Below are 144,179 nucleotides of genomic sequence, written 5' to 3' on the forward strand. Positions count from 1 at the left end.
GAGCCATCCCCAATAAACTTTCTAACCTGACTCTGCATGTCAGAGTCTGTTTCTAGAAAACCCAACCTAAGACAAGCAGTGAACCGAGATACAGAAAGGCTGAGTGACTTGCCCCTGCCGTACTGATAGGCAAAGATAGATAGAATTCTGGCAACAAATGCATAAATCACATAATGTTGCTGTGAAAAGAATCCTTGGAAGCTATCAAAGGCAATCCACCCTTTTCCAGACAGGGAGACTGAGGCAGAGAACCAAAGCATTTGTTCAAGGAATCATAAGCTAATTAGGTGAGAAAGCTCTGATCAAACTCCACATTTTCTGTGGCCCAGTCAGGCAGACAATATTCTAGCATTTAATCAGCTCCCAGGAAACCTTGAAAAAAATAAAAGTCAAACTGAACTTTGAGAATTTGGAGTCAATACCAGGTGGCTTTTTAAGCCCATCCTCCACGGACAACGTCTTATTGTGACCTCCTGCTATATGAAGCCATTTAACCTTCAAACCATCACCTAAATAGAGGAGCCAGGTCTGAATCAGAAGTGATAGTGTACTTTATTAACAAACAAAACAGTACCACACAGGCAAAATCGTACTTCAATGGCAACACATACACACATGTGTACTCCCACGTGTAGCACTGGGGCACGTTTCAGACAGAACATTAGGCGCCAAGTTCACAAACTAAACACAGTTCACAATCGTTCGATATTTTGTCTTCAGGCTAATATAAGTCCTTATTTAACAGCTGTGACAAAAAGGTTAGCTTTTCAAATCTCATTCTCAACCTTACTATGGAGTGAGGCTGACTCAGCCTTCAGAACTGTGAAGCGGCTGACTTAACAGGGCCAGGTTCGATCAGCTGCTTAAACTGACTTGAGTATCTCTGGGTGGAAGAGAAGACCTATGGCATCTTGGTGCTGGACCACCTCATGTATGTTGGGAGTCCTCAGCTCCAATTTCATGCCTAGGCACACCTGGGCTGGCCTTTATTTTTGATAATCTGTAGCTTAATGGGGCTGATCTAATTAGGATGAATTAATTGATTTGCTAAAAAGTTTGAGGAGAGGGTAAATCACATACTCTGGAGTCCTTCAACATTTGAGACTTAGATATGTTAACAAGCTGATGACTGTTAAAACCATTGCCAGTTAAGTTGAAGTCAGCATTTCCCAAAAGGTGTGTCAGAACCGAGTTATTCAGTAAGCAAACAGAAACAACTGAAATAGATCAGGGATGTGATTTCTCAAAGCAGTTTGGTATAAAATGCAGCAAGTCCTTATGTATTGGAGCATATCCAAGATAATACCATAACTCCCAAGTTAGCTAAAACACTTTTCAATTGCAAGGTAAAGAGTGGCAGAAAAATCCTGCTCTTTGCTTTGAGGATGTAATATTGGATTTACAATAAGGTTAATTATGTAATAAACTTGGGTTGGCTCCTCTGGCAATGTTTAATTCCCATTCGATAAAAAATAGACAGCGGATTAGATTGCGTTATGGGGAGATAATGGAGATAAAAAGGATATGAAACGAAATACTGAATATGGGAGAAGGTAGAGGCAGCAGACTCACCAGCTATAAAACCACTGGGTGACATTTAGTACAGGGGCAAAGACAAGGGTATCACTATTAAAAATGTCATCACTCTACTATAAACGGTATACTCTGATAAAAGTATAAAATAATCCAGATGCAGAATGATTGACCTGATTAATTTTAAAAAAGGAATTTAATCTAGCTTATATAATAAATGTGTGGAAGTAGGTCCATCAAAATTTTAATTGATTTAAAAATTTTGGCACATAAAGAATAAGCTTCAGCTAGCTAGAAACTTCATTTAAAATGAGAGGCCTCATTCATCAATGATGCAGGATAAGGTATTACTGGGTATCTACCACCTGGGTAGCTGAGTCCACAGAATCTTCTCAACGGCTTTATTTGATCACATCTGTGTTGATTTTTCCCAGATATTTATATTAAAAAAAAGATACTTTATGGCTGAAACCTTTGGAAGGGGTTTTTAAAAATCTGACAGTCTTTTTTTTTTTGGCTGTACCTCAGGGCTTGCGGGATCTTAGTTCCCTGACCAGGGATCGAACCCAGGGCCCCCGGCAGTGAAAGCACCGAGTCCTAAGCACGGGACTGCCAGGGAACTCCCCTGACAGTTTTTAAAATGGGAGAGATAAGAGGTGAGCACTGTTCTGAGCCCACATTTCTCCTAAGACAGAGAACTTAGTCTTCATTTATAAAATCACTCAATTTCATGTCTTTTATAAATCTTAATAACTAAGGCAAGTGGGGTTATAGTAAGAGCCCTCATTTCCTTTCAGTATTTGATAGTCTTGAGAAATAACACTCTCAGAGCCCCCTTGATGCTCTTAGCTGAGTGTCCCACGGAGCCCAAAGCACTTACTTGGAAAAAATTAGTGTTCAAAGCAGGCCCCCCCCCCAAAAAAGAAAGAAAGAAATAACAATCAGAAATTTGTCATGTATTTCAGTACTTATTTGAGAGAAATTGGCATGATGGTATTTACTCAAAGGTAACCATGTTGAAGACATGTTTAAGTTAACAAATCTGCCTAATTTTACTATGGCTGTAGAAAAAAAAATATGCCACTAGGGCAGAAGGCCTACCTGAAAAAAGGAAACTACAGTTTCCCTGGAATTGGCAGAGAATGTTATGGACAACAAGCCAAGTCTAGCCACCTTCCAGGAGGACGAGAAGAAGCCTATTGCAGTCGGTCTCATGCAGAGCGAGTCAGGGAGGCCTCCTGGGGGACACTCTTGCCACTATCTGAGTCTGCTCACCTGGGGAGCTACAGACAAGTCACAGCAAGTCAATTTATGCATTCTACCTTGGTAAACACTGTCCTCTTTAAGAAGAAGAAGAGGACAAATACAAACAAACCAGCACGAAGCCTAGATGTCTAGAAACTTCACAGGAATTAGAAGTGGTCAGGAGATTCCTGAGGCAGCTGCCCACAAGATGTTGTCCCCTCACTGGTCTGAGGGCCTGAATCCTACCTCCACTGCTTTCCCTCATCCAAAGCGGGAGCTGCTCACCTCAGGAAGCTGTGAGTCTCTGGGGTCTGGGCCTACACTTCACCCTTTGTTAAGGACTTCAAAGGACAGTCACAGGCTGGGCCTTAACCTACTCGGCCTCTACAGGGAGAAAGTTAAATGCTTCACTTCTGCGTTCATCAGACGTTTTGTGTTAAAGGGGAGAAAAACAGGACACAGAAATTGTTTCTTATGAGCATGTCAACTTTAACTTCTTGAAATTAAGAAATTGATCACAAGGTTATCTTCTACCAATCAATACGAGCTGGTCTATAGACAAATCACAAGATGGAGTTTGATCTTACGGAAATTAAGGAGGTGATACACTGAGATTAAACTGAGGGGTTAAATCAGTGCGCTTAAAAATGATCCGATGACACAGCCTTTCAATTTGTCAACATTTTGCTTTTGATGATGCTGGGAAAGAGTAAGCAGAAAGCATGAAGCTGAAACTTCAGCATCGGGTCAGCAGCCTGAATTTGCACGCCGCAAACCACAGGGCAGTTATCGATGTGGAAAATCCGACGATCTTCAGCAGGCCTGTCACGGAAGGCAGGTTCCTCTCCCAGAAGGTGTGGGTGATTTCTACAGCTGGAACATCCTGGATGAATGAACATAGATCTTTAGCAGAAAACTCTTACATGGACAAGCAGGGGCAAAACATATCTGTAAAATTAGTGCATGGATCTGCCCTGGAGAGTGGCATCTACAATGACATCAGAGGCTAGAAGATGAGAGATTTTTACGTGCAATTCCTGGTCTATGCAGACGGAGCTGCCAAACTTACCTCTGATTCAGGTTCTTGGACCCATATGTCTTTCTTTGCCACCTTCCCCAAAGCGTTCAAGACCTGAAAGAAAGTGGCCATGGTATTATGAAATGAGGTTCTGTAGCTTTGACAGATTCAAGGCCCTGCTGGCCACAGATGAGCCTCGTGCGTGGAGTGAGGGGCAGAGAAGTGGACATATAGACCATCAGTGGTAAGATCTGGAAAGACCAGATGCCAACTATGTTGCTGGACTCGGGAGGGAGGGTGACTAGGTTTCCTGTCTTACCTCTCTAGCTGCCCGTTCTCCGGCCTGTACTGCTCCTTCCATGTAACCGCTCCACTGTGTGGCCGTCTCCGTGCCAGCAAAGTAAATCCTGCCCACGGGCTGGCGGATCACCCTTCAAGGGAACAGAGAGGTCACACAGAGTTACCTGGGAAGGTGCTGAGGATCAATGAGCCAATCACTGCCCTCATCTACCCCGCAGAAGACAAGGAAACTCTCAGATTGTTTCCAAAACTCTCATGCAACTCAGCCAAAGGTGAAAGGTTCCTCCTTGTTTCCTGGGCCTGCACCGAAGGATCTGAACTTTCAAGCCAGAGACAATCAGGCCGTCAGTTCGTCAATCACTAAAGGTGATGATGACCTTTTTCTAGCCAGCCAGAATTAGAAATATAAGAATGTGCATTAAGATCACACTCAGATCTATGTGCTGCATGTTTCCTGTTTGCAGCCCGTTCTGCTACCTACAGTAAGGGGTGAGTTCTTCATGAGATCACATCTGACTGCAGACCCCAGCCATGCAGATACTCCCAGGGTGCCGGGAGGAACCATGGTGGTGAGTGGGAAGACAGGGAGAGAAACTGATTTCTAGCAAAGGAAAGACCCGAAGGATTATATGTCTATCTCCTTAAAAAACAACCTCTAGTGGGCTTCCCTGGTGGCGCAGTGGTTGAGAGTCCGCCTGCCAATGCAGGGGACACGGGTTCGTGCCCCGGTCCGGGAAGATCCCACATGCCGCGGAGCGGCTGGGCCCGTGGGCCATGGCCGCTGAGCCTGCGCGTCCGGAGCCTGTGCTCCGCAACGGGAGAGGCCACAGAAGTGAGAGGCCCGCGCACCACAAAAAAAAAAAAAAAGAAAAAAAAAAAGAACAACCTCTGGGAGTTTGGGGTTAGTAGATACAAACTATTACATATAGAATGGATGGACAACAAGGTCCTACTGTATAGCACAGGGAACAACAGTATATTCAATGTCCTGGGATAAATCATAATGGAAAAGAATATCAAAAAGAATGCATATAAGTGCATAACTGAGTCACTTTGCTATACAGCAGAAATTAACACAACACTGTAAATCAACTATACTTCAATTAAAAAAAAAAACTTCTGTACAGTTAGTTTCTATGGATTTATCTAGAGACTGCCTGAGGGTAGCAAAATGGGCCTTCTCTTATGAAGAGGTCCTAGTGAAGAGACCCACGGAAAGGTTGGGCTGAATGAGCAACTGTCACCTCCTACCTTGTCAGCTTTGACTCCTGCCACGTCTGCAGCCACTTTCATGAAATCTCCTAAACCGTTACCTCCGCCCCAAAGGCCTTCACCTCAACCCACTGTCACGACTTTTTCCAACTCAGAAATCCTTAGCTTCAGCTATTCATGATCCTCATCCCATCTTCTAGACTCCAGAAGCACTCCAGTTCATCAATACAGTTATCCCTAACAAAGGCTATTCATTCTCAGCTTGAGATCTGACACAAATAGCCAATACTAACTGCCCTTTGGAAAAGGAATCGTAAAAAGCACCCAAGACCTAAGTAGATTTTCCCATGAATCATTTAATCTTTCATCAGATATTGATGACTTTCACTGAAATACTGCACAAGTCTAAAATGATTGATTCTGGCATAAACCTAAAATTGAACTAAAATCATTGCTTATTTAATAATTCAATCAAGAAAAAACAAACAAAAAGCTCATGTAACGTAAGGGTTAACAAACCCTTCTTCCTTCTCTGTGGACACACGTGACCTTGAGTTAACCTTCTAGTTCTGTTCCTCTAGAAACCTGATGAAGGTATAATGCCATATATGTTGCCAGGCAGCACTGCCTGTGGTAAAAATGGCTCTCTTGCATCCCCACATTGGTAAATTGTATCTGGGATGGGAAACTGTCATGAATTGTAAAGATCTGGGACGAGTCTATAACTTCGGGCTTTCTTGAGTGTGGTACATCTTGTAACTGGGCATGTCCCTTGCGGGGACCCTGGACACTGCCTATGAGGCTGTTATAAGAGACCATGGCTCCTGTGACGCATGGGGCTTCTAAGCTAAGGTGAACTCTCCCATCTTGCACGCGTGTCAACTCCCCGTGAGTGAGGATGCTTCCCCGTGAAGAGGAATGTCTGATGCTGCTCTGCCGGCAAGACATGTTTAGCCCATGTCCTTCTATGTAGACTGCTGTCCAGGAGCCTAGAGTAGCTGTGCGAGACTAAATGTTTAGTTGAGCTCGAGAAGGCCCCTTGGAGGACACTGCAGCTTGCAGAATTCTCACACGTAGCGCCAACATCTGAAATCCTCACCAGTGCTCTATGATTATTTTATGTGCTGTCAGCTACTGTCCTATGTACGGACATACTTCTTTTCCTATGGACATCCAGAAATATACAAACTATCTGGGACATTAGAAATAAGAATGCTGATTGCTATTTTTTTAAATTCCCATTGAGCTCTGCTTCTCTATTTCTAAGTTTGGCTCACGCCTTGTATCAACCGGTATAGCGTCTGGGTAGTACCTTCCGTACTGAGTCATGATACCCGGGGGGAAGTAGGCCGTGTAGCAGCCCCCGGAGTACTGCTCCTCACACCAGTTCTTCTCTTCATAGTGCACCGGCTGCAGTTAAATGGGGAGAAAATTTCAAAGGGAAGACAAAGCTGAAAGGCCACCAGTCAACAATAAAGGCTCTTATGTACTTTGCTTTAACAGAAAGTTTACATGAAAAAAAAAGCAGCACTGCTCCTGGGCTCTGCGACCACGTGTACTAGAATATTTAGTCGCCTTCTCACGGCCACCTCTTCCTGTCTCTCATTTACAGATTCAAGGCATGTGTATGTCTCCTTGTTAGAATCTGCACTGCTTAGGAATCTTGAGAGATGAATCTTCTCTACCTCCAGAAAGAGGGACTTTAAATGTGGGAAGTTAATAAAATATAAGGAAAGTATTCAAAGATGTTGGATAGCTACAGATGATTAAAATCCATGAGGATGAAGATTTTAAGTGTTCTGTGAGAAATAAAATTATAGTCTGTACCAAAAAAAAAAACAGCACCGTTTTTCTAACTTAAGGGGAAACACGACAGTACCAAGTAATGGCCTTTTGTGAGGTACCAACTGACAAAACGTGTATACTTTGACTTTCTCAACCTCTTGCCCAGGAGAGACGTGAAGTATTCCAATATCTGGAAGACAGGGCATCTCCATGCAGATTCTGAAGTCTTTAGAACCCCATCAACAATCAGGTTCTGGAAAGGTCTGCTCCAATCTCCGCATTCTCTAAATAGCAGACTTTACTTCCCCATCTACCAAGGCATTACTGCCGGAAAAAAAGGGTGGGAGGGAGAAGGTAGAAGAAAAGCACAGTGTCTAAGAAAAAGGCTTTTTTCAGAACCCCTTCTTCAGCTGGAAACGTGAATGATGGGAATCCTGCTAAAAAGGGAACAAAGATGAAAAATATTTCCCAAGGGACATGAGAGAACCTTCTCTGATTTCTCTAACACATTCTGCAAGTTTATTCTTTGAACAGTTCAGAGATAATCCCCTGAAAGAGCCCCCAGCTATCTGGTAGGGCCTTTAAAAAGAATTTCCTTCTCATAATTGCTTTCAGTGGTGGATTGAAAGCACTGAAATTTCTAAATGAAGTGTGAATAGAGTCTTCAGATAGAAAAACAAATTAGTATGACTTTGACCTGGGCAGAGAGTCCAGATTCAGTCTATCTTATCAAGTATATACTACTGTGTCTTCACCAACAAATGACGATACAGCTGGGATTTTATTTTGCAGCAGTCATTTGACATTGACAAGAGGGCAGGGCCTCTGCTCTGGGAACTGATCTCAATCACCCTGGAGATAATACCTGTAGCTCCCGCCTCTCATTACAACTGGCTGCCAGTTATCCAGTGAACATTTAAACAGCCCAGGAAACTGCTGCATCAGAAATTGCCTGCACTGACAGCAGCTTTTAATGGTGTTTTGTGATTGCTGAAGTTAAACCTCCAGTAAGCATATTCCTTCTCTTCATAACACTGTCAGGAAACCAGAATCCGCTTTGCTTTACCACTTAGAGCAAACAGAGCAGAACCTGCTAGGGATTAAAGCTGGGGATTTCTTACTTGTAAAGCTTCTTGGGATCCTAGTACTTTGGCGTACAGCTCACAGATTTTCCTCTTCCTATAAAAAAGAACCAAAAAATGTTAAGGAAGTAATGACTGATGAGTACAGAATAAACACAATGAGTTCCAGGGCTCTTGCCAATGAACTAGATTTATTAAGGGAAAAATGAAAATCAATGGCCTTCTTTATGAACAGTTCCATAAATCTCTGCACTCAGATTAACTCTTTTCCTGAATACAGTCATGTGCTTTGAAGATGCAACAGAATTTTTCTTCTCTTTTACATTTTTGCCTCTTTCACTACCTAATACCATATCTATTCAGTTAAAATGGGGAAAATGAGATGAAATTCAGTTTTAGGAGTTGATTCTAAGTCATTTTTCTGGAATATGTAAAATTCTAAAATAATCTCTTTTACAAGTCTATAGTAAGTATGATGGTGTCTTTTAACTATCCTATATTTATGTTTTAAAGATCTATGAACATATAAAGCTCATTTTTTTTTTTTTTTTTTGCGGCACCGCATGGCACGTGGGATCTTAGTTCCCCAACCAGGGATCGAACTGCACCCCCTGCCGTGGAAGTGCAGAGTCTTAACCACTGGACTGCCAGGGAAGTCCCCATTTAATCTTTTTTTTTTTTTTCTTTTTTTTTTTTTTGTGGTACGTGGGTCTCTCACTGTTGTGGCCTCTCCCGTTGCCGAGCACAGGCTCCGGACGCGCAGGCCCAGCGGCCATGGCTCACGGGCCTAGCTGCTCCGCGGCATGTGGGATCTTCCCGGACCAGGGCACGAACCTGTGTCCCCTGCATCGGCGGGCAGACTCTCAACCACTGTGCCACCAGGGAAGCCCCCAATAAAACTTTTTAAAATAGTGCTCCAAAATATTTTTTACAGGCTAATAAGCAACTGTAAAAAAATATGGCAAAGGGTTTAATTCAAATCTGTAAGACAAGCATTAGAAGCTAAAGAGACAAAAGGCAAAACAATGTTGAGCTGGGAAGAAAGGGGGGAAGGGAAGGTTATAGTTATTAGTAATAAACAGATTTTAAAAGACGCCAATTTTGGAATTCCCTGGAGGTCCAGTGGTTAGGACTCTGCACTTTCACTGCAGGGGGCCCGGGTTTGATCCCTGGTCGGGGAACTAAGATCCCGCAAGCCGTGCAGCACATCCAAAAAAAAAGATGCCAATTTAATGTTGCCAAGTTATATTAGAAAATATTTTTTAAATGTGTCCCCAATCTCTCTGAATAATGTGAGACAAAATGTAACTTTATAAATTTATCCAAATGCTCACACTTACACCATTTATACAGCTCCTTCAAGGAGCTGTTCATACTACAGATCAATAATGATAAAGGAAAGGCAGAACTGGAAGAAGTCTCAAGACTACTGTCCACCTGACTGTCTCTCTCTGTCTAATCCAAGCCCCTCATTTCAGACATGAGGAGGCTGAGGCTCAGTGCACGGAAGAGACTGGCTCAACATCACTCAGCTAATTAATGGCAGGTCGAGGGTCTACTCTCCTGAGCATCCCTCCTATAGTAAGTGCTCAATAAAAACTTACTGAATCAAAATCCATCTTCAGCCAAGGATGGTACCATCTTTCCTATGCTATGATAAGATAGGTGACTGATTCTTACCTACTTCACATGAGTGTTACAAGAAATAATTCTGACATTTTGAGTCAGTTAGAAAAGAAAAGTATTGACAATCATTATTCTGAAAAACTTAATAATGCTTCACTTATTTTCAGTATATAAAAAATAATAAAATCTTTGTTAAAACAGAGTGAACCTTAAAATCTAATCAACCTACTTCGTAGGCAATTTTTCATTCATGAACAATAAACTAGTAATAATAGAAATATAAGTCATTATTTACTATACTTCACATTATTAAATGAGTCAAGGATTAGCTCATACAAACACATCAGGAAATTATCTTCTCCATCCCTTCCTCCCATTAATATAAAAATTTTTTAGAAAAGTTATATAAGATAAGGATGTTGGAGCAATGCACTGATTGATTAGCTGGACTCTAAAAATAACACAACATACTTTACTATTTTTTTTAATTAATTAATTAATTAATTAATTATTGGCTGCGTTGGGTCTTCATTGCTGCGCGAGGGCTTTCTCTAGTCGCAGAGAGCGGGGGCTACTCTTTGTTGCAGTGCACGGGCTTCTCATTGCGGTGGCTTCTCTTGTCGCAGAGCACAGGCTCCAGGCGCACAGGCTTCAGTAGTTGCAGCACGTGGGCTCAGTAGCTGTGACTTGTGGGCTCTAGAGCGCAGGCTCAGTAGTTGTGGCGCACGGGCTTAGTTGCTCCGCGGCGTGTGGGATCTTCCCAGACCAGGGCTTGAACCCGTGTCCCCTGCATTGGCAGGCAGATTCTTAACCACTGCGCCACCAGGGAAGTCCCAACAGAGCGTACTTTAAATGATGGCCAAAAGAGGTCATTGTGCAAGTTGAATTTACCCACTGGTTTCTAAATCTGGCTGCTCATCATAATCACTGAAAAAGCTTGTTAAAAAATACAAGTACTCGGGCCCCACCCCTAACCTACCAAATCATAATCTACCAGCCTCAGAAAAATTTTCCAAACATTCTTTGGGAAATGTTGATGCGGTTGGTCCTGAGAACCATTACTTTAGTCAATGACATTCGGAGTTCTAAGGGTTTTTGCCTTATAAAAATTTTGAGAAGTTTAGCCACTATGTGGAATCATAACCAAATGTCTACATCCAGGCTGGTATTTATTTTACTATTAATAAGGAGGGAATGCAGGAAATCCAAAAGAAAATGTCAAGCTTAGTGTGACGTAATGAAAAAAGCACACATTCGATGCTATTTTTGACTTTGTCAGAAGCTAGCGGTGGAGCCTTGAACAAATCATTCCCCATCACTGGACCCCCAAATTCTTCCTCTATTGAGTGAGTAGGCGAACAACAAAAGGGTTCCCCCTTCCTGACATCACATCTCACGGCTGCTCAAATAAACAAATCCGTGTGCAAACGTGGGAACTTCTGCGGCCTTTCTCTGACTTGCAAAGTCATCAAAGTAGCTCTCAAAGCAAGGGCTGCTAGTGGATTTGCTGCTTAATTTTTAAATCAAATGCAGAGAGAAGTATACATTTGCCTGCGTATTGGCCTTCTTCAAAAGCTAACAAAGGATTTAGGGTTACCCTAAAGAAGGGAAGCCCAGAAATGTCCAGAGGCAGCCCCCCAACAGCCTAATGAGTGTTTCCAGGTAAGAGTTCCAGGTAAGATTTTACTTGAACAAAGGATTCCAGTGCAAAACAAAGCAAAACGAATACAACAAAACAGAAAGAGAGAAAGGGAGAAAAAAAGAAAAAGCCATTGTCCTAAAATAATTGTTTTCTACTGGGAAGCTCTTGGGAGAAGGGAACATCAGAGCTGTACCCCAGATAATCAAAGGAGCATACTTTTATGTATACAAGTTGGAATAGGTTGGAAGACCTATGTATAGATTTGCTTTTCAGAAAAAGTACATGTCAGAGAAACTTGGAGAAAGACTAATGGTCTGGCAAGGTGATTGGGACTTGTCCTTTTAAGCTTTATTCACAGCTAACTTTTTAAAATGATTTTTCTCCATCCATTTACTGGGAAAGCCTACCTCTCAACCACTGTAAAATGAACACAAAGATGTGACACTAAATTGATACAGGCATATGGGCAAGGACTGAGTCAAGGGGGCGTAGTGAAATACAAAAAGGTTGATTTGTTGAGATTTTGAGATTAATGAATTATTGCATTTTTCGTAATGCTGTTATCCTGTTGTTAGTGCAACAAGCACAATATAAAGCTAACCTTTTATACGTTTCAGGTGTAAATACTTACCTTAGTTCTTTATGGACTTTAGCAAGGCGGTCAGCTTTTCGAGCAAGGATGAAGCTGGAGAGAGAGGTTACATTTGAACGATTAGGCGACAGTGGTTTATCTTAAGAGTTGTCTCTTTAAAGTGTTCTTGCCTCCACCTACTCAGCATTAATAAACTCTCCCACACCCTCCCATTATTTCCCTCTACTAGAGCAAATGCCAGACTGTCTTCATCTGCCTCTCTGTCCTCCCTGCTAGGCTGTGGGATCCTAAACAACAGGTCACCTCCTACTCAATATTTTACCCCCAAAGTTTAGCACAGTCCTTGGCATACAGTAGGAAATGAACTGTCAGATGAATTAATGTTGCTTTAAATGATTATCCTGGTAATGACTGTTGCTGTCTGCCAAGTACTTGATAAAAGCTGGAAAAACAAATATCAATAAGTGCTTGTTGGGAATTCCCTGGCAGTCCAGTGGTGAGGACTCTGTGCCTCCACTGCAGGGGGCACGGGTTCGATCCTTGGTCGGGGAGCAATGAGATCCCGTATGCCACGATGCGGCGAGCCGTTTCTGACCGGCAGAATAACGAGCCGCCACACGCAAGATTCTTCTCGTATCACACTTTATTGGAGCACAGCTTGGTTGAAGAAAGATGGAAGGAAGACCCCGCAATCCTATAGCAGTCTGCCTATATAGGGATTAAGAACATGTGTCGCTCTGTGATTGGCTTTCGCCGATGGTGCGATTTGTGAGCCAGCATCGGATAGGTCGCTACTTAGCGCAAGCGCAGTGGCCACAGGAAGGATGACTCAGCTTATTTCAGCTTCCTGCCGCGTAGCAGTTAGCTGACCGCGCCCTACACCACGAGGCGTGGCCAAAAAAAAAAAAGTGCCTGTAGTGGCTGCCATGGTGGGCCACCCATATCCCTCTTCAGGACCAAATGCTCATTACGCTCAGCTCACAACCAAACCCCTCCCTAGCAATTGCACTCTGTAGCAGAGAACTGCCTGGTGCAAGGTCCCATCCCTTCCCAGAATGACTGGCTCCGGAGTGTGGTGGGTACCAAAGCCCACCCCCTCGTCTCAGTGCAGACACCTCTGGAGGGCCATCCCCGCTCCAGAGTTTCCCAAGGGATGGCTTTGGCCTCTGTTGGGGCAACACCGGAGCCCAGCCTCTCCCTCTGCTCAATCCTGATTCCTTCCCTTCCCCCCAGGTAGCGGTCCCCATAGCAGTTCCTGAAGAACCTCCTGCACCCAAATCTCCATCTCGGAGTTGGCTTCCTGGAAAACTGGCCTAGCACAGTCCTCAAATTCAGTGGCTCAGTAAAACTCAGTTATAATCTCTCTGCTTCCCTTTAATCAAATAGATTCTATTTATTATACTGATATTACTAATTGCATGTATATTTTAAAGAATTGAATTGTGACAAGAAATCCTTAGTTATGCTATTATTAGAAAGCTTTCAAAAAATCCAAATGAGCTAAAGGACAATGAAATTATTTCTCCATTTAAAAAAAGTTTTAAAATTGTATTTTTTTGTTCTAGACCGAAAAGACAAGTAGATCAAGACTGAAAACGTGAGGGCTGAAAACAGGCATTTCATCCTCTCCCTCAAGCCCCCCTCCCAATTAAACTGTTCTTCAATTTGATTGGCAATTCCTTTAGAGTTGTTATTCGAGATCATTCTGCGAAGCAAAGATACAAAGCTGTGGACTGTTTAAGAAATTTGAACCATTGAACTTCTGGGGACATAGTCATGATTTTGGTTGATTTAACTAACACTTTATGTTGTGGCTTGCTGGTAATGATTTTAGTTAAATTTTAGGTTTCTGCAAGAATCAATCATTTTAGACTTATGCAGTATTTCAGTGAAAATCACCAACATCTGATAAAAGATTAAATGATTTATCTGAAAACCCTTTTAGATCTTGGGTGCTTTTTACAATTCCCTTTTCTAGTGGGAAGCAGCCGCATAGCACAGGGAGATCAGCTCAGTGCTTTGTGACCGCCTGGAGGGGTGGGATAGGGAGGGTGGGAGGGAGGGAGACACAAGAGGGAAGAGATATGGGAAAATATGTATATGTATAACTGATTCACATTGTTATAAAGCAGAAACTAACACACCATTGTAAAGCAATTATACCCCAATAAAGATGTTAAAAAAAAATAAAGGGCAGTTAGGTTTGGCTATATCTGTCAAATCTCAAGTCATGAATGAAATAACCTCTTTGATCTAATTGTAACAACGGACAACTATCATTGAACTTCCTTTGGTGTTTTATTGGAGAAATTAAACATCCTGGCTTTGGGTTGGGAACATTTCACAGCTCTAAAGTACAAGGTCCTTTCTAGTTTCCAAAAGGCACTAGTTATCACAAACAGTGCTGGGCAATTATACCACCCCTTGTCTTCAAGGCTTTCATTGCCCAGAGCAAAGAGCAGGGTAGAGGCAATATAGCTTCAAGGCAAGAACAGGGTGGAAGCGATTGTCCAGATGAAACAGATCAGAGTATCACTTTCTAGGAGCTGCCTAAATAAGCCCATTACCATCTAGAAGGCTTCTGCAATACGTGTCCTTGTTAAAAAACGTAAAGAAATGCCGGAAGAGCAGATGCCGCAATATTTAATACCCAGGGCAAGAAGAACATCAATATTCTTTCATCTACAGTTGGATTGATCTTGACCGACAAGTCTCCTGAAACCTCTACCTCAACCTCCTGCATTTTTTTGGCACATAGAAGGCAACGGCAAACTGCCCAAACAATCTATGTATTTTCTTGCCCAGGGGGGTCAGAGATGAACAGGGTGCAATGTTCCTATAGTCTTTACATTGTGAGCACCTGCCCTTACCAGGGAGGCTGGTGCCATTTCTTATATTTTACAGCCAGAGAAGTGGTTATAAAATGTCTTGTTGGCAGTCCAGTAGCATAGCCTTTTCTAAGTCCCTAGGGTCATGGGTCTGCTCCTTTTGATTTTGTAATTTCCCTTCGGTGATGCAATGCACATGAGCTCAACTCTCCTCGGGGTGAAGGGGAAAACCACTGGTTTCTAAAGTCACTGACTGCTATAGAAGCTGTGCTCTTTTATTGCAATGTGGTAGAATAAATAGCCCTTTTGTTTGTATTGCTTTGAGGAGGACTAAAAGACATGGCAACTGGGAGGCTACGGCACTCCTTAGAAATCTCTTTGTGGGAGCTCCGATTCCCTCTCTGGACCCCTAGTCTCCAGAGGGCAGAGCAGCTGTGTGAGGGGATGGTAGGAGAGAAAAAGAGCTCTCCTCTTCCAGACACAGAACCTTGCCCTGGACCATCCCTGGTGAAGTAGCCATAGAGTGACCTACTGGAAAAAGTGCCCTACGCTCAAGGCCTGGTTCTCCTTTGAACTGCACTTCCTCATTAGTCATCCATCTTATCTCCCAGGGTAATAATTAACATATTTTTCTTCACTTTCTTTTTTTTTTTTCTTTGGGCTGTGCCACACAGCTTGTGGGATCTTAGTTCCTCGACCAGGGATCGAATCCGGGCCCTCGGCGGCAAAAGCGCGGAGTCCTAACCACTGGACCACCAGTGGTTACAATTAACATATTAACATATTGACAACAATTAACATATTGACACTTGCTAGGTAGTGATGTCTAGAATGGAGAAAGGAATAAAGCAATTAACATATTGACACTTGCTAGGTAGTGATGTCTAGAATGGAGAAAGGAATAAAGCCCAGAAAACATAACTTTGGAAGGTTTTACAGGATAAAACAGTTCTCATTCCAGAATGGTTGTCAACATCCTGTAGGCAAGGTGGTCTACCATCCCGCCTGTCTAGCTGCGTTTTTTTCTCTGTCCTCCACGTGTAAGTTTATGGGGGAAAGAAACATATGGGCACAAGTTCAAAGTGGTGTTAATTTTAGTAAAGTTTCTCAGTGTTCTTGTGCCACATACTCTAATATTTTCATACATGGAAACATGACATAAATTGTCTGTAGGGTTATTTAGCATTGCTTGAGCTCTAGTGCAAAACAACATGTTCTGCCAGCACACACACCGATACATCAACAGAGCTTGAAAAATGCAGAACACCCAGCTCTAACTTACCCCATGATGGCGGGCAGCGATCCATCTGGCTTGGTGTCATCCAGGGTTATTGAAATCGGAGCTTCCTCGTCTTCGATGATCATACAGCCACAGTAATCTTAACCAGAAGAAAATCAATAGGAGATTGAGTAACCTCACCAGAGATTTAAGAGGGATATATATATATATATATAACTCTTTTGCTAAGAGGAAGGCAAATCTTAAACTATTGGTCTTTGCCCCAACTCTAGAAGTTATTTACTATTAAATACACACACTGACTATACAAGGATGTTTGGTTGGTCACCCAGACACATTAGAAAATGACCCATCTCGGTGACCTTTACATAAAGGTCAGGTATGATCAGTGCATGAGTAAAATGAAGATGGCCCTGGAGTCCTGGAATACATGGGAAAGAGGGGGGTGTGTTAGAGGGAATCACCCCTGTGAAACCATGGAAGAAGTGGCAGGAAGGAATCCTTTGAGTGTGAGCTGAAGGCTTAGCAACGACACCATATCTGCCCAGACTCTGCCTCATTTTATCCTCACAACACCCCAACAGCAGGTCTCATTACCATTTTACACAGAGGCTGAGGCTGAGAGAGGTGAAGTGTCATTTGAGGCCTCACAGCTAGTAAGCAAGTGGAGCCCAGGGATGTGTAACTTCAAAGGAGTGCTGTTTCCGTGGTGCTCCTTTGTCTCTGCTCGTGAAGAGTAAGTGGTGAGACATATGCCAGGGGTCTGGGCAATGTGGTCCCGCGACCAGAGGGACCTCTTCCTTCCCCCCACTGCCAGCAAGCGCTCTTGGGGTCATTTTGTGTTGCCCGGGGCTCTGAGGAGTGGACAGACTGAGATTTCTGATCCTTTCTCTACCAGCTGGAAACACTTATCTTTTTTTCTGTTCAGTGTGTAGCATAAAATGTTCCTAAAAGAGCATGGTCTTTGCTTAATACAATTTAGACATGAATAAGTGCAACCTACCCTTTTTCTTCCAAAAGGCCTCCTTGTAATACATCATGCACTTAATGATAGCCCCCATTGGAAGACGCTGAATTAACTGGTTTCTCTCTGAAGGAAGCTCTGGTCTGAAGTGTATCTTGGCAGTCAAAGTTGGAGGGACGGCACTAATTACATATCGGCACTAAAACACACAGACACAAGATACCATCTCAAACCTGAGTCGCAGTCTTTGCGGGGAGCGTGAAACATCACATTTACCATTTCGAATGACAGTAAGCGGTAACAATGTACAGTATGAGGTCACTGTGAGGCAACAAAACAGAATAAGGCAGTCGACCAAGTCTGGTAATTTGGAAGACCGAGTCACAAATACGCCAGCATTAATTACGCCACTGCTTGGATTATATTTAGTTAGAAGCTACAGAAGACAGGAGACCTATTTAATATAAGTTTCTCTTTTTTTTCGGCCTTGATGTGCGGCATGCAGGATCTTAGTTCCCCCACCAGGGATCGAACCTGTGCCCCCTGCTGTGCAAGCGGGGAGTCCTAACTAATGGACCACCAGGGAAGTCCCATAATATACGCTCTTTTTTGACGAAACTGAATTACCTCATAAAGTTGATGATTCAATGTCTCTATCATGATGTTGTCACCTGACTGGTCAACATAGGTGACAGGACACCTCAGCTTCACTCTGTCCCCGAGGAGGTGCATTATCCGCTCGCTTACTTGACCAGATCCACCTACAAACTTCCGTTCCTACAGGAGAAGGCAGGCAGGAAAGGAAATGTTATAAAAGCCCAAGGAAGGAAGATCATATTTACCACTGATCAGAAACCTCCAGAAAGTCACAGGCCATACCTCCACCCTCTGCACCCTTAACTATTGGAAGAACTCATTAGGACAGAGGCAGTCTACCAAGATACCTCAACCATCATGCTCTACACAGCGTCTGGTGACGAAAAGCTGTTACCAGCTTATAAAATCACAGAATGGTGGGGGAGGGATAAATTGGGAGATAGGGATTGACACATACACACTACTATATATAAAATAGATAACTAATAAGGGCCTACTGTATAGCACAGGGAACCCTACTCAATACTCTGTAATGGCCTATGTGGGAAAAGAACCTAAAAAAGAGTGGACATATGCATATGTATAACTGATTCACTTTGCTGTACACCTGAAACTAACACAACATTGCAAGTCAACTATACCCCAATAAAAATTTAAAATAAAATCACAGAATCAGAAGGAAGGTTCCCCTATACCACTGGCACCTTGACCGAATGCAAATAACAGCAAGTGCGTGGGCTTCAAGTGCCCAAGAGTGCAGTGCATGGAGGGAACCCTGGGACAGGGAGGATGCTGCACTTCTCCCAGGGGATGCGGTTTCTTTCTTTCTTTTTTTTTTTTATGATATTTTAAATAATTTAATAGTGAAAAAGTAAAATATATAAACCACTTATATGGTATAATCTTAATGAGGAAATACATTAAAATGTTAACAGTAGACGGGGTGAGATTATGTGTGAAGCTTTTGTCTTTATTCTTTATGTTCCAAGTATAAACACAAACTATAATGACCTTCTCTGCTAAAAACTGTTCAACTCAAGACAACAACCCTTCATTGATCTCCTTCAATGGGCAAGGCCCTGGCATTAGGCTCATTAGAAGACACAAACAATATAGCAGACATGAAGTTGCGTGATTTTTGGAACCAAAAAGGCCCACATGTGACCCAGCAGCCGATGGGTAGGGGGGCCTTGGCTTCATAGCCTGTACGGGAACCTAAACTTTCAGAAGATTTCTTTTTTTTTAATTAATTATTTTTTTCTAGTTTCACTGAGATGGGGATGCGGTTTCTAACTCCCCTCGGTTTCTTAAAGTCCCAGCCCAGGGTTGTCTAGGCAGAACAGGCTCATGGTGCTCTCAAGGATCACCTGGTCATCACCCAATGATGTTCTAAGAATCCAAACCTCAGCTCTTGAGAAATTTTTGCCAAAATGCCTGGAAGTTTCACTGCGGGGGCCGAAGGGTGAAGACTAAGCATCTGCCTATTCCTCCAGACATTGTGAAATAGTTCCCCTGAGCAGCTCTGTAAGACCACAAGTGCTCTGCCCTACTGCCATCTGCTACACTCACCATGGTCATGCTTCCAGCTTAATCTAAGGTCAGTCCTTAATACAGTGCATTTTGTAAGAACCAGGGGGAATGTTTTTAGCCTGCTGTAGAAGATTCTTTGAATGGTTACAAATACATGTAGGTAGACTGGAGAACAGCCCAACATTTGACAATCACCTTCCAGAAAGCCTGTGTCAGCAGCCACAGAATGATTCTTACACTTGAATAACTGGCTATTGTTCTAATGACACGACCACAGTTCTTTATAAAAATATTCCCAAAGCAGTTTAGCCCTAAATTCATGATCCATCCTTCCTCACAAAACTGGGACCATTTAATTTATAATGTGACTTCTGTCTTCCAAGAGTTACTTTGAATGTTAGTATAGTGGAAAGACCATGAACTATTTCCATTTGTGTTCACTATCCACTCCTTCGCGTCTAGTATTTCTGGAACTAAACTATTAAAGGATAAGTCTAAGTTCTTTGTAAAGATACTGTGATAATGGTCTGAGATTCATAATGTGAACTGTGCCCTCCAAAAGGTCATGTGGAGTTTGCCTAGAAGTATCTTGGCTCCCCTGAATGAGGGATGTAAATATAAAATACGAGCCACGATATCTCAGAAAGTAAAATATAGGTTAAAAAGAGTAATGTGGGATTTCTAAGCGTAAAGACACTTAAAAAATGCAACTGCCTTAAGTTTGCTAAAGCTAAGGGTCAAATGGGCAATAACTCTTGGGACCACAAGAACAACTTGGGGACTTCTGGAGATCTCCCAAGGAGAGGAACATTTCACTCAGTTGACAAGGACTCTACACCTCACACTATGAAACAGAACATAAGTTAGAAGTAAACTGATCCTAATTAAACCTTAGCCCATCGAGGCATAACATTCCTAGAAAAGAGATATCCATTTTCTTCCGATAAAGGATAGCCTTGAAACAAAGAATCTCAGAATCTGGAAAATCAGGGAATTAAGATTCTGGTTTCACCACTGGTTTGCTGTGTGTCCAGCCAGTGAGTCAAATGAGTTCATTCATCAGTAATGGAAGTAGTATGGAAGCTGGGCAAATGCTAGTGGGCAGCAAAAATTTAGAAGCCAAAATGTAGAATTTACTATTGAAAGAGTAACCAATAAATCACTTGAATTAGAAGAAAGAATAGTCACTTCCATTCTATAACAGTTAACATAAAATAATAACTCCGAGACACAGAATGGGACAAAAAAGCCTCATGTCTGGAACAGAGATGACTTGAAGTACAATTTTACAAGTACTAGAAATTTTTGGAAATAAGTTGATTTTAGTAATTTAGCTCCTCCTACAGAAATAGTCTAATTTTACCTACTTCCAAAAGGAAGGAACTGAATTCCTCAAACCTAATTAATTCAAAATGAAACATTCTTTAGTTGTGAACTTATTTTCAGGAACAAGAAAAGGAAATGAGAAATTTTGTTTTCAGAAAAGTTTTTTGGAGATCGTTTCAAAAATCCATGTTTCAAATTCACTCATGTTTCAAAATATAGAAGCAAGTATTAAGGTACTGCACTCGATGAGGGCAAAATCACAAATGAAGTTTAGTGTGAGAATGGACACTCCATACCTGGCCCCCATTGGTAATGGAGAATATCCGAGTGGTGCCTCCACACTGCTTCACATACCACAAGAACCACAGGGCGGACACCTCGTGGGGTTCAGAGGTCACATTGATATTCACAAAGAGAGATGCAAACTGCCTAGCAGTCCTGGTCACAGAACAAGAGCGGAAGTCAGGAGTAAATACGTACATGCTTCACAGGACACTACCTTTTTAAAACACAATTTAGCATGGCTGGAAAACAGTTCTATTGCTTTTGAAAAAAACAACTCATGGACTCAATTTCTGAAGGAATGCAGATTTTAACTCTTGGGGAAAATAAACTTTTCCCTTACTTTTAGGAAATTATGGGTTAGTCCAAACATGCTAATCCCAATGCAATCTAAAGGGTTAATATGCTTGTCAGAGTTCATTAAGGATATTGTCTGCATTTATTTGAACAAACTTTCTCTCCTTAACACCTCCCCTGCTCCCACCCTGGTCCAGGCTACCACTGTCCCTCACCTGGCTTAAAACAATGGCGGCTGCTCCTGGGCCCTCATGATCCTTCTCTACATTACAGCCAATTAAGTCTTTTAACAGTCCAAAACTTAAAAAACAAACAAACAAATAAAACCCCACTCTGCTTAAAATCCTTCAGTGACATTCACAGCAAAAGTCAAAAGTCTTGAATATGGCCAATATATCTTGCACCATCAGCCTGTCAACGAGTTCTCCAAACTCTCATTCCATCACTTCCTCATGGCATCTTTATGATCCAGGTATACTCTCCATTCATTGCTAAAACGTGTCAATCTCCCCATCTCAGGGCCTTCAGAAGCTGTTCCCTGTTCCCTATACTGGGGTGGGGGAGCATTTCCCATACTATCCAACCTTCACATTTCCCGCCATTATCTGTGGCTAATAACTGGAAAATACCATGCCTCAACCATTTATCCTTCCATCCATCCCATCATTCAGGATTCATTCCTGAAAGAAACCATCCCTCCCCTTCCTTATTTTTCCCCATCTACTAAGGCTCGCTACTGGAACATCATCCCCGCCAGTAACCCTATCTCCTGTCTCCTCCATCCGCTATGGCTTATTCCTGAAAGATACCATTCACTACATCATCCATCTTTCCTGTCTTCCCCCATCACTGTGGCTCACCCCTGTGAGATACCAACACCCCACACCATCTATTGGTCCTGTTTTATCCAATTCATTATGACTCATTTCTGGAACATATATCCTCCCCATACCCACATGTCTGATCTCCACTCATCCACTGTGCTCATTTGTGGAAGATATATGATCCCCCAACACCATCCATCCTTCAGTCCTGTATCCCTCATCAATTGGCTCATTCCTTTAAGATACCATTCACTCTTCCTGTCTCTCTCAATAACTGATACATCATTGGAGGAAAGCATCCCCCTCACCATCTATCCTTCCTGACAGTCCCCCACCATTAATTGCAGGTCATTCCTGGAAGATACCATGCTCCTACATCATCCATCTTTCCTGTATCCCCCATACACTGTGATTCATTCCTGGAAGATACCATTCTTCACACCCAGCATGCACCAACCTGTCCCCCACCCCCATCCACAGTGGCTCATTCCTGAAAGATACCATCCCCCACATCACTCATCTATCATGTGTACAGCCCACCCAGTATGGCTCATCCCTTCCTGATACCTCGCACCCAGAACATTCACCCTACCTGTCTCCTCTCACAATCACTGTGGTTCATGCCTCATGATACCACCCTTTCACACCATCCACTCTTCCTGTAGCATTCCCCCACCAAGCACTGTGGTTCCTTACTGGAAGATGCCATCACTCCAATGGCTTCCTGTCTCCTCCTAACCACTGTATCTCATCTTGGAAGATACCAGTTCCCTCACTATATTACTCCTGCTATATCCCCCATCATTGTGGCTCATTCCTGGAAGATACCATCTCCTCACACAACCATACCATCTAATCTTCCTGTAGACACCCCCCCACACACATAACGTGCATTCCTGGAAGATGCCACCCTTCCCCCACAAACACACACCACTCGTCATTCCTGTCTCCCCTCATGCACTGTGGTTAATTCCTGGGAGATACCATATCCTCACTCCATCCACTATTCCTGTCTCTCCCATCAACTAGCTCATTCTTGAAAGATATCATCTCAACATATAATCAACCCTTCTGTTTCCCCCCATTTTACTATGGTTCATTCCTGGACCACACCATCTCGTCACACCATCACTCTTCCAGTCTCCCCCCCACATACTATGGTTCATTCCAGGCACATACCATCCAAACATCATCCATCTTTCCTGTCTTCCCCATCTACAGTCACTGATTCCTGGGAGATACCATCCCCCCATGCCATCCACTCTTCCTATCCTTTCCATACACTATGGTTTAATCCTAGGCATACCATCCCCCCACATCATCCATCCTTCCCCTCTTCCCCTACCCACTGTGGCTCATTCCTGGAAGATGTGGTGAATGGTATCTTCCTGGAGTGAGCCACAGTGATGGGGGGGGGGGAAGGAAGAGGGGATGGTGTGGTCCAGGAATGAATCACAGTAGAAAGGGGGGAGACAGGAGCGTTCATTGTATGTTAGTATGGTATCTTCCAGGAATGAGCCAGTTGATGGGGGAGAAAGGAATAGTGGATGGTGTGAGGACGGAATGAGCCAGTTGATGGGGGAGAAAGGAATAGTGGATGGTGTGAGGATGTGGTATCTTCCTGGAATTAGTCACAGCAGGTAGGGGGAGACAGAAAGGTGGATGGGTGGCGGGAATGGTATCTTCCAGGAATGAGCCATAGTAGATGGGGGAAGACAGGAAGAGTATGAGGAGATGGTATCATCCAGGAATGAGCTACAGTGACTGTGAGGGGAGACAAGCAGGGTGGAAGATGTGGGGACATGGTATCTTGCCCCCCCATCACTGTGGCTCTCTCCTAGAAGATACCAACATCCTATACCATCCATTCTTCCTCTTTCACCCCATACACTGTAACTCATTCCTGGAACATATAATTCACCCCACAACTACATGTCCTGTCTCCACCCATCAACTGGCTCATTCCAGTAGATACCATCTACTCTGCCTCTCCCAACAGTGGTTTATCACTGGCAGAAAACATTCACCTCACCATCCATCCTTCCTGACTCCCTCCGATTAACCGATATTCCTGGAAGATACCATTCCCCCACACCATCCATCTTTCCTGTCTCCCCGTCCACAGTGACTCATTCCTGGAAGATACTATCACATCATGTAACCACACCATCTAACTTTCCTGTTGACACTCTCACTTTCCCATTACCCTGATTCATTCTTGGAAGATACCATTCTCCCCACCCACCATGCACCCACCTGTCTACCGTCAATCACTGCAGTTCATTCCTGGATGGTACCTGGTTCATTCCTAGAAGATACCATCCCCCCACCCATCCACCCTTCCCATCTCACCCTACCTACTTGGTGCATTCGAGGAAAATATCATTCCCTTATTATATTTACTCTTCCTATCCCCATCAACTGCTGTTGATATCCCCATCAACTGCTGTATTCCTGCAAGATAATATTCCCATCTTTCCTGTTTCCCCCATCCACAGTAGCTCATACCTGGAAGATACCATATTTCCACATCATCCACCCTTTTTGTCTCCTCCCTACAACTATGGTTGACTCCTAGAACATACCATTCCCCTATACCATGCACCCTTCCTGTATCCCTCCCCCCCAATCCACTATGGCTCATTCCTGGAAATTCCGATCCAACCACACACATCCTATCTCCCCCACTCACTGTGGTTCATTCCTGGAAGATACTATCCTCCCACACCATGCACTTTTTCCTGTCTACTGCCATCTACTGTGACTCATTCCTGGAAGATGGCATCTCACACCATCCATCATTCCTGTCTTCCCCCATCACCTGTCTCATTCCTGGAAGATACCATGCTCCCACATCATCCACCCTTCCTCTCCCCCCACCCCAGTCACTGTTGCTTATTCCTGGATGACACCATCCACTTACAGCATTCACTTTTCCTGTCTTTCCCATTCACAATGGCTCATACCTGGAAGATACCATGTTCTCACACCATCCACCTTTTTGTGCCCCCCATCAACTATGGGTGACTCCTGGAACATACCATCCTCCCACACCATCCATCTTTTCTGTTTCCCACATCCACAGTCGGACATTCCTGGTAGATACCATCTTCCCACACCATCCATCCTTCCTGTAACCCACCATCCACTATGGTTTAATCCTGGCATATACCATCTCCTCACACCATCTACCCCCTTACTGTCTTCCCCTATCCACTGTCGTTCATTCCTGGAAGATACCATCCTCCCACACCATATATTTTCCCATAGAACCACAATCCACTGTGGCTCATTCTTGGAAGATGGAGTCTCTCACACCACGCCTCATTCCTATCTCTCCCAATACTTGTCTCAGTTCTAGAAGATACCTTGCCCCCACCTCATCCACCCTTCCTGTTTCCCCCTACAGTCACTGTAGCTCATTCCTGAAAGATACCCCCCCCCAAACCATCTAGCTTTCCTGTCGGCCCCTGCCCCCACCCCTCCCAACTCACTCTCCTTCATTGCTAGAAGATACCATGGAAACTTCTAGTCTCTCCCCAAAACTGACTCATTACTGGAAGACAACATCTTCCCACACCATCTACCCTTGCTGTCTGCTCCCATTAATTGCATCTCATTCCAGGAACATAAATCCCCCTATCTCATCCATCCTTACCATCTCCCCCTACACTCTGTGGCTCATTCCTGGAATATACCATTCCTCCACACCATGCACCCTTCCTCCCCAACCCCCATCCTCTATGTCTCACTCCTAGAACAACCATCCTCCCACACCATCCATCTTTTCTGTCTCCCACATCCACAGTGGCTCATTCTTGATAGATACCATACACTCATCCTGTCCCCACCATCAACTATGGGTTAATCCTGGAATGTAATGTAACAGGGTAGAGCTAAATCGGACTCTACGTTGGACCTGTTTCGTTGACTTTAACCTTTGCTTTTCGTTGCTTTTGTTATTCTAATCATACATAATGGCCTGCCTCAGGGAACCCTGCCCCTTTGCTGTTCAGCTCACAGGGAGGTCATCTGACCCCGCCCACCTGTGAATGGCTGCAAGAAAGAAGAAACTAACACATCCCCTCACAGAGGCTGGTCATTCCAGGAGATGTTTTGCAAGACTGATGGCCCTTTTACTTTACTTCCTCACCGCCTCTCCCTCTCTGATTCTATAAAAGAAACTGGCATCTAGGCTCTGAGAAGATGGTTTTTCAGAGACACTAGTCTGCCATCTTCTCGGTCTGCCGGCTTTCTGAATAAAGTCATATTCCTTGCCTCAACATCTCGTCTGCGATTCATTGGCCTGTCGTGTGGCAAGCAAAGAGAGCTTGGACTTGGTATCAATAACATCCCCCACAGGATCCATCCTTCCTGTCTCTCCCCTTGCACTATGGCTCTTTCCTGGAAGGTATCATTCCACCAAACCATCCATCTTTCATGTCTCCCTCCATGCACTGTGGCTTATTCCTGGAAGACACCATCCTCTCACACCACCCACTCCTCCTTTCTCTCCCATCAACTGGCTCATTCCTGGAAGATACCATACCACCACACTGTCCATCCTTTCCCTTTCCCCCATGCACTGTGGTTCATTCCTGGTGACACCATCCCACCAAATAAACCATCCTTACTGTCTCCCTTATGCACTATGGCTTATTTCTGGAAGATACCATCCTGTCACATTATCCACCTTTCTCCATCTATGCCCATCCACTGTGGCTCATTCCAGAAAGATATCATCATTCACATCATCCATCCTTACTTTCTCCACCATCCACTGTTGCTCATTCCTTGATGATACCATCCCCTCACACCATACTCTTCCTGTCTCACCCATCAGCTGACTTTATTCGTGGAAGATATCATCTCCCCACAGCATCCACTCTTCCTGTCTCCTCCATCAACTGACTTATTCTTGGAAGATACCATCTACACATACCATCCCTCTTTCCTCTCTCCCCCCATCCTCTGTGACTCATTCCTGAAAGATACCATCATCTCACATAATATATCTCTTATATCCTCCACCAACTGGTACATTCCCCAAAGATACTATCCCCACACCACACACCCTCCCCCATCTACTGTGGCTTATCCTGGAAGACACCATCCCACCACACCATCTATCCTTCCTGTCTCTACCCATGCACTATGGCTCATTCCTGGCACATACCATCTTCCCACACCATCCATCTTTCCTGTTTCCCCTGTCAACAGTGGCTCACTCTCAGAAGAAACCATTCTGCCACATCATCCACTGTTCCTGACACCTGCATACAATATGGTTTATTCCTGAATGTACCAACCCCACACACTATCCACCCTTCCTGTCCCCCTCCATGGTTAATGGCTCATTCCTGGAAGATATCATCCTACTGCACTATACATCCTTTCTGTCTCCCCTCATGCACTATAGCTCATTCCTGGAAGATACAATCCGACCCGTCTACCCTCCTATCTCCCCATCCACTGTTGCTCATTCCTGAAGATTCCATCACCTCACACCATCCACTCTTCCTTTCTTTCCCATCAACTGGCTCATTCTTGGAAGATACCATTTGCACACACCATCCATCTTTCCTGTCTCCTTCCATCCACTGTGGCTCATTCCTGAAAGATACCATCCCCTCACAACATCCATTTTCTTGTTTCCCTCAACTACTAGATCATTCCTGGCATATACCACCTCTGCACACTATCCACTCTTCCTAACTCCCCCATCCACTGTTACTCATCCTGCAAGATAACACTTCCCCACACTAAACACCCTTCCTGTCTTCCCCCATCCACTATGGCACCTTCCATGAAGATTCTTAATTCCCATAGCATCCAGCCTTCCTGTCTCCCCCCATCTATTATGGCTCATTCATGGAAGATACCATCCTCTCACACCATCTATCTTTCCTGTTTTCCACATCCATTAGGGCGCATTCCTGGAAGATTCCTTGCCCTGACACCATCCATCCTTCCCTGTCCCTTCCCATCCTCTGTGGCTCATTCTTAGTTGATGTACTAACTCCTTGGTTTCTGTTTAAAGATTGCTTCAACAAGGAATCTCTCCTTTGCCATCAGACAGGTCAGGTTCCCAGTTTCAGTCTCTCCTAGAATTATGTAATATGTGTATAATGACAGTCTCTCCTGCTAAAAGTATATCAACTCCGTGAGGTTAGGGGCCATGCCTAACAAGTTCACCACCATTCCTCAGTGATTCATACTGTGCTTTCACATAGCAGCCCCAAAATGCTGGCTGAATGATCTGTAAGTAACTCAGCTAATAACACAGATTCTCAGTGAAAACATATCGTTTATATTTTTCATTAATATAGACTAGCTTCCCTCCAGTTCTTCTATATTTATATTAAATTACTTTAATATCTTTCCAAATTGCTTCTGTAGCTGACCTCTATATTATCTGAAAACACAATTACTTCTTTTATTGCAAAGCACACAACCGTTTCATTAAAAAAAAAAAAGTTCAGCTTCCTTCACCTACTTTTCTTCTTATGTTTTAGATTCATTTTATGTTCAATCCTGCTCTGAGTGTCTAAAGGGCCCCCAAAGTTGCTACTGATGGAAAGGTCATTAAGTTTCCTCTTAACTTTTTTCCTGTAACTTATGAAGAAAAACACTGCAGTTCAAGATAGGATAGGAACGATCTGAAGAGAAGATTAAAAAGAACTGTTTTAAATAGTCAAGGTTACTTTGTCCAGCAGATTTTTTCGATGAGATCTTTCATGGTCATCTTATCCCATTCCTCTGCATGTGGTGCCTCCCACGGTGCATCAGCTGGAATCTGCAGAGAAAGAAGGGCCCATATTTAGGTCTGATGGTTACTGCCCACTGCCCTGCCAAGAGGCCCTCAGGAAAACCTCTGAAAACTGGTTTCTCTGTCTATGTTGGACTGTGTGATTGGCATAGAATTCTATGTATAGATAGTGGTGGGTTTGGGATGGATAGCTCTTTGGATTCTATGCCTTAATGCTGTTGCCAGAATAATAATAATAATACATATATATATATATGTATAAATTAATATGTAATTATGATGGTCAACATCATAATTATTATTGAAAGCTAACACCCATTTTAAAACTTTGGGGAAACGAATCCTTCTCTCCTTTACTATCTCAAGTGGCATAACATATGGATAAGATCACTATAAGTAGGACTCCCGGCAAAAATATGTCACATAAATTCCCAGTGGCATAGGTTGAAAACACAGGCACACACATTAGTATCAGAGACATGTGGGTTTGAATCCTGTCCCTTGTTGTGTGGTCTTGGGGAAATTATGTAACCCCTTGGCACTGATTTTCTTCATTTGTAAAGCAGAAATACTACCAGCTTGGCAGAGTTGTTGGGTACACTGGAAACGATATGCATCACCGTCCAGAGCAATGTTCCCTGCACTGCGGAAGGATGGATACTAAACATTTGCTGTTGATATTTCAGTAACAGGTCATGTGCAAGCTGCACACACACTTTACCTCCTTTCCCATGTTATCCATTGTCCGCCACAGATTGTTGTAATCCAGATAGGCAATGGGATTCCACACTGGAGGGAAGGCACCCCGAAATGGATAAGTTCTCCCCTGTAACATTTAAAAGCAAAGGATAATACCTTAAATTAGGATGACATTCAAAAAATCCCAAACCAACCAGCCTACGAGCCATTTTCAAGGAAACAGGATCCTCTACTGTGTCAAAAACATCACCTTTGACGGACAGTAAATATATTTGACCTATACAGGCCCCAAATTTCAATTAGATTAGCAAGATTTCCCTGGTGTTATATTACCCGTTTTTAACTTACAGGAAATAATAGGCTTGAACTTGTTTCTACTTACATAGAATAAACAAACAAACAAACAAATAAATAAATAAAGGTAGCTCATCCCGGTATCTCACATTGATGCCACAATATTCTCAGCTCCTGAGTTCCTATCTAATCTCTTTGAAAGGATGTTCCCACTCAGATGAGAGCAGGATGACGACATGGAGGACTGTCTTTGGACCACATACAGGACTGGAATAACAAAGTGAAATATCTCAAACTATGTCTTAAGGTTCACACAGGCTAAATAAAGACTGACTAGACTATGGACCATGCCCAAAGTCAAGAATCAAAATATTAGAAATGTGGAATAATGGGCATTTGCCATTTTGGGTTGTCCAGCATCTGTTCCCCTTTCCTAGTAAGCACTTTGGTTTCTTCTTGGGAAACTGAATCTTCTCCTCTGTGAATAGATGTGTAGAAAGGACTGTCCTGGGTACCATCTCCCATTCCAGAAGGCGATGGATTAGATTCTTTCTCTCGCCTCGGCCAGGCTGTGGGTCTGTGATATGAGTTTGGCCAATCACACACTCTCAGAGGACTCTGACCCTTCAGTGGGTCACCCAAGCACAGAAGAAAGTTGACTCTGGGTTCTCCTTCCCCATGGCAGCACGCTGAGCAGACGCTTCCTGCTCTAAAGACCATGGTTGTGGTTCCTGCCCCTAAATTGCTAGCGTTTCCCTGGTCTCTGCCCATTCTCAAGTGTGGCCCTTTAGCCTCCCATTGATTTTGTGGGCCCTCTGATATCCTTTCAGTAAATCCTCTCTCGTGAGCCTGAGTTGGTTTCTATTGCTTGGTACCAAAACCTCCAACACAAAGACAGCTAATTATTAGCTGCCATTTACTTCATTTCAGTTGTGTGACAGGCACTGTGCTACTGTGAGGGGAGGGTGAATCCTTAGGAAAAGAGAGCATGTCTAGATAGTTTCTAAGACTTTATTTCCTTTTTTTTTTTTGGTCGCACTGCACAGCTTGCAGGATCTTAGCTCTCCGACCAGGGAATGAACCTGTGCCCTCTGCAGTGGAAGCACAGAGTCCTAACCACTGGACTGCTAGGGAATTCCCTTTATTTCCTAATTTAATTCCTTTTTCTTTAAAACATCTTGTAAACCTTCATAAGGTGAAAACATTGTCTATTAATACAATTTTGCACAAGATTTTGACTTTATCAAATAGAAACATATTCAATATTTGTAGAAAGGCTATTGTGTGCACTGAACAATATTAAGAGCTGGATTTTAAGAAAAGGGCTAAAGCAAAACTCCTGACCGTCAGGGCAGGGACACGAGACATAAGAGCATTTGCATTCATGTGCGCACATTCATACACACACACTCCAACTGAGTAAGGATATATGGCAGACATTAAGTGACAAAGAAGTAATTTTCCCTTCCACAGTAGCAAATTCAAATAACCTTGGCAGATTATGTGACCTGATTTCTTATCTGAAAATGCTATGCTGCAGTGCTCCAATATAACTTTTTAAGACTCCAAATCCTTTATCATCATCACTACCACCATCACCGCCATTATTACTAAAATTTATTGAGATCTTTTTCTATGCCTGCTACTGGCCTAAGCTCTTCATGTGCGTTATCTCATGTAATGCTCACCCCAACCCTCTGGAGGCAAGAGCTATTAATATTCCCATTTTATAAATGAGGAAACTAAAGCCCAGGGATATTAGCTAGAAAACAGTAGGACAGAAATTTCCTGCTCCCAAAACCCTTGTTTATAAATCTTGAGATTTCTAGCTTCCTATATGGTTGATGGAATGTTGAGATAGTTTTGTCCTAGAGACATCTTAAACTTCCTGATTAAAAGAAAGAGAACTTTGAAATATGAAACTTATCAGCCTTCCACACATCTTTTATGTTTCTAAGGAATAAACAAGGAAACTAAGAAGCTCTGGGGTAACAGGGTCAACTTTGGAAAATGCAGAAGCATGTTCTGAGAGAAACAGGCAGACACAAAAATAACTATGGAGAGGAGAGAGACTGGGTTAAGCAATAGATCACGGGCAGCCTTCAGAACAGTTGGTTCTTGTTATAATTCTTCCCTTAATTGAAATGGGGAAAAATCTTTATGTTCAAGTAATAGTCTCATACCAAACTGATCTTTGCTTTGAAAAAATTTGTTTAAAAAAACCCTTCAATATGCTTAATCATCTGGGGACATTAAGTACTATAAATAAAATTCAACAAAATGTGTCCCACATTCCCAATGAACTTCTTCACGGGATGATACCAACCAGAATATGATTTTACACAAGGTCCTAAAGACCCCATGATCTGAGCTTTGATAAACAAAGAGAGGTGGCAGGAGAGGTGAAGAGTTCAGGGAAAGAGAAGGTCTAGACTGGCAATCTTTTTTAGAAATGGGAGCCATGGAATATTTTAAAAGAAGATCATAAAGGCCCACCATGACGTTAATTTTTATACTGTTGACAGAGGCACCGAGGTGATAAAAGGATTTCACGAGTGTTTCACTCTTAGCAGTTTTTGGTTTTTCTACTCTTTTTTGGGGGCTACTCTTCGTTGAGGTGCGTGGGCTTCTCACTTTGGTGGCTTCTCTTGTTGAGGAGCACGGGCTCTAGGCGAACCAGCTCAGTAGTTGTGGCTTGCAGGCTCTAGAGCACAGGCTCAGTAGTTGTGGCGCACGGGCTTAGCTGCTCCGCGGCATGTGGGATCTTCCCGGAACAGGGCTCAAACCCGTGTCCCCTGCATTGGCAGGCAGATTCTTAACCACTGCACTACCAGGGAAGCCCTGGCTTCTCTACTTTTATTCCACAGAAAAATCTAAATTTGCTAAAGAAATGCATGTATGTGGGAACAGGCACGTACCTCTTCCTTTCTCACAAGCCCCTGGAAGGCTTATTTCCTCCATGCCCTGCGTCTAAACTAAACAACTCAAGACTACTTTTTGCATGTGTAAATCTCTAAAGTAGGGCAATGGGAGGGCCTGGAGACGGCTCTTGGTTGGGTGAGAACTGCTCCCGAACAGACCTTCTCAGTATCTTAAATGTGATTCTATAGTTTTGTCACAAAAGTGTCAGCTGTTTTGCAATCCTAAACCACTTCTCAGCAAGAAATGCCTTTAAGACCTAAGAGTGTGAGGCAGGATCTCCTGGAATACTTCTACATGGCTACTGCTCTTTAAAAATAAAAATTAAAAAAAAACTTGGGTAAAAGTCAAGTTCCATTTTGTGCTTATACTATGAAACCTTCCTACCCTTACTAAGCGGCCTTTAATCTCTAAAATGTCTTTGACACAGCAGAAGTTGATGTCGAGTAGAATACAGTGTCCCTGGAATTGTGCCCCAAATACTTAAGTTCCTTTGAGAAACCACACTTTCAATCTACCAGTGTTCATAATAAAGGGAGACTATTGCCAGGAGAGGACGGTTTTTTTTTTTTAATTTAATTTTTTTTATTTCTTGGATGCCCGCCCAATTAGGGCAGGGGGAGGGCGTCCTTAACACACTGATGGTACTGAGCAAGCTATTTTATGTTATTAACATTTTATTATGAAATATGCCATATATGATAAAAATAGATAGCTTAAAGAGGAATAATAGAAATGAACAACCATGTGCACACCATCCAATTTGAGAAGCGTGATATCACCAGAAATTTAGAAGTACACCATGTGCTTCTCCCCATCACGTCCAACTCCCTCTGCACAAGAGGGAGCCACTGTAGTGAATTTTGTGTTTACCATTCCTTTCCTTTTCTTCCATCTGCCCTGTATACATACGTAGATGATACACTGTTTTGTTTTGCTTATTTTTGAGCTTTATATAAACGGACTAAGACACACACTAATGTCCATTGTGGAGCAGTGAAAATGAATAAACTGTGAACAACACCAATCAACATGGATGTATTGATATCTTTAAAATATGTTGGTGCGGGAATTCCCTGGCAGTCCAGTGGTTAGGACTCAGTGCTGTCACTACCGGGGCCCCAGGTTCAATCCCTGGTTGGGGACTAAGATCCCACAAGCTGTGCAGCGTGGCAAAAAAAAAAAAATGTTGGTGAAAGAAGCAAGTCAAAGGATACATGTAGTATGAGTCCATTTATATAAAGCTCAAAAATAAAGAGAGGACAGTTTGTGGCTTCCACATCATTCTTTATTGTTGGTCCTATAAGATAAGCCAGCAAGTAGCATTCACCGATTGGCATGTTGGAGAATTTCAGCTCTCTGTACTTTTATAGTTTAGTTAAATGAAAGGAAATGAGTGTTGGGACTTCCCTGGTGGAGCAGTGGTTAATAATCCACCTGCCAATGCAGGGGACACAGGTTTGAGCCCCGGTCCGGGAAGACCCCACATGCCGCGGAGCAACGAAGCCCATGCGCCACAGCTACTGAGCCTGCACTCTAGAGCCCGCGAGCCACAACTACTGAGCCTGCGTGCCCAAACTACTGAAGCCCACGCGCCTAGAGCCTGTGCTCCGCAACAAGAGAAGCCACCGCAATGAGAAGACCGAGCACCGCAACGAGAAGTAGCCCCCGCTCACAGCAACTAGAAAAAGCCCGCGTCCAGCAACAAAGACCCAACGCAGCCAAAAATAAATAAATAAATTTATAAAAAAAAAAAAAAGGAAATGAGTGGTATTAAAGAATATCATAGGCCACGGAGGAAAGCTGCCAAATATTTTCCTTTAATCATCTTGAAAATAAACAGATATGTTCTGCATTGATTTAGGAACATGTCTGCCCAACCCATACGAATCCCTTGGCACCCTTCTAGTCCCACTGTTTTGTGACAGGCCTGTAAGAGAAATCTTTTGGTGGTTTATTTTCTATAGTTCATAACAATGCTTTAAATAAAGAAATCATCCAAAAAGAGACCCATTAAATAATATCGTGTTGTATTAGTAGTTAAAAAAATCATCTTCTTCCTCTTTCTCTATGCAGGTAGACAAACTCTTTTCAAACATTATACATAGTGCTACTTTACCCAGAAAAAGCCATCATAATCGACATGGAAACATCTATCCTATCTTTTTTTCTTCTTTTTTTGGCCATGTCACGAGGCTTGTGGGATCTTAGTTCCCCAGGGACCAGGGATTGAACCTGGGCCCTCCACAGTAAGAGTGCCGGAGTCCTAACCACTGGACTACCAGGGAATTCCCATATCCTATCTTAATGTATTGGTTCTCCCAAGTGGCCGTCTGGTTCCTCTGCTCTTCTTTGCAAGACCCTTTCTTCTCTCATCTACTGACTCCCCTGGGGTCTGATCCTCAGCCTTCCTTGGCCCATCCATTTCCCTGGGGAACTCATCCATCGTCTGGATTTATTATTATTATATTTGCACAGTCTCATGGTTTGCATTTTTCATGCCTCTGCTCCCTCTACCTCTCACACAACTTCAAGGGCTAGCAGCACATTCCTAAGTTCATGACCTGATTTTCATCTTATGCTCAGTCCCCTCTCTTAGGACTTGTACAGCTAAAACAATGGGCACTTGAGTTGTGCAATCTCATCCCTGGAAAAAGAGAACCATTACACTCAGGTATAAATAATGCCATAACATCAAGAATAAAAGGTTTCAAATGCATTGTTATGCCATCTTTCCCAAGGGACTCTAGGTATATATGGACATTACAAACCAACCATTTAATAGAGAAATAATATGAGTTCTTCTGGATGCTCTTGGGTAAGTAAAGATAACTGAGAGGGCATTGAAAAAAAATATTTTTCCTCTTTCACAAATGCCATTAACTCAGGAGAACTAGGCAGTTAGAAAAAAGATGAAAATATTACACTGTGAGGATGAGCGGCTGTTTTTCTTTAACAGCTTTATTAAGATATCATTCACATACTCTATAATCCATCCATTTGAAGTGTACAATGCAATGCTTTTTAGTATATTCACAGAGTTGTGAAACCATCACCACAGCTAATTTTAGAACATTTTCATCACCCCAAGAAGGAACCCTTACTCGTTAAAAGTCACTCTCCATTCTCTCCTACCCCATTTTGAAGAACTGCCAAACTATTTTGCAAAGCAGCTGCCACCCTTTTACATTCCCACCAGCAATGTATGAAGGTTCCAATATCTCCATATCCTTGTCGATTCCAGTCATCCTGGTGGATGCAAAGTGGTATATCATTGTGGTTTGGACTTGCATTTCCCTGATGACTAATGATAGCCAAAAGTCAAATCTGGCTTGGTGAGGGGAAGGTCATATTGTTGAGCCCATACATTGTCTCCGTCCTTGATGCCATGGCCACTTTGTATGTGGGCCCACTGAGCAAGTGATAGTGGAAACAGATGGTGTGATGGCTTTGTACTGTGTCAACTTGTTCAGGCTGAACTGGATTTCCCAGAGTTTTCTTTCCTATATATTTCTGGTTAGGGTCACAAGAGAGATTCTTATGGGAAATTTAGAGAGTAAAAGTGAAGGAGCCACTCATTTTGTAGTTCACACACATTATTGCTGATTTTCATGGCATGAGATAGCGTCTGGGCCTGCAACTACTCCACCCTTCTGGGATCCTCCTTCAGCTTCTACAACTTCTAGGCCTGGTATATGTATTTAGCACTATGATGAAGGGTCCTGGCTTCTGCAAGACATCCACAGTGTCAAGATCAGAGGCAACAAAGACTGACCTGGACTCCAGCTCACGCTTGTGGGTTGCAGGTTGTTCTTGCTTTCCTCCATCATACATCTATCTTCCCTTCCTGACTGCCTGCCCTTCAAGCTCCAGCATCAGATGCAAAGACAAGAGCCTTACAAAGCCTCCCACAATTAGGTAAGGCCAAATCCCTATAATAAATCCTTTAATAGTTTTGCTTATCTCACTGGACTTTGATTATCCTAAGGATGGATCATCTCGCACCTGATTATTAAAGCTTACTCTGCAGCAGATGCCCAACGGTCAGCATTCAACATGGGACACAAGGGCAATCCCAGCCAGTGAGGGACAAGGATAAATTATCTCAGCTTCTCTGTTCTTCATGGGGCAATTCTTTGGCACATTCCACACAGTTCCTCAGGGAGAACTAGGGGGAATTGAGCCTCAGTTGCCCACAGCTGTAACAACTCATTAACCCTTTATTGGCATTTATTCCCTTCCCTCCTATAACACTGTCTTCAGGCTCCATATCTGGAGGTTGGTAAAGTGCTATATTGAGATCCCTTGGATATTCTGAGTGATATACACTCCTATAGAGAGTCTGGGGGGAAATATGTCTTATACCGAAGTCTACATAAGTTGGTATTGGTGTTTGATGTGTATAGTACTTGAGTGGAATAGCTGAGACATTAGAGCGTAGGTGGACAGACCATTTTGAGAACTTTTTCTTTGGGGACCTAGAGTTTTTAGGGAAAGGTACTCTTCACTGTTACCAGATTTGATCTAGAAAGATCAGTATCACTCTCTAGTGAGAATGAAGGGGCTTTGGTCCCGGTAGAGTAGTGGTTCTCAACCAGGAGTGATTTTGCGCCCCAGGTTATATTTGGCAATGTCTGGAGAAAGTTTGCGTTGTCACAACTCGGTGAGGGATGCTGCTAGATATCCTACAATGCACAGGACAGTCCCATTACAACAAAGAATTATCCAGTTCCAAAAGTCAATAGTGCCCTGGTTGAGAAACCCTGCTGTAGAGTAACATATAAATGTGAGTGAGTATCACTAACTTTTCTGGAATCCTACCCTTTCCATTTGCAAGATTCCTGGATTTGTAGCAGAAGTTGCCTCAAAATAACTCAGGGTGCAGGGTATGGGGATCCTGCCGTCAGGCCTACTAAATTAGGGGTGTGTGGCCAGGCTATCTATGTTTTTAACAAATCCCAGGTAATCCTAATGTTCACTAAAGCTTGGGTCTTATCACATTATAGTGTTTGTATAAAATTCCTCTTATTCATTTAGCTATGCATGTTGTCAAATTATTTGAATGAAGAAAAGTAAAAATAAAAATACCTACACCATTTCTTTTTAGTCCTTATCTCTATTAAACTTCAAAAAAGACTAAAGGAAATGGGGACTTCCCTGACGGTCCAGTGGTTAAGACACTGCACTCCCAATGCAGGGGGCCCGGGTTCAGTCCCTGGTCGGGGAACTACAGTCTGCATGCTGCAACTAACAGAGCCCACATGCCGCAACTAAAGGAGCCCACATGCCGCAACTAAGACACAGCGCAGCCAAATAAATAAATAAAATTTTTTTTAAAACTTAAAAAAAAAGACTAAAGGAAATGATGATTTCTGTTATGGTTGTCCATTTTCTTCATTAATATTTATTTCCTCTTAAATCTTTTTCTTAAAAAATCTTTTAGTTACTTTACTCTTCTTCCTTACATTTTTGATTTTACTATGTCTGGATTCCATGTCTGATTTCTCTTGCTTTTCACTGCTCCAAGGTAAAATCTTGTGATCATAATAAGTGAGATGCATCACAGGGCGGTACATTTGGACAGCTTTTGATAAATTTAGCAAGTTCACTATGTCTTTGAAGATATTCAGAGGTCCACATTATATATGTATTAAGTTTTTAATATATATGTAGATGTACAGTAGGCATATCTTTGTTTTATTATGCTTCACTTCACTGCACTTCACAGATGCTGTGTATTTTTTTTTTTTTTTACAAATTGAAGGTTTATGGCAATCCTGTGTTGTCAGATGATGGTTAGCACTTTTTAGCAAAAAAAATTTTTAAATTAAAGTACGTACTTTTTTTAATACATAATGCTCTTGCACACTTAATAGACTACAGTATAGTGTAAACATAACTCTCATATGCACTGGGAAACAAATTTGTGTGGCTCACTTTATTGTGATATTCACTTTATTGCAGTGGTCTAGAACCGAACCCGCAATATCTCCGAGGTATGCCTGTGTGTGTGTGTGTGTGTGTGTGTGTGTGTGTGTAATGTGTTTAAACCCAGCTGGTACCTGGCAGAGGCAGAGTTCATGTCTCCATGCTTTTGGTTCAGGCTCCCCCGGCCCCTACCTCTGTGCCTCAGTCTCCATGTTAGAAAGATTGGACCTGCAATGCCACTGAGCTGGATCCTCCATCGAGAGCCTATTAGGATGTGCTTCTAGGCCTGGAGGTTGTAGGCATGAGTGAATATTGATATGAGAGAGACATGGTCCCAAAGATCTCACCTAGCTGCCTAGGTCGGAAACCACTTCAGCTTCCTCTGATGCACTAGAGCACTTTGTTCATTGCCCATGGCACTTTGCCATTTTCTACAATGTATTAAACGAAATTAAGTACATGTCTTACCTTCTGGACTAGTCTCAACACACCTGAGAAGGACTATGCCTCATTTCCTACATTGCCTTGTAAATACCAAGGTTCTAAGAAACGCTTATTAAATGAAGGAATAAAAAGAAGGGTGGAATTCTTGCTTTTTTATAGCCCATCTCATATCACATCTAGTTCCCCCAGGCCCCAGAAAGGGTCTGCTCTCTTTCTACACAAATGACCCCCTCTTTTCCCGCCTCAGACAAGACCTTCGAATGAATGCCAATTTTGCACTGATTTTTCCATATCAATTCACAGGCATACCTTTTCTAAAATAGTCATAATCAATATTACCATCAAATTTACTAGAATGCACTATGTGTAAGGTGTGAAGGGAAGAGAAAGATGGGAGACTCACTTTCTTAGGGAACCTAAATCCCTAAAACCATTTTCTATGTTTGCATTTCTCACTCTGATCTTTCTGGGTGCTATATGAAGATGAGTTCCATGGTCATAAATCTGGGGAATCCTGGTTTATAGTTCAACAGCTTTTGTTTTTTAAATTGCTGGTCCTCATAAGACTCCTAATTTGCTAATGGACATCTTGGCTCTCAAAGATAGGATTAGAATATGGAGCACTTCCAAAATTTATCTGACCAACAAACCTCCTCTTTCGCAAAGCACTTTTGGGATTAATATTGCTTGGAAAATATTCCCTTAGGCATGCTTTCTTCATATTCTGGCTAGCACTGGTAGGGGCCTGAGAGAACACAGGAAAACATAGGCTAGAAAGAAGACCTACAATAACCAGAATATTTTCCAAATGCTACAAATGGGAATAAATTCTCACACATACCTCTCCTGCACAAAAGGGTACATCATCCCACAATACTGAGTCAAATAGGAGAAATCAAATGAAGTTGTTAGGGGAACCATTGACCGAAACCGCCTGCCCTGGCCAGGCACCATAGTAACCACTTGCTTGAGTTATCTTACAGCAGGAGGTCCTAATAAGGAAGGCAGAACTAACAAGCTACCACCAACTAGAAGTATTCGGGAAAGGTCAAAAGGAGAGAGGAAATGCCAGTCCACATGGCCTACCATCTTCCCAGAATTCTTCTCGCTGGAATCCATCTTGGCTGAGCGATGCACGCGCCACCAGGAAGGACCCTGAGTCAGAATGAGTGGCCAGAGACAACCGGAAACTAACCCCATCACCATAAAACCCCAGACTGCGAGCCACGTGACAGAGCAGTTCTTCTGGGTTCCATTACCCTGCTGCTCTCCACCCAGGCACCCCTTCCCAATAAAGTCTCTTGCTTTGCCAGCATGTGTGTCTCCTTGGACAATTCATTTCCGAGTGTTAGACAAGAGCTCACTCTCGGGCCCTGGAAGGAGTCCCCCTTCCTGCAACAAAATCACTTGTACATCTAGCTAAAACTGCAAGTGCTTTGTGCTGAGTCTCAGGTCTGGGCTCTGCCCCCTTGGAACAGGGCAGTATAGAGGAAAAATACATCAGAGCAGGTGGAGAGGGTCCAGGGCAAAGCAAACTTCTTGCCAGAGAGGCTGTTAACTGAGAGTATTCACTTTGTGTATCCCAGTGACTGGGTAGATGCAGCCCTGCCCCTCTACTGGATGGAGTTACCTCAGTGATGGCTCATGTGATCACAATAGTAGAGATGTGATAAGGGCTTGCACCGGGAGAGAGGGTGGACCAGCAGCCATAAGATTCTTAGCACAATCTTCCCAACATTTGGACATCAGAAAAGTATTTTTTAATACACTACAGATTGCGGGAAAGTCACAGATACTCAGGACTTCTTGGGTGTGTGCCCAAATAATTATGTAGATTAGCAAGTGACTGCACCCATGTCTGTGTCTCAGGGTTTCCTTTTATCACCTGCTGCTGGTCAGGAAGTGTGAGCCAGTAGTGATTGCCTCCCATGTCTCTAAAGCCTGACGCTTTTTTCAGAGACATTTATCTGTTGGGTATGGCTATGGAAACTAGGACACTGGGTACTTTGGCAAACACACAAAATTAAATCTCAGCCTGAGGTTCACTGTGTATCGTTTGAGTCTGACAAATTACACGAGAGCTATGGGAATGAAAGCAAATGGACTAATAGTTCGGTAATTATTTTCTTTGTGTGAAAAACCTGATATGAGTAAAGTCTTTTAAATGAAAAGGACCCAGTTCAACAGCTTTTGGGATCAAAGTGTTGATTACATTTAACTATAATTAACACTCAAATTTTCTGTGATTCCACCTAGAATTTTCTTCTTCTAGTTGCACTAAACCCAAGCACAAGGCAAAAAAAAAAAATGAAGTGCTATGAAAACAATACTGCGCTGTTCAGATATAAAGTATCAACATTATTTCCATTATTTGTCTCTCTTCAGTTCCAAGTTCTGTGTCTGCTAAGGTTAATTATCAACTAGGCTTTCACATCTGTCTGTCGTCTGTCTGTCTGTCTCTGTCTCTTTCTCACTCACTTCTGTAGGACCTTGAACCAAATACTTGCATTCTTACAACTTTCTCCTATCTCTAAAGTAAGAATAACTGTCCCTAAAACTCTGAGATCCACTAGGTTTTCAAAAGGTATTCGTTCATTGAATTTGACACAAGTGAAAAAGCTTGGAGTCCACACCTGAGACAGAAGGCTATATAGTAGCATCGATCTTGTGAAGTGGCAGGACAGGGCAATGACAGGAAAGACTTTCTGGCAGGGTCAGTGGGACAAGACAACTTCCCTTCTTCAGGAGGCCCAGAATGGACAAGATATGGGATTTGAAACTGAGTAGGACCCTGTGGGGGTCCTCCCTGTAACAAATCCTTTCCATGGCCCCATTTCTACTTCGTAGGAAATAGGCTTCATTCAGCCTCCTAGACCTTCCCTAAGTTCCAAAGGGCAGATTCAAAGAGTTGCTAATGAGGGGAGGAAGGGGGATGCAGAAACAAAGGAGGAGCAGTCAAGAAACAATAGTGCATACTGAGCCTGCGCTCTAGAGCCCAAGAGCCACAACTACTGAGCCTGTGTGCCACAACTACTGAAGCCTGTGCACCTAGAGCCCATGCTCTGCAACAAGAGAAGCCACCACAATGAGAAGACTGCACACCACAACGAAGAGTAGCCCCCGCATGCTGCAACTAGAGAAAGCCCGCATGCAGCAACAAAGACCCAGCACAGCCAAAAATAAAATAAATGAATAAATAAATTATATATATGTTAAAAAAAAGAAACAATAGTGCAGCGATGAAAGCAGGGTCCTGGTTCCTGCTCAAGGAATATACACAACAATATCTTTGAGTGCTTCTGCAGGAACTAAGGTCCCCACCCAGGTGGAGGATGGTAACTTCAGGCTGAGCACAGAGATTCCTGGAGCACCGCCCTGTTACCTCACCACCCACCAATCAGCAGAAAGTCACACACCCTGCAGCCCTCACTCTAAATTTTGCCTATAAAAGCTTCTATCCGAAAACCACTGGGGAGTTCAGGATTTTTGAGAATGAGCCACCATTCTCCTTCTTTGGCCCTGCCATCAATCTTTCTCTGCCCCAAACTCCGACGTTTCAGTTTGTTTGGCCTCACTGTGCATTGGGCCCTGGAACTTGCGTTTGGTAACAGATTCATAGGGCATTAGGGGTTTTTTAAAGGTTTCAACTATTAGAAGGCTACTCTGCAAAAGTTTATGATTAAGGCTTTTGGTTGGGGTATTTGGGTGTGTGCTCTGAGGTGGGAATAGGGGCTACAGAGGGAGGAAGTAGAAAGCAAGGATGGGGGAGCCTGGGGGCGATATGAACCTCAAACTGGCAACTACATTCTAATCTGAAAGGTCAGAACCTCTAGGAGTTGCGTAATCACAGAGACTAGAGCAGTTTCTCTTGAGGAAGCTGCTTTTATGTTTCATTCTATTCACAGGGTTCTTTTTGCCATTAACCAAAATGCCAGGGCCCCACTTGAGGAGGTGATCGAAAAGTTCCACAGCCTCAGTGAGAGAAATGCTTTGTGTCTGACCTAATCCCCTTTCTATGCTGCCAGTGAAGGCCACTCCAAGGCAGGAGGGTGACTTTAGACTAGTCCTCAATGAATGGCTAGAAAATGCCTTCTGTAGTGAATTACTTCCTATTAAAAATGAATGAAAGGAAGATGAAAAGCATTCTGTGGATGGTAGCACAACAATATGAATGTACTTAATGTCGCTGAATTGTCCACTAAGTATGGTTAAGATGGTAACTTTTATGTCTATTTTATCACAATTTAAAAAAAAATAAATGAAAGGGGAAAATTGAATCATTAACCTGACTTTGCTATATAGTGGGCTGTCACTTCAACTGAGTAGAAACTTCATTCTCTAGAAACTAAATCTGAGATTTACTCCTGAAAGTTTAGAGGAAAAAGAAAGGAGCCTTTGAGAGAAAATGGCTAATGCCGACCTAGCTTTCTAAACAGTACAAGGCTTTAAGAGTAATTTCTGTCATTAAGCTTTCCTATGATCCACAGGAAGTAAATGAAGTCTTTTAAAAATGGAGAGAAAAAAAGAATGGAAGTTACTAGCAACTGTTTTTTACAAGCTATGTCTATATATCTTTATACTGAATACTTGATAGATTAGAGTGAAAATATATAAACATTTTGAGTCTCTCTGCTTTTAAAATCCTACGTATAATTATAGTTTAGAGAAAAAAAATCCCTTTTGTATTACTTCATTTCTATGATCAACAAAGAATTTTTTATCATGAACACAGGCCCATTACCACTTGGCTGTCCTTACCTAATTGTCTTTCTTCATCTTCTACTCTGACTTATACAAATTACTTTAAATCCTCTTTTTTTCTTTTTTAAACCAGGCAGAGTATAATGGCATAAAGTAAAATACTCTTATCTAGATCATACTTTGATTATTAAGTTTACATAAGTCACTTATGAAAAAGAATATACAGCCAACAATTCCAAGCCATGCCCCAGACCTCTAGCCTTAGTATTTAAACACAATAATAGAATCCGTCTTCTTCAGCCTGCTGAGCCTAACTGGGCTGGCCTCAGGGTTTCTCAGGAGTCAAGCGCTCACTGAAGGCCAGAGGGGGACCAGATCTATGGCTCAGGATACAAGAGAAGAGGCCACACTGGTGAACAGTACCACGTATGACTCCTAGGCACACCCACTCCCCTCCAACCGCTGGAGTCCACAGGAGCCCTTACAGCTAAAGTAGCATCTTAGGACTCCAAAGCCTGTTGGGGTAAGGTGATTTTTGTCATATCTTGGAGCAGTTTATTAAAGGGGTTCACAAGTCAACTCTGCTCACAGAATAAGGAACGATGTGATATAACTCACAGAAACTGGGCTCAAGAGATGGAAAGCCTCACTTTGGCTCCTAATCTCTCTGAGCCTCAGTTTTCTCATTTGTAAGATGGGAGAAATAATGCTTATTACCTCAAAGGATCATTGGGAAGCTCAAATGTAACACAGGTATAGGCACATTACAGATGGAAGGCAACACCAATGCACAAAGCCAGGAGGGATGGATCTAGGTGATTAAAAGAAAGACACGAGGGCTTCCCTGGTGGCGCAGTGGTTGAGAGTCCACCTGCTTGATGCAGGGGACACGGGTTCGTGCCCCGGTTCGGGAAGATCCCACATGCCGTGGAGCGGCTGGGCCCGTGAGCCATGGCCGCTGAGCCTGCGCATCCGGAGCCTGTGCTCCGCAACCGGAGAGGCCACAACAGTGAGAGGCCCGCGTACCGCAAAAAAAAAAAAAAAAAGACACGACAATCAACATCCCTACAAGAGCCTAACACCTTTGGCTTCTTGAGTTTCCTACTGAGAGGGGTTGAAAGTGAAAGTATAATTTTCTTTGACAAAAGAAAAGAGTTCTATGAGTTGGTATGGAAAGGTGTTAAAAGCAGCTTAAAAATATATCGTCCCGAATCCAAAGGAAACACCCTATTAGAAGCAAGAGGTCAAAGACGCAGTTATATCTGGAAGCATTAAGACAAACTGATAAAAAGTACATCCTCTGCTTTCAATACAGCCTACTGGCTAAAACAAAGTTCACCTCTTAGCAACAACAAAAAAAATTACTTAGTATTCCAGAACACGCACGTTCTGAAAAGCCTGTGATTTCAGTCGTTGGCATAGAAACATGGAGTAAATGGCTGTGGGAAGAACAGAACGAATACTCGGAAAAATTGCTTGCTGAGCTGTTACTATCAGGAAAGCCTATGTTGTTTTAAATAAATCTTTATCACACCATTCTCTAAAAACAAATGTGTGGTCTATATTTATAGTCTTGATTTTTATTTAGAGAGGATGTGAAAAGCAGGGAGAAAGTGAGAATGCATGAAAATGTCAATGTCTCCTTTAAAGTAGTTCCTGCAAAATGCCTTGCTCCATCTCTGGCAGTGTTCTCCCTCTTGACACCCTACCTGCATTATTATGATCTGGAGGAACCCATGGAAAGAAAGAAAAAAAAGAGGAATCAAGTATTTCTTTCTTCTTCTCCAAGACCTGGCACTGCTAAACTTAAGTCTCCACAACTCAATGAAACTAACTCATAAAACGATCGTAATGATGGTGCATCTTCTTTACTAATGCAAGTAATCAATCAATCGATGCAAGAGGCATTCAAGTCCACCTGCTTCCTTTTTTTTTTTCTGGTAATTATTATACCTGCTTCCTTTACACCTTCCAAAAGAAAAGAATCCATAGAGAACACTTTAAACATATCTAGCTGACACCACTTCAAAGCCACCTTTTAGGTTAAAGACATGATTAATTTATATTAACTTCACAAATCAGATGTAGTCTCCGAAATAAAGCCATATTGAATTCACAACATTCATAAAACCTGCTCACTGTAGGAACCAGTCAAGAACCCTATTACATGAGAATCAGGATCTACTAAACCAGAATTAGAATAGAGATTCTATTCACAAGATCCATGAAGGATAAAGGCAGAAATGTTAGCGAATATTATTTATTTACTGATCTCCTCCCTTGAGATGGCAAGCTCCATGTGAGCAGAAACTTGGATCATGTATCCACCACTGTATTTCCAGCCTACAACAATATCTGGTACAGAGTTGATGGTCCAGTAACGACTTACTGAAACAGTGAATGAATTTAGCACAACCATATGAACCTTCTAAGAATGAAGCAGATAGACTTAGTCTCTGGGGGAAGGGACAGGTTGGAAAACACCACCTAACATCGGTCCCCAGTGCTTCTGAGGCTCAGGCTTGGAACGTCACATAGTCATGTCAAAACTTGCACTGTAAACACGATCTAGCAAAGGTCAAGAATAGTTCTCTGGTGAACACTAAAAATCATCCTAGAGTAGGTTGAAACTGGATGCACTACAGCCTGCTGACAGAAGAAACAATGGAAGCATTCTTTAAGGCTGCACATCAGGAAAATTTAAGACCTGAAGCAATCTGGATCATAAAGAATATGGCTTGGTTTAACTAGACAGTGGCAATCTTCCAGTGATTCACCCACTTCATTTCAGTGTTATTTACAGAAAAGAATACACTGTATTAGATTACAGAAGCTGGGGTTGTCACGAGAGCTGATGCAGAAAGTGTCACAAAAACAATTTGCACTATTAACCCAATCCACTATCATGCCAGGGGGAAAATGCCTTTTCTTCCCTAGAAGTGAACAGAACAGTGAGAGTTGAGATATTCTTAAGTAAGTGGAATTATTTTTTGCTATATAGTTTATCATCAGTCTTACCTGGAATAGTTAGATGAATATCTTTCTGCTTTTTCCCTAATCTGGCCTCCTCACTTTCTAGTTTCCTGGTCATTATAAAAACATCCACTACCCTGAGTATTTCTCATTGCAGAAATGATATGATTTATTAGAAACACTAAAAGAAAGGCACTTATTCAGATAAAATAAATTAATCTCTAACTGATGCACTAGTTTTTTACCTTAACTTTGCTGTCTACCTTGGGTGAAAATATGTGTTCCTTGGCAGGGTAAAGTATGTGAGAGGACGGTTTAATGGTAAGTATTTATTTATTTGCTGCACTGCGCGGCTTGCGGGATCTTACTTCTGCAACCAGGGATCAAACCTGGGCCACGGCAGTGAAACCACCAAGTCCTAACCACTGGACCACCAGGGAATTCCCTAAAAGTATTTCTATTCTTCATCTTTTTATTAGATGAGATTGTCTTAAATGAAAAGAACAGTGTTTAGCATCTTAAATATGTGCTTATTTGTAAGTAAATCCTAAAATTCATGAAGAGCGTATGCTCAGGGGGTAGGCAGACCATTACTAGTTTTATACCTTTGTTCAAGTCACTTTACCTCACTGAACCTCAGTTTTCTCCTCTGTAAAGTAGAGCATAAGTTTGCTCAGATTCCAGGATAATCATCAGACTCATATGCTTCCCAGTTGGACTAGACAGTGAATTTATATGACTGTTTAATTAGCAGTTGAGTGCAAAGGATTTGGTTTCTCTCCCTACATTAAATATGATAATACAGGTAAAAGTGCTCCATAAAGGTTAGTTGCTATTACTCTTACCTTCGTTATCACTTACTAGTCTGGGTAAACAACATGCCGTGCAGAGATGACAAAGTGGGGAAGCAAAGGAGTTTTTCCTTTTTGATCATGGCCTGTTGAAGCCAGCATTCATAAACACTTTGTATAATTCTTTTGTAGTTTCTTCTTTTCTCCCTTGACCTCTGAACCTAGTTTTTCTAAAGGCTACTGGTTTGTTTTTTCATGTGTCTCACTGCCAGACTTTCCCAAGCATCCCAAACCAACCCAGATCAGCTATCAGAGTTTCCCAAGATTCCTGATCTCCCTGATTGCACATCGGTGTGCATATACTTCAAGTATCTTTCACTCCCTGCTCTGAAAGGCCCTGAAGATGCCAGACCCACATGATCGCTGCGGTGGAGTGGAGGCTTAAATGTGTCTGTTGAGAAGTGATGTGGTTACTGGTGTGGGAATCCTGGCATTAGAATGAGTAAATAAGCCCTGTCCTGATGACTCTAGTTCCAGGAAATGGGCTACAATGTCAGATCGGAAACTTGATTTCTCAAGGCACATTTCCAGACTCCAGCTGCTCCATGTTTGGCTTCAGTAAGAAAGAATAACATGGGCAACAGCTGCTGTTTCTTGAGTGGATATCAGCACTTAGAGTTTAAACAATCTCTTGTTTAAACAGTAGGAAACTGCATAACTGAGCTAGACTTCCCAAGAGTCATGGCTAGGTGCAGAGAAAATGATCAAAGTGTGCAAAGAAATGTCAGGTAAGGATGAGGATGAATGACCCATTCAAAGTCTTAGGTGCCTCAGGGGCTGCCTGGGCTCTGTGTGTGTGTGTGTGTGTGTGTGTGTGTGTGTGTGTGGTCTATTTCTGGTGTCTCCCCCACCTCCAGAGGGAGGGGAAGGAAGGAGTGTAGCCTTCAAGGGCCACAGTGGGTGAGGTGGAGGAGAACCAATCCGAAGCATGACCACTTGCAGTGATTCCAGGAGTCCGCAGGGATTTTTTAAAGAGAAGAAGAAAAGAAAGGCAGAGTACTACTTTAAAGCTGAGAACCTACTTTTATGATTGCTTTGAGAAAAAACAACTAAAAGCAAAACCAAATGCTTTCCCAAATAAAATGCTCCCCTATTGGTCAGTTGAGTAAAACATCAGGCTTACCTTGACATATTGAACAAGACGCTCATTTACGTTCACTTTGTAAGTTTCTAAACCCAGTTCCTTAGATAACCGTAAGATCCTGTTCTGGGTTGGTCCCACATAAGCCCCGCCAACGTCTACGTAATCAACATGTTGGTTCTGTAGAAACAGAAAAAGTGTCCAGAAGACTTCAGTTAGAACTCTAAAACATGTTTCTATGCCTTATAAAAAATAACCCTGTTTACTTTTTACAATTTAAATGTGCCTTACATCTCTCTTATAAAGTGCCACTGAAAATAGCAAATCTTTCTACTCTACTCCAACCCTATAGTACAATCATCATTAAGCAATCCCATTTGTTGAGTTATTGGTGAGGCTGATTCAGCAATAACACGCATAAACAATAAAGAACACTGTAGTACGCCCTGCCGATCTAGATCCTTTTCAAAGCATTTAGCTTTATTTTCTATGCTTTTCTTTGGGGTTGTTGCTGGAGGGGTCACCCAGAGTTTTATTAGACCTAATTCTCTGATTTCCAGCAGATGAAATCTTCAATCAGCCCACACTGGTGGGCTCCTGATTCTATTTTAAAACACTTGCAGGGAAGAATGCATCATAGGAAAAGAGTACCAAAAGGTATGAAAAGATTCATACACCTAAAAAATATTTTATAAATATGCAAACCTTCCTCCATAAACCAAAATTTACTTTCCTCTTCTTAAGTGCACTTTTCCATTTTCCCCAGCTTTTTTAGTAACACATTTCCCCATGGTTTAATCAATAAATTGTAAAAAAATTAATAAATAAAATAAAATTGTGCATTGGTGAGTAATAATTCCTCCATGTGTTTGTAATAACTTCTTATGGGTCTGTTTCTATTTTGTTGTTTATACCAGTTCTAATTCGCGTTGCCGTTTCTCCTTGTTTGCCTGATTATTTTTTATTGTGTCCCACTGACTGAATTTGAGAAAATATAGAAATTATCTGAATCCTGGGAGGATTATATCTTTCTCAGAGAGGATTTATGTCTGCTTCTGCCCAGCATCTGGGGACGCTAACAATACTAGATAACTTTATTGCATTTTGTGTGCCTGAGACAATTTGAAGGCAGGTTGAAATGCAACGTGGCCTAGTCCTTTTGCTGTTCACCCTTAGTGCTAGGACGCAGTCCAACCCAAAGCACAAGGAGTTTACCAACACATCCCTCCATATACACATACTTTGGTGGGCTCTGGACTTGACCTTCAGTTGCCCTAGCTTTGTAAGACTTTTGAAAAGTACTTCTCAGTCTCTCACTTGCTTCTTCAGTGGTCAGCAAACTCTCACCTCTCCACCCCCAGGGGAAAAAGCAGGTCAATGTTTTCTGGACGTTGGTCTAGTGATTCTTCACTATCTTGTTAGCTCTCTGATGCTTTGAAGGTGTGTGTGTGTGTGTGTGTGTGTGTGTGTGTGTGTGTACACAGTGCAATTTGTCTAGTCTCCTTATATGTAGTGGAAGGGTTGGGATAATTTACCTAATCTGTTATTTCCAGAAAATCGATTGTCTAGAATTATGCAACCTTGCCTTCCTGGGGTAATATAACCTGATATTATCTTTCCATTGCAAGATATGCTTTGCTAACATTTTGTTTCGAATTTTTATATCTGTGTTTATAAGTGAGACTGAGATTGCCCCATGATTCTCCTTTCTTCTCCAGCCCTTGTCTGTTTTCTTGTATTACAGTACTGTTAATCTCATGAGTTAGAAATCATACTTCCTTCTATTCTCTAGAAGGCGTTCGTATATAAATAGAATAATCTCTTCTTTGAACATTAGGTAGAACACACCTGTAGAGCTATCTAGGCTTAGTGTTTTCATTGTGGGAAAAATTTAAATTACAGGTTCAATTTATTTTGTGGTTAAAGCACTACTCACGTTTTCTATTTCTTAAATTTCTTTCTATTCTTAAATTATATTTTCTCATCATATATACCTTTCATATGTTTCAAAACTATTGCTTTAAAGTTCATGACCTCTTCTTTTCATTTATTTATTGTTTATTGTATCAGTAGTTATATCTTCATTTTCATCCCTTTTATTGTTTAGAGATGTCTCTTTTTCCTTTTCCTTGAAAAATCTTATCAGACACTTGTCTAGTTTTAATAGGACTCTTCAAAGAATCAACCTTTGTTTCATTGATCATCTTTATTGAGTATTTTCTATACCATTGATTTATGCTCTTTTTTCCTCTTTTTTGGATTTTTTATACTCTTAATTTTCTAATTCCTTGCATGCTTAGCTTATTCATATTGAGCCTTTTGTTCTTTTCTAATACAAAAATTTAGGCTATAAATCTTCCTCTAATATGGTTTTAGCTACATCCACAACTTTATTTTAGTATTTCCATTATTGTGCAGTTTTAAGTATTTTCAAATTTCCATTACAATTTCTGTCTAGATCCATGTTTCTAAAAGTTTTGTCATGTTTTAATTTCTACAACTGGAATTTTTTTAGTTATCTTTCTGTCATAACTGCATTGTGGTCAAAGAATATGGATTATATGATATCAATCCTTGAGGCTTACTTTATGACCTAGCACATGGTTGATTTTCAAAGATTTTCCATTTCTGCATGAAAAGAACATAGTCTTCTGTTAAGTAATATGCATGTTTTATACATGTCCATTAGAAAAAGATTAATTGTGCTCAGCCTTTGTTTGCTTCATTTATTATTGACTTAGAAAAGTATGTTAAAAATCCCCTACACTATTGGGCATTTATCTTTGATTCCTGTCAATTTTTGCTTTATATTTTGAGGCTACATTATTCAGTATATACAAGTTTAGAATTGTTTGGTCTTCTGGGTCTTTTATCACTATGTATTGAAACTTAATTCAATGAAACATTTTTTTTGTTTAAACCTTATTTTGTCTGATATTAATATAGGTAAAATAGCTTAGATTAGTATTTGTATACTATCTCTTTTTCTATCCTTCGGTTAGAGTTTTCTTTATTCTGACATTTCCCCCCTTTTAACTGAGAAGTTTAGCCCATTTATATTATTATTTCTTTTAAAATGTCTTAACTTTACTTATTTTATTATGGCTTTCCATTTGTCCCACTTTAACAGTTTTATGCCTGATTTCTTCTTTTGGATTAAGGGTTTTCTTCCTTTTGTTTTAAGTTTTTCTTCTACTTGTTTGGAAGTTATACTGTCAGGCCTATTTTTTTTCTAGCTATATTAACATGCATACTTAATATATTCTAAAGTTTATCAATATATTATCTTTCTATTGAAAAATACAAAACCTTCATGCATCAACTGTGATCAACCTTCTTCTAATCTGTAAACCATAAAAGTACCTTACTTCAGGTTTATTTGTCTCCCAACAAATTTGACGTTATTTTGTTTTATTCTGTTGATGTTGCTGAATTTTATTTAAATATTTACCAGTATCTTTGCTCATTGTCTCCTCTTAAATTTCATACCTTTAATTTGTTATCATTTTCCTTCTTCTTAAAACACAGCCTTTATAATTTCCTCTAATCTGGGTCCTAAACTCTCTATTTTTGTCAGTCTGATAAAAAGATAGTTCTAGCAAGTAACAAATTCTGGTTATTTTCTCTTTCACTCTCAGAACAGTGAAGATATTGTTTATCTTCTGGCATCTATTTTTGCTGTTGATGGGTCACTCAACAGCAATCAATAAGTCTAATTATTGATTTTTTTCAGAGTACGCGTAATTTGTCTTTCTCTTTTTTTAAAAAAATTACTTTTAGACTTAAAGGAATTTTTTTAAGATCTCTTTTCTTTGGTATACTGCAGCTTCTGTGTGCGGGTGAGAATTTCTTTTCCTTTTTCATGCTGTGGACTTGTTAGGTTTCCTGGTATCTTCCAACAATGCTGGAAAATCCTCAGCCATTGTTTTTTCATACCATCATAACACTATCTTTCATGTCTTAGTTGCTCCTGCCCTTGCCCCACATAACGTATTTTCCAATCTTTATCTCTGAACTGCATTATAGATAATTCCTTCTGATCTAGTTCACTCATTCACTTCAGCTATGTCTAATACACTGTTTAATCTGTCCCTGAGTTTTTTCATTTTAATCAGTACATTTTCATTTCTAGAAACTATTTTTAAACTACTTGATCTTTTTTTTAAGTTTCTTTTCCCTGCTGCTAATTTTAAGCACGTCTTTTCTTTAAAACATGCTACAGTAATTTTTTATTCTGTGTATACTTCAACTATTGCAAAATCTTTCTGGATCATTTTTTCTATTTATTCTCCTTTAGTGCCTTGTTTCCTTGTATGCTGTCACTTTTGACTATGAGTTGCTGATTTTCCTTAGAACTTTTTCTGTGTAAGTTATTTGAGGCCTGGGTGGAAATGATTTAAGTCTATTTCTGCCAGCCACCTTGGCACTTTAAATATTCTGTCCAAGGTTTTTCACACCATATAGGTAGTGTATATTTAGATTGAAGCCATGGATGAAGGCAAGCTTTATTTTCCTCCCTTTTAGAAGGGTAAGGTTTATTTCTCTTTCACTTTCATGTACAGAGTATAGCACAGGGGATTCCAATTTGGAGTGTTTCCTATTAAATTCCCAGGTTCTGGATTTTATTTCCTGTTCCCTGCATGCCATACAGCCATCACAGTGGAATTGCAGAGTCTTCAGGGTTCAGCAGACATTCAAGGTGAAAGTGAAATTTTGAGCTCATTTAATCCCTAGGCTTCATGTTTTTACTTTGCTTTGGGGATTCATTAGTTCATTCAACAACTATATCTTGAGTGCCTACAAGGTGCCAGGTACTGTTCAAGAAACTTCTGTTACATCAGTGAACAAAATAAAAATCCCTGCTCTCAAGGGGCTTTCGTTTAGTAGGAAGAGACAGAAAATGAACCACAAACATAATAAATAAGTATCTTAGAAGTTGATAACAACAGTGAAAAAGAAAAAAAAAACAACTAGAGAAGGACAGGGCAGATTGAAACTGCAGAGGAGAGAAGGAAAGATTTCAGCTTCAAATACAAGGGACATGTAGGCCTCTGAGAAAAGGTGATATTCGCGTAAAAGACTTGAAGGAGGTGTGGGAGTTATCCATGTGCATATTTGGGACAAGAGCGTTTCTGGCAGAAGAAAGAGCCACTGCAAAGATTCTAAGGGAGAAATCTGCCTGGTGTGTTCAAAGAACACAGGCCAATGTGTCTGGAACAGAGTGAGCAGGGAAAAGAGAACTGGAGATGAGAGTAGAGAAGTTGCAGGGCGGGGGTGGGGGGGGAAGGGGGAAGATCATGGTACGTGTCACAAGACATTGAAAGGACACTGGCTTTTACTCTGAGTGAGAAGGGCAGCCTTTGAAAGGTTTTGAGCACAGAAGTGCCAAGATCTGACTTAAGTTTGAAAGGCTCATTCTGGCTGTCGCACTAAGGCTAGATTATAAGGGACAAGGGTAAAAAGCAGGGAAATTATTTAAGAGGTTGTTGCAATAATCTGCCCTAGAGATCATGGTGGCTCCCACAGCTGGGCGCCACGGAAGTGGAGGGAAGGGTTGAATTCTGGGTATATTTTGAAGGCAGAGCCAAAAGAATTTCCTGACAGAATGAATGTGGGGTCTCACAGTGTTGAACATGACTCCGAGTTTTTTTGGGAGTTGCCATCCTCCTTTACCGGGAAGGCTGCTGGAATAGTGTTCTTTTTTTTTTTAATCAGTTTATTGGATTTGTTTGTTTCTTTTTTTAAATATAAATTTATTTGTTTATTTTTGGCTGTGTTGGGTCTTCTTTGCTGCACACGGGCTTTCTCTAGTTGCGGTGGGAGGGGGCTACTCTTCGTTGTGGTGCATGGGCTTCTCACTGTGGTGGCTTCTCTTGTTGCAGAACACAGGCTCTAGGCACGCAGGCTCAGTAGTTGTGGCTCGTGGGCTCTAGAGCGCAGGCTCAGTAGTTGTGGCACACAGGCATAGTTGCTCTGCACGGCATGTGGGATCTTCCTGGGCCAGGGCTCGAACCCATGTTCCCTGCATTGGCAGGCAGATTCTTAACCACTGCGCCACCAGGGAAGCCCCTGTTTCTTTTGTTTTATTTTGCTATTGAGTTGTATGAGTTCCTTATAATTTGTTATTAACCCCTTATCAGATAGATGGTTTCCAAATATTATCTACCATACTGGTTGGCTGCCTTTCATTTTGTTCATGGTTTCTTGTGTGGGGGATAAGCTTTTAATTTTTATTTAATTTAATTTATTTATTTAGGCCATGCCACACGGCATGTGGGATCTTAGTTCCCCTACCAGGGATCAAACCCGTGCCCCCTGCAGTGGAAGTGCAGAGTCTTAACCACGGGACCACCAGGGAAGTCCCTAGAATAGTGTTCTTGATGAAGAAGAAAAGAAATTCAGTTTGGATGTGTGAAGTTTGAGATGTCTGTTCAACATCCAGGAGATCTGCAAACTTCTAACTTCAGGGCAGCACAGTATAGTTTATTCAGCATTTTATTTTAAGAGGGAGAGTCAATCAGGCTTCCACTCTGCCATAATACCAGAAGTGACCTGTTCCTTTGACTTCTTTCATCTGTCCCTCATATAATCCTAACTTTCCCTTTTACTAACTATTGGTGTTGTGCTCTAAACCTTCTCTAGTCTCCAACATCCTTTTTAAGACAGGAAGCGCAAAACTGAAGTCAGTATTCCAATAAAATTTAACAAAGACAGTAACCGAATTCTTGGGAGTTTCCAAAAAAGATGTCTTTAGAACACAGACACCATTTAAAGTAAATAATCCTAAGTGAAGTAGTAAAAAGCATGAGGCGTTTTACAGAATGCTTCTTTACAAAGTCGAAACATTTGAAAGGAGGTGCCCCAGATTCAGCATGAAGATACTGGAACTGTAATACCATATTCTGCTATGTTGCCCCTCAGTCTTTAGGATCTTGCATTTGATCTCATTATTCAGCCTTTGAAGAGGCCACAAACACGCAACTATATTAGGAAACAAATACACCAACCCTGTGGTAGCCTTGCAGGCATTTCAACTTAATTAATTTGGTCCTGAAAAATTATGGGGGAATCACACTAGGAAAAACTGGGAAGTTCTGAACAAATAGAAGATCTATCTGAACAGTTGCCAGGTGACAATATCAAATTTGGCATTTTGATACTTAAAGATCCAGAGTAATTTTTATGGCATCTCCTCCCTAAATCCTAATTGATTGTGCTAGTAGAAGCAACTGTAAGAATATTAAATTCAGTTTCTGATTAAATACCATTTCTGTCCCTGCTTTGTAAAGCCCCCCCTTTTTCCCTTCTATTTATTTGAAATCTTATAGATGTCAAGTCCTACCTTCTAAGCATTTCAGAGTTCCTCTCTCACATACCTAAAGGGAATTTTAATATGATGCCTAATACGCAATAGTTCCTGTATGGTGCTGACATATATAAATGATGTAGCATGAAAAAGCAGCCTGGGACAATAACATAGATGGGGATAAGCATGTTGGAATTCTCATTTCCCTTGTACAAAGAAACTTGTTCTTAACTGAAAAATCCGTAACACGACAGATGCTCCTATTTAATAACCAAAAGGTTTTAGAGATAAGAAAAGTAGGGCAAAGGGACAACTTAATACCTATCTCCAAAATAAAGGAATGTTTTTCAGAAAATGACAGGAGAATCATATGTAACAAGCTGGTACAGGCAGAATATGCAATCTTTCTTTTGCACTACAACACATTGCCTTCAATTAGAACTTGAAGTTGGAGGGAGCTTCAGGTACATTTAGATTATATCTCACTGCCCAGATGAGAAAAGTGACATGTAAAGTGCTAATAGTACTTACCCAAGGTATGACAGTGTGTCGGGCCAGTACAGGGGCCAGAATCCCAGTCTCCTCACTCCCAGACCAATAACCTCTCAGAGGACTACATCTGAGGAGGTACTCAAATTCTCCAAATGCAATTAATCTGGATTCACATTAATTTAAAGCAAGCGAGCATACACCAAAGAGCAGCACTTCTGTAGCAACCCCTACGGATCTTATCAAAATGCAGAGTCAGGGGCTTCCCTGGTGGCGCAGTGGTTGGGAGTCCGCCTGCCGATGCAGGGGATACGCGTTCGTGCCCCGGTCCGGGAAGATCCCACATGCCGCGGAGCGGCTGGGCCCGTGGGCCGTGGCCGCTGAGCCGGCGCGTCCGGAGCCTGTGCTCCGCAGCGGGAGAGGCCACAGCAGTGAGAGGCCCGCGTACAGCAAAAAAAAAAAAAAAAAAAAAAAAAAAAAAAAATGCAGAGTCAGATTCAGCAGGTCTGGGACAGGACCTGAGATTCTGCATTTCTATCAAGTTCCAGGGTGATTCCGAGGCTGCTGGCCCACAGGTTACTTTGAGTAGCAAGGCTGTAGGGCACTCTTAGAGCTGAGCAAGGTAAAAATAGGCTTATGATACATCCCTGTACATCTAAAAAGGCAGAAAGTGAATGACAGAAGGGGAGCTTGGCTTGGTGTGACTGAAACGGCTGGTACAATATCCTAGTTCAGATGTTGGTTGGCTATTTCATATCCATTTATATTCCCCCTTTCCCATGCCTGCTTCTATTATGCAGCCTGGAAATGTTAAAGACTTGCTTTCCCAGGCTCCCTAGCAGCTCAGGGTAGCTGTGTGCCCCGAACCTAGCCAATGAGACTATAAAGCAAATGTCTGCTGGGGTCTTCTGGTAAAGGAAAGGCTTTGTTGCAGATAAGACTGGGGCCGCCTCTTCACGCTCTTTCCTGCCTTGAATGAGAACTTGATGCTGACAGATGCTGCAGCCATCTGGTTACCATTAGGCAATAAGCCAACAGGAAAAGAATGGCTGAGCAGAAAGACAGAAAGAGCCTAAAGATTCGATGACAAAGCTGAACCCCGGCCCCAGGCTGGACTACCTACCACCAGACTTCTTCTTATGTAAAATAACTGAATGTTTGTATTGCTTAACCCATTGTTATTATCACTGCATAAGCCATTCTGTTATAAATCTGACACATCTCCTAATTAGATAGAGGCTTCCTCTCCTTCCAGTCACTTCAACAGTCTGGTTTTGTCCTTACTGCCAATCTCCAGCCTTTAGCGCTCTGTTTCTGTGCTCTAGCAAGGGGGCTCATTAGTGACCTTCTAAATGCCAAACACAAGGGCCCCTACTCAGCCTTCATCCTGTGTCAAATGCACCTGGCATCTGATTCGATGTATCACCCCTTCTCTTTCCTCTGCTGATTTTCATGGCACTGCCCTAATCTGGTCTTCCTCCCCAGCCTCCACTGCTTCTCTCTGGCTCCTCTGCCTCTGCACCCCCTTTAAATCTGCATGTTTCCAAAACTTCCATCTTTGTCCGTACTTCCTTTCTACCTTACCTCCTTCCCTGTGTACTTTCATCAGTTCCAGATTTCAACATCCTGCAACCATTTCTTCAAATAGTAGTAAACACCAGTTAGCATGCATTTTTCCAAAACGGTGATGTAAGCCCAAGTATAAAAAGGCAGTGATGTAGCAAGAACTGGGCTTCCTTATGTCTAGCTGACCCCACCGGAGCAGCACACCTCTTAGGGAACAAGGACTAAGGAAAAAGCAACACAGAAATATGCTACATTTGCCTCTGCTTACTGTGGTCACACTTCTTTTAAGTTGTGTATTCTTGGATAAATAAATAAGGAACCTATACTGTGTGTGTATGTCTGTGTGTGTGTGTGTGTGTGTGTGTGTGTGTGTGTGTGTGTGTATGGTGAACGTACAGTCACTTCAAGTCCAGCCCAACCGTAACCTCACCTGAGACGCTATATACTCTAGGTCTCTAGTATGGAAATGATGACGCTGTATTGAAGTTATTTGTTCACGTTTGTTTTCTTCACTAGAATGTAAGCTACTGAAGGTCAGAAGCTGTCACTCTTTGGTGGGTGCTTGTTGAAAAGAACAGATACTTATTTAATGCAGTAGTTTAGGGTTATGGAGGACCAACGGCTTAACTGCATAAACTCTTGAGATTTCCTCCAGCTCTGTGACTTCCAGTGACCCCCATCTCTAGTTTGTGTGAGATTTTATACGTTAAGTATTAAAATCATTTACCCTCACTGTGTATGTTCTTCCTCCAACTCTGTCCCGGGCTTCTAAAACCAAAACATTAACTTCATGTTCTGCTAAGAGTTTGGCGGCAGATAATCCTAAAAGGAAAAAAAAGGAAAACAAAGTCGAGGAACATATTAACACCTACACGTGAAACATTCAACATTTAAACAGGTCTACATATAATATAAATGCAGGTATCAGACACAATTCATTGACTGTGCTATCTAATAAATTCTGAGCACACTGTGATGAACTGAGCCACCAATTTTATAATCTAGCATATATTACATTATCTATCATAAGCTAATTTTATTATCTATTATAAGGTTGGTTGAAAAAATGTAATAATTTAAAATATATATTTTGGGGGTTTTGGTGATAATCATATGTAAGGGAATTTGTTGAACCCCTAAATCAACCCTTATCACGCCACTCTTCTAGAAATCCCGATTGTATAAACAGAAGTATGTTTTCCTGGAAATTCCCCCTGGCTTACACCAGTCCCCAGTATCTCTGTGCTTTTCTCAATTTAAACCCCCCCATAATGACCTCCTATCATTTATACCTGGGTTACATGCTTGCTGTATCATGTTTTCCCCGCTAGATTAAAAGTTACCAAAGGCAGGAACCATGTTTCATACTTTATTTATTGGCTCAAAGCTGAGTACAGGCTTTCACTCATAAACAAAAACCTTCATAAAAGATAGATTTTTAAACCCAGTATAGTAAGGGAATCCCCTGGCAGTCCAGTGGTTAGGACTTGGTTCTTTCACTGCCGTGGCCCTGGTTCAATCCCTGGTCAGGGAACTAAGATCCCGCAAGCCACACAGTACAGCCCAAAAAAGGCAAAACACAAGCAAACAAAAGTATAGTAATACCAGAAAAGTAGAGGAAAGTGTTGTGGATTAACATTATATCAAGGGTGCATGCTATCAACATGACTTATCACTGATGTTAATCTTGTTCGCCTGGCTAAGGTAATGTTTGCCAGGTTTCTCCACTGTAAAGTTATTCTTTTTTTCCCCTTCCATGCTATACTCTTTGGAAGGAAGTCTATGTACAGCCTGCGCTTAAGAAGTAGGGAGGTATGTCCTACTTCCTTGAGGGTAGAGTATTGACATAAATGATTTGAAATTCATCTGCACAGGAGATTTGCCTCTTCTCTCCCATTTATTTATTTACTTAACCACTGACATATTCTTATGGAGTCATACATAGTTGTTTTATACTTTGGGTTATAGTCCAATACTATGTTATTTATTTTGTTGCTCAAATTGTTTCGGCTTTGGTCACTGGGAAGCTCTTGTGTCCCTCGGATGTACTTGCATCATCATGTGTGTATGCGTGTGTTTGAGCACTTCCTTACTTTCTGGCATTAAGAGATGTTCCAGGCTCATCTTGTCTTTCTCTGCCCAGCCCTACAATCAGCTATTTCTTCAGTGAGCCTTGGTTCCTTTTATTGGAGAACAGTATTAGAAATCAAGATCTGGGCTCTAGGTGTGCCCATCACTACTGGGCTATCATTGCTTCTGGGACTTCTCAGCTCACAGAGTAAGGAAATAAATGTCTGTATACACATTTTTAAATCTATCAATACATTTTTGCACTTCAAATGCTATCTTATACCTAGTTATCTTTATCCTCCTATTACAAAAAATACGAAGCAGACTACACAGATAAACATACTTCAAGGAGAAAAAAAATGTTAGAATATTAGGGTGAAAGAGAAATAAGAATGACACCAGGGATAAGTTTAGTAAAATGATACAAATGATACCTAAATATGTATACCAGTGGTTGAGGAGAGGAACTATTCTTAGTGATTTTAAAACTCAGTAACTTGACAGCTCTAATGGTATATATCCTAAAGACAAAAAAGAGCTGCAAACATTTTGTTCAGTAATCATTTTGTGGGTGCTAGGATTAGAACTATTATTTTGAGGCCATTATGTATGTAATGTAGAATAAAGCAAATGAGTAATCAGGCTGCTGTCACTGAGATCCAGGGTTTTGGGCCAGGAGATCAGGAAATTTAGATGAAAGAACAATGAAATTAAGTGCAAATTTAGGGCAGGAAATGTACAAGATGGGTCTGGAACCTCAAGTCACCAGAAAGCAAGGAGGCTAACAGAGACCACAAGGAGTGTGACAAAAAGGCTCAGAAACCTACCTAGGTGAACTCCCACTGGCTAGAGATGGAACAATTTGAGTATCAAGTAAAAGTAACAGGGACTTCCCTGGTGGCACAGTGGTTAAGAATCCACCTACCAATGCAGGGGACTCGGGTTTGAGCCCTGGTCCGGGAAGATCCCACATGTCGCGGAGCAACTAAGCCTGTGTGCCACAACTACTGAGCCTGCACTCTAGAGCCCGTGAGCCACAACTACAGAGCCCGCGTGCCACAGCTACTGAAGCCCGTGTGCCTAGAGTCCGTGCTCCGCAACAAGAGAAGCCACCGCAATGAGAATCCCACGCACCGCAACAAAGAGTAGCCCCCACTGGCTGCAACTAGAAAAAGCCCACGTGCAGCAAGGAAGAGCAAACACATAAAAATAAATAATAACAAAGGCAATGGCTTAAATCCACTCATAATAATACTAAACAAACAAACAAAACCTCTCATTGGTCACCTTTGGAGAATGCTAAGGAACAAACTTATCATTTAAAAAAACAAAAAAGGGTTTTCCCTGGTGGCGCAGTGGTTGAGAGTCCACCTGCCATGCAGGGGACGCGGGTTCGTGCCCCGGGCCGGAAGGATCCCACATGCCGCGGAGCGGCTGGGCCCGTGAGCCATGGCCGCTGAGCCTGCGCGTCCAGAGCCTCTGCTCCGCAACGGGAGAGGCCACAACAGTGAGAGGCCCGCGTACTGCAAAAGAACAAAAAAAACCCCAAAAACAAAAAAGAATTTGGCATTCATTCTACCCTCCTTATTTGCACCAAACCTCAAGGCAACCAAATAGCTAACAAAGGGAGGTTTCGCTGTATAAAAGCATGCTAGCTAATAAGTGAAGACAGGAATAATTAGAACATCAGCATTTTGCAACCCCTAATGAATTAATAGATCTGGTGCAATGATTGTCAACAGCTGCTAACATGACAAAAAAAAAAGAGATAACCAGATGTTACTTGCCTCTTAATGGAAGCACATACCACCATGTATGAAGTAGTTAGAAAGAAGGAAGGAAGGAAGGAAGGGAGGGAGGGTGGGGAGAAAGGGAAGGAGCAAACAATCTAAATTCTAATGTGATCCAGCCTCTAGATCTGATACTTAGGGGCCAGAAAAACATGTTAAATAATACCACTGGGATGCAATCAACAAAATCTAGATTATAGGATTTATACAGGAGTACCCTGGGTTTTTCTGTTTATTTGTTTTTTAAAACAACTCGCCCCCTCCTGCTCTCTTTCTCCTTTCTTCACCAGTTTTTCCTACAACAAACCTCTTACATGGCTAGTTATGTCTTGATGTCTGCTCTCAGAGAAGCCAGACTGACAACAGTAGTTTGTTCATACACAGAATGGTATGAAATATACATAGCCAGAGTCAAGGATGAGTTTGGGTCTGTAAGATCTAAAATGCAGGGAGGCTAAACCGTAATATCCAGCACTGCTGTCTGCTAATGTTTGTATGTATTTTTGACTCCTTCAAGTACAGTGTACCCTTACACTGCTGACATCCACCCAAGATTTAGGTGTGCAACGAATATTTGGAAACTGCTCACAAAGAAAGGCACCCCGTGACAGTTTAAATAAATGCAAACTAATGTCCCCAAGCCTTGGTGCAGTGTGCTTTCTGGGACACTGCCAAAGGCTTCTTCTGCTGACCATCATAAAAAAAAGGATGAAGGTGTAATGAAAAACATGTTTATGCATAAATCTTTGTTGTTATATCTGACTATTTCTGTAGGATTAAGTCTTAGAACAGAGATTACTAGGTCAAAAGATTTTAATAATTTTTAGGCTCAAAGCACCACTCTGTATTTAAAAGCAGAGAAACTCAAGATGCAAAAAGTTGAATTTCTTCCCAGTTCCCCTTAGTCAATCTAATCATAAACCAATTAGATAGATAAAAACACCCTTGGGTTTGCTAGAATTACTCGAGTAGCTCCTCTTCTAAAGAGAAGCAGAGGTGGCTCTGAATTCCAGCAGCAGTGGGACCTGCAGCTGTCCAGCCCCCAGAGGCAGCCTGGCAGTTGGTTTAGCACTTTACATCCTACAGATCAATTTCAGGTGCCTTTCCTGTTGCCTCTCACAACCATTCTTCAGAATAGATTTCATTACCCCATATTCCAGATAAGGATACCAAGTGCTTGATATGCCCACAACAAAGTCTCCTGAAAAGTGAAAATTTTTACTTCTTACACCCTCACTTATAAGGCTGAAGCCTTAATAAAATTGAATCTAGTGTGTAATTCTCAACAAGTTTGGTGAGTGGGGTTCAGTGCCAATAGTAAATAAACACTACTCCAGAGGCTAAAGGAGGGGAGGGAAGCAGGGCTAGCTGAGCCAGGACAAATGAGCACACCAGTGACAAAGGTCGTTTCGCACTTTGGCATTTAAGGATATAAACAAAATTAAAAAGGTGGATGGACCTAGAGTCTGTCATACAGAGTGAAGTAAGTCAGAAAGAGAAAAACAAATACTGTATGCTAACATATATATATGGATTCTAAAAAAAAAAATGGTTCTGAAGAACCTAGGGGCAGGACAGGAGTAAAAACGCAGACGTTTTAGAGAATGGACTTGAGGACATGGGGAGGGGGAAGGGTAAGCTGGGATGAAGTGAGAGAGTGGCATGGACATATATACACTACCAAATGTAAAATAGCTAGCTAGTGGGAATCAGCCACATAGCACAGGGAGATCAGCTTGGTGCTTTGTGACCACCTCGAGGGGTGGGATAGGGAGGGTGGGAGGGAGGAAGACGCAAGAGGGAAGAGATATGGGGACATATGTATATGTATAACTGATTCACTTTGTTATACAGCAGAAACTAACACACCATGTAAAGCAATTATACTCCAATAAAGATGTTTTAAAAAATTCCCAAAATAACAAACAAACAAACAAAAAGCTGAAAAAAAAATGGTTGCTCTGCATTACAGGAAAATGATTGGCCCTATCCTGGCAAGGAAAGTTTAAGCTCTTAGTTTGAGAAATAAGGAACATGTTTAAAACATTTAAAAGGGATTCCAGAAAAATGGTTTCCAAAAGGTCTTGGAATGTGAAGGGGGAAGATTTAAGTCATTTAGAAAAATATTTTTTTAAGATGTTGAATAAATTGGGGGGGGTACCGTTTCAGTTTGCATGTTTATTGTGAAGAAGACTCTGATAAGGAACCTCCGTGGTAATTTAAAGCTAGAAAATACAGAATATGGAAATACAATCAAGATGCCATTAGAAAAAGTTATTTTTGAATAATAACTAATAACTAATTTTGAATAAATAACTCAGTAAGTCATAAATAAAGCACAGGCAAACACTTGCAGTCCAGAAAGGCTTTTTCCAATATATTGACTGTGGCTGTCTGTTGATTCGAATGGAAAAAAAAAAAACCTAAGATAATGTCTGCTTACATCTTGAATCAGGCATCTTGAATTATATTCCTTAATTCTTTTTTGTTATTATTCTGTGTATCACTATGCATCCTACCCTCCCCTCACTACAAAATTCAGTAATCACTTATAGAAAAAAAATCGTATGTCAACTCCGCAGATTAGTTTAAGGGCTTTTGACATAAACTTCAAAATAAATAAATAAAAGCCTGTCTCTTTTTTTTTTGGTAAATGGGATAAAATTGTTAGAAAAGAAAAGGTTTGTTTTGTTTTGTTTTTTTAAGAAAAGGTTTTTAAGTCTGAAGGTAAGTCACCAAATACAATGTAGCTACTAAAAAACAGATTTGATAATCAAATATTTTTTTTACTTTCAAATCAAATATTTGTTATGAAAAGAGAAAATCTCATATTAAACCTATTTCATCTTGTTCCAAAGAAATATAGATTAGCCAAAGCTGAGAGCATTGTGCATTACAGATCTTCCTGTCACTCATTTTCTATCATTTAATGGCCACATAGAATCTAGGACAATAGAAGAAGCCTGCTTCCCACCCACCTCTCTTGGCACCCCTCCCCACCTCCAAGACAGGGAAAGGGTTTAGCACAGGGGCTTGCTGGTAAATGGTTAACAACCGTCCCTGGCCTCAGGGGATGGAGGGGACTCCTGATTTGCAGCATTTGGGTTTCCATGGTGTATATACACTCTCCACATGGCTGATTCAAAATCACCAGTGTGATTACTACCAATGTGATATCATTGACCGTGAAACTGGGAAGAGAAGTGTTCAATCAGGATCAGTCCTTTCATGACAGTAGAAGCTGGCTCCAACACACACTGTCAGACCTATAGACTCCTGGCCTCAGGTCAAGTCTCAAGTCTGGGAGAGAGTCTATTAGATCGGCAAGTGTATGAGATTCATTGGTGTCCTAGACTCTCAAGTGTCCTAGTGTCTAGCCTGTGAATCTCCCATGGGTGTGTTTGAAGGAAGAGGTCTAAGCGGGCACTGGCAAAATATCCCTGCCGCTGCACCAAGAGCTCTTCCTCTCCCAAATCATGGCAAACTGAGCCCATTAGGAGGAAAAGAACCCCGAACTCCCAAATGTCCTGTGGTTTTCTGTGACAGTAGAGAGCCTGGAGAAGCTAAAGGCACAGAGTTTGTTAAAGCCCTATTATGTACATAAGGATCTGATCACTTTCAAAATGCAAAAACCTGAAAAAGGGAAAATAGCAGATTATGGCACAAGAGAAACTTTAATCACTTTGCAATTAAGTATTTTAAATAGGGATAATGAGTTTAAAACATGGGCTTCCCTGGTGGCGCAGTGGTTGTGAGTCCGCCTGCCGATGCAGGGGACACGGGTTCGTGCCCCGGTCTGGGAAGATCCCGCATGCTGCGGAGCAGCTGGGCCCGTGAGCCATGGCCGCTGAGCCTGCGCGTCCAGAGCCTGTGCTCCGCAACAGGAGAGGCCACAACAGTGAGAGGCCCGCGTACCGCAACAAAACAAAACAAAACAAAACAAAACAATATGGGCTTCCCTGGTGGTGCAGTGGTTAAGAATCTGCTTGCCGGTGCAGGGGACACGGGTTCGAGCCCTGGTCCGGGAAGATCCCACGTGCCACGGAGCAACTAATCCCGTGCGCCACAACTACTGAGCCTGCGCTCTAGATACCGCGAGCCACAACTACTGAAGCCCGTACGCCTAGAGCCTGTGCTCCGCAACAAGAGAAGCCACCACAATGAGAAGCCCGCGCACCGCAACGAAGAGTAGCCCCCGCTCTCTGCAACTAGGGAAAGCCCGCACCCAGCAATGAAGACCTAATGCAGCCAAAAATAAATAAATAAAATAAATAAATTTATTTTAAAAACCCCAACAATATAATTCCTCTTCTGGTTTCTCTCTATTAAACCATTTGGGTTTTAGAGAAACCAACATAAAATAGGTCAATGGATTTATTAGAGAGGCTTAAAAAAAAAAAACACCAAGTCTGCTAAAAGCACACCTCATATGAGAGTTCAGGCAATTGTTAATCCTGGTTATTAGATCAGGAGAGAGCCTGGGTGAGATGATGTATCCAGCCAGCAGTGCTGTTGCCATGGCAACCTCAAACCAAGCTCCAGCTTCTTAAAGCCACTGCCCATGGAAACTGTTTCCACAGATTCTGCAGTGCTTCCAATGTCCTGAGATGGTTACATCCCCACAGAAATGGGATAGGAAACGATTTAAGCCACACAGCACACCTGGAGAAGGAATTAATATCAGCAACAAAGTCTTTGAGGAAATGGTCCTTTGCTTCCTGGGCTATAAATCTGTACCCCTGCCTTCTCTACCTCACCAAGGGCTCTTTCCTTTACTTCTTCAAGTACACTCACATTACGAAAAAAGAGAAATTTGTCCATTTGACTCATGCTACACTTTCCAGTTCAATTACTGATTTTCCTTCTACAACAAATGATTAGAACAAACCTTGAAATGTAGCATATTCCTCATGAAAAATGTCCAGTGACCCCACTTTCAATACGGACAAGTGATATAATCATCTGTCACAAGCTGCTGTATTTTTCTTCTTAGCACACATCACCACCTGGCACTCTATATACATCTGCTGCTTCCAACCACTGCAATCTTAGCCACTCTTGTCCAAACCATTGTGGCCTTTTGCCCTTGTCCAAGGCAACATGACCTCTTGCCCAGAGATCTGCCTCTTAACTAGTGTGTTATATGTGTTAGACACCTTTGCATCCCTAGAATAGAGCCTACTGTGTTGCAGGTGCTCAAACACTCATTGCAATGAACAGAGGAACCACATACCAAGAAAAGAAAACCATGCTCACCTGGACGAGGGCAATGGCGAAGTTTCTAATGCTACTTAGATTATATTTATCTCAAGCAACTAAGAAAGACTGACAAGGACAGGGTGTCTGGTCATTTAAACCTTTATGCCCAAGTAAATTCGCAGATTCTTAATACTACTAGTACATTTTCTGGTCTTTGAACCAGTATTACGCTTTTTTTTAGCAAAAGAGAATGGAGAATATCAATGTGCACACAAACTTGTCCCCGATACATACATACATACAATACAGCCATTCTTATTATCTATCATCTATCTATCTACCTACCTATATCTATATCCATCTGTATTTTGTGCTTCCTTTCAGACAAATAATTACCTGCTTTTGAAAATGCCAAATCTTCTGATCCCTTTGATAAGCTAAAAAGACAGAACTGTCTCAAATGATAGATAGATAAAAGCTAATAATTAACTTCAATTTGCCCTGAATTCAACAGACTTGTTGTCTAGACAGTCCTAATTTATTTGATTATTGTTCAGCATTCATCTTCACTTTAGATAAATGGATCTCACACGACTTAGGGAATGCAATTACTCCTTAATTCATTATTTGCCCCATTCTTGCACTGAAACTGAAAATACACCAAGGGCACTCCACACTGCTATCCTCAGATGCTGCACACTAGGATGCACTGTGGTTAGGAAGCAATTTCCAAAATGTTTTATGGAATACTAGTCCTCAAGATGCTCTGGGGAAAAGTATCAATGTTCATGGAAGTTGGGACATATGCTGTTTCTCCTTCTGGGAAGTGTATGGTGCACACTGGCATATTAAAGGCTCTGATAAGTCCTGCAGTGAAGAGATTCGTTTAACTTAGCATTTCTCCACCTTTTGCCTTAAAAAAAATTACATCTCAAAACATACACTTTGGGAAAGCTGGTTTCGGCTCTTAAAATACTGTCAAATATTTACAGTAATAAACTCACCTGGGCAGAGTCCCAAGTGAACAACGCCCAGAGCACAAGCTAAGTGTTGAAGCAAAGCTTTAGTGTAGCTATGGCTTATGTTCTGCTGGCTCTCCTAGTTCTTCCTGTTTATTTCTTAAAGTGGTATTTTTCTTCAACTTTGACGTTCATCACCACCTATGAATGTGTACAGTGTACATCACATATTAAATACTTTAAGTTAATTTTCTATTATTCAGTTAAGTGATCTCTGACCAACAGAATTCTTACATAACTGCACATTTGGACTCTTGGACTGAATACTCCGAGGAAAATAAAATGTACAGTCAAACAACAGTTCATACTAAAGTTTTAGAAGCAATGTTCCCAAAGAAGGAAAAAAGCAAAACCCATAAATTTTGCTCATATCACATAGTGAGTGCTCGATCAATATTTATTGAATGAATAAATAAATGAATGAATGAAGAATACATGCAGACATGCAAGAAAATGGTCTTTCACTCAAGCCACAGCCCACAGCTAACTCATTTAATCTGAAAAAAAAAAGTCACCTGAAAGGTCATCCTTGTTACATTTCAGAATTTATCCAAAATCCACAGCACTTCTGTCAAGCATTATTTTCTCCATGAAACCCTTTCCTGTCTGTCATTTCCTTCTCCCTTTTTGTGCCACCACTGAAGCCCTGAACCAACCTCAAACACCAAGGGCACTTCAGGTTCATGGTTGTAACCCCTGCTACATAGAGGGGTCCCATGCCTCACACGGTCACTGGAGAGACAAATAGACTAACATAAATTAAGAGAACTTAACTCCTCCATTTGGGTCTGAATTTTGTCAGATGCCTTAAATGACCAATGTCCTTTATAAAGTAATTACAAATGCATAGTAAATTGAAATGTGTATTTAATATCGATGGCTTCAATTCAATACGTAAAATCTGTAAACACCAATCTTAGAAAACTATTTAAAACTCACATCAACCACCACAGCCTTCCATTTTCTTCACCAATATTGTCTCCCCAAATTCTTTCTTTTCAAAACATGGCAGGTTCACTGTTATATTTATCATGGTCTTAAGGTAGGAAATGGAGGTGCCTTATTTTTCAGCCTAGATGTCTTGACTGTTTTTATTATTGTCTATTTACATATTCATTACTGGTAACTGTCTAATGACCTAATAAATCCTTTGAATTCTTATTTTTCACCACTCTGTGAGTCTCAGTATCAGCCCCAAATCTTTATATTATAGGGACAGTGACAATGAAGAGGTTTCCAGAATATCAGATGTTGGCCTGGTGCAGGGGAAAAAAAGTCTATGCATAAAAATATGCTTTTATTTTTGGTGAAAAGGTCCAATAGTTTTCATCAGATATTCAAAGGGACATTTGCTCCAAAAGGTTAAGAATCACTGATCTAAACTATTAAAATAATTGCTATACATTGTCATAAAACCACCAGGAATGGACTTTTCAAAAAGGAAATAAATTCTTCATATAAAAGTCATCCATCCTAATAGGGTGCCTAATATTTTTAAATTTAAATGTTCATGAAGCAGGGGAATTTCCTGGTGGTCCAGTGGTTAGGACTCCGTGCTTCCACTGCAGGGTCACAGGTTCGATCCCTAGTCGGGGAACTAAGGTTCTGCAAGCCGGGCGGTCAAAAAAAAAAAAAAGTTCATGAAGCAGTAACATGTGATGTAATATAGTCTAAAATATGAATTACTGTGAAACAACAGCCACTAGTTTTTAGAGCATCAAGTCTCAAAGTAAAACAATAATAAAAGTTTACTGCAGTTCTGTGAATGAGCCTATAAAGCAAGCCTAAGTGAGGTGGGGTATATTCCAAGGCCAAGTTATGCCACTAAGAATACTGTGGCATTTGGTAATTCATTTGACCCTCCTGAGCCTCCGTTTTGGTCCCTTTGAGCTATTATAGGCTGCAATTCTGTGACCCTTGAACATGGTGAATATGTAATTAACTCAACTCTCAAAGCTTATCACCTGGTTTTTATGTTCTTATTGACAGTCCTACCTAATAAATCAACTGAATATTGCTGTAAAGTGGGATTTCTTTCCTTTGGCCTGGCAACAATTAGAAAAGGGCTTTTAAACTAAGGCTCAGAGGAGCCATGGAAAAGGTGTGAATGAGCACCTGTAAGGCAGACCCAGATCCTGATTTAAGTTAGTGTAGGATGTCAGTATGATGGATGATGAAAACCATTTCCAGAATGCAACATGGAAGGAAAAAGTGTTGGGGAGAGGGTCCAAAAGAGAAAGCTGAAGACATAGACCTTTAGGAAGCCAACTATACTGAAAAAGATACTGGAAGATATATCATACATAACTTAATCCAACCTCTAATTTTACAGCTGACAGAACTGTGGTTCAAAGATTTGAAGCTGCCTTAATTCATAAGACTAGATGACAACATAATAAAGAACAGATTATCCAAAGGAGAACACAAATTGCTGGTAAAGCTGTAAAACATTTTTCAAATAAAAGGAGAAAGCAGTCCTAACAATCAACTTGTCTCAAACACTTACAACATTTAAAAATGTAACTGACGTCTTTTGATTCATTTTGTGCAGTTCTAATCACTCAAATTTAAAATGAAAAGTAACTGTCACTATGAAATCTATCTCATACATGCAAATGTAGTCTTCAAACCAGTGCTCATTGGATGTCTACACTCCTGCAAACCCCTGTATGTGACATGAAACTACAATATTACCTCAGTCTTTCTGGGTATACCTGCAACCAAATACTGGCAAGATTTATCATATGTAAAATATGTGTATGTCACACCTGTACAAAGATCGTATGACCCAATATTTGCCAATAACAGACTCCCACATTTCCTTTTCTTAATTATTGGTCTCTATGATCCAATTATACTATAGTTATACTATATTTATACAATTATACTATACTTAGATCTATTGGGTTTTGTTTTGTTTACCTTTTTGGGCTGCACCACGTGGCCTGCGGGATCTTAGTTCCCTGACCAGGGATAGAACCCATGCCCCCTGCAGTGGAAGCATGGAGTCTTAACTGCTGGACTGCCAGAGAAGTCCCTAGATCTATTGTTAAATATATTTTTCACATTAGCTGAGTATTATGTATAGATTCATATCAATTAGTATTGGCCAAATGCTAAAACTGCCCATTAAATGTCAGATAAACCCCAAAGCTCATTCAACTATGAAGATATCAAAGAATCAGAACCCAAATAAATGTAATTCTTGTATTCTTTCTTCAACATTAAAAGTTAATAAAGTAAAAGAATCCTCGCTTATTTTTTTTTTTTTTTTTTTTTGCGGTACGCGGGCCTCTCACTGTTGTGGCCTCTCCCGTTGCAGAGCACAGGCTCCGGACGCACAGACTCAGCGGCCATGGCTCATGGGCCCGGCCGCTCCACGGCATGTGGGATCCTCCCAGACCAGGGCACGAACCCGTGTCCCCTGCATCGGCAGGCAGACTCTCAACCATTGCGCCACCAGGGAAGCCCCCCTCGCTTATTTTTGAGAAAACAAAATTAGGGCCAAGAAGTGTTCTGAAAGGCAGAAAATTCATGCTTAGCTGGCAGTGAACCTCAGAGTACCTAAATAACCAAGGCACTGAAACTAAGTGGCATATTTTTTAATGTAAGCTTTCCTTAATCACTACAAAACTGTACGGTATGTATTGCCAAGTTCTGAGTTAAAATGCCTAAATCACTCCTAGCAGAAATGATTCTTCAGGGTGATGTATTTCAGCAAAAAGGGAAACTGGGGTATGTTGTGGACTCACTGGCAGGATTCAGAACATTAGTCAATCTTCTTGCGAAATGGCTTTTCTGTCTCCGATGATGAGAAAGATTCCATCCCAGCTGCTCTTACACAGCACAGTGTTCCGGGCGGCTATGCTCTCAGTTCTTTTAGTGGAGCTCAGCTCGTGGATACAAATATAGGGAGGTTCTATTGCTTAGTCACTATTTGGAAAAAGCTCTCTCTCCAAGACACTTGGAATTTAATTTCAAAAAAAAATGGAAAAATTCTAATCACCCAGGGCTATCCGGTGTTATGATGAAAGCGTTTTCACTGTGCCCTGGCTAAATGTGGGGCAGAGGTGGCACACTGGGGTAATCTCAGCAACTACCAGGATCACATCGCTAGAGGCACAGTAGGCAACTGTTTTCCTCCAGTAGAACTCTTGTCATGGGTTTAAGTTAAACACTACTCATGTATGGCTTAGGGCCTCCTGACTCCATATCTGTGCTCACCCATACTCTCTTGTTTGGTGTGTCTTTTTTCCATCCTCTTATCTCTACCTGTTAAAATCATACTTATCTCTCAAGGTCCTGGCATTTTCTTCAGATTCATAATATTAATATTTCTCTCATTCTATGCATGTCAATTATTTTCTCACTTGATTACTTCTTGCAAGAGGATGGGGCACCTTGTGGGCAAGGACACTTCTTACCCCTCATTATATACCTCTTGCCCCATGATCTAGCTACTGCCTGGCATACGGTAGAGGCTCCCAAAATGCTTGAACGAGTCCAGGCCCCAGGGCCACCCCTACCCATAATGAGCTGCTTTGAGGGGTACAGAATTCCCTTTCCCTAGATGTGTTCAAAGTTACAGCCAGATAATTACTAAGGAGATGCCGTCGAGAGGATTAAAATCTTACGTGATTGGACTACACTGCCTTTTAAAAACTCCTTTGGCCCAAAGACTCTGCAGTATGCACTGTCCCCCAGAGGTGGGCGTTTTCCACCCCTCTTTCCTTTTATTCTCTCTCCCTAAAGAGAGCTAATTCAGAAATTCTCAGTTAGGAGCAGATTTTAAAATCTTATACCACTGGGTTTCTGTCACTTGTTGTATCTGTGTCAGCTTATGAGTAAGAAGTAGCATGTAAAGTCAGTGACTCAACTGCTATATTTAAAATAACATCAGGAAAGGGAACATAAAATAAGTTCAAATGGTCAGATATAGATTACAAGCTCCATAAGAGGAGAGAAAAATCCAGAGAACCAGAACAATCAAGGAAAAGAGCGTTAATTGGGTATTGAAGAACGGATAGGATGTAAATGTTCAGAGAGAAGCACTTCCGTGTTAGGAAAAAAACAAAAACAGGGAAGGAATGGAGGGACAAAATGAACATGGTGTAGCACTGGAGACAAGAGAGCAGTGTGACTAAAGCTATGTTAGGGATGGTGGGAAATGCTACTGGTCAAACAAGGTGGGACTAGATATGTGGAGGGGTGGGTGGAGCTTGAAAGGCTGGCAATATACTACTGAACATCCTGAGCAGAACAAGGTGATGAAAGAAGTGTTTAAAAAAAATCAAGTCTGGGATGGACATGAAGGGAGAGCCCAAAGTGTGGCCACCGGGAAGATGGTCATAACCTGGTGAGTTGAAGGGGTTAAGGTTCTGTCCGGGGGATGGAGGAGACACAAGAGAGGAAACAGCCCGAAGGAGGAGTTAGAAGGATCTGTTGACTGGGTGTAAGAGATAAAACAGAAGGATGTGTCAAAAATGATGGAAAGGATGGTGGTACCAAGAACAGAGTCAAGGAAGTGAGGAAGAGAAGCTAGGTTGGAGGGCAAGGAGGCTTTTGAACATGTTGAATATGAAGTAAGAATAAGACAATCAAGTGTGAAATACCCAAGAGCAGATAAGCTATGGGACAGGAGTTGGGAGAAAGTAAAGGATTCAAACTAGAAACTTAAGAGCTTCCTATAGATAAAGGGAAAGGTGAGGCCCTAGAATGAAAAAGAGAGGGAGTGCATAAGAGCCCCAAAGTGATGAATAGCTGAACCTCGAGGCCGTTTCAAAAGTAGAAGTTCGCAAGAATATGGGCACAATGAAAGGAACAGAAAAGGAGCAAACAGTGTGGGATAAAAATTCAGGATCCAATAGTGTCACAGAAGGCATGAAAGAAGTTTCAAAAAGGACTTGGTGATAGATGATGGATAAGGGCCAGAGCATGTTGAAGTTACCATTATACTACTTACAAATGAGTGCGGGGTGGGGGCTTCCCTTCTCAATTACTAAGAGTACATAAAATTACTTAATTGGTGAGTGGGAGGAAAAAGGGATTTTGTGGCTGTAAGACGTGCTGTTACATGATTTTTAATGACAAAAGGGAGATACATTAAGATGCTGCTATTCTTTGTGCAGAGATAGTTATGAAGAAATGAAAGATAATTCTGTTCATATGGACTGCTTTTGAGGAATTGAGGATTTGTACGCTTCTGGGAGCTATTTTGTTATATAATAGGAATAACACTGCATATGCAAAGTATTGGCCATATATTATAAGTGTGTGGATAACATATTAAAATGTGGCAGTTCTGACAGAAGAAATATCCAAAAGCATTTAAAACTGGTATGGGGACTATTAAGTAATTCATGGGATACTGCTAAGCACACACAAAGATGAGGTGTTTCTGAGCTCAAGAACCCTTGAGAAGTAATGCCTCTCACCTGCTCGTGAAACACCCAGTCTGTGCGCAGGGCTTATCCTAAGCCAGACTTGCATCTACTTTCATTTTAGTTGTGAACCATCTGGCAAGACACCACAGCCAGGAAGCAATGTTTCTGGTCAGTTTGGGTGTTAAAATCAAATCTGACTGATAAGAGATGATATTAAAGGAATCCCAGTGCCTGTTCCACTGTCACTGATGAAGTGGAAGTTGGGTTCTGGAATAGGAGTGTGAACTACTGTGCAAGAAATGCTCTCTTCTTCCCCCAAGTGGAAATGAACAAATTAATAATTAATAGTGACCACAGAAAGATCCAGGTTTTGAGGAGGCTGAAGCTTATATAATTTGGGTGCCCTCTTCAAGAAAAAAAAGAAAAGAATGCAAAAAGAAAATACAAGATTCAGCATGAAACTGGTTATTTATTTAGAATGAGAACCAGAAGGGACCTGCAGTTGTAAGGCCATAGAGCATTAGCACGATCAGCTACATGGTAAATCCAATTCTGCTCACGACCAACTACTTGGAGTGAAGTGTGGAAAGGGAGAGAGAGCCAGTCATCAGGCAGAGAAAAAGTAACCGACAAAATGCTCCTTAAGGAATACTGGAACACAGAACAAGAAAAAGACAAGAATAAAATCCCAGAAAGAACCCTGAATTGTGAAGTATGAATGGTATAGAGATGGGAATAGAGACAGAACTCCTAATCAATTTACACAACACATTATCATCATATTTATTTTCCAGTGATGAACAATCACATTGCTTCTAGGAGGCTCGCATACGAGAACTAGGCTTTTAGAAACACCAGTCCACTTCATTGCAGGCAGTCAACAAGTGTTTGTTGAATGAATAAATAAGCTAATACATGAATGAAGGGAAACAAGAGAAGTACTTCTTTTTCGTACTCTCCACCAGGATCTGCTTTCCTGATGCTCCAACATACATGCATGTTTTTATTGGCATTGGCTGGAGTTGTCAAAGCAACAGCTCATACCAATCTCTTCTCTGGTGATTAAGACTGTTATCTGAAACAGGCCAAGTCAAAACCTATCTTCACCCAAAAGAGTCTCCTCAAAAGGATTATACATAAAAATGGCTACTTTGGGGCACTCTACTTACTCCCTCCCACCTTATTTTTCCCTCTTTCTAAATTAGATCCTGCAGGTATATTTCAGAAATGGTTAACATTCTCCCAGGTTGTGGACAGACTAGTGTGGGACTCTAGCTAGAGCTGAAACACAATTCCTAAATTTCAGACATTTTACCAATTATGACAACATAAGTGACAAATTTAATATATCAATCATGATGAGGTTTCCAGGAAGATATGGGAAAGCCTTATGCATCACTCAGCTGGTCAGCTACAAACCCAAGCCAGGACCAGAGGAACCCAGGCTTGCCAGCTGTCTCATCACAGGGCAAGATTCAGGCAGTGGGGAAAGACACAAACAGGACATTCCCTCATCTGCCCTCAGCCCCTGCTTCACAAGAAGATTCCCTTTGGATAATAAATGCCCTACACTTTCTGCAAGTTCTAAAAGAAACGGCTGGAGTAGGTTAAAACTAAGAGCCCACCTCTCTCCCCCCACCCCCACCTTTTTTTCTTTTTTAAAAAAAAAAAACCTTTTCCTAAAAGATTCTTCCTCCTTCCTCTCCAGTTACCAAATTTTCTAAGGAAAAGCGCTTTGAGAAGAGCAGGACTGAAATAACACTCAATACTACCAAAATCCGTATACTGATGTTCTGTTTAGGGCAAAGGGCGTGAAATCAGTAAGGCAAAGCAGCTACCTCAGGAATTAGGAGTGAGGGTCTTAAATGGGAGAAAATCATCGCCACTTCCCCGGTTAGGTGATCTGACATCTGCAGAGTTACCTCCGTTTCTAGGTTTTGTAAAATAGGGACGAATAAAGTACCCACCTTACAGGACAGCTGAGGATTGAGAAAATCCACGTAAACTGCTAAATATAACTGCACGGCAAGAGCTAATTAAATGTTAGTATTTCATAGTAGTAGTAAAATTATTGTGCCTGCCTCCCCCAGTTCACACCACCAGCAAACCCGGCTCAACCCCACCCCCCTCCTCGCAGAATCCGGGGCCCGGCCACTGTTGCACTCTCGCATGCACAAGGGAGACCCCCACCAAACGCCACCTTGCGGCTGCAAGTCCCTCACCCCAGGCCGGCCAGGGTCGCTCAGGCTAGCGCTACGGTCCACACTGACCTGAGATGCCGCCTCCTATCACGACTACGTCGAACATGCGTCCCGCTCTATTCGCCTTCTCCTGACTCTCCATGCTCTGGTCAAGGCTCTCCCGGGTCGTGGGTAGAGGAGTGGGGCCGGCCAAGGGCGGAGCGGACTTTTCTACCGACTCTCGGGGGGAGCCCGAGGGCGGAGCCGATTCCTCCACCGATACCCGGGCGGAGCCCGGTGCTGAGGGCGGAGCGGACCCTGGTACTGGTACTCCCGGGGACCCCGGGGGCGGAGCCGATTCTTCCACCGATGTTCGGGGGTAACCTAGCTCTGAGAGCTGGGTGGACTCTTGTGTTGACACTCGGGAGGAGTCCGAAAGTGGGATAGATCCTCGTACCGACCTCTCGGGGTGGGGGCTGAGAACCGAGGTCGGGGCAGACCCTTGTACCCATTCTCGGGAAGAGTCCAAGAGCGGGGCAGATCTTGGTGCAGATAGCCGGGGGTAGTCGGGCATGGAGACCTGGCTGGACTCTTGTACTGACAGTTGGGGGGAGCTACTGGGTGTAGGAGGTCCTCGTACCGAACCCCAAGGGAAGCCGGGTACTGAGGGCGGGGTGAACCCAAGTAGTGACACTTGGGGAGTGTTACTGGGTTGTGGAGGTGCTGGTACCCATATTTTGAGGAAGCTGGGCATCGAGGGCGAGATGGATTCTTGTACCGACCCTTGGAGGGAGTTCTTGGTTGTAGAAGTTCCTGGTATTGATACCCGGGTGGAGTCGGGTACTGAGGGTGGGGCGGACCGACGTCGGGACAATCGGGGGGATACTGAGGGCGGGACAGATCCTTGTATAGATGCCCGGGGGTTGCTGGTGTCCGAGTTAGCGGCTGGGGCGGCTCCGTCCGAGGTGGTCGAGCGGGTCGCAGGCGTAGGGATCCGGTCGGTCTGGAGGCGGGCGCCAAAGCCCCAGAGGCCAACCTTGGTGTCTGTGTCAGTTCTTAGGCCAGGAGCGTGGCTGAGTTGGGAGGGCGCGCTGTGTCTCCGGGAGCACCCCGCGTCCGCTGCGGACGCGTTCGACAGGGGTTTGGAAAACTGACGGGAGACGGTCCGCCCCTCTGAATGGATGCTCCACATGGGCGTAGAGGACGAGGCCGCGCACAAGGCGGAGGCCGGGTTCGAGATCTGCGCAGCGGGGTCCCCGACTCTGGGAGCGCGCTGTGCCTCGCGCCCGCTCTCGCCGCCGCCACCTCCGCCGCAGCTGAAGGAGGCCGCTGAGTTGTGTGCGCTCATTGTTCTGGAGCGCGCGCGGGGGGCGGGCCTGGGGGGGGCGATGTTCTGCTCTCCTCCGCCCCTCCCTCACGGGCGCGCGTCTCTCCCGCCCAAGCTGGCCTGGATCCGCACCCTCGGAGACCCGCCCCGAGAGCTGGGCCCACTGCGGGGTGGGGAGACGAGGCGCTGAAGCGGCCTAGCTCCGCTTTCCCCGCCTGTACGCGGCGCGCGCGCGCGCGCGCGCGCGGGGAACCCTCCCGCCAGGTGTGGCCTGGCTACGCCACCGAAATAGGGGGTGTGGCCTGGCGAGAGTGTGGGCGTGGCCACATGGGGGTTCAACCTGGTGATTTTACGCTTTAACTAAAAGGGGAGGACTGAGTGGGGGTAGGGGGTGGGCTCAGGGAAGCGGGTACTGAAGGAAGCGGACCTAGAAGAAGTGGTCGCAGGACCGCCCCCCCACCTGGTTTGGCTCTTTTGTGACGTCACCAGGAGCCTGTGAGGTCTGCGCAGTCGCACTCCCTCCCTCGGGAGGGGGGTTGGGGTGGGAACTACCCCCAGGGGGAGGCTTTGCAGTTATTGGTTCTCAATGGGGTTTTTCAAGCTGAAGTTCTTAACCAAAATCGAAGCGAGTAGGCGAGAAAATTAAGAACTCAGCTATCACAGACTAAGTGGGACCTGCAGTTTAAAAGCGAAGGTCAATGGATGACTAAGGTGCAGAACCAAATTAACACGTGTTTCCCCATCCTACTGAAAAGAGGACTATTTAGTGCGTATATTTTATTGTGCAGTCAGCCTCTTGTCTTGCTAGTTTTATCCCTTCCTTAAATTTCCACCTTATCCTCCTAGAGCTGAATTTGTCATCACTAGAGCCCTCAAAAAGACGTAATTTTCACATGAATTCAGAGTAAGTGTTGAGAACTCTAGGAAGTTAACTAGTATCCATTCCCACTTACAAACATTTCTCTTGCTCACCTGCCCATCTCCCCCCTCCATTTGTATCAAATAGTATCTTGTTGAAGAAACTGTAAAGAAATACAGATTTGGTTTTTTCTTTATACAGTTTTAATAGCTTTTACTTTCTAGCAAAGGGGTTGAGACTTATGACTAAATAGTCTTAGACTTTGAAGCAAAGAAAGAGGAAATAATAAAGAATTCAGCCCTTTCTAATGTGATTCTGTCCAACTTTCTCATTTGTCCCATTGCTTTATTTTCATTCAAATATTTGATTTCATATTACGTGCTAGGCACAGGGCACGGTACTTGGGATACACGTGTGACACAAGACAGCTGGAGACCTTCAGTGACATACAGCCTACTAGAGGAGCTGCAGAGGAAATAAGCCACATGCTTGGTATGTCAATTCAAACTCTGATAAATATTATTTTGGAAAGGTCCATAGTGATAAAGTGTTCGGGCGTCTAGACCATTCTGGAAGTTAACTTTGGGAGGGGGGGTATGTAAAAATGTCCTAGAAAGAGAGAACAATGTGGATGGAGGCCCTGTGGTAGAAAGAAACATAGTTCATTGGAGTAGCTGAAAGGCAACCCATGGAGCTATGGCAAGGGGCCAAGTGCGGGAGGCAAAGTTGCTGAGATCAGCTGGGCCAAAGTGAGATCCTTAGTCTGTATTCTAAAGCAGTAGGAGTTCAGCTAGAGATAAAAATGTGGGAATCTTATTAAATAAATAATGGATGGAATAGATGGGCAGAAATATGAGTATTTTCTCTCTTTATTTTACTTGTTTGTATTGTATATTTTATCTTTTGTAATAAAAACAGTACAAGTTATTTTAAGATAGATATATAAATAATTGTGACATATTCTACAAGTATTATTTCCTCCCTTTGAGGCCTTGGGCAAATTACTTAACTTCTCTGTGCCTATCTCCTCAACTGTAGAATCTCTTAAGTTGTTGTATCAAGGTTCCAGCAGAAAATGGCACACCTCATTTGAAGAGAATAGCACAGAGGAAGTATTTTAAAAGATGTGGGAAGGGAATTCCCTTGCTGTCCAGTGGTTAGGACTCCGAGATTTCACTGCTGAGGGCCCGGGTTCAATCCCTGGTTGGGGAACTAAGATCCCACAAGTGGCACAGTGTGGCCAAAAAATAAATAAATAAAAATAAAAAGATGTGGGAAGATGGAGAGAAACCACAAGGAATCGTGCAGTACTCACAGGCTGGTGACAGCGAGAAGGCATGACTATAAAGGGGTAGGGGGAGAGAGCAGTAATCAGAACCTGGTGGCAGAGGTGTTTAGAAAGGGCTACCTGACACTAGCTGTGGCCTTTAGTTCAGAAAGGCAGTCAGTCCACAGGAAACCCAGAGAGAGGGAGCCAGGACATATAAACACCCAACCTCCCTCTCCTCCCTCCCTCCAACAATCTCCTGCTGGTCCTCTCCATTGACCCAAGCCAATCAGAAGTTAGAAGGTAAGGAAGCCTGTTGATGCAGTCCATACAGGTCAGCCTTCAGGGAACATAACAGGTTAGAGAAAAGTGGTGGGTACACCTGGAAGGGCCAAGAGAATCTCTGTAGTGAGGTTTCAATGAGCAAATGAATATAAAATACTTGGATAATTACTCAATACTTGCCCACATTTTAATTTCTAAAAACTACACTATATTCATGTCACGGACTGTTATTTACTTAACCATTATCCTCTTACATTAAGCATTTAGTACTTTCCATTTTTTATATAATATATAACATGGGGTTGAACATTTTTGTGACTAAAGTATTGTACATGTTTCTTAGAATTTCCTTGAGATAGAATCCTAAAAGTAGAATTACGGGTAAGAGAGTGGTGGCATCTGTAAAGCTCTTTGATTGAAATTACCAAATTTCTTGCCCAAGAGATTGTCCAGATTTATACCTCATCAGCAATGTCAAAGAATGGCTGTCTTCTTACCACCTCAACTCCAACATTAAGCAAGTTAACTTTTTAACCTCTAACTTGAAAGTTGAAAGTCAACATGGTATTGCTATTCTAATCAGTGTTTCTTTGGTTATTAATAAAACACTTTCTTCACATACTTAATAGCCATTTCAATTTCTTCTGTAGTAGATGATCAACTCCTGTCTTTCTGTAGTTGATTTCTGTAAGTGCTTTATACAATAACGTATTAACCACTTGCTTGGTATTTTCACTGCAGATAGCTTTTACAACTTATATTTTAGTATTGTTTATGGCATTTTACATATGCAAAAATTTTAAATGTATGTGAGTTTATTCTTTAGTGACTTCTTCCGTTGCTTTTAAACAAATTTTATTTATTTGTTTGTTTGTTTGTTTGTTTGTTTACGGCCACACCACTGGCTTGCAGGATCTCAGTTCCCTGACCCGGAATTGAGCCCCGGCCATGACAGTGAAAGTGCCGAATGCTAACCGCTAGACCACCAGGGAACTCCCTTCCGTTGCTTTTAAACTTAGAGAGCTGAAGGGATAAAATCTATGTTTTCTTTGTTTTTTTGATGGTGATATTTTAAAACTGAATTATTTAATCCTAATCTATTGGTGTGTATTTTGTTATGTGCTGTAAGGTGAGGTTCTAAATAACACCCCTCCCCCCCAAACACACAAATAGTTAATCAATCATAATAAAACTATCTGTTGAAGAATCCTTGCATTCTCCACTGAGTTGTTTTACCTCATATAACACATATACTGAGATCTGATTTTGAACTCTTTCTTTTGTTATATTGACTTGCTTATTTTGCCACATTGCCATCAATGCCACATTGATTTACTTATTGTTGCTTTATAGTAGGTTTTACCAGAAGAAAGGATTAATCCCTTCCCAATGCTCTTCCTTACAAATTATTTACTATATTCTTATATATTCTTTCTATTAATATATTCTTATATATTTAAATGAATTTTAGAATCGTTTCATCAATTAAAAACTCTTTGGGTGGGACTTCCCTGGTGGCACAGGGGTTGAGACTCCGTGCTCCCAGTGCAGGGGGCCTGGGTTGAATCCCTTGTCAGGGAACTAGATCCCACATGCATGCCGCAACTAAGAGTTTGCATGCCACAACTAAGGAGCCCACCTGCTGCAACTAAGACCTGGTGCAACCAAATAAATAAATAAATACTAAAAAAAAAAACTCTTTTGGTTAATTTAATTAGGATGATGATTATTCCTAAATGTGGATCTAGGAAATTTATATTTGGTAGTCTCTTTTAACATCTTTTTTTTTTTTTTTTTTTTTTTTTTTGCTGTATGCGGGCCTCTCACTGTTGTGGCCTCTCCCGTTGCGAAGCACAGGCTCCGGACGCGCAGGCTCAGCGGCCATGGCTCACGGGCCCAGCCGCTCCGCAGCATGTGGGATCTTCCCGGACCGGGGCACGAACCTGTGTCCCCTGCATCGGCAGGCGGACTCTCAACCACCGCGCCACCAGGGAAGCCCCTCTTTTAACATCTTTTTAAAAGATGTCTTTATTTTCATAATACTTATAGGAAATTGTCTTATTTATCTCTGAAATTAAACAATTTTGTGAGAATAATATGAGTCTGAGTGTGTGAGTGTGTGTGCGCATGTGTGGTATCATAAATATTTTCAATCTGTGGATTTTTAATTTTGGGTTTTTATTAATCCTCATGATAGGACAGTTATTCTTGGATTACAAAATCTGTTTTAAGTGGTTTACAAAATCTAACTTGGATTACAAAATCTGTTTTAAGTGGTTTCTTCCTGAGAAACATCTGTAATTATGTTATTAGAGCATCCTTCTATGTCCTTTATCATTATTGTCATCTCTTTGTCCGTTTCCTCTGAATGCTGAGAGAGCTAATCATGTGTATCCTTCGTATTACTCATTTAATTTTCTGAAGTTCTAATTCATTCTTTACTGTTTCTACTGTAGATTTTGACTATGCCATTTCAGTTAGGATTTTTTTTAAAAAATTTAAATTCTTCTTTCATCCAGCTCACTTTCTATTTGCCATGTATATCTCAGTATAGTTTTTTTCTTTTGACTTCCTAATTTTGTTTCACAGAGATCTAGTTTTATGCATTCAGCATCAACTCTTTTTGAAAAGGCTCTTCTCTGTCTGCAGATATGGATTGCACTCTCATACACTGCTAGTTCAAGTGCAGAATGGTACAACCCCTGTAGAGAAGAATTTGGTAATATCTAACAAAATCACTTATGCATTCACCCTTTGAACCATCAGTCCTAAATCTAGGTATTTACCATAATGATACACTTCCACAAATAGGAAAAAACATAATTTATTGTGGAATTACTTTTAACAGCAAAATATTCGAAACAATTTACATGCCCGTATGTAGGAAACTGGTTGCATAAACTTTGATATGTCTACACAACGAAACACTATGCAGCCATTTAAAAAAAGAATGAAGGTGGTCTCTAGGAACTGATATGAGTGATTTTCAGAATATAAGTGATAAAATCAAAGTATGAAAAAATACATATCTTTATGTGTATATATATATGTGTGTGTGTATGTGTGTATTTGTACTTCATGTAAGAAAAACATTAACTTATATTTGCAAAAAGAAACACAGGAAGGATAAGTCATAAATGGAGAAATGTATGACAGTGCAGTGGAGGGGGTAGGGATGGAGTAAGATTTCTCTGAGTATTCTTTTTTAGTGCAACTTCCATTAGGGGTCTTCACGTGTTCAACTAAAACTTCAGACTCACAAAACTACCATGGGCCAAATTTGGCACCTCATACCTAACTTTTGAGAGAGTGGATTGGTACTCAGAACAACTATACACGCAACAATAAGGAAATGCATAGTAATATGTCACAAATATGCCAGTGGAGATCATGCAGTCTTCAAACATTATGCTTACAGGGAACTTTTTCACGGCATATGAAAATTATTATGATATTACATTGAGTGAGAAAAGCATGATAAAAATGTAAATGGCATGTGGTCTCAATTGTATAAAGCAAAATGTATAGGGTGGAGAATCACTGAAACATTAAGCTAAAAATTTTAGTTTTATTTTGAAATAATTATAGACTCACAGGAAGTTGCAAAAATAGTGCAGAGGTCCAGTCTACCCTTTTTTCAACTTCCCCCAATGGTAACATCTTATGTAACCATAGTACATTATCAAAACAAGGAAATGCATTTACAAAGGTTGGTACATGCTCACAGGCAGCACTGAAGTTATTTCTGAATGATAGTACTCGTAAGCCCTTAGCAATAATACTTGATTTATATACATATCACTATTGAAGTGCTAACAAACACTTTAATTTTTAAAATTATTTATTTATTTATTTGGCTGCGCTGGGTCTTCTTTGCTGCACTCAGGATCTTCCTTGCAGCATGCGGGATCTTTAGTTGTGGCATGCAAACTCTTAGTTGTGGCATGTGGGATCTAGTTCCCTGACCAGGGATCAAACCCCGGGCCCCCTGCATTGGGAGCGTGGAGTCTTAGCCACTGGACCACTAGGGGAGTCTCTAACACTTTAATTTTAAAAATACTGTTATTAGGTAAAGTCTGAGTAAGATATGTAGTCTAGTTAATTGTATTGTCAATGTCAATTTCCTGGTTTGGCCCTCCACTCTCCCTCCCCATCCCCAGTTCCCAGCACACACACACATTCTATGCACCAGCAAGAGCAGCACAATGATTCATAATTTTTTTTTTTTTTTTTACCGTGCTGCTTCTTGGGCTTCATTCTCCCTCTATATGAATTTTTGCCTGGATATTCTCTATCCATTCTTCTAGACCAAATCCCAAATGAGGCTGCCACAGGTTGTGTTCTCTGAGAAGCAAAACTTAGTTGGAGCTAGGAATGCAAAAGGTTTATTAGAAAAGGAAAAGGGCAGAAGCAGGTTAGGGCAGGAGCCAGCAGGCAGTAGTGCAGCTCTAACAGCCTCTGCCGGCTTAGCGGGAGCTCCAAGCAAAGGGTGCCCAGTAGAGGAGCCCCACATTGGGTGGGAATGGCCAGTCCGGAGTACCAGTGTCTTGCTCAGTCATTACTGGGAGTTGCCCTAAGAAGACTGCTTTTCCTTAATTATTGGCTTGTGCTTCCCCAAGAATATTGTCAAGGAGGCTGTAAAGTTGAGGCAGATCTTGAAGAAAATCACACCTAGAGCCCATTAGCTAACCACACTCCTCACTTCTGGGCAGAGGGTCCTTTCTTTTTGTTTTCTTTCTGTCAATTAAAAAAAATTTTTTTTATTGAGGTACAGTTAATTTATAATGTGTCAGTTTCAATTGTACAGCCAGGTGATTCTATTATACATATATATTCTTTTTCAGATTCTTTTCCATTATAGGTTATTACAAGATATTGAGTATAGTTCCCTGTGCTATACAGCAGGACCTTGTTATTTATAGAGGGCCCTTTCTTGAAGGGGAAAATGAGTGGCACACGTCTGCCACAGCACCCAGGGCTGGCTTCCTAGGCATGTGACCTGGTCAGTCCCACATTCAGAAGGGCCCTGCCATTGTTTTAACGTCCTGCTGTCACTGTCTTGAAACTTAATAATTTTATCTTTGAACTTGTGTTTTGTAAATGAAGTCCAAGGAGACAATGGCGCATGCACGTGAACTGAGGAGATAAGCACAAAATGCATGTTCTCTGTTCTTTATCGCCACATTTGCATGTAGCATTCGTGATGCCCTTTTTGAACAAGAGGCTTTGCATTTTCGTTTTGCACTGGGCCATGCGAATTATGAAACTAGCTCTGACAACAGCCCTCCCTGACCAGGCTCCAATCTTGAATAAATGTCTATCTTCTGATCCTACTGTGAGTATTACATCTTCTACTGCATGTAGTATAAATGTATTAAAGTATATATCTGTTGCCACATTATGGGTTCTGATTTTTTTTTTAGTGTACTCCACTCTTAAAAAGAATAAATGCCAAGAATTTATGCATTGTTTCTGTTATTTTATCTGTTTCTCCCTCTAATTTTCTACCCATCTCTTATTCCATTGTAAATTGTTACAAAACAAAATTCAACTGAGTAAATTTTTAAAATCTTATTGGCTTTATTCAATGATTCATGAATCAGGCAGCAACCAATCTAGCAAATAGAAAGGATCTCCAAGGCGCTGTAGAAAATTAAAGATTTTTTTAGGCAGAAGGGAACAGGAAAAAGAAAGTTATACTAGGCAAAAAAACGTAATGGTGATTGCAAGGTTACTTTTCCTTAGGGGATGACAGGGGTCTATCTGCCTAACCTAACTAGTGCTTATCAGGCAATTTCTGATTGACTAGTTTAAGATTCCATTTCTAGGATAGCTGAAATTGTAATTAAGTCTCAGTATGATGATGTGGGGCTTAGCATAAGTGATCCCATTTGGGACTTGTTGTCTTGTTCTTAACAAAATGAAAGAAGATCACTGTGATTATCTTTGTGGAAGAGACAGTTATCCCCCAATATCTGTTTTCCATTTCTTCCTTGGGAATAGAACCCACAGTTTTTGCTGCCCAGAATAAAGACTATAATTTCCCAGCCTCCCTTGTAGCTAAGTGTGACTAAGTTCTGGCAAATAGATATAATTGGAAATATCATGTGAAACTCCCAGGACGTTTTCTTAAAGGGAGGAATTGTCCCCTCATCTTTCCTTCCTGTTACCTGGAATATAGACATGAAGGCTGGAATTCACATTGTTATCTGGGACCATGAGATAAAAGGAGGCTGGCAGAGTAGTAAGATGTAAGGAGTATGTACATTTCTAGACTTGTTTAAAATATAAATGTACTTTATTTATGTTTGGCTGCATTGGGTCTTCGTTGCTGCACATGGGCTTTCTCTAGTTGCGGTGAGCGGGGGCTACTTTTCATTGTGGTGCACGGGCTTCTCATGGCAGTGGCTTCTCTTGTTGTGGAGCATGGGCTCTAGGTGCGTGGGCTTCAGTAGATGTGGCAGGTGGGCTCAGTAGTTGTGGCTTGTGGGCTCTAGAGCGCAGGCTCAGTAGTTGCGGTGCAAGGGCTTAGTTGCTCCACGGCATGTGGGATCTTCCTGGACCAGGGCTCGAACCCGTGTCCCCTTCATTGGCAGGAGGATTCTTAACCACTGTGCCACCAGGGAAGTCCCTTCCAGACTTCTTTACATGAGAGATACACTTCTTTTTGTTTAAGCCATTATTATTTAGAGTTTTCAATCACGAGCAGCTGAGTTTAATCCTTCTGATATAGTTCTTTAACTGAATGCGGAACAGTAAATATGTGTCTACTGTTGCCCTGCTCAAAAAGGATACTCCCAACTGTTTCTGTTTAGGTCCACCTTCCCAGGGGCAAAGATTCTCCTTTCTTGCCTCCCATCCCCACCTTTTGATCAAGGATGGGGTGGAAAAGGAAACTTATAAACATCCAATATTGTTGAAAATTGTTTGTCCGGAGGTTATCAGTTGGCAAGGTGAGGGGGAGGGGGATCCCTTTTACTCAGCACTCTGGTTATTGTGGCAGAAAATTCATTCCTCCCATTCTTCAGTCCTTCTTCCATTTGAGCCTCTACTTTACCGTCTCTTTCCACTTTGCCTAAACTCTGTCTCATCTAATCTCTGGGAGAAGAAAAGCTGGCACACACATTTCTGAGACTCTTCATTGACACAAAAGTTAGAAGTTTCTTTGAATATTTTTTAAAATATTTTATTTATTTTTGGCTGCATCGGGTCTTAGTTGTGTCACTCGGGATCTTCTTTTGGCAGGCAGGCTCTTCGTTGAGGTATGTGGGCTCCAGAACGCGTGGGCTCTGTTGTTTGTGGCACGCGGGCTTAGTTGCCCCAAGGTATGTGGGATCTTAGTTCCCCGACCAGGGATCAAACCCATGTCCCCTGCATTGGAAGGCGGATTCTTAACCACTGGACCACCAGGGAAGTTCCGAATATTTTTAGTGTATCTTTTTGTTTTGTTTTGTTTTTTGTTTTGTTTATTTATTTGGCTGTGTCGGGTCTTAGTTGCTGCACGAGGGATCTTGGTTGCATCTTCATTGCAGCATGCGAGCTTCTCCCTAGTTGTGGTGCGCGGGCTCCAGAGCACGTGGGCTCTGTAGTTTGTGGCACACGGCTCTCTTGTTGAGGCACGTGGGCTTCATTGCCCCGTGGCATGTGGGACTTTAGTTCCCTGACCAGGGATCGAACCCGCGTCCCCTGCATTTGTAGGTGGATTCTATACCACTGGACCACCAGGGAAGTCCCTTAATATATCCTTATTTCATCTACAGTGTAGACTGGAGGAGTGAAATTGGCCCTGAGTGTATCAGTGAGAGCAGAGGGGGCAGGGAAAATCATGGAACACAATCAGAATAATACTTTGAGATATAGCCCCACTGTGGGAAGGAACCACACTGATTATCATGGTAATAACCAGAGATGGTATCACTGAGATAGGACATATGTGGGCCGAATGAAATTCTCAGAAGAGTGTACCACATACAAGAAGAAATAGAAACGTTTGTGGTTGAGTTTCTTAATAAGTGACAGGTGACTTAAGTTCAGAGTGGGGCACTGAATGTAGAGCCGTGAGATAGGAACTAACTATGTCATCTCAGCTGGTCAAGGGCTGAAGTTAAGTTTCTATACTCAGACCACAAGAGCTGCTGGCCCCTTTAAAGAGGTTCTTGTGTGCAGTGACAGAGGATCAGGGAAAGGTAAGTCTTTCCAAGCACATCAACATCAGTTCTTTCCCAGACTTCTGGTCAGCAATGATATTGAATCAAGCCCTTTGGATAATTTTTTTAATGCCGTCTCTGGCTGTCTGCATCAATAGCCCCTAGAGGGGCTGTGTCTGACATTTATAAACGTGTTTACTCTTCCCTTCACCTAAATAGACGAAGAGTCGGAGAACCCTCTGAATCACGTGGCTCTAGGCAATTTGAAGTCCAGCCTCTTTAAATCATTCCTTTAACTTTCAATATTTCAAGACAGCGTTTGAACAAGATGATTAAAACAACAACAACAACAAACAGGCAGTGCTCTCCTTTGAGCGGATAAACAATTAAGCTCAAATCAGCCTCACTTAACAGATGCAGCTCCAGGCATTCCCACTGACTGGGACCAGGAAGGCAATGTAAAATGGTAAGGTAAACAAACAATTATCTCTACAATTTGATCAATATGGAAGTGGAACGACAGGCAAACAAGACGTCCCTTAGAAGCATCATCTTAAGAGGGACTTGAATTATAAACCATATAACTGCTTTCAATTTCCTCAACTTGTTCTTTTGTATAAATACTGTTCGAAAAAGCTGAGGCCATGTGCTGGTTATTCTCCATTTCTCCCTTCTCCACTGTGATTTTCCACCCTTCTCTGCCCTGCTCTGATTCCCATGGAATACATGGCCTGGGCACCCCTGCCTTTTAGCTTCTGGTTGGGTTGGGCCATAGGAGTGGGGGTTACCAAGAGAGTGAAGGGCAGGAGAGAAAGTTCAGGGTGTTTATTCCATCAACATCAACATCTCTGCCCACCCCCTACCCCCCGCAAGTTGTGTGAGGTCATGGCCATGGTTGCCTCCCTCTAACTCCTTCTGTCCTGCCATCTTTCACAGCTCCAGCTCTCAGCTGGGATCCCTTAACACTGTTTCTTCCCCATGCCCATTCAGGCCAAGTAATGGCTCTCCATCATTGCTAGTCCCTGCATGCTTTAGCATCACTTGTTGGTTCCCTTAATCCAGCTCATACTTTTGTAAATGCTCCCTTCTTAAAAAGTCTATTCAAAAATCCCATCTGAGCTTGTCATGTGTTTCTGATCAGGATCCTGATTAATAGTCAACTGCATCAATGACCCTCTGATAAGCGAGACTTTGGAGCTATGTTTACTTCTATGTTCTATTTGTGAACGAGTGCCTTAAAATATTTCAAAACTGAGGTTGTAATCCCAGTGTATATGCATGGTGAGTATACCATTCTAAATTTACTGAGCTGGAAAAGAATGTTTAAAAAGCGAAGGTGTGACCTGATATCTGTTATCAGTCACCATGATCCTATGCGTAGAGGTGAAAGTTCTTTAGAACGGTTTGGATTGATAAGTATGAGCATGAGTCAGCCTCATTATTTTCAATAGCTTCATGTTCCAAATTAAAAAAAAAAACTGGAGTTAACAGCTCTTGCTACAAGTACGGAGCACCTGTGTCCCCAGAAATCCTTTCAGTTTACATCTGTGATACATTAAGATAAATTTTTAAAAAATTTCCTGAGGGAACTAAAATCTGAAATGGTGATTATTATAATAATTTTTTTTAAATGATGAGAGTCACATAGGGCCATCAGAGACAGGGCAAGGTGAGAGAGTTATGGATAAAAAGTTGTCAACAGAAACTATGCAAATAGCAGAGTTACGAGACACTGCACAGTCTTCGGACCACTTCTCTATGATTTGAAGAGAGGAGGGGTCTAGGAAGCCTTGGGTATTGTCTCTAAGCATGTAGTTTGGTACATAATGGGGATTTTTCTCAGTACACACTAGCAGACACAGTGTAGGGAGCGTACAAGAAGACCACAGATTTTTAGGACAGGGGTTCTTAACTGAGGGTCAACTAATAGAATTCAGGAAGATCTGTAATCTTGAGAAGGGAAACTCTTACATCTTCACTTTTGTTGCCGAAAACTCGGCCTCTGTACACCAGCGCCACATTGAATCTTGGAGACAGAGTTTTGGATGAAGTAGACAAGAATAGCTTTATTTCTTTGCCAGGCAAAGGGGGACACAGTGGGTTCTTGCCCTCGAAATGTGTGTCCCAACCCGGGAGGATTTGATGAGGAGTTTTATAGCAATGGTTCAAGGATGGAGTTGCTGTTAAGGATCAGGGTATGTGCAGGGCCTGCACTCCTTTAATCTGGCCTCAGGTAGTCTCTTTTTTGTTTTATTTTATTTAATGTATTTATTTTTGGCTGCACTGGGTCTTAGTTGCTGCGCGCGGGCTTTCTCTAGTTGCGGAGAGCGGGGGCTACTCTTCATTGCGATGTGTGGGCTTCTCATTGTGGTGGCTTCTCTTGTTGTGGAGCACGGGCTCTAGGCACACGGGCTTCAGTAGTTGCGGCACGCAGGCTTAGTAGTTGTGGATACGGGCTTAGTTGCTCCAAGGCATGTGGGATCTTCCTGGACCAGGGCTCGAACCCGTGTCCCCTGCTTTGGCAGGTGGATTCTTAACCACTGTGCCACCAGGGAAGCCCTCAGGTAGTCCCTTGATGAGCTTCTCTGGTTCCTTTAATCAGGCCTCAGGAAGATGCTAACATGTTCCATTTGTTGGGGGTTTTAGTTCTGTAAAGAGCTCAAAGATATAGTTATGTGTATCACTTGAGGCGGAACCATGACCTTGACCCAATGCTGCACTATTTGCTTTTTCTTTTCTTTTCTTTTCTTTTCTTTTTTTTTTGGCCACATCATGTGGCATGTGGGATCTTGGTTCCCTGACCAGGGATGGAACCCCTGCCCCCTGCATTGGGAGCATGGAGTCTTAACCACTGGACTGCCAAGGAATTCCCAAGGCTGCACTATTTTCTTGGCTACTCCTCAGTTGTCTCTGCATCCCCTCCCTTCCTTGATTATCAACTGTTTGAAAGGCTTAGATGCCCAGGAGCCCCAGAGGGTCCTGCTCGGTTTCACTTTCACTAACCTCTAACTGAAATTAGCATTTTTTTCAATTTTGAATGTGGGTAACAAACAATAGAAGTATTAGCAATACCTGTGACTTTGTCACCAACAAGAATCACAGGCATTGCTATATCATATAGTAGTTCTTGCAGCTATCTTGTAAATCCTTTATATTAATTACAATACATCAAAGTTAGTCACAAAGTCCACTGCTAGACCTTGCTATTTAATGCACTAATAAAGAATTGCCCGTATTATTGTATTATAAAAATTTTAATACTTTGATAACTGTGTTTTGATGTAATTGGTTTCCTTTGTAATCTTAGATCTTTTACTTTATTAAGTTAGAAAGATTATTATCCAGACTGCCAAAAGGTCCATGACACAAAACTCTTTAAGATCATCTGCCTTAGTCAATAGCTCTGACTTAGGAGTCATTGAAAGTTTTCTAGTCTCTATTGATTTTTAGGTCCCAACGACCATTTCAGTCATTACCTTTTTTAAAAAAAATAAATTTATTTATTTTTGGCTGCGTTAGGTCTTTGTTGCTGTGCGCAGGCTTTCTCTAGTTGCGGCGAGCGGGGGCTACTCTTTGTTGCTGTGCTCGGGCTTCTCATGGCGGTGGCTTCTCTTGTTGCGGAGCATGGGCTCTAGAGCGCAGGCTCAGTAGTTGTGCTGCGCAGGCTCAGTAGTTGTGCTGCATGGGCTTAGTTGCTCCGTGGCCTGTGGGATCCTCCCAGACCAGGGATTGAACCCGTGTCCCCTGCATTGGCAGGTGGATTCTTAACCACTGCGCCACCAGGGAAGTCCCTCAGTCATTACTTTTTGAATGATCAGAACAGATGTTTGGCTTCTGCTGAGTCTAGGAGGGAGTAAATTCCATGGATAATGCTCCCAGGAACACTGTCCCTGGGGACAGAGAAATCCATTCTCTATTACTTTTCCTGTTCCCATAGAAGGGTAACAGAATATGCCACACCAAAATGTCACTTTGGCATAAAGATTATTTTGATCTGGAGGCAAATGGGAATCAACAGAAGCAAAATGAAGCCTTCTAGAGCTTTCCCTATCTAAATAAAAGCAGACGCTTCTGAGAAATGAGGACTGCCATAAATCCCCTCTCCCAGGAGAGTTTTATGGCCATGAAGAAGATGGAAAGTCAGCACCGAAACTGACCCCCCACAAATAACCCTGACCTTCCATTAGTTTCTGCCCTGTATTTACCTTCCAACAGTTTGCTACCCTGGGAAGCCTAAAACCCTGTTTCTTTGTCTTGTCAAATCTCTGCAAATTTATTGTTCTGTTCTTAAGGGACTATATAAGCCCAAGTTTTAACCACTCCCTGAGTTTCTCATTGCTGAGTGCTCCCATGTGCATGCACGATGCACATGTTAATAAATTCTGCTTGTTTTTTCTTATTCATCTGTCTTAGTCTATTTTATAGGGCCTCATCTGGAGGACCCAAGATGGGTAGAGGAAAAAGAGTCTTTTCTTCCCCTACACCATTTTGGAAACCTCACTTGCCTGCAATCGAGGAGCAAAGGACAAAACTACCAAGTTTGATAGGTCAAAGTCATGGTTTGCTTATAAATACCTGATGTCCCAGCAGAAACAGCAAGCAGCCCTTTGAACACTTTAGACTAAAATTTTTTTCTGCCCTGTTATCTTTGGGCTACATGGAGTTACCACTGCAGGCAAGTTTCCAGTTGTTCCAACAGGACTGCTTCCACCTTGAACTCTTATCAACAACTTAGATTGTGTATTCATTTCTATTTGCATTGTTCAGCTTCCCAAGGGGATTGCATACTTCCATATGACAGGAGCTGTCTGAGTTTCATGCCAGTAATTATACTTACATAGGATGGCAGATACTCACCATCATCACTGAAGTTATTTCTGAATGATAGTCCACACAAGCCATTAGCAATCATCCTTGACTTATATACATATCACTATTGAAATGTTAACACTTCAATTTTTAAAATACTGGTATTTGGTGAATTCCAAGCAAGATCAGTAGTCTAGTTAATCATATTGCCAATGTCAATTTCCTGTTTGGCCTTCCACTCACCTGCCCCACTCTCCACCTCCTACACATACATTCTATGTACCAGCAAGAGCAGCACAATGTTTCATAATGTCATCCCTTTGTTTGTGCTGCATCCTGGGCTCCATTATTCCTCTGTATAAATTTCTGCCTGGATGATCTCATTTGTTCTTTTAGGCCAAATTAATCATTATCTCCTCATGAAGCTGTATCTCTCAGTAAATGTTGTAGAGTCCCATTTGCTTCAAGGGTCTGCCTTTCTAGGCAATCCAGCTTCCTTTCTTTTCCTCCACCTCCAAATAATCAAACTTAGGGTTTTTCTTCCCTTCCTCTCATTTCTTTTTGTATTGTTTGTCTTTCTCATCCTCTTCTTGCCTGTTTCACACTTGCCACTGTCCATGTCAGAACTTTGAGGTGTGAACCTATTCTTCCTGTTTTGTCATTATAAACAAGATCCAAAGCTCATTCTCATCATATTATCTCAAAGCCATTTCCCAAAAGGATCCAGAGAATACTTAGGGTGAAACAACGGTTCCAAAGCAGCCTCAGAGGGAAGATATATTCAGTAGGATTAATCCCTTGCTTCGAGGAAGAAGACAGATCCAATATTCCTAACTTGTTTAGGATATCTGCTTCCTTGGCTGGCACATTAAATCAGGGATAGCAGACCCCCAGGCTTCTGGCCTTTCTTTGCTATCACTGTCTCTCTCTCATTCTTTCTCTCTCTCTACTTAGCTCTTACCCAAGTGAAATGTAAAATCTTTCAATTGGGTTTAAGTTTTAAATACTAATGGATGCTTGGGGAAATTGGCCATGGGTGGAGTTTTATGAAAAGAAGAGATTCTGCAGGATGATATGTGTGCTCACATTCACTTCCCAGCCACCTTTCCTTGCCTACAGAATAGGTTGCAATTTGTTAGGTGAGTGCCTGCTGTGTATTCTAGGGGCCTTTGAATTTTTTATATCTCTCTCTCTTGGATGGAGGAAGTTTAGATTATATTGGAGCCAGGATTTTATTTGCTCAGTATCCTACTTTGCTCTCCCCAGATCTCTGAGGGAGAGATTGTTATGGTTGATATTTTAATAGAATATCTCTCTCTCTCCCAGGGGTATTATTACATAGCTGATGACCCAGTGACTAGAAAGTCACTAAGTAATTGTCCCTTCCATAAGATTCTTCCAGCTCTGCTGCTAGTCCTTATGTAGCTTTCCAAGCAATTCTTTAAAAGGCACGATGTATAAATTTTATATCCCTTTTTAAAGAAATTCAGTCATCATATCTTTTTTTTTTTTTTTTTTTTTTGCGGTACGCAGGCCTCTCACTGTTGTGGCCTCTCCCGTTGCGGAGCACAGGCTCCGGACGCGCAGGCTCAGCGGCCATGGCTCACGGGCCCAGCTGCTCCGCGGCATGTGGGATCTTCCCGGACCGGGGCACGAACCCGTGTCCCCCTGCATCGGCAGGCGGACTCTCAACCACTGTGCCACCAGGGAAGCCCAGTCATCATATCTTATTGTTTTTTTACAATCTTTGTTCTACTGACTATTATTCCTTTTATTACTTACTTATTTTTATTTGTTTTTGGCTGCACTGTCCTGCTTGCAGGATCTGGGGCCACGTCAGTGAAAGCACCAAGCCCTAACCACTGGACCACCAGGGAACTCCCAATTTTTAAGGGCTTTATGGAGGTATTATTGACATACAACAAACTGCACGGATTTAAAGAGTATAATTTCATACGTTTTCACATATGTATACACACCTGAAACCATCACCACGCTTAAGAAAATGAACATATCCATCAGCCCCCAAAGTTTCCTTGAGCCACTTTGCCATCCTTCTCTCCTGCCCCTGCCAACTCCTAATTCCTAGGCAGCCATCGATCTGCCTTCTGTCACTGTAGATTAGTTTGCATTTTCTAGAATGTTGGATACACGGACTCAAAATAGAATGTATTCTTTTTTATCTGGCTTCATTCAGCATATTATTTTGAAATTCATCCATGTTATTATGTGTATCAATAGTTCATTCTTTATCGCTGATATGGGGTATCTGTAGATATTGGACAATTGTAGATATACCACAATTTCCTTATCCACTCACCTCCTGATGGACATTTGGGTTGATTCTAGTTTTTGGTTATTACAGATGGAGCTGCTACGAACATTCATGTGCAAGACTGCATAGTTTTATACTTTCATTTCTCTTGGATAAAATCTTCAGGTGGAATGGCTGTGTTGTACAGTGGGAATATGTTCAACCTTTTAAGAAACTGTCAAACAGTTTTCCAAGTGGTTGTACTATTTAACATCCCTACCAGCAGTGTACAAGAGTTCCAGTTCCCGCACATCTTTGCTATATTCTGTTGAATACTGAGTGCTGTCTTGACAACATGGACTTGCTCTAATTATACCTAAGGAGAAAGTCGGGTTTTTTTTTGGCTGTGCTGCGCACCTTGTGGGATCCCACCTCCCCGACCAGGGACTGAACCCAGACCCTCCTTGGCAATGAAAGTGGAGAGTCCTAACCACTGGACCACTAGGGAATTCCCTTTGTTTTCGTTTTTGGTATAGGAGTGCATGTAAATCTGTGGTTGAGACAAATAATCATACTGTTATAACAAATGTTATCTGCTCTTAAAATCCAGGTTCCTATTACCTTCTTATAGAAAATCATATCCCACTGAGAAGAAATAAGACAATAAAATTCAAGTACTAAAAAATAAGAAAACCATTGACTTCATATTTCATAGCCAAGGTATTTTAACACATATTAGGAATAAGTTTGGCAAATTTATATGGCAGGAGGAGAGATGATACATTTCTCATCACATTTTTTGGGTTTGAAATGTAAAATTAAACAGTCAGATTGTTTGATGATGAACGCTTTTTTTTTTTTTTTTTTTTTGATAATACATAAGTGATTTGCCAAGTACTGCTCTGGTAAAGGAATAGACTGATATGTATTAAACCCATCCAGGGCAGTGATGCTAAGGAATTAAGTCACAGACCAAGCTATCTGATGAGCGTTTCCTCCCTCAAGAATTATTGTTTGAAAAATGCAGAGAAATGCAATAGAAGTTTGTCTGTGTTTCTAGTCCCTCACTGTAGATTTTGCTCTGGAACGTTTGTACAAAACACAAAGAGCCATTACTATCACTTCTGGCTGTACACCACTCAAATAACACAGGGACCAACTAGTTAATGATGAATCAACTCTTCCTGCCAGAGCTAACACCAGCAGGATGCAGTCTCGCTGCTAGAAAGTCCTTGGGCTCTACTGTTGATGGCTTTATGGGTTGAGTCACCTTGAGGCAAATTCCCTTTGGTAGTTCAGTAAATAAAATCTTTTCACTGCATTTGCTAGAGCAAATACAGTTAGAGCAATGATCCAGGGTTTTGGACTATTTAAAAACCCTAAAATTCTTGAAGTCATCCCACAGTGGTACAGTGTTTTAACCTTCTGTTGTACTGTGTTCCAATCGAAGTTTCAGTGAACCATTCTGTCTGATAGAGACGACAGCTGTGAATGAAGCCATGTCCAAGACAACAGGGATCATCTTAAAATTAAGTAAAACTGAGATACACAATATCTTTTCAGTATCTTAAATTGTTGAGAAAAAAAGTATTTTAAATGAGGGATATAATTGTTCAAAAGCGATATCAGGTGGAAGAGAAATTTTCCACTCAAGAGCAGAGAGGAAATACAGAATGTATGTATCTTTTAAAATTTCACTTAGCATTAAGTTATGGGCGTTTTCTGAATTTGTATGAACTCTTTGTAATCATTTATGATTGCATAACAGCCCATCAAATGTATATATAGACTTAATGTCTCACATTTGTTTTCATGTTTTTGCAAATTGAATTAATGCTGTGATAAAAAAATAGGTAGAACACAGCTTTTTCAAATATTTGGAAATGTTTCTTGAGGATAGAGTCCAAGAAATGGAATTACTTTAACAAAGGACATTAATCTCTTAGTTTTACTATCAAACGTTAAAGCACTTCCCAAAAAGATTGTGCCAATTTGCACCCCACTGGCAGTAAGAACTTGTTTCATTGAAACCTCACCAGGGTTAGGCGTTTTATAATTTTTTAATATATGCTAATTTAATAGAGAAAATATTGCTTTGTTTTAATTGCATTTTAAATTACTAGAGATTGTTCTTAATATTTGCTTGCTTCTGAGTTATCTACTCATACCATTAAACATTTATATCTTTTGAAGTATCCATGCTTTTATTTATTGATGTATATGAGCTTCTTAGACATTAAAAATATCAACCCTTGGTCTATCCATGCACAACTTACCACAAACGAAAAATCGGCACTTCTACCTGGGTCTCCAGTTCTAAAATAGCTGTAGGTTGAAACATCCCTAAAACCAAAACTAAGTCTAAGCTAAATCTTTTTTTTTTTAATTGTAGTTTTGTTACCGACCCTCCAGAGTTGGTCCCCAACAAGGGTCCTTCTGCCTGGCGTCCTTGGAGCCAATGGAAGGAGACAGAGCTCAGTTCAGAAGCAAAAGGAAGCTTTTATTCTTTTTTTTTTAAACATCTTTGTTGGAGTATAATTACTTTACAATGGTGTGTTAGTTTCTGCTTTATAACGAAGTGAATCAGTTATACATATACATAGTTCCCATATCTCTTCCCTCTTGCGTCTCCCTCCCGAAGCTTTTATTCTTGAACAAAGACGGGAAGGAGGTGCTCGCACATTCTCTCCGCTACCGGCCAAGCTGTGGGCGGGGCTGCTTTGTGGAGATCTGTATAGTGGGAGGGGGGTGGAGTTCTCGCGAGACGATGCCGGCGCGCACCATCTCTGCGCACGGCCCGCCACCGCCATCTTGAATCCCCGTGTAGGTGCTGCTGGCTGTTTCGCGCTAGGAGCCTCGGTCTTCAGTGCTGGGTGCAAGGACTCTGCACGCGACACCCTCTGAGCAAGCGGAACTAGACAAAGCACAAAGGAAAAGAAAAAGGTTAGACTTTATTACCCAGGTTCTATTTGTATTTCCCTGGCATTGTTTTGTTTTGTTTTGTTTTTTCAGTATGCGGGCCTCTCACTGTTGTGGCCTCTCCCGTTGCTCCGGACGCGCAGGCTCAGCGGCCATGGCTCACGGGCCCAGCCACTCCGCAGCATGTGGGAGCTTCCCGGACTGGGGCGCGAACCCGTGTCCCCTGCACCGCCAGGCGGACTCTCAACCACTGCGCCACCAGGGAAGCCCTCCCCGGCATTGTTAATGGGCTTTGCCGGTGACGGTTTAACGTTGACCTCCTTTCATAGTGTCTCAGTTTACCGCTGCCAAAACAATATTCCAAAGAAGATATTTTCCACTGCGTTCGTATTTTAGCTATTTGCACTCATGGTTTTTCTGTTTCCCAAACTTATAATACCTTCTGTATTTTGTAACAGTTTGTTTGAACCCTGTTCCCAGAAAACTGACTGAGCCAGAGCTTAGTGTATAGCTTATTGTATAGGAAGTAAATTCAGGATCATTGTCAGGATCACAATGTGCGGGGAAGTGAAGGAAGCAGGACCAGGTGGGGGTATACTGTGCTGCAGACACAGCAAAGGTCTCAGCTGATTTCCCAGGGAGCTCTGAAGCTGGGATGGCCCTTCAGAGTTGTTATCTTGCCCTGAGATAATGGGACTAGGCTTTCCACCCCAACCTTAACTGGTCATTGGATGAAGTTTGCTCCTAGAGAGGGAGTGTGACCTTGTGGCAGTTGGCTGTTTTTTTGGCTTTTGGTAGTTCCTGGACAGGGACTCAGCTAAGAACTATCAGCCGCCAACATTCTTGGCCACGGGGATAATGAATGTCTCAGTTCTCAAGGTGGAATTTGGGCTGATGGATCACAGCATCTGCTACAGGGTTGAAAACACTGGCAAGACTTGCAGTTCTTTGGGTCGACTGACTTCTTCTCTGACATATCTGGTCTTCTATAGGCCTGAGAAGTTGAGTATGGCTTTGTTAAACCTAATCTGGTCTCAAGTCCAATCAATTCTGGGTCTTATCTAGTACTTTATCTTAGAACTTTGGATCAAGTTCATGCTCTTGCTGGGACATAGAACTGCCATTTCTGTGTGGCTATGTAGGTTTTATCAGAATTACACATACTCACCTTATTGGCCCAAGGAGAGGCCTGCACCAAGCCCTCCAGATCTGATAGGATTCTGGGAAAACTGGACTCCCTGAGACCATTATATACCAAAGTGGGTCTCACTTCTTCCTTCTCCTCTAATGTCCCACATTCTCATTCAATGTGGACTTGATAGTTCTTGATTGGTTCATAAATCAATCAGTCTTGAACTTAGATGTTGACAGAGTGGTTACCCAGGCATTGGCTTGAATGCTTAAATCAGCTTTGAGATGAAATTTGTAGGCCCCAACAGAGGATATTCATTTTGCAGGGTCATTTCTCTTTAAATATATATTACTATCTACAACTAGGGAACAGATGTGCAGAGGCCCCTAGAAATAAAAGATGGCTGTGCTCAGAACCTAGCTATATCTATGGTAAGGCACGGTGAATGCCTAATGAAGAATCATAGTTTCATTGCTCAAAAAAATGCCAGTGCCACTCAAAGCAGGTAAGGAGGAGTCAAGGGAGATGTTAAGGGGAGTCTTGAAGATTGGCAGCACTCACAGACCATCTTCTTATCAGACCCTTCTCCCTGAGATGGCCCAACCCCTTTGGCTCTGCCTCTTCTCTTCCAGATTACCATGTACTCATACAAAGAGTAGTGAGAAGCATAATTTACTGCTCCTGGAGTCAGAGGAACTTGACTCTAGGCTTTCTGCATGTGCGACTATTAAGAAATTAGGTAACTACCCTGAGCCTCAGTGTTCTCCTCTGTAAAATCGGGGCAATAGTCCTGGCCTGGTTCTCGCGGTTGTTCTAATGGCATTAATGTATTAATACTTTATTTCTTGAGCATCATGGAAGTACAGGGTGTTCCACTTAAGTCAATTTTTTCAGACAATAGACCCAACTCAGTGGCATAATATTACCTATTTTTACCAGAAATCTTTTAAAAACTATGTTATACACTTGAAGTTTTGGAAAGTAGTTCACAATAAACATAACTTAATCTTTTTGATCAGTTAGGCCACCATTATGAACATCAGTTGTACCTTGATGTCATATGGTCCATATAAGCTATGTTTTTCCTCAATTTTAACTTTTTTAAAAAAATATAGTATACATCCAGAAAAGTGCACAAACTGAACACAGCTGGGTAATTAGCACTCAAATAAAGAAACAGAACCTGCACCCCTCCAAGAGAAAGCGTCATCCTGACTCCTAGTAGCATAGATTAGTTTTGCCTTAAACACTATCTCACTGTAATTATATTTATTTAACAAGGAGAATTTATCATCTCTTCTTATATGCTCTCACAAATTTTATCTTATGTATAATTCAGTATACTTTCATTCTGCCTTGTTTATTGGTTAGTTTTTGAGCAGTTCATTTATTCAGGCTACGTTTTTGAATATTTGCTATATGCCAGGCACTGTTCTAGGAATTGGGGACAAGACATACATAGTCCCTGCCCTCATGGAATTTACATTCTATTGGGAAATACAAACAACAAAAGTAAACACATAAAATTACTACAGATTGTCTTTAGTGTTCTGTTGGGAATCGTTAAAGTGCTATGATAGGTGGTAAAGTGAAACACTTTTAGTGAAATTATCAAGGAAGGTCTTTTTCAGGAGTGATGCTGAGGTTGAGTAAGAGTCAGTCATGCAAAAGCCAGGGGAAGCGTGCTCTAGGCAGAGGAACAGCAAGTTCAAAGCCCCCAAGTTGAAAAAGAATTTAGCATATTCTAGGAACTAAGATGGGGCCTATGTCCCTGTCCCTGTGTGGAGGAGGTGGTTTGTTTTTTTTTTTAAGGTTATGATAACTTCTTTTTTTTGGAGGAGGTGTTTTGAATGAGGGAAGTGTGGAAAGGTAGTCAGGAAAACATGTAAGGTCTTTCAGGGCATGGTGACAATTTTGGATTTGATTTTCCGAGCAGTTGGAAACCATTAGAAGGTTTTACATAGGCGAGTATAATGATCTGATCTACGTTCTAGCTGCTGGATATCGGGAGGAGACAAGTTAGATGGTGTTAAAGACTAGACAGAAGGCTCAAAATGGAGTCGCTTATGCTAAGCCCCACATTACCAAACTGAAATGTAATTTCAGTTTCGCCTCTCCCAGTAATGGAATCTTAAACCAGCCAATCAGTAATCTCCTGATCAGCACTAGTTAGGTAATCTGACTGATAAACCCCTGCCATCCCCTAAAGGAAAGTCATCTTGCAATAATCAATCTGCTTTTTTGCTTAGTCCAACTTCCTGGTTTATGCTTCCTTCTGTCTATAAAATCGTTTACCTTGCATGACCTCTCAGAGCTCCTTTCTATCCTGCTGGATTGGATGCTGCCCAATTCATGAATTGCTGAATAAAGCCAATAAGATTTTAAAAATTTACGCAGTTAAAGTTTTATTCTTTAATAGAGGCTACTGCAATAGTCTAGCTGAAAGATGCTAGTGGTCTGGATCAAGATTGAGGCAGTGGAGATGGAAATACCAGTCAAATTCCAGATCTGTTTTGGAAATAGAATTGACACGGCTTCCCAGTGAGTTGGATATGGGATTTGTGTGTGTCTGTGTGTGTGTGTGTGTGCATGCGCGGAGGGTAGGTGAAGGAAAGGAAGGAGTTCATGTTGACTCCTGGGTTTCTCCTCCAAGCGACTAGTTGAATGCTGGAATGGTGGGGTCACTATTTACTGAGGGGGGAAGCTTGTTTTTTTTTCACCGATTCATAAAATTAAGACAATGTTTTTTATCAAAGTATTCTCGTAAAACCTACTATAGTACTAGGTGAATGTTTGTTAAATAAATGAATTGAATATCCTTTAACATCAACTGTTTCTTTTATAATGGTCAATGTACTTGCCCCTAATAAGTCCACACCTTTTAATTTCTTATTTTTAATCTTATGCGGCCTGGAAACCACATAAGATAATAAAATCCTCTCAACTTTCTGCAATTACATCTACAAACCTTTCTCAGCATTTGCACCAGTCTTTTCCTCATTCCTTCCAGTTGCAGTAGAAACTGTGCTCTGAATTCTCTCTCCTTAGTATTCTCGTTATTTCTGGCCATTGTCATTCCTTCTCTTCCTCTTCATCTCCATCTTCCTCCTCCACTTTTATTTTTAACCCTTTCTTTTCTACACTCTCTTTCCCATCAAAATGTAAATCTGCAAATATCTCCCATTCAAAAGACAAAGGGAAAAAAGCTCTCTCTTTTTAAAAATTGAAGTATAGTTGATTTACAATACTGTGTTAGTTTCACAGACATAGAAAACAACTTATGTTTACCAAAGGGGAGAGAGAGGGGGGAAAGACAGAAGTTTCTTTTTGTCTCATCTGCTTCACCTATTGCTTATTCAATCCATTCTCACTTTCTTGCCCACTCACTGTCCAAGCTCTCTCAACTCCCTTGCACAACCAAACTTCTAGAATGAATTGTCTATACTCGATGTTTCTCCTAATTCAGCTCCCACTCTAGCAATCTGTATTCTGTCTCTACCATTCTGCTCAAACTGGTTTTGCCAAGTTTATCAGTAAGTGTTTTGTCAGTAATCTAATTAACGTTCCCCAGTTGTCATTTTATTTGGCACTCAACGTTCCTTCCCTCCCTGAGGCACTCTTTTCCCTTTCCTCCTGGAGCAGTGCACTCTTGGATTTCTATTTACTTTTCTGGTAGCTCTCTCTCCGACTCTTTTTCTTCTCCCTCTTTCTGGATGTTTTTGCCTTTCATTATATTGCCCTAGGCATCCTCTCTTCCATTCCATGTCCTCTGACTGGGTAGCTCATTTACCCCTGTGGCTTCCTTTACCAGCCATATGGTGGAGACTCCCAAGTCAGACGTCTCTTGTGAGGTCCAGACAAGGTTCATCCAACTGCCGCTAAAATATCATAACTTGTGTGTAGGCACCATAAGCTCACTCAACAGGCCTAGAATAAAATTCTTCATTTCCCCTGCCATCACTACTCTCCCTCCTCTATTATCTTAATGAATGACATCATCTTTTACCTGGCTGGAAAGTCAGCCTTCCCTGATTGCCTTCACTAGTTTAGGTCTCCCTGCCACGTTTTCCCTTAATTCTCCTCCAATGATGACACTACATTTTAAAATTTGTTTTATAATACTACATATTTTATTAGAATCATTTGTTCAATGCAATATTCATGAGGGCAGGAACTGTTTCTATTTTGTTGTCATAATCCCAACAATTAGCATAAGGAGCTGACCTATAGTAGGTGTTCAGTATTTGTTTAATGAATGAATGAAATATGTTAGAATTGTGAATTAACTCAGAATGATAGTTTGGGGCTGTCTAGTATGAATAAGTTACACGGGATTTAGTGCATGAGCTTTCTTTTAGGTGATTAAAGGGAAGGTGAGGAAAAGGCATAGATGTTTCCTGTGTATTGTTAGACATTTCTTCAGCACTCTTCCTCTGATACTCATTAAAAATATGTTCCAGGCCTGAAGTGAAGTAAATGCTATCCTGGTTTAAACCATCACTGCCTACCAAAGTAGTTAAGCATTAAATAGACAACCTAAATTTCGTGGAAAAATACGCTTTTCTTTTAATAAGCAATTCTGCTAATTGTTCTAGCCAGTCCTTCCATTTTCAAAACCTAGTCTCGTAATCAAAAGTGAATTTGACAGTCCTCCTGTGTTTAGAGAGTTTTAAGTTATTAAAGTCAGTTTTTATTACGATGTTTTCCTATAGTTGTTTACATGTATTTTTATTTGCTTCTGTCTCTTAGTGTGAAGTAATAGAAAAAATATATATTGGCCTCTGCCCCCGGTTCCTGGCACAGAGCTCTTAAAACCCTTGTAATTTCCTAAGTGATAAGAGTACTAAGAGCATCTTTTGTTCTAATGAAACAATGCTTGGTGGGCTCCTGGATAGGGACTGGTCACCAGAAAGACCAAGCTATGACTAGGAGCTTGGAACGTTCAGGCTCATCCCCCATCTTCCAGGAAGGGGAGGTGGGGTGGAAATTGAGTTAATGATGAATCTTGCCTAAATAATGAAGCCTCCATAAAAATTCCAGTGGTATGGGGCTCAGGGAGCTTCTAGGTTGATGAACACATGGAGGTGCTGGGAGAGGTCCTGGAAGCTCTATGCCCTTTCTTACATACCTTGCTCTATGCATCTCTTCTGTCTGGATGCTCATCTGTACCCTTTATCTTATCCTTTTTATAAAAAACTGGTAAGTAGTGTTTCCCTGAGTTCTGTGTCATTCTAGCAGATTATCCAACCCAAGGAGGGGGTTGTGGGAACTCAATTTATAGCCGGTGGGTCAGAAGTACAGGTGATAACCTGGGACTTGTAATTGGCATCTGAAGTGGGGGTGGGGCAGTCTTGTGGGACTGAACTCTGACCTTGTAGGATCTGATGCTAACTCTAGGTAGATAATGTCAAAATTAAATTGGATTGAATTATAGGACACCCAGCTAGTGTCTCAGAGAATTGCTTGGTGGGGGAACCCCCCCCCCCATTTGGTGGCTGGAAGTGAAGTGTTCTGTGTGAGTAATAAAGAAGAGACACACAAGACAAGTGAGTTTTTCTTACTCACTTAGCAAGTCATAGAGTTGAAGTGAGAAAATAAATACTAAAAAAATCAGTACTAAGTGAGCATTGCATAGTATTGGTGGACTATCACATGAGGAGCATTGTAATCTAAGACTACTAATTCCTTTAGAGCTCAACAATGTAGGCTTCATTTCATCTTCTTCATTTTCTATATTTTTAAAATCCTTAAACATGTATGAAAGATTCATTGCAATATGAAATCTCTGTTTAAAAACTACAAAAGCAGCTCTTATGTAACACACATTTTTTTCATACAGAAATCCTTGCACCATTATCTAAATACCACAGCTCTCACTGCTTTCATGGAATATATTTCCTAAATATAGAACAATTATTAATCACATGATGGGTGCACATACTGTGCAAATGTCTGGAAGAGGAAAATGAGACTGACATACATATTTGACATTATAAATACATCACAACTTGGCATATTGACATAGTCCCTTAAAAACATAGAGCAAGAAAAGAATCTCAGGTTTAAGACTAATCCTGAAATTACATAACCTTGGCCTTTCTCAGTGATTTGTAACTTATAGTAAGGCAGTTCTGCATACACACATGCATAACACAACCTTAATAATTGCACATTTCATCTAGGGTTAGGTATCTTGGTATATCAGGATTTGAGTTATTCACTTATGAAAACTTCCCAGGAAAGCCTAATCACTGACAAACAAATGCATCTTTTGTTTTCCTTAGACTTCAGGATTCTCAGATTTGCCAAATTCTGGAGTTAGTCCTAGACCCATGGAAACCTGTCTTTCTCTTCTGAGAACGTCTTGTTCACTGCCAAGTTTACTCCATGGTACTGTTAGTCAGGGAGAGAGACTAGAACAAAGTTTACACCATTTATTATACTCCCAAACTGTAATGCTTTCCACCTAACCTGAACATGATTGAATTAGGATATGTCTGTAATAAGTGCTTATGCTTTACTTACAACAGATCTGAATACAGATCACCTACCAGTAGTATATTAGTTATGTAATGCTGCATTACAAATCACCCCAAAAGTTACCAGCTGAAAGCAACAAACATTTATGACCTCCCAGTTTCTGTGGGTCAGGAATCTGGGTTCTCCTCAGCTGGGTCTTCTGGCTCAGGGCCTCTCACGAGACTGCAATCAAGGCCTTGGCTGGGGCCACAGTCATCTCAAGGCTCAGCTGGAGGAGGACCCACTTCCCACCTCATTCATGTGGTTGTTGGCAGGATTCAGTTCCTTGTGGGCTGTTTGGACTGGGAGCCTCAGTTCCTCCCTGGCTGTTGGCTGGAGGCCATTCTCAGTTTCCTGTCACGCGAGCCTCTCCTTAGGGCAGCTCAAAACATGACAGCTGTCTTCATCAGGGCAAGCAAGCAAGAAAAGCCAGAGAGAAAGTGAGCAAGGCAGAAGTCACAATCTTTTTGCTCTCATTTCTGGGAGATTTCCTCATCTATATTTTCCAAACCATCTATTGAATTTTAAAATTTTTGCTATCTTGTTTTTGAGTTATAATAACTTCTTTTGATTGTTTTCTTTTTTTTTTACATCTTTATTGGAGTATAATTGCTTTACAATGGTGTGTTCGTTTCTGCTTTATAACAAAGTGAATCAGTTATACATATACATATGTTCCCATATCTCTCCCCTCTTGCATCTCCCTCCCTCCCACCCTCCCTATCCCACCCTTCTAGTTGGTCACAAAGCACCGAGCTGATCTCCCTGTGCTATGCAGCTGCTTCCCACTAGCTATCTATTTTACATTTGGTAGTGTATATATGTCATTTCCACTCTCTCACTTTGTCACAGCTCACCCTTCCCCCTCCTCATATCCTGAAGTCCATTTTCTAGTAGCTCTGTGTCTTTATTCCCATCTTGCCCCTAGGTTCTTCATGACCGTTTTTTATTTTTCCCTTAGATTCCATATATATGTGTTAGCATACGGTATTTGTTTTTCTCTTTCTGACTTACTTCACTCTGTATGACAGACTGTAGGTCCATCCACCTCACTACAGATAACTCAGTTTCAATCGTTTTTATGGCTGAGTAATATTCCATTGTATATATGTGCCACATCTTCTTTATCCATTCATCTGTTGATGGACACTTAGGTTGCTTCCATATCCTGGCTATTGTAAATAGGGCTGCAATGAACATTTTGGTACATGACTCTTTTTTTTTTTTTCCTTTTTTGTGGTACGTGGGCCTCTCACTGTTGTGGCCTCTCCTGTTGCGGAGCACAGGCTCCGGACGCACAGGCTCACCGGCCATGGCTCATGGGCCCAGCCGCTCCGTGACATGTGGGATCTTCCCGGACCGGGGCACGAACCCGTGTGCCCTGCATCGGCAGGCGGACTCTAAACCGCTCCGCCACCAGGGAAGCCCAAGTCTTCTCCCTTTTTTTTCTTGATGAGTCTGGCTAATGGTTTATCAATTTTGTTTATCTTCTCAAAGAACCAGCGTTTAATTTTATTGATCTTTGCTATCGTTTCCTTCTTTTTCATTTATTTCTGATCTGATCTTTATGATTTCTTTCCTTCTGCTAACTTTGGAGTTCTTTTGTTCTTCTTTCTCTAATTGCTTTAGTTGAAAGGTTTGGTTGTTTATTTGAGATGTTTCTTGTTTCTTAAGGTAGGATTGTATTGCTATAAGCTTCCCTCTTAGAAATGCTTTTGCTGCATCCCATAGGTTTTGGGTCGTCGTGTTTTCATTGTCATTTGTTTCTAGGTATTTTTTGATTTCCTCTTTGATTTCTTCAGTGATCTCTTGGTTATTAAGTAGTGTGTTGTTTAGCCTCCATGTGTTTGTATTTCTTACAGATTTTTTCCTGTAATTGATATCTAGTCTCACAGCGTTGTGGTCGGAAAAGATGCTTGATACGATTTCAATTTTATGAAATTTACCGAGGCTTGATTTGTGACCCAAGATATGGTCTACCTGGAGAATGTTCCATGAGCACTTGAGAGGAATGTGTATTCTGTTGCTTTTGGATGGAATGCCCTATAAATACCAATTAAGCCCATCTTGTTTAATGTGTCATTTAAAGCTTGTGTTTCCTTATTTATTTTCATTTTGGATGATCTGTCCATTGGTGTAAGTGAGGTGTTAAAGTCTCCCACTAGTATTGTGTTACTTTCGATTTCCTGTTTTAAAGCTGTTAGCAGTTGCCTTATGTATTGTGGTGCTCCTATGTTGGGTGTATGTATATTTATAATTGTTATATCTTCTTCTTGGATTGATCCCTTGATCATTATGTAGTGTCCTTCCTTGTCTCTTGTAACATTCTTTATTTTAAAGTCTATTTTATCTTCACCCCACTTCCCACTCCCGTCTCCGCCCATGAAGGGGCTTCCTAGCGTGTGGAAACCTTTCCTCCTTCACAGCTCCCTCCCACTGGTGCAGGTCCTGTCCCTATTCTTTTGTCTCTGTTTATTCTTTTTTCTTTTGCCCTACCCAGGTACGTAGGGAGTTTCTTGCCTTTTTGGAAGTCTGAGGTCTTCTGCCAGCATTCAGTAGGTGTTCTGTAGGAGTTGTTCCACATGTAGATGTATTTCTGATGTATTTGTGGGGAGGAAGGTGATCTCCACGTCTTACTCTTCCGCCATCTTGAAGCTCCTCTCTGTTTGTTTTCTGAATGTTCTTTTGTTATAGTATCCTAGTGTTTTTTCACAGATGCCATATTTTCTCTTAACTCCCTGGGGACATTAATGATTAAAAATTTATATTCATTACTGTTCAGCTAGAGAGGCAGAGCCACGAGGATGTGTGTGTGTGTGTGTGTAAATCTTTGTGTCTGATGCTAGCATGTGAAGCCCACAGGGCAGGCAGTCAGGAAGGAAAGATGGCTGTAAAGTGAGGAAGAGAAAAGGCAGGCTAGAACCCCACAAGGACAGACTGAAATCCATGTTAGTTTTTGTTGCCCCTGCCCTTAGTGGGTGTGGCTGTGATGTTTCCTCGAAGTGTAAAACACACACACACCTGCCTCAGGAATTGGAGCTGCTGTAGGAGAATCCGGGGAAAGGTAGAACAGTTGCAGGTCCCTGCTGCCTCACACCAATGAGTGAGTCAGCAGATCAGCAACAATATGTATGAGCTACAAAATGCCTGCTGCTTCCCTGCTGTGCTCCAAAGTTCTCAAGACTCTCCCCTGTCGCTGACCCTAACTGGAAACATACAAGAAAGGGAATTCTGGAAAATGTAGTTCAGCCTAGCCAAGCTGACACATTGTAAAGCCACCACAATTACCAAGCCATTTGTATAGTTTGCTAGCTAATCAATTATACCACAACGCTTGAAAATGCATCTCATAGAGGTTTACTTAGTCATCCAACATTTATTGAATCTCAGTAGGTACAGTCCCTGCTTTCAAGGAATTCACAGTTCAATGGGAAAAACAGAAAAATCAATGGAGAGCAAGAGTTCAGAGGGAGTTCCAGAACTCTACATTCTCTGGTTACAATAATCTATTCCTCAGTCTCCATATCACCATTGACAGGAATGAAAAGAAGACCAGAGCTCTGCACGTTTCTGGCAAAACCTCCATGTCCAAGCCCTCTTCCCCCTTCACTATCTGCCTTGAGAGCACCAGGAATGATCTCACAGTGACGTGAAGCCCATGACAGCTCCCATCTCAGCTCCCATTTGTCTTCCTTGCTTTGTTTTTCTTTGTAGCACTTACAGCATTTTGACCCACGATTCATCTGACTGAACTATTTGTTTGTCTACCTTTATCCATTAGAATGTAAGCTTCAAATGGGCAGAGAATTCTTCTGTATGATCACTGTTACGTCTTCAGAAGAAACTGCCTCACACTTAATATATGTTCAATACATATTTGGAAATAAATCATCTACTCATCTCAAGGAGGCAACCCATGATACCTATCATGGTTTTATTAAACTGAGAAAGAGATGGAATGAATAAAAGGTATTCAGATGCCATATTTATCTGTCAGTTTAGATGGCATGAATGGTCTGGAAAAATTCTCTTTATTCATATAGTTAGAAGAAATGCTCCACAGAAACAGCCTTGATGAGCTACCTAATCTTATCTTCTGAGGAAGAGTGTAGAAGAATGCTTATCTTGCTCCTTGGTGTTTTTGACAGACCACCAGTCCTCTATTGATTCTGGTTTTCTTAAAATTGTGAAGATTTTTTCTAAAATCTTATTTGACCCTGAGCATATTTATATAGTTTTTCCTACTCATCATTTTTAATACCCCAGCAGTTTCAAGGTTTATAGATAAGCTAAGGCAGTAGCCCCTAGATGCCAGTTGGTCTCAAAAGTATAATTTAATGTCTTCTTCCCAAAAGCAGTTGTTTGGCGTTGCTGGTATGCAGTGTCAAATCTGGGATTATTTAAGCCAGATGAAAGTAAGAGTAACTGAGAAGTGGGGTTTAAGGGTCATTAGGATTTTCTGCAGAACCAAACTGCCATCTGTTGCTCATTACATAAGAGGCAATGCTATGTGCTCACCAAATGCCATTTCATTTTCTACTGTCTGGATACACAGGAAGGTCACAATTCCCAAATTCCATTGCCTTGAGGTTGTAGCCGTGGCACTGGATTCTGGATAATGAGTTGGCATGTAGAAGTGGGTGGAGAACATGTTTTCTAAATGGCATAGCTTCAAGATGGTGGAGCTTCTATACCTTGGGTGACTGAGTGTATAGCACAGTCTCCCATTGACTGTACTGATTGTATAATGTGAGTGAGAAGTAACCTTTTGTCGGGTTAAGCCACTGAGCTTTTACGGTTTGTTATTGTTTCCTGACTAATCTACCCACCTTTGATAGGAACCTGTGACTGAACTGGAAAATTCAGAATTTAGATTAGAATTATATTCTGGTTCCTAGGCACACATCTCAGAAAAAGCTACTTTACTCCACAAGGTCGGAAGTTTCTAAGTAAACTAGGAGTTTGCTGGGATCCCTCCCTTCTTTCTTAAGAGGTGTTATCTGCTTATCTGTAACCATGCCCAAAAGGTATGGTCTTATTTTCTGCATATGCTCTCTCCAGAACATTCTCTTAGGGGCTTGGTGCTTTCTGCTACCTTAGGCTTAACTGCGGGAAACTTTCCAGGGCCGGAAATCACCACAGTGTTCTCTCTCAGAGATATGGGGGATTCCTTCTGGCTACCCTGTCCCTAAAGGGATAAAGTGTTTTTAGAAAAGAGGAACAGAGAGTAGAGATATAAATCAAAGTTCTTGTTTCATTTGAGTTTCTTTTCCATCTCCCAAGGGATGCACCCAGAGACATAGGTCTTCCCTTGGAGAAGGCCACCCTTCGCCAGCTCCCCCTAATTCCTAATTGGCTTTTCTCTCCTTAGTTTTGGCCTCTGCTTCCCAAGGATACTATCTTTCAAATCTTTCAGTCTGAATAGTTTCTCCTCCCTATCAGGAGAACCACATCCCATCCCACAGAAGAAGATTGGTGTGGCTCGGTATTCAACACAGAGCTGCACCACCCAGTTCTTTCTTCAAGGAAGGCTTTGCCTTCAGGGTCTGCCTCATCTGCAGAAAGAATCCTTGTGGGAGCTCATGCCCTTCCAGGGCAGCCCATATCCAGTGACTAAGAGCGGCAGTGGTATAAAGGCCCTGCTGTTTTGTCCTGATAGGAGACAACTCTGATGAACAATCCTATCTTCAGAGATCCTCACTGGATTGAACTGGGCTGTATTGGGCCTGCACTGTAGCTCAGCTTCTCCCTCTGCTCCCCTTTCTTTTAAACATATTGATCTCTAATAAGCATCTTGTACCCCAGACTCTATCACAGCATCTGCTTCCAGAGAACTCAACCTGCAAGAGGTTCTCTGGATCCTGTCCGGTTCCTGAAGTCATCACTAAATTTCTTGCGTTTTGCCTGATAGACCTTGATGTCTGTCACCAGTTGTTCTGCAGGCAGTGGTGGGGGAAGGGTGTGTGTATGGGTAGAGATCTACTACTGACCAGCAGAGCTGTCAGCTATGCAGCTCCAGAACTCAGTGACCTACTCACGTCTTTTAAATGCTATCACTCATTTCTTTTAGAGATCATATAATCCAAATACATATTGAGAAAAAATATTCCCTCAATTAGCAAAGAGCTGTTTCTGCTTTTAGATACAGTGTAATATGTCTCTTTTTTGGTATTATTTTGAGAATAATACAACTGCTATCATTGATATTTCTGCTATAACTCAATAATTCAATTCTGCTATGGAAAAGAAAATTAAATGGGACAGATGAAAGCCACGAGAAGTGTTAAGCATAAATAGTAATAAGTTAGAAGCTCATAAGATATATGCAAAATTCACAGGATCTGTTAAGTATAGATAATGAGTAAGCATGTAGCTTGTGAGACAGGCAGAACATATAAGAGGTTTTAAATTTAGACAGTAAGTTAGTAACCTAAAAGATATGTTAAAAGATAGATAGAATAAATGGAGTATAGAATAGAATAAACGGGAGGGTTCTTATGGATAGAAAGTAATGGAAAAAGCAAGACCAAATCATGATGATGCTACTTCTGGTTGACAGTTATGTCACCCCTAAACTGGCCACCTATTGGTGGCATCCTGTAGGGTACAATTATGGCTTCACACGTGCTCTTCCCAAACAAAAGAAATGAATCTCATAGCTGTTCTGCAGGCTTATTGACAGGCTACATCTGTGTCTAGGAGTGCCTTTCTCTGGAACCCACAATACATAGTTTTCTAACTGCATCATCAGCGGGCAAAGGCTGAGGGTGCAGGGAAGGAGAGAGAGAGAGAGGACATTCTGAAGATTCAGGTGTGTGGTTCTTCCACCCTGCTTGTCTTGTCTTAAGTGTATTAAGCTATCCCATCTTTTCCTTCTTGCTTCTTATTGTGTTTCAAATAGATTTAATAAACTGTATGTTTATTATTTGCTTCATAATTTGATCTGTGAACCTTTCTGTTCTGTAACCTCTGGGATTCTGGAATAGCTTGCCTGATATCGATGATGGCTACCATTGTATCAAAATGATTTCCCACATGATACAGTAGGTCACCATTATTTTGTTTTCTTACTAAGAAACTCATCGCTCTTAACAGGCAATCACAACAAAGCACCACTAATATTTAATAGCAACTTTTTCTGTTTCATGGGGAAGCACATTAGTTTTTTACTTCAATGATTATGGTGGTTTTAAAATAAGTTCACAGATTCTTTGATGTTTCTCCTTTCGAGACAAGATGTGGAGTTTAATTTCCTTCTCTTTAAGTGTGCACTAGATTTAAGAGACTCACTTCTAATGAATAGCATATGGCAAAAGTGGTGCTATATAATTTCCAAGACTAAGTCATAATCGCACTGTGGCTTCCTCCTTGCTTTACTCTGTCTTGGATCATTTCCTCTTAGGGAAACCAACTGCCATGTTTTGAGGACACTCAAGCAGCCCTACGGTATGACCAGTCTGGTGAGGAGCTAAGGCCTCTGGCGAACAGCCATATGAGTGAGCTTGGAGTTGGATCCCCCCCAGCCCCAGGCTTTCCTTCTCTTTGAGTGTAGGATGACTTCGGTCCTGGCCAACATTTTGATTATGACCTCACAGCAGACCCTGAATCAGAACCACCCACTAAGCCACTCAAATTTTCGACCCACAGAAAGTGTTTGATAAATACTTGTTGTTTTAGGCAAATTTTGGGGTAAGTTGTTACTCAGCCATAGGTAACTAATGCAATAACCCACTGTGATGGGTAGCTGAGGGTGAGGGCTTCTTACATATGAATATTCATGGGAAAAGTGTCCTTTATTTCCTTCCAAAATTTTGACTTTATCTTGTGACACACAGAGAGCAGTGAAACCAGCAATCTATAGAGAATGAAAAACAACATCTCTAGGTTTTGTGGAAAGAATTGCAGGAAACTCTGCATTTAAAATTGTTTAATTTTCAAGAGTCTGTGCCACCTTCATGATATTAAAAAACTTGGAATAATTTTCTTTGCCCTTTCTGTGTTTGAGTGATGAATGATCTCTCTAAGGGAGTCAACGCCTCGTCAGAGGCAAAAACCTCATGTGGATTTCATGCCTTATCATTGCTCCTCAAATTTGTATTTAACCTAAAGTTGTATTTAACGTGTCAAAACCCAAACCTACCCCCTGGAAAAAATATGTTTACTTAATTTAGTATTAGGCTTAAGTTAAACTTCAGGGAACCTCGAAGATTCAGTACTTGCCGCAAAACTGATTTGCAGTCCTGCAGCAGATTTACTTCACAACACAATCGAGTTTATGCACTTCTTGTTACCATGGCCTGTCTATCTTGTGGTCATGCCAAAGTCTTATTGTTTTCTGGTGGACTTGATAAATGGTCCAAAATGTTGGGAGACAGAAATAGTTTGGCTTTTAGCAGCTCTTTTACAGTCCTACCTTTCCATCAAGGATTAGCAGGAAAATCTTGAGAGACGACTGTATGCCTTGATTTTCTGTACCAGTACACCCACACAATTGGAATTGTTTGAGAAATTTGTTTCTACATTTTATAGTACTTATAAAACTTTGTGGCATAAATATACATATACATTTTTGTCCTAAGCTTCGAATGCCCTCACTGGTTTGTAAATTCCTTGTGGGCTGTGTGGAACAAAGAAGAAAGCACAGACAGGCTTTAGAACCAGACAGATGTGGGCCTAAATTCTGGCTCTGCTGCTTACTAGCAGCATGACTCAGGCACGGTACATAATGTCCTTGAGCTTTGGTTTCCTCCTCACTAAAATGAACACGAGGATTTTAGTCTCACAGTGGTCTTGTAAGGGCTCAGTGAAGTAATGTATGCTAACAATCTGTCACATGGTAGACACTCTTTGCTTTTCCACCTTTATTCGTCACTCTGAGCCATCCATCACCCATGCCTTCCACCCATGCATGCTCTAGAATATTTCATGGTGCCTACTGCAGTGTTTCTCAGGGGATATTTATTGGATTTAGGTATTATTATTTTATTATATCAATAATACTTCCTTTCCTCAGCCCATACATCTAATCCACGGGAGAGTCTAGTACTTTCTTCAAGATATATCCTGCATCTGCCCTCTTTTGTCACTCACCCTTGGCACCATCCTGGTCCAGGTATGGAGCACTGCAGCAGCCTCGAACTGGTTTTCCTTTTCCACTCTTGATCTGCTTTAGTGCCTCCTTCCAAGTAGCAGCAAAAGTAATCTTCTTAAAGTCTGAAACCAGTCATGTCACCCCATAGCTCAGAGCTCTTCCTTGGCTTCTCTCTGTACCTGGAACAAAAGCAGACCTCCATCCCATGACCTACAAGGCCCTGCATCACTTGTCCCTGCTCATTTCTCCAAGCCAGTCGTAGACCACTTGCCCCTGCTTGATGTGCTGCAGCCCCACTCATTTTCACTTGCTCCCACATGCCCAGCTTTCCCACCCCAGGGATTTACATAAGCTCCTGCCATGCTCTTCGCCTCTGATCTTTGATCTTTGTGGAGCTGCTTCCTTCTTACTATAGGTCTCAGCTCCGATGCCGTCTTCCCAGAGAAGCCTCCCCAACAGTCCATTGCAAAGTAGATTTCCCTTTCCTTCTACCTTCTTCTCTATATCAGCCCCTTATTTCTCTCCTGCACAATATCTATGATGACATTTTACTGATGTCTATGTTTAATTAATTTTTATCTCTTTCCCCTGCAACCATGTAAGCTGCATGAAGGCAGGGTGCTTGTCTCATTCATCATTATTTTCCCAGTGCTCCTTGTATCTTATGGTGAATAATACAAAACATTAGCTTGTCCCTCCTTTTTTACTGTTCAATAATCTTCATATTACCTTCCTTCCATCTATAGCTGATGGATAAAGAATAATATAAAGTTTTGGATAAATTGAGAACAAACAGTTGATTGATTTAGTCTGTGTGATTTGCCTTTTCAGTAAAAAGCTTTTACTGAGTCTCCTGGACCACTCAGTAATGGAGCTTGCAAACAAATACAGCTTAACCAAGAGGCTTTAAAACTCCTTTAAATATTAAGAAAGGCTACAGGATATATTGAGGAAGGGAGCAGAGAATGTTAGCTTTAATACATCCCAAACTTGAGTCAAGAACCCTATGGCAGAGAGAGGGTAAATAATCTTTCTTAAAGAAGTAATTAGCTAAAAAATCATCTAGCACATAATACCCCTACCTGGTAAAATACCCAGTAAGGTCTTTTTAAAAATTAAAAAAAAAATTTAAAATTTTTGGTCACACTGCACGGCATGCGGGATCCTAGTTCCCCGACCAGGTATCGAACCTGTGCCCCCTGGAGTGGAAGCATGGAGTCTTTCCTGCCTCCTGGACTGCCAGGGAAGTCCCACCACTAAGGTCTTTTACAGGGTTCATCTCATTAGATTATTATCATGAATCCTTAGCAGGAGTGTGTCAATACAAAGGTGCTGAGGATATTGCTAAGCATCCCCTAGGTCTGCCTGAGCAGAAACTCCAGTCAGCAAAACAGGCTGCCAACGTGTGTCAGTGGAGAGCTCTGCCTGCAGATCAACCTGGCAGCGTGTGTCCCACATGCCAGTGGAGTAGCAGATGAGCTTTCCTTCAAGGAGCATCTGTAAGAGGAGAGAAAGTGGTAACAGTCTGTTCTGTAGTAAAGGTTTCTGTGACAGTCACATTCCTTCTGAGACCCTCTAGATAACTCCAGAATCCAGTTGATGCTGGAGGGGGGCGGGGGTGAGACAGGCAGTGATGAGTCTCAGAATTCTTTGTTCCCTCCTACTGTGGACAGAACTCTGCTCCTAGAAATATCCCTCCTCCTCATCAGAGGAGTCAGTTTCCAAAGCACAAGTGCAGGGTGGATTGGATGTTCCCTTATATTCCTGAATTGTAGAGGCTGTACAGTTGACAGAGTAAGGGCATATCCACCTGTTGGCAGTGCCAACCACAGCCTTGTGGAGCACAGTGCTGGCACACAGAAGGCTTTTTTGGTTAATATTTTTTTAAATTTTGAAATTATTTAATTTAATTTATTTATTTATTTTGCGGTACGCGGGCCTCTCACTGTTGTGGCCTCTCCCGTTGTGGAGCACAGGCTCCGGACGCGCAGGCTCAGCGGCCATGGCTCACGGTCCCAGCCGCTCTGCGGCATGTGGGATCCTCCCAGACCAGGGCACGAACCCGCGTCCCCTGCATCGGCAGGCGGACTCTCAACCACTGCGCCACCAGGGAAGCCCTTGAAATAATTTTAGATTTGGAGAAGAGTTGGAAGATAATACAGAGAGTCCCTGTATTCTCTTTGCCTCGCTACCCCTAATGTTAACATCTTACATAACCTTGTATAGTTACCAAAACTAAGAAATCAACATTGGCATAATACTAGTAACTAAAGACTTTATTAGGATTTCATCAGTTTTTCCCACAATAGGCTACTGATGGCTATGATTTCCTAACAGGAGTACCTTTGAGTCAAAAGATAAAAGGGGGGCTTCCCTGGTGGCACAGTGGTTAGGAATCCGCCTGCCACAGGGGACACGGGTTCGAGCCCTGGTCCAGGAAGATCCCACATGCCATGGAGCAACTAAGCCCGTGAGCCACAACTGCTGAAACCGTGCACCACAACTACTGAGCCTGCACTCTAGAGCCTGCGAGCCACAACTACTGAAGCCCGCGCGCCTAGAGCCGGTGCTCCGCAACAAGAGAAGCCACCACAATGAGAAGCCCGCGCACCACAACGAAGAGTAGCCCCGGCTCGCTGCAACTTGAGAAAGCCCACATGCAGCAACGAAGACCCAATACAGCCAAAAATAAATAAATAAATTTATTTTTTAAAAAAGGTGAAAGGGAGTACATGTTTGATAAAGTCAAAAATGAGACTCAGGTGTCAGTATTCAACTAGCGGGTCAGGAAGCCAGTCTAGATAAAGAGAGCAGCCAAGCATCATTTAAGTTTTCTGAATGTTGTCAGGATACATACTTCTCCCTTCTGAATTATGTTGGTCTTTTCTTTAGGCACTATAGCTCTTTCTCTAGTTAGCTCTCTCTGCTGTTTTCTTCTCCTGTCAATCTCTGGTCTTTGGTAATTAGTGGTCCAAGTGAGTAACAAAGTGGTTTGTTAACAGCGAATTAGAGCAGAGGGCCAATTTTACTTTGTCCTAAATTAAGATGAAACATGTAAATTTCTAAGTGCAGCCATCTGTGGGAATTGTAGCAAACAAGTGAAAGTGCGTGCTAATAGAATGATTTAATAGAGACAGCACTTAATCCAGGCACTTTTGATTTTTTTTCCAGCTCTAAACTTCTTATTCTTAAATGAAATTAAGTTTCTACATTTAAATCTGGTGTCTGCCATTAAGTTCTAAACTAGAAAGTTTGGCCTGATACTTCATTGCTTGGGACAGATAAGAAACCAGACATTAAAATTTGATTCGAGGTCATTTGTTTTTTAGAGACCATCACTGCATGGGACAACCATAGATCAGTGATTTGAGACACTTTTTAGATTCTTGTTCATCTCTCTTTTTTGTTTCTGCACATGTAAATTCTCTTCCGAATACAAGTAACTTTCAGTGCTGGAGCTGTGAGTTTAAACAAGAGGATTTCTCAGAAAACCCTCCAACAAATTCTAAAACCGATTTATTACTATGTGTGGATTATCCCTGTCGTGGTAGGACTTATCTTGAAATTGGCACTACCAGACTTCCTTCTTGGCATTAAGACTTGCCTCAAATGAATCAGGGTCTTGGCCCATGGATGCAATAATAACTTTACACTGTGCAGTGCTCTACAGCTCACAGCGCTTTTCTACTTTTGTTCTCATTTTCTCTTTAGGCATCTCAGTGGCATCTGTACTTCATAACTCAAACAACTGAAGCTTTGGATGTGTAGTTGCCCAAGGATCCAGAGTTAGTAAGTGACCGAGTTGGGATGAGACTCTAGGTGTATTTCTTTTTCCTCGCCAAGCAAATGCTTGGTCTTAACTCCAAACAAACCGTAGACACTGTAGTGCTGCCCTCCATGCTGCAGGAGTCTTTGTGTGCTTGTTCTTCTCTCACAGTAGAAGTGGCCTCAAATTTCAATAATGTTCAAATGTCAGTGACTTTCAAATGTAATTTGTCTTTGGCTCTGAAATCAGTTGGCCAAAACTAATCTAATAACATGGAGCTTTCTTTGTTTAATCAAGTCATAAGAGAGGCAATAATAAAGGGCTTTCTCAAATTGTCAGCAGGGGTTATCTCTTTTTATTACTTTAGCTGTTTCCAGTGGAAGTTTTTGCTGCTATAGAATAACTAGAAAATCTAGTTCTGTTCTAGTGTTACTGACCTTGCCTTTTCTAGACTCTTGCCTTGATGACTCTCCCCTGGTCTAACTTTTGTTCATGTATGAGTTTGCCTTTCTAATATTGTTAGGACTCAAGAGAAAGCTTTTTTATCTTGGGTTTCCTCATTTGCAAAGCACTATGACCTCAGCTTTTCCTGCTCTTAATACCATTAGAACTTTTAAGACCTAATCAGAGTTGAACAAAGACTTAATTTCATGAAAACACTTGGCAGACAAATCATGGGAGATGGATAGGCCCTGCTTGGATATGATACAGTAAAAATTAGCATAGATTGAGAAGGGAAAAATCTGCCTTGCCATTCATCAAGTTGAGATAACAGATTAAGTAAGTTGTAAATTATCAGGAAACATTTCTCTCCAGGTCATCACAGCTGTAAAGTATCATAAGAACATGCTATTTTTTCTTAAAGCAAAACATGGACATTGCTCCAGTTTATTTTATGACAGTACCATTAATATGAAAACCTGATGATGATAATATGAAAAGAAGGAAGGAAAGAAGGGAGAGCGGGAGGGAGAAAAGAGGGAGAAATAAAGCTATAGAACAATATCACAACTGAAAATAGGCTCCAGCAACATATCAAAAGAAAGATACAGTATGACTAAGGGACCAGTGTGGCTTGAGATCAGGAAATCTATCAACCCAATCTATTAGAGCAGCAAATTAAAGGAAAAATAACCATATGATTATAACAACATGTACTAAAAAGGCATTTGATCAAATATAGCCCAAACCTCCTTCTTTGACGACTTCTTTCTTACTCAATGAGAAACTTTGTTCTGTAAAATCACAGACTATCAGAAACTTAACTTTTTGAAATTAGATCAATAAGATGAAACTCCCCACTCTTGCCTGGAATGTCTGAGTTTCTACGACAGAGCGAAGCAGTCTGGATTTCCAACCCAGGTGCAGATAGGGGGTTTCAGGATACAACATTCCACATCTATATTAATTTTGTTATCCCTAAGGACACAGGAGCTTGGGACCACACAGCAGTGCAGACCTGATGTTGATGTGTTTACACACGGCCCTGCTTTCCTTTGGAGCCCATCATTTACCTAAGTTCCACTCCCCCGCTCCCCCAATCCTGCAAGAACTACCATTTCCTTTGGTGGGAGATGCCCCATGACTCCTCTGTTGTTCATTCTTACTTATTGCAGTGAGTCAACAAACCTGACTCTGTCAGACTACAGGTTTGTCTATGGTCTTTTGAGGCTGATTGAACTAAAACAGACGGCCAGTGGGTGGTCGGTTTTCTAGGAAAAAATTGTTCGCTCAAAAAGCACCAGGGCAAGACTCTTTCTGAAGGAAAGGGAACTGAGCCTGTCAGATTTGGGCTGTTCGGGGTGGTTTTGTAAGTTGCTTATGGCCAAGATTTTGGCCAAAATGTAGCTTAGCAGGGCCTCAGTGTCATCTGCAAGCAGTATTACCCCTGGTGTGCAGCCAATCCCCCTCCCCTATTGCCCTTGCATGACCAGCTCAATCTTACAGTTGAGAATAAGGAAGAAATTCAGATAGCTTTATGCTGGCTTCTAGACAGCAGTTTCTCTTGGAGAATGGCATTCTTCAACAGACTTCTCAGTCTTTGCTACAGCCTGGTGAGAATCTTCAGTAACCAAATGAGTTCATCTTCGTAGGGACAACTTCACTTACGAAAAGCAGCGTGGCCTGACTTGAGACTAAACAATCTTTCCTTGGCCAGACATCACTTGCATCTCATTCCCGTGAATGTTAAAAAGCTAAAGTTAATGGCTGGCAATCCGTTCGGTTTTCTATCTCTGTTATACCTTATTTCTCATCTTAGGTCTGCAAGTGAGGGAAACAAACTAGAACATTTAATTACTTATTCTCCATTAAGTCTCTGATGCAGACTTTACTTTTTACCCACAAGTGACTTCTTCCACATCTTAAACTCAGATATGTTATTCTAAAATACCTAAGCAGCTAGCTGTGGAGAAAAATTGAGCCTAAAGGCATTAAGTCAAGTCATATCCTTTAAGGCGTTAGGGGCTTGACTTGACCTGCAAGGACCTTGACTCTGCCTCTAACTTTCTTTGTTTACCTTGCGCATGTCTATTTCCTTCTCAGTTTCCCAGTCTGTAAAAGGGTAGGTGGTTTCAGTCCACGTCCATGAACTCTGCTGGACTCAAGAATTTTGCAGAATTTCCTGTTTGGTTGCCAGAAGCCCCTAGGGCTCTGAGTCGGGTTTTGCTTTGCAGAGGTTTGCCCAGCTGCACCACTACTCCTTACCGTGTGAGGGCGCTGTGTGGCTGCAGTTGCCTTTGAATCTCTCTAGACATCACATAGACTACTCTTTCAGGCACCCACAGGTAACGTTTAACCTAACAGTAGTTCTACCTCAGGACAGAGGCTCAGCTCAGCTGTGGCCATGTTGTGATAGCCCTTGGGGAGTAAAACCATTGGGGGGAGCCCTAGGAAGAGAAGAGACCTATTGGGCAGAATAACAGTTGGGGGTGTGGACAGGCTGGTTGTATGTATATGGAGCTGAGGGTGGTCCCCACAAGGGGGCCACATGCTGTTTGGAAGCAGAGGGAGGGACCTGGACTAGTAAGCAGCAGTGCATCAGTCTGTGTCAAACATGGATGGAAGAAATCTTAAAGGCAAGTGGCCAGTTAAAAAGTCAGGTTGCCAAATCAGAGGATAATCCATTCTGTTTACGAGGGTAACTAGTCCAAAAAAAAAAAAAAAACCCAGGAAGTCCTGAGCAACGGAGCCCATTGATGAGAGTAAGCTAAATTACTGGCGGCAGCTGGGGACTTCTAGGATACTGGGGAGGAGTGATGTACCGCAGGTATCGTCCATCTGATGAGCATTCAGTGATAGGTGCCAGAGGGATAGAAGCTGTAGTTTGTGTGGAATTGTTTTGGGGGTGAGAAATTGCTGGCTGAAGCAGAAGACGTGCAACATTCACGTTATGTGTGAGAAATGAAATGGCATATTTCACTGGGAGTGATGGGAGAGGAGCTGTAGGTGCACACTTGACGAGACTCGAGCTTATCCTCTAAATGTGGCTTGGGCTGAAAATCAAGTGGTTTAGTCCACACATTGTAAAGTTTTACTAAGCAAGGTGGTCATGGCTGGGGTAACTGTGGTACCTGTGTTAAGTCTGGAATAAGCCGTTTCTTTGAAGATGCCCTCTAGGGTAGTGCCACGACAGCCTTTGGGAGAATTCATACAAAATCCAGAGAAATTCAGAGCTTGGAAGAGTGCAAGATTTCAAGTTCCCATACCTTGTTCTAAGTCAAATTCGGGTGTCACAAAGAGTTTCTCAAAGGTTGCCTATTATGTCAGGTAAATCGCCAAGGATCTCTATGTTAAGAGTGTGACAGAAGGAAGAGGTGAACACAAGCCTCTTGGAGCTATTGACTCTACCTGAAGCAGTATCCCAAGGAGGCAATGCCCAGGTAAATTGCCCTAATTCCATTCATAGTCTTGGATTTTGTCCTTGCTGTAGGTGGCCATCCATCCATTGTCCATGCCAGATTGTTTTCTCCAGCTTCAGTAACAGCTAAAAGCCCTTCCTGAAGGCTGGCAAGACTGGGGGTATCCCAGAGGTATAGTTTAACACAGACCTGTGACCTTCATGTGTGAAGGAGCAAAAGCAATTAAAGGATGGGCTACACTCTGATCTTGGTGACATGGCAGAAGTTGAACTCTCCATTAGCCAAGCCCTGGAACAACTCCTGCTGGGAGTTAGCGTTAGCAAACTCAGTCTGTCTGGCTTCCAGAAGGGAGTCTTCTTTTGCAATGTGCTGGGTCCTGGGAACTAGGCCAGTTGAGCAGGTATGTTAAAACATAGAGGCAACTCCCTTGGCTCTGTGTTTGAACTATTTGTGGAGATGGAGCACTTAAAGTATGAATATGAGGAGCAGGGCATTGTGGGACACGTAGATAGGTCTGGTGGCACAGCCGAGATAAAAATGGCTGCATCTTGTGGTAATGCTGATGAGGCTAGTAGCTTAAAGACTCCTAGTGCCAAAGGCTCGGCAAAGTCAGTAAAGTAAGACAGAAGTCTGTTTCACAGGGTGGTTTTATGAGATAACTGCCCCATTCCTAGCAGAGGCTACCCATCAACAGGTGGCTTACATTTTCTGCTGGACTATTGGACCAAGGCTGGGTTCACAAATCTGCTGATTCTCTTTAATAGACCATCATGTTGCACTGGAGACAGGTTTATTCAGCCGCACTGCTCAGAAGGATGAAATGAGCATGGGGGATGGGAGATATAATGTAAGGTCCTGCTTGTCAATGTCTACTGCTGGGCCAGGGTGCTTCCTAGTAGAAGAGGCAAACACTTTCTGAGCCTGGGGCATCACACTATAGCAGCTCACCTGTAGGACATGCCTCCTCTGTGGAGGCTAGTGTGAACATGGCTGGCTTCAGGGCCCCATCTCCTGTTCAGTGGAGGTAAGCAGGAAATGTGTGTGGGAGGTGAATAGAGCTGATCTCCAGCCATTCTCAATTCTACTCACTTAGAGGCTGGGCAGCCCATTGGGCTGGATCATTGCCTCCTTCACCTCCATGTACCTCTTCCTGGGCTTAACAGTTGGGCCAGTGCCATTGATCATGCATGTATGTGCAGGGAGCACATGTCTTGTGATGAAAGGGCCATGACTTCTCTCTGGATTACCGAATTTCATGACTAGAGCTGTGGGTCTGCCCCATGTCCCCCCTCCTAGTAAGCTGAGACCTAAAGAATGTTGCTGTTCTGTTCCCTATGAATTTTGAATTTTGTAGTTCCATATTCAGTTATAGCTGAACAGAACAGCTGGACAAGTGGGTGAGCTTGATGGAATTAGTCTGGGATGGTAGCAACACGGGCACTGCAGCATCAGAGCAGTTACTACTTGAGATTATAGGGCTAGTGTTTCTGACCCAGTGGCTTCTCTGTAGTCCTAGTCTTTTCAGAGACATCTGAGTTGCAGAGCCGCACGGTCTTCATGGGAGCCCTAGAATCTGAGAGGTTGGTTTAATCTGATCCAACTGATCAATGAATGGGTCCTGTAATGAGAGAGGAAACTCTGGTTCCAAAAGCTATAGGCTTCCCTCAACTCTAATTTGCTCACCTACTAGATGACCCCAATTTGAAAAGGAACAGACACGCCAGTGTCCATCTCTAGAACAAATCTGTTCCTTTTCAAATCGGGGTCATCTAGTTTTGTTTCTTATTTGTCCAGGTCTCCCAGACGTCTGTTAGACTTTTGTCATATGTGAAAGACTTCCTAGTGCATTCATTATAACACCTATGTAATCATTTGCCTGATGAGGCCAGGGAGGGTAGCCTTTGCTCTACACACTCTCAGCCTTTTTTTTTTTTTTTGCGGTACGCGGGCCTGTCACTGCTGCGGCCTCTCCCGCTGCGGAGCACAGGCTCCGGACGCGCAGGCTCAGTGGCCATGGCTCACGGGCCCAGCCTCTCCGCGGCATGTGGGATCTTCCCAGACTGGGGCACGAACCCATGTCCTCTGCATCGGGAGGCGGACTCTCAACCACCGCGCCACCAGGGAAGCCCTCAGCCCTTTATAGTTGTGTTGTATTAGAAGACTCTTGGGAACTTCAGCGGCACCCTAATACATTTGAGGTTACCGTTGGCAGGATCTACTGCTAGGACAGCAAATAGGCAAAGCTTGCATTGAGAAGGAGATGGTCATCTTTGTATGAGAAGCATCAGGTAAATGTCTGTTTATGTCTGATTCTGAGAACAGCGCATATAGGGAAAAAAGGAGCAAGTAAAGTGGAGAGGAAGATGTTTCAAGCTGAGTAAGGGAGGTAATTGAATACATTTAAGAAACAGAATAAGCCAATGTTCAAAACAGAAATCAAATAACTGTACTTAGAGGCAACTTGAGCTAACAGAAAGAACAGCCAGGAGTAGCTGTCACTAAGTCAGGCAGCCCAAAGACATGGCATACTACTTTATCCCCAGCGTCTCGAATGAGTACTAATGCTATTAGTGAGATGACACATGTATATCAAAATGTTTAGAACTAGGTGCCATAAAGACAAAACAGGGTGATGTGGTTGGGGTAACTACAGCAGGGGTGGCTCTTTTAGTTAAGGTTGTGAGGGAGGCCTCTTCAGTGTAGAGACCTGAATGGGAAGTAAACAGCAGAATGAATGCCTGGAGGGAGGGAGTTTCTTTTTACCAGAACCCTAAGTGCAAGAGGACAGAAATGTGACCAGGGTGGCTGAAGAGTTCTGAATAAAGAAGAAAGTGGAATGAAATAAGGCAGACAGGGACTGGATTATGTAGTCTTGTAGACCATGGTAAAGAGTTGGGATTTTTTGTAAAGTATATTGTCAACTTGTTGGGAGGTTTTAAGCAGGGGCATGATACTTGACATATGTGGTCAATAGGTGATCCTGACCTGTGCAGGGGTTAGAATGGAGCAGGGCCAGTTAGGAGGATTTGGCAGTAGTCTAGCAAATGGTGGTGGCTCAGGTGGATGTGATGGAAGGTAGTGAGAAGTGGATCTAATTTTGAAAACTTTGAAGCTTTAACTTCCATGACTATTGACAAATTGGCTGTGGGATACGAGATGGATCAAGGGTAGCACAAAATTTTGTCCCAGACTACTGGGTAGATTGGCTGAGTTGAGTAAGACTGGGTGTGTGTGTTTTTGATCATTGAGATCAAGAACAGTCACTTATCTTTGTATCTCCAGGGTCTAGCCCCTGACACACAGCAGGTGCTAAAATGGTTGAAATGGATAGAAATATTGCCATTAAAAAATTATAGGGAATTCTCTGGTGGTCCAGTGGTTAGGACTCTGTGCTTCTGCTGTAGGGGACACGGGTTTGATCCCTGGTTGGGGAGCTAGGATCCTGCATGCCGCACAGCATGGCCAAAATATATATATATATAATATTAGAATTAGAGAATTTAGCAGGGAACTCATCATTCTCTCAGTAGGAAGCCTCTCCTACTCCATCCGTTGTTTCCTGATTGTCTAGTTTTCCTAGTGTATAAGCTTTCATTCTCCACTGACTGGTTCTCTTTGTTTCTGAGACCGTGGAATTGGGACCCTGTTGATTAAATCACAGAGCCTTCTTGTCAGTGTACTGAAGTATTTATGTGTATCTTGTGTGTGAGTCCACGTTCTGGGTCTTCCTCAGATAACCTCCCTGTAACTCCTAGCTGCCTTAGGCACATTGCAAATGACCCCAGGGTTGTCATGCTTTGCTCTATAAGGTTTTTTACTGGGGCAGGAATATTCAGTTAGATGCATTAGATCCCAGGGACTTTGGTTTATATTTCTACTATCTGACTTAGTCGGAAAAACTCATCTTTCTTACACCTGTAATATAGCAGCAAAGATTTACAAACTAGTATCAACTCTGCTACCCACAGTGAGAATGCTAAAGCTGAGAGGTTTTTCTAAAAAATCAAATGTAGCTGTGCAGACATTGCCATTTGGGGCTGATCTAAGAATCTGTTTTACAAATTTGCTTGTAATAATTGCAAACAAGCTATCTCAAAAATATCTATTTGCTTGCATCGTTTAAGGGTTAAAGGCTTTTCATATAGAAAAGTCAGAGGCTTCATCTTTCCCGTTGCTCCCAATCAAACTGACAGTATTGGCCATTTCAGTATGCAACATTAGAGTGAGGTAGAAAAAAGCCAGAGGCTCATTGTCACTAGCTATATTTCAGTATAGCATTTTTAAAAAATGCTGCAGTGATTTCTCCTGCCCTTTGGAAGATGTGTTCTTCTCTGCAGTTGCAGCAGGGGTTCTGTGTCTTTTTCACATGGACTACTTAGACAGTTTGAAATCTGTCGGCAGTTCAGAATAATGCGTATAAAAGTCTAAAATAAAACACATGGGTTTTCAAATAAAATAATTTGAAAGGTATCAATTTTAAAGTAAACTTGTAATATAAAAATATGTACCTTAATGCATTAAATAACAAGACAATACATTTTAAATACAGGCAAGTTGAAGTTTAAAGACAGCAGTGTGAAGGCTGCTTAGCTTGAATCACAACATTGAATTGGGGTGGTCTTCGGGCAAGACAATATGCATGTCATACTGGACATCCAATCAGTTCTGATTTTCTTGTTTGGTTAATGGATACAAGGGTTGAAAAATCTCAATTTCACAAATGTATTGGTTCAAAAAAAGGTAAAGCTTCCCTAATTCACATTGTAGGCAAAAACACTTGACTTCTCCAAGGTTTTTTGAATTAAATTCCAGTTGTATTAAATCATTTGCACTAAGATCAATAAGCTATTTTACAACTCAACAATATAGAAATAACCCAATTAAAAATAGGCAAAGGATTTGAATATTTCTCTTAAGAAGAAATACAAATGGCTAATAAGCATATTAGTCATTAGAGAAATTCACATCAGAACCACAGTGAGATACCGCTTCACACCCACTAGGATGGCTAAAGTAAAAAAGACAGATAGTAACAAGTGTTAGCAAGGATATGGAGAATTGGACCCTCCTGCATTGCTGCTGGGGATGTAAAATGGTGCCACTGCTGTGGAAAACAGTTTGTCAGTTTCTTAGAATGTTAAATATAGAATTATCACATGTCCCAGCAATTTTACTCCTAGGTATATATCCAAGTGAATTTAAAATATACATCGACACAAAAACTTGTACATAAACATTTGTAGCAGCATTATTCATAAGAGCCAAAAGTGGAAACAACCCAAATGTCCATCAGCTGATGAACGGATAAACAAAATTTGTCATATCTGTACAATGGAATATTATTCAGCAATAAAAAGGATGAACCTTGAAAACAATATGCTAAATGAAAGAAGCCAGTCACAAAAGGCCACATATTATATGATTCTGTATATATGGAATGTCTAGAATAAACAAATCCATAAAAACAGAAAGTAGGTTAGTGCTTGCCAGGGGCTGGGAGGAAAGGGGATGGGGAAATGACTGCTAATAGGTATGGAATTTCTTTTTGAGATGATGAAATACTTGGAAATTAGATGGTGGTGGATGGTTGCACAACCTCCTGAATATACTAAAGAAACACTGAATTTAATACTTTAAATGGGTTAATTTTTTCATATGTTTATTATATCTCAAAACCACTATTTTAAAAAAGTCAATAGGTCATCTTTGGCTAAGCCAAATTCTTTGATACAGTTTTACATTTAAGAAGAGATTACAAACCCATGGTTCAATTTTACCATCAAGAAAATAGTTCTGCAGTGTTTCTAGGTGTTAACAGCTATCTTTTGTCAGTGAACTAGACAGAATTTTGAATTGCAGCTTCATCTTGGTAAAGAACTTCTTCCAGCATTCCACGTATGTGGCCTTCTGTGCCTTTCTAGAAAAAATGGTTTTCATGTGTAATTGGTTTTCTTGCAAAAATGATTTTTTAAATGTGGGGTGAGGTATTTTCACAGAATGGTGTATGAATACCCCTTGTAAAATACCTTGTATCACCCTTGTGCATGTCTTCACTTCCTAACCATGTACCAAAGGAGTATAAGGAGAAAAACATCTGTTACTCATCACATTTACACTGTGCATGACTTACAACATTGCACAATCTGTTAGTAATAACTGTTTAAATGTCTTATTTAAAGTTACTTCAACTCAGATGTGTTTGAACTTGCCTGGCCCACCCTTGTAGTCCATGTACTGTCTGTTACAAAAGTCAGGCTGCTTTATGGAGAGCTGTGTTCTCATTTGAGTGGGCTAGTTTTGCAAAAACTTAACAAGAATATCTCACAACCTTCCATGTATAGATTGAAAACTAACTGTAGATAGGGAGTACAGGAAAGCACCATGGCTTTCCTGGTCGCCTATGAAATAACTTTCTACTTCATTCCTCAGTAGCTGAATGTCTACCTGACCCAGAATTGGGCAACTGACTTGTCCAGATATCTGTAGACACAAAGACAGTGATCATGTGACAACTGGTGGCTACTCTACCACCGTAATTTTGAGGTAGTGATAAACATAAATTTGAGATCTGCATCAAGGTAATGTGGAATGAAAAGAACTGATTTCTGTTGTGACAAATTCATAGATTCTGCTAATGGTGAATGTATTAGCTGAAGAAGTACTAAATTTAAGTTAGAGGTTAGTAAAAATAAAGATGAATGCTTTCCCAATCAAATTAATATTCCATGGATATTATAATACTTTGGATCCCTAACTTAAGAACCCCTAGTGTAAAAGATAGATTGCTTATTTTGGCCTGCAGCACATGGGTCACGGTCATCCCTACTGTGGCAGCATATTTTATAAGGCTCCTTACTCAGATAAGTTATTCCGTGAGGCCAGGGATTCAGCTGCAAGTTTTCAAAGGATCTCTGACCTTGAGAAAGATCTCTGACGCTCCTTTACCTCATTTAAACAACAACAAAAAGTTTTATTTTGAGGTAATTACAGATTCACGGTAATTTGCAAAAATAGTACAGAGAGTCCCGTGTACCCTTCACCATCTTCCTTTAGTGGTAGTATCTTACATAACTCTAGTACAGTGTCAAAACCAACAAACTGACATTGGTACAATTTTTTTCATGTTTAAATTAGGATATTGAGCTGCCTTGATTTAAGGAAATTAATCACTTAAGTTGATAAACATCCACTGTTTAACCCAAAGTGCATTTTGATAGTTCTCAGTCTGGAGTACTTGGGGTTTGCTAGCGAGGGTCAAATCTCTACCACATGACAAGAAACAGGATTCCAAATTTGGGGATGTTATGAGTTATGTGTTATACCACTTCTCAGGAGCCACCCTATATCCATGCGCTATAGCCTTGGGTTTGCCCAATCTTTTGGGCAGAACTTCATCTTCACCAAGTGGCTTTCACTTTTTCCCTGCAAGTAGTTGTGCTCCAAAAAGAGCCCCATGGGGCCTTGAGAAAACCTGCCTCATGCTTTCAAGATGTAAGATGAAAACTGACCATTTAAATTTCCAGCTTTTCTGACTTTCCTAGTTCTGGTGATAGCTTGAGCAGCTATCTTTTTGAGCATGAATAGCCCAGTGAGACCTCTTCAAGATATACTAGGTAATACCTGAGAGCCTATCTAGCCATTTGGTTTTGTTTAAGGCGTGATAGACCTCAAGTGCCATTACAAGTACCCTCTGCTTCATGCAGCACCATCAAACGTTTGCTTTGTATTGTCTCAGGTCTTGATATGCCAACACTTAAAATTCAATATAATAAAGTCTGTCTCAGCAACTAGACATAATATCTCTTAAGAGGCAGGGGACCGTCTTAGTCATCTCTCTCCCTAGCACATGAAAGCTATATGAGGTCTGTGGAATGAGGAAATGTATATTAGTAGAAAGCCAGACTAGCATTTTGTGCATCTCTAACACATTCCTGCTCAACTGCTTAAAGTATCTTCTATGGCTGTTTGACCATATTTGCGAGATACTCTCCACCACCCAGGCTGGGGCCACATCTATGCTGTCGCACCCCCTTAGTGTGGATATGACTTTAAACGAGCTGGAGAAAGTTGAGTGTGGGCTTGAAGGGTGTTGGAGTGGTGGCCACCTAGTCACAACATTTGAAAACAGTTGTGTAGTTGTGCTATGATTGTTAAATGGCCCACCTGAGCCCACCTAGGACTAGTCCATCAAATGACCCCTAGAAGATGGCATTAGCCTTTGTGTGGGGGAGACTGCACTGAGTATACCTGCTTCCTGTTACACAGCTCTCTTGGTGTTCCGTTTGTGAACCAGCAGCCACCTTGCAAGGTGCCACATGTTACTTTCAGGGCTTCTGAGACTACGCTTTGAACCAAGGCTTTCCGTGTCTGTTCTTGTGACTTCTTTGACATCGCTGGAGGCTGACCCCTCTCGCTGTTTTCTTTGCTGCCTTTAATATTATCAGTTGGGCTGAAAGAGATGAGTTAACCACCAACACCAGGTCCTTGTTTCACTTTTGTGAGATCATAGGCCACTGTGGTAATGCTGTGATTGGAATGCCATGTCTGGAACATTGGTGAGTCTGACACAAGGTAAGCCAGCATTCTCACAGTGAAGAATGATGACCCTATTAGCTTTGTTCTACAAATAAACATTTTATATTATCATTCCTTATATCGACTTTGTTCCTATAAATTCTACGTAATTAAGGGTATTACGGATAGGATGAGCATCCTACCAGAATACTAGTTATTCTTTTTCTGTAGACAATAAAAATTACCACTACTTTTTAGCACTCTTCTGTCTCAAGTGAAGCTTGGTGTAAGTGCAAGAATTCAGTAACAAGGTCGTGGCAAATCATTGTAACCTATTTTTTTTTTAATACAAATAGCTCTAGGTTTCAAGATAGTGCTAGTCTAACTCATAATAGGATGGTAACCTAATTTGTCTATTGGTATATTTTTTATGACTCTCTCCTCAAGGAATTTAAAGGCTGGAGGGTAGATCAAATAGGTCTTACAAATTTCGCTTAAGTTGATGGAACAGGTACAGGTGGAAATTCGTACCCCTTTCACTTCATGCCGAGAACAAAGATAAGTTAAAATTTTAAAAAATTAAAAAAAAATTTAATTATGTTTTATTGGAGTATAGTTGCTTTACAATGTTGTGTTAGTTTCTGCTGTACAGCAAAGTGAATGAGTTATATGTATACATATATCCCCTCTGTCTATTGATATTTTGAATGTATCAGATATACAGTAATGCTTTACAAATAACTAGTAATGAAAAGCAAGGCTTACCATACCCAAGTAAAAAATGTCTAGGCTGTAGGTAGCTCTAAAGTCTTGGAAGAATTAAAATACAAATTAGGAGTTGGAAAGAGGACTCTATAGACCTGATGTGGAAAACTTTGTACTAGACTGTGGCTTCAAGTCCATGCATCTCCCATTTCTGACTCAAATTTGTTCCTGAAAACATGCTGATAGCAAAATTTGGAAATGCAGGATTTTTACTTTAAATGGCAAAAATGTTTTATCATTCCATTCCCAAACCCTAATCCATTCCCCCCAATTCTACTAAGAAATAAATTCTTAAATACCTATAACAATTCATAAAGGATTTTTTGCATAATAGCATGTTAAACCATTATTTCTAGTTACTTAACACTTACTGAATTCATCAACTGGGTGTATTTGTTTTCAGGGTACAACACATGTGCATTGTTTTCTTTCTATATAGCAACAAACTCATCGGAGGAAGATAGGCAGGACCTGGACGTTATTTCTCATAGACTTCTTGCCCTACTTCTGCAGGCTGCATTCCCTTGGCTTCTGTGAAGGCTGACTTCTGGCTGCCTTTGGCCAATGGAGACATTGGGGAGAGGTCAAGGATTGGTGGGAGGGGAGAAGGAAGTTATTTCTCCCTCTCCTTCTCTGCCTCAGACGTTTCTTTGGCAGTGTCTCCATTTCTTCCTGAAACCTAACTCCTGCTGTAGTTTCAGAGAATTCTGCTTATTTAGCCTAGAGGGTCAAGAGAGTTTTCATTGGTTCCTGGCTGTGCTCATCTCTAGGTTGCTTCACCACTCTGTTTGCTTCTCATTTCCTTTATCCTTTGTGTGAACAATTCGTTGTTCACTTCCATCTGTTGTAAATACTTGAAGTAGCTTCTGTTTTCTTGTTTAGACTCTGATGCACTGTTCTGCTTGGTTGGTGCCAGTGAGAAAGTGTGAGCCTGTGAAGGAGTGAGTGAGATAATGAATGCCTGCAGTTCAGCCACATCCAGATCAGAGGAATTACTGAGCAGTCTTATCGTTTTTTTGGCGCTCAGGCACTGCAGGTAGAGAGTTGTAAACCCTGATTGAAACCATAAATAAAGCAATTGAAATTGGGCAGCTGTTTGTATTTCCTTTGCTTGCATTGGCACTGCTCCTGATAACAGGATTGAATTTATCATTGCATTTTGGAAGGTGTTGATTCTGTTTATGTCATGATTACATAGATATGATTGCTATTAAAAATAAATCTGAAAGATTTGACATCAGGTATCTATGCCTCTTCTTCCTTTAGTAAATGGAATTATGTTAAACCTTTTCTTCAAATTGCTTTTCCATTTATTCAGATGGTGTGTGGGTTGAATTATGTTACCCGGAAATATATACTGAAATCCTAACCCCTGATACCTGTGAATGAGATTTTGTTTGGAAATAGAGTCATTGACTAATCAAGCTAAGACGAGGTCATACTGGATTAGAGTGGGCACTCATCCAATATGACTGGTGCTCTTATAAGAAGAGGAAAACACACACACACACACACACACACACACACACACACACACACAGAAATGAGAATGCCATGTGATGACAGAGGTAGAGATTGAAATGATGGGTCTACAAGCCAAGGAATACCAAGGATTTCAGGCAACACCAGAAGTTAGGAGGAAAGGCATGGACCAGATTCTTTCTTATCGCCTTCAGAGAGAGCGTGGCCCTACCAATACCTTGATTTCAGACTTTTAGCCTTCAGAATTATAAGAGAATAGATCTGTTGTTTAAAGCCACCCAATTTGTGATACTTTGTTATGGCAGACATAGGAAGCTAATACAGATGGTTTCATTTAACATGGGAAAGATAAGGACCATAGTGCAGACTGTGTTTAAATGGCATGATCAAGAGTCCCAATTCTATGCTGAGAACAGCTTCGGTATCATTGGAGCACACTCCCTACCACGCAAACCTGCACCCAGCTTCAATGTTTTCACTAGCACACACATTAACTATTAAAGATTTTCTGTTTGAATAATAAATTCAGGGCAATAACTTCTAAGTTATAATGAATATTTAGGTAGTGAGTTCAGATAGCGAGGGATACCTTTTATACCCACGATAGGCTGAAAGGAAAACAAACTCCTGTATCAATCACAGTCCTACCAGAGAAAGAGGACCAGTAGGATTGACTGTCTATCTCTCTATCTCTCTGTCTCTCTATCTATCTATCAAATATCAAGAGATTTATTTAAAGGAATTGGCTCATGAGATTGTGGAGGCTAGCAAGTCTCTAATATGTAGGTCAGGGTGGCAGGCTGGAAACCCTTGGGCAGAAATGGATACTGCCCGGCAGTCCACAGAGAGTATTTCTTCTTCCTCAGGGAAACCTCGGTTTTGCTCTTAAGGTCTTTTAACTGATTGCCTCGGCTTCACCCAGATTATCTAGGATAATCTCTTTTACTTAAAGCCATTTGATTATAGACATTAATCATATCTACAAAAAAACTTCACACCTATATTAGAGTTAAATTAAACTCTGGGCACCATAGCCTAGCCAAGTTGACACATAAAACTGACCATCACAGCTAATAAGCGTTGTACACATTTTCCTCATTATGAGTCATGTTTTCCTGCTTCCTTGCATGCCAGGTAATAATTAATTGGATGCCAGACATTGTGTATTTTACTGCATTGGGTGCTGGGTATTTTTGTATTGCTGTAAATGTTGAGGTTTGTTTTAGGGTATAGTTAATGTTACTTGGAAACAGTTTAACCTTTTCAGGTCTTGCTTTTATGATTTGTTAGGAGGTTCTCGAACACTGCTCAGTCTAATAATTCTCCACTACTGTGGCAAGATCTTTCTTTTTTTTTTTTAACATCTTTATTGGAGTATAATTGCTTTACAATGGTGTGTTAGTTTCTGCTTTATAACAGTGAATCAGCTATATGTATACATATATCCCCATATCCCCTCCCTCTTGCGTCTCCCGCCCACCCTCCCTATCCCACCCCTCTAGGTGGTCACAAAGCACCGAGCTGATCTCCCTGTACGATGCGATGCGGCTGCTTCCCACTAGCTATCTGTTTTACATTTGGTAGTGTATATATGTCCAGTGACAAGATCTTTCTGAGTATTCTTCCCAGTACCTTAGAAATTGTTACTTTTTCCAGCCCTGCTAGTGCAATCAGGCACTGTTTTTGGCCCTGTGTGAGAGCCAGGTACGGTTTCCTCTAATGCTTTCAGATGGTACGAATATCCAAGGGGGGACCCTCTGCATGTCTCTGTAGTTTTCTCTCCATGAAGCTCTCTCCTCTATGGTACTATGTCTACAAACTCTCGCTTCCTTGGGCTCCCTGGATTCTCAGCGTTATTTTCTCAACTCTGAGTCGGCTTGGCTCCAACTCAGTTCCCCCTCCCTGTACTGTGGCCTGGAAGCTCTCTCAGGGCAGTAAGATGGGTCAAATTGTAGGAATTGCCTTGTCTCTTGGGGATCACTGCCCTTCACTGTCTGATGTCCACTGTCTTAAAAACCATAGTTTTGTGTATTTTTTTTGCAGTACACGGGCCTCTCACTGTTGTGGCCTCTCCCATTGCGGAGCACAGGCTCCGGATGCACAGGCTCAGCGGCCATGGCTCACGGGCCCAGCCTCTCCGCAGCACATGGGATCTTCCCGGACTGGGGCACGAACCCGCGTCCCCTGCATCGGCAGGCGGACTCTCAACCACTGCGCCACCAGGGAAGCCCGGGTGTTTTTTTTGTTTGTTTTGTTTTTTGAGGTTGGAAGGTAAATATAGTCCTTGTTACCCCATTTTAACCAGAAGTGGAAATCTGGACCAAAGATTTTAAATATTCAAAAGACTAATCTCTCACATCATCTATAGGGTCCTAGCCAGTGGTTTTCTAGTGCCATGACATCGATTGTAGACCATTCTCACCCTGGCCTCCCAGTTGATGAATACTGCTGTAAACCTTTTCTACCTTCCTTTCCCAATTAATCAGATTAATAAACAGTGAAAATGTAAGCCACAGATGGTGAGAGAGTATTTCCCCCCCAAGAAACCAAATATATGGTGTCTTTTCCAACACCAGGTCTCCAGTTCTCCAATACCAACTGGGTGTCCAACAATTCAATTCAATTCTGGCACTGACTCCTGGAGTTAGGATCAGATCCCGCACATTAGGGGCTCAGTATAAGACTGCCTCCACAGGCTTCCCTGGTGGCGCAGTGGATAGGAATACGCCTGCCAATGCAGGGGACACAGGTACGAGCCCTGGTCTGGGAAGATCCCGCATGCTGCTGAGCAACTAAGCCCGTGCGCCAAAACCACTGAGCCTGCTCTCTAGAGCCCACGAACCACAACGACTTAGCCCACGTGCCACAACTACTGAAGCCTGCGCGCCTAGAGCCCATGCTCCGCAACAAGAGAAGCCACTGCAATGAGAAGCCTGCGCACCGCAACAAAAGAGTAGGCCCTGCTTGCAGCAACTAGAGAAAGCCTATGCACAGCAATGAAGACCCAGTGCAGCCAAAAATAAACAAACAAATATATAAATAAATAAAAACTTAAAAGCTTAAAAAAAAAAGACTGCCCCCACTTCAGACAACAGCTACAGATGGAGTGCCCAGCTACTCACATTTATGTCCTGCTGACTACAAATTCAGGGGTTCCCACGACCCGCATTTGGGTTTGATAATTTGCTAGAACTACTCACAAAACTTAGGAAAGTGCTTTACGTACTATTACTGGTTTATTGTAAAGGATAGAACTTAGGAACAGCCAAATAGAGCTGATGCATAGGGCAAGGTGTGGGGAGAGGGGCACAGAGCTTCCATGTTCTCTCTGGTCATGTCACCCTCCCAGCACTTCAGTATGTTTACCAGTCTAGAAGCTTCTGAACCCCACTGTTTAGGGGTTCTTATGGAGGTTTCATTATGTAGCTATAATTGACTAAATCATTGCCGTTGGTGGTTGGACTCAACCTCCAGCCCCTCTACCTTCCCTAGAGATCAGCAGGTGGGGCTGAAAGTTCCAACCCTCTAATCACCTGGTTGGTTCCCTTGGCAACCAGCCCTCCATCCTGAAGCTATCTAGGGGCCCACCAAGAGTAACCTCATTATCATAAACTCAGGTAGGGTTGAAAGAGACTCATGAATAACAGAAGACACTATGTCCTATCACTCACGACATTCCAAGAGTTTTAGGAGCTCTGTGTCAGGACCAGAGACAAAGGCCAAATATATATTTCTCCTTGTACCACAGAGGTACATGGACCATGGAGAAAGGCAGTCAAACAAAATGTGAATTCACAGGTAAAACGTAAACTGAGTAAAGGCAGAGATGGAGTACTTTGTTCCATGCTGTATCTCTGGCACTTAGAATGGTACTTGTTGAGTGTTGAACTATGAATCAGACACAGAGGCTCAGATCACTACCTACTGGTGTTGACATTTTACTACTTAAAGTGAAATGTAGAAAACTTAACCTCTGTTTTTTTACCTTCCTTCTTTATAATTGTTTTCAATATATGAAAACCACATCAGATAATATAACTTTTGCTTAATTTTTACCCTTTCCATCATTCTTCATATTTTTCTAACTTTCATTCTTTTACCACTTCTTTTGTTTGAAGAACTTTCTTTAGCTATTCTTTTAAAATAGGTATCTGGTAACAAATACTTTTAGTTTTCTTTCACCTGAGAATATTATTTCACCTTCATTCCTAAAGAATATTTTCATCGTGTATAGAATTCCTGGTGAACACATGTTTTTCATTTATCACATTAAAAAATGTTGTTCCCATGTCTTCTGACCTCCAAGGTTTTCAAAGACAAATCCTGTCATTCAAATCATTATTGTACTATTGGTAATGTGTTATTTCTCTCTAGCTGTTTTTAACACTTATTTCTTTAGTGTTCAGATCACTACCTTACTACAGTCCCTGCTCCTGACTCAGTCTCTGCTGATGGGGGGGCAAACGGAGATTCACATTTTTTTCAGTGGTGTTTGACTGCAATACGGTGAATATTGTAAAAATGTCTCTGTCTTGTTAGACTACCTGTTATTGTTCTTTTGGCTAGCAATAGCACACTTCTTCTGAGGCCTTTTTGTCTTTCTCATTTCTGTCACCAGATTGTGGACTTCTCCTGAGCCCAGTCCATATATATTGGAGGCAAAAACAAAACCCAGGGAACTCACCTCCATGTCATCTCTCAAATCCTGAGGTCCCTAGATAGTCTGCCTTCTTCTCTTTATCATTCAGCACCTTTGAATGTTTATTTATGTATTATTTCCATGGTTTGTAGCTGTACTTTGTGTGAAGAATAAGGTTATCACACATCTTCCATCTTGTTCAGAATTAGAAGTCTACTTTTTTGTTAACATCCTGGTGCCTAATCTTTGTCAAAGTATATATATTTTTTAAATGTTAAAAATATCACTTATATACAGTTGAACCTTGAGCAACATGGGTTTGAACTGTGCAGGTCCACTTATACATGGATGGTTTTCAATAAATACATACTAAAGTACTACACAATCCGTGGTTAGTTGACTCTGTGGATGCAGAACCTCAGATATAGAAAGACACATATATAGAAGGATGACTGTAAAGTTATACTCAGATTTTCAACCGTGCAAGGGTTGGTGCCCCTAGCCCCCATGTTGTTCAGGATCAACTGTAAATGTTGCAAGTTCATGTCAAATATTTAATTATCAAGAGAACCAGCAAGTTGATAAAACTGGTTCACAGGATAAGTCAAGCGATTCAATGTATGTAGGCTCTGAAAGAATGCTGTCATACCATTGATAAATTAGATACAAAACTGGTTAACGGCCTATAGGGCAACAAAATACCCTTGGGATTATTTTTTCTACTGGAAAATAAAATCACTTGCCTCTCTATAGGACACAGGTCTACATGTTAATGTGTAACTACATAGTCTTGACCCAAAATAGTAGTGAATGGAATGGAATGATATATTTTCCTATATAATTAAATAATCCATGTATAGCTCTTTTAGCAAATACGACGTTGAAAAATACATGAATTCATTCTTTTGCATTATTTCTGAGTTTTGCATAACTTTTTCTCAACATCTTTGGACATGTATTCCTTTTGAATGTATCCTTAGAAGTGGAATTGCTAGACTGTATCTTCACTTTCACATGGTTCTTTTGCTCGTGGGGGCAGTTCTCCTGTAAGCCTAGAGGTGGGGGGCGTAAGATAGAAAGTATCGTTGACAATCTATTACTTTTCTCAATGGGCAAGGTTTGCCATTAAATCGTCCTTCTTTTAGTTGTTAACAATGTGGAATTAAAGTCATGGCTGTGGTTTCAGTCTGTTGGTAAGAAGACTTTTTGCTTAATATATGATTCTCAACATGTGTCCTTATCACATGCTGGACCCACATGTTAGGATTTGTCATCTGTCAACTCCCACAAAAGTACACCAGAAAAACCTATTGATTGAAGAAAGAGAAGTTTACTGGACATACTACAATGAAGGAGAGTACCACACTGACAGTCTAAATGGTGTTTCCAAATGGGAAACCAGGGTATTTCTTGGGCTAAAGGTGAATAATCAAACAAGAAACAGCACATGACCTATTTAGAGATGAAAAGAGGAAACAGAGAAAAGGAATGGAAATAACATGTGACAGACTAATCCTCACAAGAAAAATATTGAAAATAAGCACTTTGAAATATTTTACCCTAAACAAGAAAACTTAAGTAGTTGTCTCCATAAAAGAATAACACAGAGCAAATATGTAAGAGCACATGGAAAATGTACTGACATAGGAAAGATATCTTCTGAGCTGTGTCAAGTCATATTTAAAATGCAAAAACCCCCAAAATCTGTGGGGTTTAAGAGGGAATTTGAAAGAAGGTGGGTGCTACTAAAATCACAGCAAGCCTTTGTAATGAAATGAAAAAGTAGAGCACAATTATGTATGTGTTGGACTCCCTTGGCTATCTCTTTTCTCACTCATCCTTTTAAATTCTTTTTTTCCATTTATTTGCTCTGGGCCATTGCTTCAGTACTTTAATGGTTTCAAATCAAACATTAACAGTTTTATGTTTTGTTTCTCTTTCTCTTATGAATGATAGTCTTTTGCCTGGCTGTCCAAAGATTCATTTTGATTTTGGACACAAAATGGTCATCACTGAAATCTAATAACTTTACTAAGATTGTGTCTTTCCTCCTGGGTTGTGGTGTGGTATTTTAATTTAAAAGCTTTCTAGAAAGAAGACTGCTTTTAATTTTCAATATTCACTACCTATTAAAGAGTGGTTGCCGCATATAGAGTTCTTTGGTCATGCTTTATTTCCTTAAGCACTTTGCTTGCCCTTATTTGAACAGAAGTTTGGAGAAATGCCTGCAAATATCTTTGGATGAACATTCTAGATCTCAGGGAATGAGCCATTTCCTTAGAAGAACATGAAACTCAATCAGATAAGATTACTGAAAAAAAAAAGATGGTAAAAGAACTCATGAAAATATACTTAAATATATGATTGGCTAAAATACTTTTGGACATTCACATTCTGTTTTATAACTAATTGAAATGGAAGGGAAAGAGGAGATATGGTGGGAAGCAATATCGTTTCTACATTGTTAGAGTTTATAACTGCTCAGATTTCCTCATCTTTTATAGCTGGGAGGTTACATTGTTTGATGTGCTGTTGGATTAGTTTTACTAGGATTTTGTTGAAGATATTTTGCATCTATATTCATAAGAGATATTAGTCTGTAATTTTCTTGTGTTGTCTTTATCTGCCTTTGGTATCAAGTTAATGTTAAAACTAAGAAGAACAAGATAATCAATAAAAATCAGATTGTTGGGGGAAAGGAAGGGGAAGAGGAAGGAACAGTAAATATACTAATTTGAGAAGTAAAATGTTAAATCGTTTGTATTTCAAAATACAAATTTAAATTAAAACTGTTAATGTTACTGGGTAAGTGTTCGCAAAGCCTAAGAGAAAAAAGTAGTTAGATTTATGCTTAAACATGTTGGAGTGGAAGTGTTTGCCTTTAGGGATTAATACTTTTTAAGGAATTCTTGCTCTTATTTTATTTTATTTTATTTTATTTTTTTGTGTGGTACGCGGGCCTCTCACTGCTGTGGCCTCTCCCCTTTTGGAGCACAGGCTCTGGATGCGCAGGCTCAGCGGCCATGGCTCACGGGCCCAGCCGCTCTGCAGCATGTGGGATCTTCCCGGACCGGGGCACAAACCCATGTCCCCTGCATTGGCAGGCGGACTCTCAACCACTGCGCCACCAGGGAAGCCCCTTGCTCTTATTTTAATTTGGCTCTTTAAAGAAGCAGGGATAAAGAAGATGGGAGAAGAGACAACCGTGGAGACATATAAACACATCTTTGGCAGCTAGGAAGTTACGAAATGCTCATCACAAAATACTGTACCTCAGAAGGGGAGCTGAAGCTTGGAGCTGAAAATGAGGAAGTTGTTTTAAAAGTCTGCACAATGAACGGTTAGGCCCTGAGCTCCCTTTCCCTCTCCTCCTATGAACCCAGGAGACCGCCCCTCCCAGACTGCACTGGAAACTAAAGGCTTATTCTAAGGATATGTTGTACCAGAGAAGCTCTTAATTCCCGGACAACAGGCATATTGAAAAGATTGATGAAAGTTTTCCTAAGTGAATGAAGAGACTCACAGTCCCTTCTCATGCTCACTCTTAATAATGCTGGCCATTGAACTTGACCCTTCCATCCCACACTGGAGATTGGGACTGTTGAATTTTCTCCAAAGACAAAATTTCTAGAGAAAGCCTGTTGATATGACACTTGGTGGGACTTCAACAAACTTTCAGGAGCTTACCAGATCAATGTCCACTGAAACTGTAGGAGGAAAACAGAGGGCTCCAGGAGAGGTAGCTCCAAGAAGTCAAAAGATGATTTTGACTAGAAAAAAGTATTCATAGGGGTTAACAGTTCGATTGTAGAACATAAAGAACTAGTGTTAAGGAAATGAGAAATGAAGAAAACGAAAAAAGTAAAAAAGGCAAAAAGACATTTGTGGGTGAGTTCCCCAAGCTGGGACAGCTAGAGTTTTCAAGGTCTCTACAGGTGGTTTCTACCCCAACCCCCCACAGCTGACTCCCATGTTGGCATCTCTGGACAACACTGCCCCCTGCTGGACACCTGGATACTGAGCAGTGCTGCCGCTGCCTCCATCCTTACCACCTCTACCAGGGTAGAGCATTTCTCAGAGGTTCAGTGCCGCCTTGATGCCTAGCCTCTTCCTGAGGCACTGTCCCTTGCAGCACCTAGTGCTCTCCATGTTTCACTGCCTTCCTGGGATTTTCACTTTTCATCTGGAGGGTTGTAATACTTCCACTGCTGAGTTAAAAGTTTCAAGAGACTGTCCCCAGTACTACAATATTGAAAACATATTTTTTGTGTGTGAAAAATAAGATACAAATTTGAATGACTTTAATCTCTTTTCCAGTAGGAAACAGATGAAAAAAGAGAAAGAAATGTATTTTATAGTATTTTAATATTTTGTGATTCCTGCGATCATGGCTTCAGAAGTCAAGATAAGTATGACAGGCATATATCTGAATATGCAAACGTTGATTGTCCTTTTAGTGTATGTGAAAAGATTGTCCCATTCTTTGAGAAAATTATGCATGCTTCTGCTCAAAGAAGGTCAAGTTAGAAGATTGCAAAACGGAGGGAAGAAGGAAGAGAAAACCATACATAACTCAAGCCAATCTTTTTTATTTCTGGCCACGCCAAGCGGCTTGTGGGATCTTTAGTTCCCCGACCAGGGATCAAACCTGTGGCCCCTGCAGTGCAAGTGCAGAGCCCTAACCACTGGACCACCAGGGAATTCCCTCAGGTCAATCTTGGAGGGAGTAAAAAGTAGAAGAAAGGAGCGGTATGGTTGCCACAGTGTGGCCTGAAGAAGGGGACGTCCGGACATTTGCAAACGGCAAAGATGAAAAGTTGTGGAAAAAAAGATCCTAAATGGAAAAATGATTGTGTTGAAAGTAAAGCAGGGACTGGGTCAGACAATTGCTAGTATGGTTCAGAAATGGAAGGTCTGGGCCTCCCTGATGGCGAAGTGGTTGAGAGTCCACCTGGCGATGCAGGGGACGCCGGTTCGTGCCCCGGTCTGGGAAGATCCCACATGCCGTGGAGCAGCTGGGCCCGTGAGCCATGGCCGCTGAGCCTGCGCGTCCGGAGCCTGTGCTCCGCGATGGGAGAGGCCACAACAGTGAGAGGCCCGTGTACCGAAAAAAAAAATAAATTGAAGGTCTGCTTGAGGTAAATGCTCACAAAGATGTACCAAATGGCCCAAATGGCCTCAGGCCCCCTTAGCGTTCCGGCACTCGGGTTCTGAGTCTGTTAACAAGGAAAATCCAGAAAACATGGATACATCCCAGAAAGTATTACCCTATGCTCAGTAACGAGAAGGTATGGCAGACTTTCAGATTTGGAGAGCCAGAGAAACTGACATCTCCACTTAGGTGCTCAGGACTATTGCTAAGAACATTCATATTAGTCTCGATGGGAAAGTGAATGTAAGAAATCTCTCGGAAGGCAAAGGAGAAATGTTGAAAATGATAAATGCCCAAGCAAGGAAAAAAAGGGCTTGCTGCCCTTTTCTGTGTCCCTTCTTCCTTCTCTTCCTTCTTGTTAGCGAAGAGCGCACCATCAATATCTCCTGACGATATGTGTAGATTTGGACATTCAGCATAAGAAAAATGTTACTTTGCAGTCTGTGTGATACATCAAAGAATACTTTTTAGGACTTAATTGTGTGAAAAATTGAGAATGTACAGGAGTCTGTTTCAACACATAAAGCTGAAGCATATAATGGTAGTATCTTTTAGTCTGAAAAGGTTTTCCTCCACTAATGACTGATAACTAAATTGTAAGTCTTATGAGACATAGCAGATTTCCAAATTGTTTCTTTTGAACCTGTGCAAATACTTAACTGAAATAAAAGAAAAAACAAGGCAAATGAATTCCAGGTACGGGGTAGAAGAGCACCAAAAAGGAATCATAATCATATTTACCACTTAGCTTTTCAGGGAATCATAGTGATCTTAATAAGGAAAATAGTAAATACTGGTTTAACCAGAA

The 144,179-nt window shown here is 41.6% G+C and overlaps 1 protein-coding gene and 2 non-coding genes across 3 annotated transcripts; all 3 read right to left on the minus strand.

Moving 5' to 3' along the window:
* Positions 1–533: 533 nt before the first annotated feature.
* On the minus strand, positions 534–78,115 carry LOC101317982 (amine oxidase [flavin-containing] A). The gene is made up of 15 exons (XM_033849647.2): positions 76,675–78,115; positions 58,671–58,765; positions 48,625–48,762; positions 29,414–29,518; positions 28,628–28,719; positions 20,817–20,958; positions 17,695–17,844; positions 17,107–17,266; positions 16,146–16,242; positions 12,075–12,128; positions 8,215–8,272; positions 6,621–6,718; positions 4,116–4,227; positions 3,848–3,910; positions 534–3,661 (listed from the first exon to the last, which is right to left on the minus strand). Exons 1-15 carry the CDS (start codon positions 77,930–77,932, stop codon positions 3,515–3,517), a joined length of 2,769 nt encoding a protein of 922 aa, XP_033705538.1. The 5' UTR covers positions 77,933–78,115; the 3' UTR covers positions 534–3,514.
* On the minus strand, positions 34,816–34,892 carry TRNAK-CUU (transfer RNA lysine (anticodon CUU)). Its single transcript has one exon. It is a non-coding gene; the product is annotated as a tRNA-Lys (tRNA).
* A 64,731-nt stretch (positions 78,116–142,846) lies between the features above and the next one.
* Positions 142,847–142,919, minus strand: TRNAA-UGC (transfer RNA alanine (anticodon UGC)). The gene has a single exon. It is a non-coding gene; the product is annotated as a tRNA-Ala (tRNA).
* Between the last annotated feature and the right edge of the window lie 1,260 nt (positions 142,920–144,179).

The sequence above is a fragment of the Tursiops truncatus genome, chromosome X (genome assembly GCF_011762595.2).
Source record: "Tursiops truncatus isolate mTurTru1 chromosome X, mTurTru1.mat.Y, whole genome shotgun sequence".
Lineage (NCBI taxonomy): Eukaryota > Metazoa > Chordata > Mammalia > Artiodactyla > Delphinidae > Tursiops > Tursiops truncatus.

Bases quoted from the DNA above. Each gene is read 5' to 3' on its own strand.
- LOC101317982 (XM_033849647.2), bottom strand. From the start codon at position 77,932: ATGAGCGCACACAACTCAGCGGCCTCCTTCAGCTGCGGCGGAGGTGGC. The intron at 48,763-58,670 runs GTAAATGATTTT...CTGTTTCTACAG, and splicing joins GAAGAACATACACAGTGAGG to AACCAACATGTTGATTACGT. The intron at 28,720-29,413 runs GTAAAGTGTGTG...CTTTCTCTGCAG, and splicing joins TGGATAACATGGGAAAGGAG to ATTCCAGCTGATGCACCGTG.